The 105,197-nt window shown below is 38.2% G+C and overlaps 7 protein-coding genes and 3 long non-coding RNA genes across 11 annotated transcripts; 6 read left to right on the top strand and 4 right to left on the bottom strand.

Annotated features, from left to right (window-relative positions):
- The first annotated feature begins 1,556 nt into the window (after nucleotides 1–1,556).
- Nucleotides 1,557–26,766, top strand: LOC136249836 (phospholipid-transporting ATPase ABCA3-like). Its single transcript, XM_066041962.1, has 37 exons — nucleotides 1,557–1,671; nucleotides 1,724–1,834; nucleotides 1,883–2,026; nucleotides 2,073–2,164; nucleotides 3,133–3,240; nucleotides 3,300–3,500; nucleotides 3,551–3,683; nucleotides 7,976–8,077; nucleotides 8,133–8,414; nucleotides 14,679–14,797; nucleotides 14,868–15,014; nucleotides 15,064–15,153; nucleotides 15,208–15,307; nucleotides 15,357–15,441; nucleotides 15,488–15,667; nucleotides 17,116–17,387; nucleotides 17,434–17,610; nucleotides 17,804–17,871; nucleotides 17,926–18,703; nucleotides 18,760–18,900; nucleotides 18,946–19,062; nucleotides 19,112–19,282; nucleotides 19,330–19,440; nucleotides 19,496–19,578; nucleotides 19,635–19,703; nucleotides 19,752–19,959; nucleotides 20,093–20,176; nucleotides 20,222–20,321; nucleotides 20,370–20,473; nucleotides 20,526–20,555; nucleotides 20,634–20,791; nucleotides 20,846–20,912; nucleotides 24,151–24,254; nucleotides 24,311–24,403; nucleotides 24,460–24,640; nucleotides 26,356–26,481; nucleotides 26,532–26,766. The coding sequence occupies exons 1-37, from the start codon at nucleotides 1,597–1,599 to the stop codon at nucleotides 26,574–26,576; spliced, it is 5,256 nt and encodes a 1,751-aa protein (XP_065898034.1). The 5' UTR covers nucleotides 1,557–1,596; the 3' UTR covers nucleotides 26,577–26,766.
- Nucleotides 19,539–36,445, bottom strand: LOC136249840 (uncharacterized). Its single transcript, XR_010698354.1, has 3 exons — nucleotides 36,346–36,445; nucleotides 20,335–20,496; nucleotides 19,539–19,951 (listed from the first exon to the last, which is right to left on the bottom strand). It is a non-coding gene; the product is annotated as an uncharacterized lncRNA (long non-coding RNA).
- On the top strand, nucleotides 32,886–34,445 carry LOC136251793 (uncharacterized). 2 transcript variants are annotated; one of them, XR_010699201.1, is made up of 3 exons: nucleotides 32,886–33,050; nucleotides 34,076–34,140; nucleotides 34,185–34,445. It is a non-coding gene; the product is annotated as an uncharacterized lncRNA (long non-coding RNA). The 2 variants fall into 2 exon arrangements; XR_010699200.1 differs by lacking the exon at nucleotides 32,886–33,050 and having other exon boundaries at nucleotides 33,315–34,140.
- Nucleotides 36,446–36,741: 296 nt separating the features above from the next.
- Nucleotides 36,742–53,532, top strand: LOC136249831 (phospholipid-transporting ATPase ABCA3-like). The gene is made up of 44 exons (XM_066041956.1): nucleotides 36,742–36,891; nucleotides 40,662–40,735; nucleotides 40,783–40,817; nucleotides 40,870–40,941; nucleotides 41,259–41,447; nucleotides 41,572–41,719; nucleotides 41,777–41,897; nucleotides 41,951–42,061; nucleotides 43,348–43,491; nucleotides 43,539–43,630; nucleotides 43,687–43,794; nucleotides 44,195–44,395; nucleotides 44,449–44,578; nucleotides 44,630–44,722; nucleotides 44,793–45,074; nucleotides 45,127–45,245; nucleotides 45,300–45,446; nucleotides 45,496–45,585; nucleotides 45,636–45,735; nucleotides 45,787–45,871; nucleotides 46,906–47,121; nucleotides 47,183–47,245; nucleotides 47,307–47,575; nucleotides 47,626–47,799; nucleotides 47,849–47,913; nucleotides 47,961–48,687; nucleotides 48,735–48,875; nucleotides 48,968–49,084; nucleotides 49,137–49,307; nucleotides 49,543–49,653; nucleotides 49,707–49,789; nucleotides 49,896–49,964; nucleotides 50,014–50,221; nucleotides 50,273–50,356; nucleotides 50,408–50,519; nucleotides 50,571–50,674; nucleotides 50,727–50,756; nucleotides 50,803–50,960; nucleotides 52,449–52,515; nucleotides 52,571–52,674; nucleotides 52,731–52,823; nucleotides 52,872–53,130; nucleotides 53,234–53,359; nucleotides 53,415–53,532. The coding sequence occupies exons 1-44, from the start codon at nucleotides 36,817–36,819 to the stop codon at nucleotides 53,451–53,453; spliced, it is 6,006 nt and encodes a 2,001-aa protein (XP_065898028.1). The 5' UTR covers nucleotides 36,742–36,816; the 3' UTR covers nucleotides 53,454–53,532.
- Nucleotides 53,533–56,555: 3,023 nt separating this feature from the next.
- On the bottom strand, nucleotides 56,556–60,531 carry LOC136249830 (ADP-ribosylation factor-like protein 6-interacting protein 4). Its single transcript, XM_066041955.1, has 5 exons — nucleotides 60,111–60,531; nucleotides 60,019–60,061; nucleotides 59,884–59,970; nucleotides 56,718–56,787; nucleotides 56,556–56,664 (listed from the first exon to the last, which is right to left on the bottom strand). The coding sequence occupies exons 1-5, from the start codon at nucleotides 60,328–60,330 to the stop codon at nucleotides 56,602–56,604; spliced, it is 483 nt and encodes a 160-aa protein (XP_065898027.1). The 5' UTR covers nucleotides 60,331–60,531; the 3' UTR covers nucleotides 56,556–56,601.
- On the top strand, nucleotides 60,526–63,210 carry LOC136249826 (CXXC-type zinc finger protein 1-like). Its single transcript, XM_066041950.1, has 8 exons — nucleotides 60,526–61,676; nucleotides 61,725–61,836; nucleotides 61,881–61,979; nucleotides 62,300–62,410; nucleotides 62,462–62,505; nucleotides 62,552–62,645; nucleotides 62,742–62,897; nucleotides 62,948–63,210. Exons 1-8 carry the CDS (start codon nucleotides 60,619–60,621, stop codon nucleotides 63,062–63,064), a joined length of 1,791 nt encoding a protein of 596 aa, XP_065898022.1. The 5' UTR covers nucleotides 60,526–60,618; the 3' UTR covers nucleotides 63,065–63,210.
- Nucleotides 63,030–65,141, bottom strand: LOC136249827 (CXXC-type zinc finger protein 1-like). Its single transcript, XM_066041952.1, has 4 exons — nucleotides 63,966–65,141; nucleotides 63,710–63,892; nucleotides 63,396–63,510; nucleotides 63,030–63,331 (listed from the first exon to the last, which is right to left on the bottom strand). The coding sequence occupies exons 1-4, from the start codon at nucleotides 65,036–65,038 to the stop codon at nucleotides 63,185–63,187; spliced, it is 1,518 nt and encodes a 505-aa protein (XP_065898024.1). The 5' UTR covers nucleotides 65,039–65,141; the 3' UTR covers nucleotides 63,030–63,184.
- On the top strand, nucleotides 65,059–70,168 carry LOC136249829 (uncharacterized). Its single transcript, XM_066041954.1, has 11 exons — nucleotides 65,059–65,339; nucleotides 65,391–65,482; nucleotides 66,336–66,379; nucleotides 66,440–66,501; nucleotides 67,583–67,653; nucleotides 67,697–67,843; nucleotides 67,886–67,967; nucleotides 68,021–68,180; nucleotides 68,231–68,283; nucleotides 69,765–69,821; nucleotides 70,051–70,168. Exons 1-11 carry the CDS (start codon nucleotides 65,256–65,258, stop codon nucleotides 70,051–70,053), a joined length of 855 nt encoding a protein of 284 aa, XP_065898026.1. The 5' UTR covers nucleotides 65,059–65,255; the 3' UTR covers nucleotides 70,054–70,168.
- LOC136249828 (endoplasmic reticulum-Golgi intermediate compartment protein 3-like) lies at nucleotides 70,120–73,081 on the bottom strand. Its single transcript, XM_066041953.1, has 12 exons — nucleotides 72,923–73,081; nucleotides 72,671–72,741; nucleotides 72,531–72,618; nucleotides 72,422–72,462; nucleotides 72,293–72,371; nucleotides 72,190–72,236; nucleotides 72,099–72,136; nucleotides 71,333–71,498; nucleotides 71,220–71,277; nucleotides 70,902–70,933; nucleotides 70,547–70,845; nucleotides 70,120–70,376 (listed from the first exon to the last, which is right to left on the bottom strand). The coding sequence occupies exons 1-12, from the start codon at nucleotides 73,014–73,016 to the stop codon at nucleotides 70,241–70,243; spliced, it is 1,149 nt and encodes a 382-aa protein (XP_065898025.1). The 5' UTR covers nucleotides 73,017–73,081; the 3' UTR covers nucleotides 70,120–70,240.
- A 21,786-nt stretch (nucleotides 73,082–94,867) lies between these two features.
- LOC136251792 (uncharacterized) lies at nucleotides 94,868–95,409 on the top strand. Its single transcript, XR_010699199.1, has 3 exons — nucleotides 94,868–95,074; nucleotides 95,123–95,198; nucleotides 95,251–95,409. It is a non-coding gene; the product is annotated as an uncharacterized lncRNA (long non-coding RNA).
- Nucleotides 95,410–105,197: the final 9,788 nt, after the last annotated feature.

The following is a 105,197-nucleotide window of genomic DNA, read 5'->3' as shown; positions in this document are numbered from 1 at the left end:
TGGAATGCAATTAAATTTGAAAATACACTCGAAACACATGGACAATTTCTGGTAACAGAGCGTGACAGCTACTGTACTTGCACTTGAATGACTTTTATTTCCTCTACAAACCCTTACACTTGTGATGGTTGTGGAAACAACATAAGAAGCTCGCCATAATCAGTGGCCAAATTGGAAATGACATCATAGAATGTTGTTGATTGGTTACTAAGCGATCTGATTGGATGCACCAGTTTTTTGTAAGGCTTGCACAGGTACTGAATGCGGCTGTCACCAGACTAGATCACCTGTACAACCAGTTTATGTTTTAAGCTAGAATGAACAAGATGTCAGTGCATACACTGTACTCTGTATTATAGGGATATATTCTAACCATGGAAAGTTTGACCCCATAGCTATAATTATGAAAAAGCAAGTAGAAGGCCTTGACAGAAGTCCTTACGACTCCTTTCCTACAAAAGCCCTGACCAGTAACTACCCTTTTAAAATACTGTATTATCAGTGTCAGTGAGTGGTTGAGTAGTAATCAGCTCTACACTACATAGGTGGTCCCAATGTTTGGCTGAAGCAAACATCCTGTATAATTGATAGAAACACAGGAATGGAGAAACAACAAAGGTTAAAATGTCCGGTCAAATCGCTTGATGCCTACTCAACTTTCACAATGAAGTTATGCAAATGAATATAACTTGTGTACTAGAGTTCCATTCTTCTCCTCTTAGTGTAATAAACACTTTTTTAAAATCTTACTGCCCCCTTCAGCCCCCCCTAGTAGTGTCCCCTAGATCTGCCTATGATCTGAAATGTGCATAATTTTACAATACATTCCCTACCATGGTAACGGCAACGCTTAACAACACATCAGGGAGAGTAGCAGACAACACACTACCATGAAGAGTATATGTGAAAATTTCACTATGAACTACATTATTTCTTAGTGACTGTTGTGTTAGAGTATCTTGATCCTGCAATTTTACACTTGTTAGGTTTTTGCTTTGTAAATTGTTCCAGTGTCTTTCAAACCAGCTATGATGGTTAATTTTTAAACTCTTTTCTATTATCTTGAGCAAATTGAGTATAATATAGGTAGAAAATAAAAGGATTGCTGGAAAATAAATAGGTAAAAACATGCAAAATAGACTCATCCCTAATCTATTTAGCTTCGCTACTCTTACGTAGTAATATATATATATATATATATATGTTTCTTTTTTTGTATCTATTAATGATTAAAGGACAATTAAAGTCTTTTAAGAACTAATACGTATATCTTGGAAGTGGCTGAAGTGATTTCAGTGAGTGATCTTCCCTACAAGATGGGTTGTTCAATTACGAAACTGTTACAAATTGGAGTAAGCACCGTGGAACTAAGTATGCAGGAAAATTGCATTCATGTTTTAATACTTGCATGGTATAGCACAACACGTGTCTTAATATACTGCAGAAGTACTCCAGTTTTGTGGTTTACTACTACTATACTTGTTGAAGTGTAGTATGCACAGTGTGTATGTTAGTGATGATAATTATGCATTGTATATATTTCTACATAGTCTCTATTTGGCTGAAGGTTTCCTACACCTCCAGAACCTTGTTGGAATGTCCATTATAGAATGGGTAGTCAGTCGTGTGAGTCCAAACTATACATTTGAAGAGATTCCAGTGAACACTAAGGTAACTTTCGTATCTGTGATAGACTGTTGTAGTATGAATAATTTATCCACAGCAATTTCCCTATCCTCCATACGAACGTAACTTGTTCTTGGAAACAGTCCAAAATATGTTACCACTGCTGCTTGTACTCAGTTTCATTTACTCTGCAGGAATTTTAGTAAAGGTATCTGTGTGATTACTAGCTGTGTGTGACTAGTTAGTTTGTATTAAGGAACTTGTGTTGGAGAAGTCAACTAGGATGCGTGAGTCATTGAAGATGATGGGACTGTCTACTTGGATCTTGTGGCTTACCTGGTACCTCAAACAATTTCTGTTTCTCTTTATTACGGTATTTTTCATGGCTGTGTTGATCAAGGTATATATGCATTCAGAGTAGTTAGTCAAGTTACAGTCTCTGACAGGTTCAGATATTTGTTGAGAGTGACTATGTCCTTCTGATGGTGTTCCTACTTCTTTTTGTCAACTGCCTCATATCATTTTGTTTTCTTATCAGGTAATACTAGTATATTAAAAAATATAATACAGTAGTGATCCAAGAGATGAATGATGATATACAGCTTAGCTCAGTGGGAAAATCCCGAGTTACCTACATTGGCATGTTATAGCATTTTGTTTTTGTTCAATGCCAAAGTAGGGATTTTCCCCACTGAGTTATGATCATTCACCTCTTGTTTCACTTTTTTTTATTGCTTGGATATTGTTTGGTTTTTTTAACATACAGCTATACCCATGTGACTGTTCTGTTAGGGTGACTGCTGTATTAGAGTATCTAGAGTTAGCCTTTCACGTACCACTATTTTGTTGTGCTAGCATTATGGATACAGCTAGGCCAATAATAATGGGGTGTAGATTGTTAATAGGTGTGGTCTCGTGCTTGATTGTTATTAATCAACCAAGATCATGTTAATAGGTGTGGCATTGAACCTATCATGAAGCTACGGGTATCTACCGAGCATGAGTGCTTCAATAAGTTGGCAGCATCTAAATATACTGCTCAAGGAAAGCATTGATTTTTATGCCTCAATATGGTTTCATTGTGTGGAGACTAGAAGATAAAGGAAAGACAAAGCACAGAGGGTACACGCTCATTGGAACCCCAAAAAGGCACATCCCACTGGTGCGTTTGTTATTGTGGTGTAAAATGGTGGCTGCGTGCTGCTTTGTTTGACCTCCAGCCTTGCGATTGTGGGCGAGCAGGCAGGCAGGCAAAATTTTGAGTTTCGGTAATTTTTAAAAGAAATTCTATATCTGGCCACCTGTAAATGTTTTTTTTTTTTGTTTTTGATGTTAGGTGGACTAATACTACATATTCCATAAAGGTATTTTCGTGGTACAAGATGTTTCTAGGGTGATTTTTAAAGGTGGAATCTTAGGCAGCACACGTCATTTTTTGGGAGATCCCTATTTAACATTACTACTGTACTGTTTGATAATTACAAATCTATTTATGCATGCTATTAGTGCTATATTCTCTAATCCTGTCATCGGAATGCTGGTTGGATTCCTTGCATGGTTTATTAACTTCTTCCCATACTTATTTCTTGCCAATCGATATGAGCAGCTCTCCACGTAAGTTAAGTCAAAGTTGTATATAGCAACTTAATGACTTATAATTTTGGTCCGTATAGTGGGGCTAAAGTTCTTGCTTGCTTCCTATCCAACACTTGTATGGGATTAGGAGTCAATGTACTATCTACTTTGGAGATTAGAGAAGAAGGAGTGACATGGGGTAATGCTGGAGAGCCTGTTTCACTTGATGATGACTTCAACTTGGGAATAGTGTTTGCCATGTTAATATTTGATTCCATCATCTACATGACCATTGCATGGTCAGTACAGTGGTGTTGTTAAACTGGTTGTGTTGTACTTAATGTATTAGGTACATTGATGCAGTGTTTCCAGGACAGTATGGTATCCCCAGACCATTTTATTTCTTCCTTACCCCATCCTACTGGTGTGGTACACCTGTCAAGAAGAAACAATCCCTCACTGGAGGTGAAGATAATGTTCAGGTAAATGGAGAAGTATTAGTGAGCATTGGCCAAGTGTTAAACAAATGCTCATTTAGACTAGTTATCAGCTTGACTGTGTGCTCAACTAGAGTATACGTAGTTTCAATTAGAGTACTAAATTTATCATACAATACAGTAGTACTATATAATGCTATCAACAAAACATTCAAAAAACATCTTTCTTGGCTTAATATAATGTTGTTATAAGGAAGAAACACCTGTAAAACAAGCTGGGCCAATCAGCGAATGTTTAAAATGCTTGGTCCCAACACCGTGACATCTTTTGCAGTGGGAATTATAGAATATAAGCAATGAAACAAGGGAGGTCTCTTCTACACCTGCAGCTATACTATGTATGGGGCATTTAATTGCTGCTGCAATCATATACAGCCTGTCAATAATATAGCAATGACTGAAATAGGGACTAAATGCCCACTGGTATAGTTGCAGGTATAGATAACCTCCCTTTTTTCATTGCTTTTTTTATTCTATATCATCTCAATGTGGCACATTTCTTATTGTTAAACACATCTACCATGTTAATAGGCTTCAGTGCTGGCTACTACGAGAATCAACCATACTTTTACGTAGTGACTGGATTGATTGCAGAGGAACTTCTTGTACTGCTGTTTGCTTGTAACACTGTATAATGGGTGAAACATAACTGAAAACAAAACGAAATGGTCACTTCACTTTTCATAGTTCAGGCACGTAAAATCGAGCCGTTATTTGGGGTTGACCAGCATTCATACCTTCCAACTATCCTTCTCCTAGCACATTAGCAGTATAGCCTTTAAAGCACTCAATTTCTTATAGATGCTCTAAAGAGACAAAGGTAAAACATACTTATTGCTGGTGCATCCAATATATGGATGGCTCAACAATTTATATCAAACTTGGAACCAACATTACAACTTGAAGCATTTGCGTGGGTGAAGATTAAATAAACGAATAAGAGTGCTGTTATTTCCATACAGTACTGAAAGGAAACTACAGCACTGCATACAACACTGTTGATCATGTGCATAACATTTTAAATCACCAGAAGTAGCCAAAATGATGCTATCTCTTTGTTTTTATGACCAAACTTGTACTATATAGACACTTACCAATTGTTTGATGACCAAAAACCAATGCAGTTAGAGTCTACAAAATGAACACTCTGAACAAAGACGACCAGATAGCAGTTAAAGCACTGCCACACTCATGCAATATGAAAAAATAGCACTCTGGCGTGGTCTCAGCTGAATACAGCACTCGGTTTCGCCTCGTGCTGATTTAGTCTCTTGCCTACACCCTTGTGCTTTTTTTCCATATTGTACTTACAGCAGTGCTTTAACTACTATTTATTGCAAACTTGTATATATGTTAAGGGTACTCTGTACGGTTCCTATATGGCTCCCATGAAATTACCATAACTCACAAATGTTTTGGGCAAATATACTGTACTTTCTTACTGGATATAAGCTAACACTAAAGAACACTTTATTCCAAACCCAACTGCTAATTTGCTGTAGAATGCGAGTTATGATTTTTCCCTTTAAACTAGAACTAGTTTTACAGTTTACACACTAGAGCTTTGATACTTTCATGATACACTATACAAAACAGTACAAACTATTGTGTGTTTTTATTTTTGTCTTTTAGCTTCTCACTCATCAGATACTCAACTTCCGGCTAACTTCCGGTTTGGCACTGCTACCAATCTTTCTTTTCACTTCCATGCTATTTGTCATCCGAAGTTGCTATCAAATAAACCACAAACGCTCTTTTTTAGCAAAATTACTACAGTAACTCATCCAAAAATTTCATGCCTTTTGGGTGAAATATGACAGACTAGTTCTATTTTAAACATAAGGGTGTAGAATAGCAAGGGGCGTGCCTGTTTCCTAACACACAGGTGCTAAAAATTCAGTAATAAGCCACAGACTAATTAACGACCATAACATTTCCATCAACGTAAAAGATAACCTGTTTCGCCATGTGACTTGGGAAGCCTAACACAAACTGTACAGAGCACCCTTAAATAGGGGATCATGAAGGTATTCTCAATTAACTGGCTTCATCTTTCCTTCATGGCTATGCGGCAGTATTGGTTAAGTTTAAACATGTGTTCAGAGCAAAATGAGTTTCTATGGATTTTAAAAAAAAGTTTAAGGCACAAAATTCTATGGAATTTTTTTTTAACAGGCCTGACTGGCTGATGTCTTCAGACAAATTTAACTCTATAATGGGGTAACACTACATACTTAAGTGCTTTACAGCTTAACATCACATGCCCTTTAGCTTCCTCCCTCTATCCTCAGAATAAGATCGTTGAAATTATTCTTCTTTGAGCAGGGCTGAGAAGAAAAGATTGATATACTCTAATAGAACGTCAACTATCTTAATAGAGCAGTCAGTTCCTATAAAGCCTAAAAGCAAAAAAATATTTTATATAAGGAACTGAAACCACATTCTCTACTTGATTCTGCATTTTCTTCCCACCATATCCAAGTATGCATGCACAGAGTGATTTGTACTGTTTTATAAACTAGGGATGCAACAATACAGGTAAATACCATATTGCGTATTGCCTTAAAAAATATTGCAATATATTGCTGTATTGCAATATTTGGATTAGGGCCTTTGGTGATGTTGAAGTGCTATACTTGTGTAAATAACTCATGGATTTAAGCTTCATAAGATACAGCAGATAGCATTAGTGTCATGTGGTGTACACCCACCAGTCAAAAGCTGTTTATAATGGCCAACAGTTATTAAAATTAAATAGGTATTACAGTACAAGTAGGCAGTACTACAACCAGTACTGTTTGTTTAGGATATGTGGCTTCTAAAACATCAACAATACATTCTGGTGGCTTTGATGCCCGCCCTCCAGGAGGATGGAAACTGAATAGGCTAATTATCCACAAGCCACAGCCCATTACAACCCTGCAATATTATACAATATATTGTAACACAGCAATGCAATACGCAATATATTGCAATACGCAATATATTGATATGTTTCATCACACATATTGTATTGTATTGTGATAGAAAATATTGCAATATATCGATATATTGTTGCACCCCTATTATAAACATTGTATAAGTTTTTTATCCTTACACAGTGCTACTAACTTTTCCAAACAGCTTTTGTTCACTTCTATCTCAAATGCTTACAGCAAATGAGAGGCTTCAAATTTCACCTGTATAAATTGATTCTGGTGAACTTTGTGCACCCCCTGACCCCCTGCAGCCAGACCCCTCTCCGCCGTTGCCTTTAGCATACCACAATTAGTACAAATACATGTATCATGGACTTGTTTTCTTCTGCTTGCAGCACAAGGTGTCGATTCATAAAGGAGAGGTGAGGCTGGCTTTTGGGTGGTATTGCTTGGTGGAACCTTCATGATCACTACTATATAATGTTACCATACTTTGTGGTGTTTGACTTATGGATAAGTCAATGATCTTGTAAAATTACTGATGTACTGGTATAGCGTATTATTATTATTGTATTTGAATGTTCATTGTGATATCAAGAGTTAATAATAGTAGAGAGGGAGAGTATCCAACGCTGTATAGGCCTGTGTTAAATGAGTGTGTAGAGCAACCTGGATATCACCGTACTTTTTTGTATTTTCTCAAAGTGTTAATGTGAAAATATTTTTTTAGCTGACTGCACGGATCTGATATTTACGTTATTGGTACTATATAAGCTATACTTGTAGCACATGTCTACTCCAGTACACGTATCCAATAGCCTCTTGAGTAGTGCGGACGAGAGAAGTGAAAGGCCGTCTCGAGACTGAGAGCGAAGAGAAGAATTATTGGCGTGTCCATGAAGATTGCTGGGAGCCTTGCTTTCAACCAATATTGTCAGTAGAAGCATCTCAATAAATCCCTGCCGTGATGTGGAGGAAGAAATACTTGTCCAAGAATCGAGTGCGCCTTCAATTGAAACGAGTCACTGTGCTGTTGAAGAACTGACCAAATTTCGAAGCGGTTCATCCAGAGTTGCAGTTCTCCGGTGGATAGCTACACGCTCAACAACAAACAGATACTCATTGTTACCCAGCAAGACACGCACAGACGTCAAGATTTGATATCTATTCTGTGTATCAATTACTAGTGGCGGCCTCTTAAAGAACTTTGTTTGTTAACACGTCTGACCAGGAAGCCATTCGTTCTACACACTCATTCACACAGGCCTATTGAGCATTGGATACTCTCCCTCCCTACTATTATTAACTCTTGGTGATATGGTAAGACACCTAGTACTATAGTTACTGCACTTACTGCAGATGGAACAGGTGAATCCCCTTTCAGACAACAGTGCTCATGAACAAGAACCTACAGACTTGGAATGTGGCATCAGTATTAGAGGGCTTGAGAAAACCTTCAAGGTGCTTTGACTATATCACATTTTGTTGTTAGAATGTATCTGTACATGGTCTATAGGTTGCCAGTGGAACTAAAATTGCTGTGAATGATTTATACCTGAACATGTACCGAGATCAGATCACTGTGTTGTTGGGTCATAATGGAGCTGGAAAGACCACAACAATGTCCATGCTAGTGGGACTGTTCCCTCCCACCAGTGGTGATGCCATCATCAATGGATACAGCATCCTTACTGACATTGATGGAGTCAGAGAGAGTCTTGGACTGTGTCCACAACACAATGTACTCTATGATAGACTAACAGTGAGGGAACATCTAAACTTCTTTGCTAGACTAAAGGTAAGGATAGAGCTGACAGTTATGTTAATTCATTCATTTAGTGTAAGAAAAATTAGATACTAGTTATTATAAGCTTATGCACCTTTTCCTTCCTAAACCTTGTTCTACTTTCTTAATCTTGCTAGAACTTTTACAACTAAAACTCAGCTATAGAATTCATTTTGTCAGATATTAAGGAAGGTGGATAGCTAATAGCAATTGTTCAATGGCTCCAACCCTTGATGCTTGACATGAGAGTCGGAGTGACTGTTCTATCAAGACACATGATAGTGTGTCGTGCGGCCCAAGAAGCCAGCATGCAACACCAGTGAGTATATTGACAGGAAGAACGAAAATGCAATTGTCACACCTGTAGCTCTGTGCTGCCTTGATGAAACAAGACGATTTTTGCTGTGGACACGCCCTTCAACTTCAGTACTCCACATTCCAAATTTGAGCAAAATTGCTTCAAGCGTTCCTGAGATATGCAACTTCAAAAATTGGCTTAGTTTCTTCTTTTTTTTTCTTCTTATTTTTCTTCCCCTTTTCGCACACTTACAAAAACTGCTATAAAACGCGAACGCCATATCCGATTGCCTTGAAATTTGGCACACAGAAAGGTACATCTCTGTACCAACTTTAGCTGGAATACAATAAACAGGCAAAAGGTTATTAACGATTATTCACAAAAAATAACACCAATATGTTGTCACGCCTACAAGGTAAACCGCTTATGGGAAGAAGCTGAAAATCGGTGGGTGAATAGGTTAACTATTGAACCTCAAACCTTTTGTGGTTTGAAAGAAATCGAGTTAAAAATCAGGAAGATACAACAATTATTCAATCGAGATTAGCTAATAAAAAACAACTACTTGCCAGGCCTACCAGAAAAACCGCTTGGGATAATGGTTTGAAATTTGTTGTACAGATGGAGTAATCATCTTAGAAAGGCTCTTCAATGGTGTAGAAGAATGAGACTTAAAGCCACGGAGTTATAACACAAAATCCAACTTGGTGTAGCAAGTGAGAGTTCGAGATATTCTAATAGAGCAGTCATCCTAATAGAGCAGTCACCCTGAAGAGAATTCAAGAGATCAGCTAGAAATAAGTAACCTGTATAGAGATCAGCTACAAACAAATCGCCCTGTAGAGAGTTCAGCTACAAACAATTCACCCTGTAGAGAGATCAGCTAGAAGAAGTTATCTTGTAGGGAGTTCAACTACACAGTTCAGCTAGAAGAAGTCACCTTGTAGAGAGTTCAGCTACAAACAAATCTCCTTGTAGAGAGATCAGCTAGAAGAAGTTTCCTTAGCTGCAAACAAATCACCCTGTAGAAAGATCAGCTAGAAGAAGTCACCTTGTAGAGTTACAAAGAAACCATCATGTAGAGAGTTCAACTACAAACAAATCACCCTGTAGAGAGATCAGCTAGAAGAAGTTACCATCTAGATAGTTCAGCTACAAACAATTCACCCTGTACAGAGCTCAGTTAGAAGAGGTTTCCTTGTAGAGAGTTCAGCTGCAAATAAATCACCCTGTAGAAAGATCAGCTAGAAGAAGTCACCCTGTAGAGTGTTCAACTACAAAGAAACCACCATGTAGAGAGGTCAGCTGCAAACAAATCACCCTGTAGAAAATTCAGCTACAAACAAATTGCCCTGTAGAAAGACCAGTTAGAAGAAGTTACCTTGTAGATCATTCAGCTACAAACAATTCACCCTGTAGAGAGATCAGCTAGAAGAAGTCACCTTGTAGAGTGTTCAGTTACAAAGAAACCTCCATGGAGAGTTCTGTAATAAATATATGTATTATATATATAATTTGTACATTTACTTATAAAATCAGAAATATTTAAAGTATTTAACATCTGCTTCATCTTTTCTTCTTCCTGTGGTAAAGAAAAAAAGATAGGTTAAAAAAGCCTCAAAGCCGGCCTATGGCTGGCTTTGGGGTATGCAATACAAAAAAAGTGAAATCTAATCCAAAACAGCCAAGCTATAAAAAAAGAGTGTGGCCCTCAAAAAGGCTATGGTGAAAAAAGATGTGAAATCCAAGGTGGCGGCCAAGAAATGGATGTGATGGTAGGTTAATGATAAAAATTTTAATAATGACAATTCAGGTGAATTTTGTGCCAAGACCAAGCGGCACCAAAATTCACCTGAATTGTTGTTATTAAAATTTTTACCATTAACCTACCATCACAGCCATTTCTTGGCCGCCACCTTGGATTTCACATCTTTTTTCACCATAGCCTTTTTGAGGGCTGCACTCTTTTTTTACAGCTTGGTTGTTTTGGATTAGATTAGGTTATCTCAGTTGTTTATAGCTGTTGTGTTGATTTGCATGCCATCAAAAAGTTTTTACAAGGTTTACAAAGAATTCAGGTAATTTCTGCAAACGGTTTACCTATCAACACATTAATAATAGCTCGCTACCCTGTTTCTCTGAATACTGTGACTGCTCTATTAGAGTATCTTGAATTATTGATTCTATTGAGACTCTTCCAAAAGGGGGGTCCCATGGAACCCTTTAAACATCCGCCCCTGGTATGGTTTAACATGCTTGTACAAAGTAAAGCATGTTATCTATGTGTGTTACAATAAGAGCAGATTAAGAAAAAAGACTAACTTTGGTGGTTTGGCCAAATTAGCTGAAATTCGGTATATAAACTGCCATACCTCAAGGGAACCACAACAAAAAGTTGTTTGTTTCCATACATGTTATGAAATTTGTGGGTTTTTTTATTGCTGTATAATACACACTTGTGAATTATGTTGCATATGGTATATAGTGCTAACTTACTTGGCTACAAGACGCATTATCAGGTGTCTTGTGTGTTAAACAACCCATATTGCATTCAAACTTGGTATTGGTCAAGTTTGGTGGTACACAAATGTCATGGATACAATGTTTATACTGCTTGATATTAGTGTTGTTTCAGTTAACTGTAACTAAAACTAAAAGTATTTTTAGTAAGGTGAATATATATAAGTTAAGGTGGCGATAAAGCAATGACGCGTACAAGAAGCCATAGCAAATACACATGACCTAACATATCATATACTATGCAATTTGTGGTAAATCAGGCGGGGCTAATAAACTTATCAAGCATAACAGCAGTAAAAACAGCCACGAATAACAGGTGAGTTGTTACAGCGGTAAAACAGCCATGAATAACAGGTGAGTTGTTAGGAAAAAACAACAAGCAGCTGCTGTTACACAGTTCAGGTGGAATGTAACTCACCTTTACAACAAATTAACAACCTTGACAACGTGAAAACAAGCCTTACAGCCTGTTACAAACATTAACTTTTCTTTGTAGACACGAGTTGAACAGCCACGAGTAAGAATGGTAAGCAATAGTGTCTGAATAATTATACGTATTGGTATATCATATATCCATTCTATGGCTTCTTCACTTGGTGCGAACGGTGGAACAAGGCTCTCATCTGCTTGTAAACCCCATATATTTCGACTTGTAAATCGCTTCCACCTATTGATACGTAGAATGATTCTTGTAATAGTATGCTTTCATCATGTGAAGTATTGGAGCTAAAACTTGAGGTTATTGAGAGATAACGCGTCTTCTGTGGTCAACTAAGTACCACCGATTTCTTGGGTTCTACGCTTTATACTCTCTACGAATGATAGATTCCTGTATGCATAGTTTATTTGTATGCAAAATTAAGTACTAACTTTCAATTGGGACCATGTTGAGACACAACAGATTGTTGTCAAGAATGCGCGTTATTGCTTTAGCGCCACCTTAACTAAAACTATAACTAAAAACATATCTATATTATTACTAAAACTAAAACTGCTTACAATATAGTAAGTTGATCTTATTACTAAAACTGTAACTGCTTGCTAAATGTATTTGATACTACTTCTAAAACTATATGCAAATAAAATATCTATATCATATAGTTACGTACATACTATTAAATCTACAACTAATAAAAACTGTTTGACCAAAATTCACGAACTCAGTAATGTAGGTACTAGGTAGTAGTGATGGCCTATAGTATGCTAACCGTTTTTGTTAATGGTCACTGTAATTTAATGCTTTTAGCTAATGGCTACATTTATTTTTGTATTTATTGTGAATGTTGGTCCATTAGTTATTTGGTACCTACAATGTATACCAATGCATTTTATTTTCTACTTTTTACCTTAATGAAGCTTTGTTCTATTGCCTTGACAGCCTATGTGTATTTGTGAAAGACTTGTTTACTGTTTACTACATGCATACATAGCACACAGGCTGACACAGCAAATTGCACAATTGTGAATTATTTTAATTATAGTTGTATCATGCACACATAGACTGAGACTCAGCACTTGTGCAATGTATTATTTTATGATACTCACCTATGCTCAGCACATTCCAGACAGCGCTATATAAGGCACACCATGCATTGCATGTAAGCAGAGTTCATTTTTGAGTTAATCATTAGAGTTGTTACATAATGTTGCTTATATGCTTGTAAGTTCAGTTATAGGCTATAGTTAGTTCTATATCAATTGACACTCCGAAAGACAGTTCAGTAGCAGTGCACTTAACAAAAGTACTACAATGAGTGCTGCTATTGGTAGACCAAAAGGAGGAATATGGAATTATTTTAGATTTGATGAGAAGGAAGGTCATATAGTGTATGCTTAGTTAAATTGAATTCAGAGGATGAGTCCTTATGTGGTAAAACTAGCAAGGGTAAATTTTCTACTAATTTGAAATTTCATTTAAGAAAGTGTCATACTGAAGAATATAAGCAACTTGAAGAAGAAGAAGAGAAGAAACAGAAGGAAAAACAAAAGCAGAAAGTAAAGAAAAAGAAATGTACTAGCTCATCTTTAATGTAGAAAAGTTTGATAGACATTGAGCAGCATAAAAGGAAATATGAAGAGGAAAGTGCTAAACAGAAATCTATAACACACAAGCTTGCTATATTTATTGGAAGCTCAAATGTTGCCATTAGTCTAGTTGAAAATACAGAGTTTCAGGAATTGATATCTGATATCTGAGCTAAATTCACGCTATCAAACACCAGGTAGGTCTAAAATTGGAAAAGAAATAGATCAAATTTATTCTAAGTTAAAACATGACATTACAGAATCTCTTAACTTGGCAGAAAAGATTTCATTTGTGTAGATGTGTGGTCCAAGAAAAGAATTAATGAGCACCTCTTTTCCGGGTTTGACTGCTCACTATTACTACAGAGAAAAGAAGGTTAAATGTAATGAGGCAATTGCAGTTTGTAGATACAGCAGATCGTATGTCACAGTTGGTAGACACAATATTATAAGAATGGCATATCCCTTATTATAAGGTTTTCCGCATTCTAACAGATAATGGCAGTATCATGCTGGCTGCTTTTAAGCAAGATGTTCAGCTACACAAAAATGATGAAATGACGGATGAGACGGATGGCATATCAGATTTGCAGATAATTGATACACCAGGTATTACTAATGACAACATGCAGACGGATGATGAAATAGACCTGCAGCTGAATACACTCACAAAATCTTTGTATTACAAGACCTGTCAATTTTTTATGATATAGATTAATACAACACTTAATACAGTGCATTTGACGCAATCTCTGTCACAGGTATTCCTTATTCTTTCTTAGTAGAACTTCCCTTTCCAAGTTACTATCAGTAAGTCTGTTGCATTTGCCAGATGTCGATTCCCCACTTGTAGAAAATACTCTTTCAATAGGGGCTGTTTAAGCAGGTATGCATAATACGTCACAAGCAACAGCTGCAATAAGAGGGAAATAAGTGGTACAATTCCAAAAGTATCTTCAAGTTCAACTATAAAATTTTCTTGCTTGTAACGTTCAATTTCTTTCTCTTCTGGAGACAAAGAAGCAGTACTGTTTCTGTCATCTTTGCATTTTGTTTTTCTTTCAACAGCAAGGCTACTCTTATTACTAAGCTGGAAAAATGGTACTGAAATTATAACAAGAGTTTCATTCACATAAAATATAGTCACTTGGTGCTTACTATTGAAGCTAAACAAGGCTTTCTTATCCTCAACTAAAACTATAACTAAAAGGTTTTCAGATACATAACTAAAACTGTGTCTAAAACTAAAAGGTTTTCATGTTTCTAACTATAGCTATAACTAAAACAACAAAGAGTGAATAACCATACGTAACTAAATCAATAACTAAAAAGAATTAAGAAAGATCACTAAAACTAAAATTATTGATGAAACTAGCTACAACTAAAACTAAACTCCATACTAAAACAACACTACTTGATATATGTATTTAAAGGGAATGTCTGGTCAACAAGTCAGACAAGAAGTAGATTCCATGATTGCAGATCTTCAGTTAATGGATAAGGCTAATCAGAAATCTGCTGTACTTTCAGGAGGGCAGAAAAGGAAGTTGAGGTAAAGATGTGTGTAGGGTTGTGTGCTACGTGTAGTGCATGTGTTTGTCCTCCTTTATGTGTTCCTCTAGTGTTGGGATAGCATTAGTGGCTAGTTCTCAGTTTGTCATTTTGGATGAGCCAACATCTGGTATGGACCCATATGCCAGGAGAGCCACATGGGATTTACTAACCAAACACAAACAAGGAAGAACCATCTTGTTAACTACTCACTTCATGTAAGATGACTGACTAACATGTATTATCATTATTATAAGATGATTGTAGGGATGAAGCTGATCTATTGGGTGATCGGATTGCCATTATGGCTGAAGGACAGTTGAGATGTAGTGGATCTTCTCTGTTCTTGAAGAGCAGGTTATAACATGTACTAAATGTTAGCTCTCAATATGTTACTACAACACACAACAGGTATGGAGTGGGTTATCATATGGTTATCACTAAAGACAGACAGTGTAACTCATCTGCTATTATCAACCATGTAACATCCATTATTCCTGGAGGAAAGCTGGTAATTCTCATTAACACATGATTCAGTGTACCACACTGCTTTATTCTAGTCCAGTGATGTTGGAGCAGAATTGTCATTTGTTCTACCAAGTACAATGGCCTCAAAATTTCATATACTATTTGATATACTTGAAGGTGTGGTTGACCAGCATATAAATTCTATATTTGTGTGTACCTTCAGGTCAAAAGAAGCAACTTGGTATAACTGGTTTTGGAATCTCTGTTACAACAATGGAGGAAGTTTTTATAAAAGTTGGTGACAGCGGTATTGATGAGGCTACCCTCACTAGTGGTAGTTCTCATAACAGAGTTGGTGTAGTAGAGAGTACTCCATTAGTTGATGATGTCAAAAAAACCATCGGTAAAGCACATGTGTGTGTATGTGTGTAGTGCAGCATGTACTGTTTATGAGTTTCAAACCTCAACTGTCCATGCGCATCCCATTCTATAGGATCCACTGTTATCTCTAAAGTGGAAAGTGTCCTCTTTTGGAATTATGATTTCATCTGGGAGCCATACCATTACTGTTAGACCTATTAAGATGTTCTTTTTTAGCAAATATCGCTATTTGAAAACAGTATTTATCATTAAAATTTTGCAGTCAGATCCCAATTATTATTTTGTTGAAACCTTACTTACTAAAAGACATTAGGTCACAGGAATGTCTTAAACATAGAATAACTAAATACATTTCTGCACCAGTGACTAGAAAATTAATAGTGATTAGCAACTCACAAGATTCTACCATTTGTGTGTTTTCTAAGTATCTCTGATATAATGTTTCTGATTAAATGCTTAAAATCACCAAACAATGCCTTCATTATTAACAACTACATCAGTTTTGCATCAGGAAACATGTGTCTAGCTACAAGTAACAAATTTCAACACAATAAAAACCATACTATAAGTTATGCATTGACTAACAAATTTTAAATACCATAAACTTGGAATGTATTACCCACTATTAATTGTGATCTTGGTTTACCTACATTCAAAAAATTTGTTAGCTATCTTTGGAACCATTTTGAAACTAATTTAGACTTACACAGAAAAATGCACCACATATATACAGACACACATGCACATAAACAAAGCAAATTCTCCAGCACCTGTGTAAAACATAACTATTGCTGCCCAGTGAACCAGCACTGGGATGCCTGTACACCACTCAGGCATTCGAGTCTTGTGCAGGTAAACCCAGTGCAGGAGTTGTGGATCCTGAAGTTCCCTAATAATGTTTGCACGTACACATTTTTATAGTCCTGTAGCCATTGTATCAAGTCCCTAAGTCACCAAATTTTGAAGTATTGTAACCCTTGAATTTACAATCATTTTTATAAATATGATACAGAATTACCCTATAATTAACTATAACCCAGGTCACTGGCATAGGTTGCCAGCGGACCCTTATAGCTTCTAATTTATTTTATAGTCGTGTGTGTGTGTGTGTGTGTGTGTGTGTGTGTGTGTGTGTGTGTGTGTGTGTGTGTGTGTGTGTGTGTGTGTGTGTGTGTGTGTGTGTGTGTGTGTGTGTGTGTGTGTGTGTGTGTGTGTGTGTGTGTGTGTGTGTGTGTGTGTGTGTGTGTGTGTGTGTGTGTGTGTGTGTGTGTGTGTGTGTGTGTGTGTGTGTGTGTGTGTGTGTGTGTGTGTGTGTGTGTGTGTGTGTGTGTGTGTGTGTGTGTGTGTGTGTGTGTGTGTGTGTGTGTGTGTGTGTGTGTGTGTGTGTGTGTGTGTGTGTGTGAGTGAGTGAGAGAGAGAGAGAGAGAGAGAGTGAGAGTGTGTGTGAGTGTGTATTGTGTTTCCATACAGAATTCAACACTGGTTTTGTTCTGTGGATCCAACAATTTTATGGTCTCTTTGTGAAACGGTTTCTTCATTCCTTAAGAAACTGGCGAGCCATCATAACACAAGTCATCCTACCCATCTTATTTGTCATTCTTGGACTAGTACTTGTTGAGACAGTACCTGAAGTGACCTCAGAAGATGAACAACGACAGCTAAGCATGAGTAAATCTGCTTTACTGGATGATAACATTATTACATTTTTTGCTGAGTTTGGCAGTGGCAGTCCCATATTTAAGGTACATTAGTCGGCCATTCTTATTGTTTATATATATAATTTCATAGCCTACTAGGATAGATGAATATCGACAAGCAATTGGAGCTACCATGCTAGGAAATATTTCAAATGATGTTCTGAATCAGGTCAATTCTACTAGGGACAGGACCATCACTGATATAATGGATTGCTGCAACACTGGAAATTACCAGATCTTGGATACCTACTGTGCATCACAGACCACTGTATGTCATGTAGTTATCTCTTAATTGACTATGTACCTCATTCAGATTTGCTAGATAAAAAACAATTGTAAATTGTAAACGCCCATCTTTAAGAACTATTGCATACATAGCTAGGCTTCACTAATACAGTATATCTAGGGGAATGTATCCACAATATTGTGAACAAGCTAATTATTTTGTTCAATTTATGCAGGAAGATTTGCGTGGTAGTTGTGCAAATGATGGAAATTTTGCCTATTCCAGATGTCGCAGTTGTATGGAGTAAGTAACTGTTGTATTAGCTATGTATTAAATGATCCCTGTGTTATGTTTTAGTTGTCGTAACACGTATCAACCACATCTTGCTAGTTGCAGCTTCCCAAACACTAGAAATAATGAATACTTTTCAGCAAATGATTTTTGCCCTTACCCACCCAGTATCTCTGTTACTGAGCCACTACCTGTTATGGCCAATAACTCTCAGCCATTGGAATACATGAGCTATTTTGTGGATGAGGAACTTATGAGATTTGCAGACAAAAGATTTGACACTAGTGATTTCTTCAGACGATACATGGCAGGTTTTGTCATCAGCAAACGTGAAAATGCAGTTTCCCATTGTGGAACAAATTATGTTAGGACCATTAGCAACAGTGGTGATGATTTGGATACTAAAGATCTTGCGTGTCTGATGCTTGGCTTTACTCCCATTGTGGAATCCAACCCATTGTTCACTGATACTGAATTTAGGCAGTCTATTAGAAGCAACCTTAGTCAAGCTGATGAGTGCTTTTCAAATACTGTGATGAGAGATCAGCAGCTCAGCTATACAGAAACTGTTGGTTGCTTATTCTTTGCAGATCTGATTCAAGCATATAGTATAAACTCCACTGTTAAATATCCTAATTGTAATAACATTAGTTTATCTGATGCTTATGAAGTATTGGTTGACCGAGGGGTCATTGAACATGCTGCAAATATCAGTGGTGACTTCAGAGTGGATGGTGCTCTAAGACAAGTTTCTGATGACTTGGGTGCTAATGGTGACCTAGTTGGTCGACAGAATGCACCACTAACGGAGATTACAGGAGCAACCATCTATTACAACAATCAGGTGATTATATGTGTGCTTATAATAACTCTTGGTGTAACCTATTACATATTCTCCAGCCATTCCACATGCCTGCTGCAGCTCTGAATGCTTTCCACACTATCTACTTACGTTACATACTAGAGGAGAGTGGAGCTACAGAGACTGACTACACCATCACTGTTAACAATCATCCATTACCTCGGACTGATGAAGGCGAAGTATGTATTCATAAATGAATGAATTGATCCTGTTATTAATTACAGATAAGTGCTGCAGAGAACACCTTCCTTGGCTTTTCACTAGCCAGTACAGTCATCTTTGGATTGTCCTTCCTGGCAGCTAGTTTCATTCTTTATCCTGTGGCTGAGAAGGCTTCAAAGGTATTGTACTACATATACACATAATAAGGTACTACTACCACCACCACAGGCTAAACACATTCAGTTTGTCAGTGGAGTACATGTCAGTACTTTTTGGATGTCAGCATTTCTGTGGGACCTCATTAATTGTTCCATACCTGTTATTGTATCTGTGATATTGTTTGCTGCTTTTCCAATTGAGTCATACAGGGAGAACATTGGAGCAGTTTTCTTGTTGTTTGTGAGTTTTATCAATTTGTGTTTATGAGTTAATTCTTTGTGTTGCAGTTGTTTTTCTGCTGGTCCATCATTCCATTTGTTTATGCCTTTTCATTTTTGTTCTCCAATTCTCTCATTGCATTTGCCCTCACAATTCTACTGTCCTACTTCTCAGCCTTGGTGAGTTTACAGTGTTAGGTCAACTATTTCTACTTTATATGTGTTTAAATTATAGTTTTCCCTTGTTGTTGTGTTTGTGCTGGATGATGATGATAAAGAAATTTCTAGTAATGTATTTATACTAATGCCAAGTTATGCGTAAGTTTTCATTATGATAAAATGAATACATATAGTACTAATAATGTACTGCTTAGGTTTTCACATGGACTTGCTCAAATTCATACCAACTACGTCATCAAGGATGCTTGTAAAGATAATATATTGTGAGTTACTATATATAAGTACATGTACACCTTTATTCCTTGTGGTAGAGTTTGTGCTCAAAGAGGATTAGAATTTACTGATAACATTTTGGAAGTCTCTTATCCTGCAATTGGTGCTAACATCATTGTAATGGCATTGGAGGGAGTTGTGTTCTTTGTGCTCACATTGTTATTGGAACAAAGTTTCTTCATGCACAAACTGGCATCTTGTTTTATAAGGAGAAAAATTGAATCAGCAGCAGTTCATCCTGATGAGGTAAGAAGCAATTGTGTGATTACTCTGTCACAGTGTGTATTAGTAAGTGGTGCATGCATGTGTGTGTACATGCATGGGTTCGTACGTTCAGGAATGTGAGTGAGCATGTGTGTATGTGTGTTTTCTGACATAGGATTCTGATGTGGCACAGGAGAAAATTAGGATTGATGCTGTAGAGGCTAACAATGATCTCATTCAGATTAAAAACCTGAAAAAGGTTAACACCTATTGTCGGTGCTTTCATTAACATACAGCATTGCAGGAGTATAAAATGTTGTATGGAGGAACAATAAAGTATGCTGTGAAGGGTCTTAGTCTTGGTATTCCTAAAGGAGAATGTTTTGGGTTGTTAGGAGTGAATGGTCAGTGTATTACCTTGTTTATAATTGAGAGTCATCTAATTTGAGTAGGTGCTGGCAAGACAACCACTTTTAAAATGTTAACAGGAGACATCAGACCATCCAGTGGTACAGCTATCATCACTGGATATGACATAGTTGGTGACATCAGAAAGGTACACATCTCCACATCACTACCCTACACATTACATCACATGTATTACACAGGTCCAACAACACATTGGATACTGTCCACAGGTATTACTATCCAGTGTGTGTGTGTGCGTGCGTGTGTGCGTGCGTGCGTGCGTATGTGTGATCTTATTTGTTGTGTAGTTTGATGCTCTGATAGATGATATGACAGGATATGAGTTGTTGTGGTTGTATGCTCGGCTGAGGGGAATACCTGAGGCAGAAATTGAGGATGCTGTAGATAGAGAGATCAAACGACTTGACTTAGCAAAGCATGCAAAGAACACTTGTGGAAACTACAGGTACATATGCATATTGTTTTCAATGAGTCCTTATTTAGTGTAATTACACTTTAGCGGTGGAAATAAACGTAAACTTAGCACAGCTGTTGCCCTTGTTGGTAGCCCATCAATTGTACTGTTGGTAAGTAATGCTAAATCTTATGTGAAGTTAATGCTGATAGTGTTATTAAATATTTAGAAGATGAAGTAGAGCTCCAGTGATAAAAAGTATTGAAACAAGATACATGAATAATTAACATAGCTATGCAGGAAAATCCCTACATTGGCATGTTATATACCACCATCTGTTCAATGCCAAAGCAGGAATTTTCCCACATAGGTATGTTGTAATACCATCATCTCTTATTTTATAAATTTTTATCACTGGAAAACCTGCAAATTGCACTTTTTTGTTATAGCATAGCTATGTATGCCTGTTCTATTAGAATACATGGTTGTGACTGCTTTATTAGAGTATCTCAATAGTGTAGTTACCATGGCTTGTTTTCAGGGCCGGAGGAACTGGTCTGGCCAGTCAGGCCATACACTTTTTCAGCTTTAATTTTAAATATATATATCCGAGTGACTGATAGGCACTGGCCAATTATGCTGGCATGTTTTTGGGAATGACAGATGCCTAAAGCATCATGCAAGCATTGTGATATAATGCCAGTAGAATATTTACCTGTCAAATCCTTCCCCGTGACAATCAATCATGGAAAAGATTGAAACACTCTAATAGAACAGTCACCCTAATAGAGCACTCAGGTACTTACTGATTTATTAGTCAAATGCTTTATGAAGCAAAATAATTAAAGATAGCTTGTAAGCATGGAAGAATACATAGTTGGTGAGCACTGCAGCATAGCATGATAGAATAAAGATTAAACATACAAATACACCAAAAACATTTGGAATTTTCAACTAGAGTAGGGACCATAGCACATCGATAAAAGTAACTGAAACAATTTGGAGTAGTCCATGATATTTAATTACATTAAAACAATAAGAAGTGTTATATCCCTACTGTGCTCAAGATACCATAACAGAAATGCACAGTAGGGATATAACACTTCTCATTGGTTTACTGTGATTTAATATCATGGACTACTCCAACTTGTTTCAGTACTTTTTATCGATGTGCTATGGTCCCTACTCTAGTTGAAAATTCCAATTTTTTTGGTGTACTTGTTTGTTGACTTTTTTTGTAAATAATTGTTATGACTAGTGAACCCACACATACCACATCTGAAATGGTGCCGCATGCCCCAGCTATGTTAATTATCATCTGAAAAGTGAAGTATCCATTACGCTTCGTTGTCAGCTATGTTCATCCTGTTACACAGCATTTTGAATCAAGAACTGTTCAAAAAACACCTCTGCAATCCCTGCATACCGAAACCATAGGTGTAAAGGATCTATGCCGAAACAATTGGTGCTGTGTGTCCCAGTTATATCGATTATTGTCCGGATGAAAGTGAAGTATCCACTACGCTTCGTTGTTGGCTATGTTCAACCCATTACATAGCAGTACGAATCAAAAACTGTTCGAAAAGCACCTCTGCTAACAAAATAGCCACTATGAAAAATATGGACTATTTCCGTTACAAAAGGAAGCCATCACATACTACCACCAAATCAACACTTTTCGCTGTCAGCAAAGATGAATGGGACACAAAGAAGGAGACTGGTAAGTCCATGAAGAATGCATTGTACGTACTGTGGTATGCCAAAAGGCACCTCTCGGGCTGAAGCGACGTTAAACAGTGAAAAATCAAGCCCGTATATAGCCTTAGCGTTATCGAGTTACACTTGTCTGAAGGCATCAGTCGGTCAGTTACTTACTCAGTCAATCATTAGAAAATTCCGTTAAATAATTTTTTTTAAATTCTGTAACAACTTGTTGAAAGCATTTCGGGTCAATCTGAAAGCTTGTTTGGACTTAGTTTTACCTAACCAACACTGCCTCATCATCGTCAGGGAAAATTGATTTGGGTGATGTTATTTTGTGGGCCACGCCTACTCCTTTGTGGTCCCTACTGTACAGTACTATCGTACTGTATGATATGATAGCTTACTGAGTTGTGACTTCATCACATTAAAATTACTTATAAGTTATATAGCTATCAGTTTCAAATGTTAGACTCATGCTGCATGCATATGGCGATAACAAAAGGGAACAATACTGTACTTACAGTGGTGGATATAGGGGGTTTGCAATGGTTTCAGCCCTCTGAAAATAGCACACACCCCTAATTCATTTACGACTCGTCATGTGTGCCAGTAGGGCTGGTTCTTCTATAGCCATCATTATTATTACGTTCCTTGTTTCCCGTCACTACCCACATCAATTTTTAGACAGCCACACCAAATTTTATTATTTGATTATAGATCACGTGAATGCACTATTTCATGGTAGAAGGAGGCACAGAGTGACCAAGTTTTAAGGTAAATGCATTAACTGTACATATAAACATAGCAGAAGGGTGGAAGTGCCTCCACTCTTGCTCAATAGGGTGCATGGGTGTACAGTCCCGGCAGCTTTCAAGATTGAGATACTCTAATAGAGCAGTCAGAGACTGAAATAACAAGAGTCAAGTGTATAATTAATAATCACCTCCTGCCTGCATCAGTTTTTGTTCCATTGGGTGCACGGAAACAAGCAATAAATAATGATGGCCTATCCTTAAAAAAAACCCAAGAGTTATACATAGTGTATTAGCTATATTAGGACTTTTTCTACTGGCGAAACTTCGAGGTTGTGACTTTCTTTTTTTTGGTCTTCGACTTACAGCTAGGCTGAAATTGAGTGGAACCTGAAACCCCCTCTGAAAATTTCTAGAACCGCCACTGATTTATATGTGTTACAACTGTATAATGTAAGTTAAATTAATGTGAACATATGATGTAGGCCTGCCTAGCTACATGCAGTGAGTTTAACGCAAGTGTTAGTAATAATTTGCTAGGGAATTTACAGCTGAAAATAGTCTCAGATTTAATCCCAGAACATGCAATTTTGAAAATTTTCCTGGGGGAGCATGTCCCTAGATCCCACACAACAAGTGCTCAGCATTTCACTGCCTAACCTTGGCCTGACAACTTTGGAATTGCTTCCTCTGGCCCTGGTTTTGTATAGTCCTAACCCTAACCCTTAGTGGGTTTACTTTCATGAAGAACAGAACAACCATGTAATTGAAAATAAAAAGGAAAGGCAAAGTGCAGAAGGCAGACACTCATTAGAATCAGAAAAGGCACATGGCACACTTGAGTTTGTTACGTTGTTACATGAATTGGTGGCTATGTGCACTGCCTTGATTAGTCTCTAGCCTTGCAATTATGGTCAGGCAGGCATGTAATATGTAATTCTTTCATTTTTACAGGATGAGCCTACAACTGGTATGGACCCAGCTACCAGACGTCATTTATGGGATGCTCTTATCACAGTCATTAAGGCTGGCAAGTCTATTGTACTCACTTCCCACAGGTCAATGATAAACGGTCTAAAGGTAGTTATCCTGATTGTGTGTTGTCCTACTGTAGTATGGAAGAGTGTGAGGCTTTGTGTACCAGACTAGCTATCATGGTGAATGGAGAATTTAAGTGTCTCGGTGGAATACAACACCTCAAGACTAAGTGAGTAGCATAAGTACGTATATACTAGGTGCACTAATAGTGTTATTTCTGCTCAGATTTGGTAGCGGATACACTCTGCAAGTAAAGATAGATATTACTCAACAAGATGCAGCAAATAACAGTACAATGGCAACCTCATCCGCAGTAGCATCACCATTATTCACAAATGCCACTACAAACTTCCATAACTTTATTAATAGCACATTTGAACACGCAGTACTTATTGAAGAACACCAGGTATGAATATCATGGTTCAATGTGGCTTGTCATCCTTCATACTTAGCACTGATTGAGAATACAATATCATACAGTACAGTAGTACTATATAGTAGGGATTGTGAAGGTTGGCATAGTCCCACTAAATAAATATTGACCAGAAACCAGCCTCACAATACCTTCATGGCATGTGAACAGTATTGCATGGTTAAGTATGATCAGGGAAATATACCACTATTGTTAGTAATCCCTGTGATATTCAAGCCATACTGGTTTTGATACTGGTTTTGATACTGGTTTTGATACTGGTTTTGATACTGGTTTTGATACTGCATGGTTTTGATACTGTTTTTAATACTGCCATACTGTCTGTACACTATGGCCTCCTGTGGGCTTGTTTCATCCCATATTTAGAAGGTAACCAGACATGTGACAATGTTTGTAGGCAGGTGCTGATGTAGTCAGCTAACCAAACTATGTAAACAAGTTTGTTTGTGGTAATTTGTACCTGAGGCTTGCTGAGCTACCATGGGTATTTGGTGCTTTTGTTGAGGTAAATGGCAGTTACTTTAATACCAATGGCTTTTACATTAATACTGTGATATTTAGTAATACCATGCGTGATACTTTTTATGGAAGGTATACCGTTTGCTATTTTTCAATACCGCCCAACACTAATGGGCACCTGTCTTGTCATATAATTGTAGCCTCACATAGTACAGAATCGAAGTTCAATAACTAATAAAGAATCATGTTACAAAAATGGTAATAAACAAGTGTAAGGAAGATTTGGAATTCTACTGAAGCTGGTAAGGATCATTGCAATAAAAAGTGCTTAAACAAGACGGGATCATCACCTGAAGTTCAAAGTTAATTCCTACTCACTAATTATATGGTATAAGTTTACACTTTAGGTGATGGTCCCCTGGTTTATGCACTTTTTATTGTAATGCTAGCTGGTAGAATTTCTAATTTTTCCTTATGCTGGTATAATATAAACTTTGGCACTGCATGTGAAATTAGTATGTTTGCTGCATGTACTGATTTTTGGTTCACAGCAATGACGGATCCAGGATGGGCAAATGCCCCCTCCCCTCATCTTGTGGAGGAGCCATACTTCTGACTATAAAAAATACTAAACTTTATGTCAGGCCAAGACCAGCTTATATAACTCACAAAAATATGCACATTTTATTTCAAATATACCTGAAATCAAAGCGAATCAAAGTCAAACTAGCTATGAAATTGTCACTTTGCACCTTCGTGCATACTAAACGCCTCTAAAAATAATTATCATTTGCTGTTGTTTAAGGTATTCAGAGCCTTTTAAACAGCTTTTAAGACTTCATAACAATCTGCAAAGGCCAAAATGGTAAAAATCAACAATGAGATACTACTAAGAAGTGTATTATTTGCTGCTTCAAAAATATAGCAACTAGCTAACAAGAGAATCTGCAGCTGGCTCTCCCTAACCACCTACAACTTGTCCTGTTTGTGCCCCTCCCATTGCCAGGTTCCTGCATGCACACAATGTGAACCCAGAAATGCCATATTAATTTAAAGATAGACCATTGGTCAAAGTGCCAAAGCTAATGTTCACATAAAGACTGCTTAGATTGCAGACTTAGTTTCTTTTCTCACTGACAAGAAGATAAGCCAGCTGTCCTTTGTTGAATGACTCCATCCAACCTCTATAATATGTGTTTGTATACAGTTTCTTAACTTGGTCTCTACAGGGTGCGATTTCATATCAACTTAGTGGAGACAACTTATCATGGTCTCAAGTTTTCCATAAACTGGAAGAAAACAAAGGCAACCTGTTAATAATAGACTATAGTGTAAGCCAAACTACATTGGAGCAAGTATGTTGTAAATGAGCATAATATGTGTCTTTATTTTTCATTGTACACAGGTATTCCTTAACTTTGCTAGGAAACAGCATGTGGAAGAAACCTAACTTAAACTGTAATTCATATATAGTCATCCAGTTTATTGTACTTGTAATCATAAGTATACAAATTGATATAAATACTCAGACTGTCTGCCTGTGCTTCACACTACCAGTTGGTTGACTGCACAGTAACAATGATGATTATAGGCTTGATGCGAGTCCAGTTGCATCTTACTTTTCAACAAAATCAGTTTTTATGCTTATCCATTATCCAACTTACAAATTAAAACAGTATATACTAAGTCTACACTCTAAATAATAAAACATGCTTTGCACACAAAAAGTGTGCCCTGTGACACCAAAGTGTGCCCCATAACACCATTTTTGTGTTCATTTTTTACAGTGTATGTCAAGTTGTATAATCTGACAATAATATGTGGTATTAAATCTTAAAGACTGCGTATTAATTTTGATAACTCAACCTCACGCACAATAATGGTGGAATTGAACTGTTTTAATCATTACAGTAGTTGTGCATTAATTCTTATATCATCTTAATACTGCAACTATATTATAGCAAGTTCTGGATAAAGGACTTCACTTAAGCTATGTATAGCTATATTATAAAAATAATCCTTCACACGTAGCTACACCATCTTTGTTTTTGACAAGGTTTTTGATGGGGCTTGAAAAACTCATGATGAAATTTTGTAGAACGTAAAGATAAAGACGAATTAGATATTCATAACCAGTATTCTAGGAATTCTCTTGTATTTTAATATATTAATAGTTTCTCATCCCAGCCTGCATTGTTGTTCATAGTGCACCAATGATTTTTGTAATGCAGCCATACCTTTTACTAGCTAGAGCAGTTTAAGCACATTGCACTCTGAGTGATGTGAATTGTGTAATTCAACCATCTATATAAGCAATAAAAATCTGCCCACCCACATTGTTATTATGAGTATGGAGGATAAGAAACTAATTACGTTATGGTGGGTTTTTTTTCTTCTGTTGGTTGTGTACAATTTTGCTATTATATTAGGAAGTTTTTAAAAATTGAGATCAAACTTTGATAATAACATTGTGTATGCTATTTTGAAAGCAGAAAATTGTGTCTTTGGATTCTGGTTTAGAAATTATAGTTATATATATGATTTTTAGATGGCTGTATCTGATAGCACTGCATCTTTAAGGTTGTGTGTATACCCTGGAGAAATTTTTATAGTGTAGAATAGTTATTGTTGTGTTTTGTGATTTTTAAAAATTTTTTTTGAAGATTTTAAAGCTAGTGAGTAAGTTTCCATGGACTAATTGCTGAGGTCTGTTCTCTGTGTGTGTGTGTGTGTAATAATTATTATTGTTTACTGTGCAAAACCTCTTACAAAGAGTATATACAAGCACAGATAATAAATCAGCAAAATTAATTATGTGGTTAATTGATGTTCAGCTAGCCTTGCTTTAAATTGGTCTAAACTTGAACAGGTGATGAGGTCGTTGGGTAAGTTATTCCAAATCTTTATACTTGAAGGGAAGAATGAGTTAAGGTATGAGTTTACTCTTGTGTTTGGCTGTAACAACTTCATTGAATGACCTCGTAGAGAGTAGTTAGATGGAGCTGGTATGAGTATGGTATGTGTGTGTACTGGCAGTCGCATAGCAAAGCAAAGTGATCATCACTCTGAGGTTCAAGTCCCAAGGTTTTTTTTGCATCCATGCTGCATGCCAACCTCCTCATGGTGGACACATCACTCATAGGTGCATGGTGTGGCTAATGGCAGCACCTGGGGCAGCAGCCCTGATTTTTCAGACCATGCAGGCAGTGTCAAGAGCACTGGCCTTGCAAGCCATCAAGAGGGTTTTACATTAAGCACACACCACTTTGCACAAAGTGGACCAAGTCTTCTGACTTAGGTCTCTGCAATTGTTTATGGCCTAGCTATCCACCCTCCTCACCTGGCCAATATAGCTTCATTAGCTTGTATTAATAGGTTATTTCAGCATCCCTTGAGCTCTCTCTCCTGGTCTAAACTCAATGGTGTGTTATTCAGCATTCCCTGCATGGCTGAGTAAGTGTGTACTTTCCATGAAGGGATGATGATCTCAATAGAGATCCAGACAAGCAAAAGTGTGTGCATACGTGTGTGTGACTGATGACTTGTGTATGTGTCTAGCAAACAGTGCATATCATATAGGTTGTTTATGAGACATACATTTACAAATATTCCACTGTTTCTGTGAGTGTTATTAACATTAATTTTAGAAAGTGAAGTTTAACAACATTAACTGTGTGGTGGCTAACTATAATAGTACTTGTTGACTTGACTGGCATCATTGAAGAGTATATACTGTGCTGTGTGATTCTTTCATCTCAATATTGTCTTGCTTGTGCAGCTCACATTATCTGTACACTTTTATCATTGTAGCACAATTTTCAAAATTCCAGTTTACCAGTTTTTTTTTTACAAAGGCTATAATAATAACCAAGAGCATCGAGTTTCATATACTGTAATAAGTGGAGTTTCATAATAAGTGCTTATAGTGAATTGAAAATTTAATTATGGTTCTTTTAAAAATATTAAATCCTTTCAGATTTCAAGTTCATGAGACATGCATGTACAAGGCATTTTTCAACATAGGCAACACATGCATACTATAGGCATGATTTTTGCACTGTTTGTCATATTATCTCCCTTGTATTTGATGGATACATTGTATACTTAGCTTTGACATTTTTGTGTCTTATTACCTTCCACTTCAAGCAGAAAGGTGTCGATTTGCCAGTAGGAATATGTGGTGACAATTTTGGGATTAACTTGTACTGTATAGTAATGCAGGCATTATACTGGCATTTTAAAGTAAAATTCAAAAGATCAAGACACTCCTAATGTAACCGTCTAAAGAATAATTGTAGCTACTATTCTAATAAAGCAGTCAGGTAACATGACGAAACATATTTACAGTATTATTATTATTTATTTATTTATTTTTAATCAGCAGGACCCTCCAGGGGTATAATGCTGATGTGCAGTACAATTACAGTTAATTACATGACTAGTGCTAAATTTTGTTTAAGTAATTCTACACAGTTAGTTTCAATAATATCAGTCATCGTTCAGCCTAGGTACAGTTCTTGGAAGGAAGGAGTATTAGGTATAGTTGTAAATCGTGCAGTATTTTATACCATAAAACTGGTCTTGCCTGTCTGCGACATTCTTGAAGTGTTGGCCAATTTAATGTTGTTAAGATGTTGGTGATACTATCTCTGATCCCTTCTCCTTGGTTTCCTTGTCACAAAACGAGCAGCTCTATACTGGACCATCTCAAGTTGGTTTAGGTGGTAAGGATCCCGTATTGGTGAACAGTATACTCTAATACATGCAGGTATTACAAATTGTTTATATGCTAGTTCACATAGATGTTTGGGGCAGTGATGAAGATTTCTTTTTAAAACCAATAGTTTTGTAGAGCTCATTACAAGTGTAGTCTATATGTGAGGTTTCCATGAGAGTTTGTGATGTAATTTGATTCCAAGATATAAGTGTTGTTCTGTAACTGCCAGTGGGATGCCATTCATTACATGCGTGAACAAACTCTTACTATGCATGATGGTTCGAAACTTGATATTAAATTCCATTTGCCATTCATCTGCCCATTTTGACAATGTTGTTAAGTCTTGCTGAAATGTTTGATGGTCTACTGTACTATGGATAACTTTATATATCAGGCAATCATCTGCAAAGAGTTTCATCTAGCTGCTAATACCTTCAGCTATGTTGTTAATGTACAACAAAAGAGGGTAGGACCCAAGACTGAGCCTTGTGCTATACTCCTAATATGACTTCACAAGGAGAAGAAAAGGAACCATTAACAACAACTTATTGAGAATGATTACTTAAAAGGACTCTAACCATTTCAAGACCTTGCCTTTAATGCCATAAAATTCAATTTTTGCTAGCAGTCTTTTGTGTGGGACTTTATCGAATGCCTTGGATAGATCTAATATACCAACATTTACGTGGAGTTTGTTATCCAGTGCTTTGGCGAAGTCAGTAATAGTAAGCAGCTGTGATTCACCAGTATGCTTTGACCTAAACATATAATTATACTCTAATATAACAACCAGCTAAAGGATTATTTAAAGCTGAAACATCAAATGGCCTACTACAATAATATAATGTGAACTTTTATCATTGCCTGCAAAGACCACTATGGGTTTAGAATGCATAGCAAGAAATATCTGTAAAAATATACTAATATATCTGTAGAAATGTTAACTACCAGTTATCACGTTTGACAGGCCAGAATCAAAAAGTGTAAGGTATGCACAGAGAAGCCATGCAAGCAATATTGTTTGGTTAACACATATTAGAGTGACTTATAGGTTATAATGCTATTGATTTACACTGGCTTTGATAGCAATATTATCTGTCAGACAGTTTTGCATGTGTACTGCTATTAGTAGAGTTTATATAGTAGTCACTCACTGCATGACTGTTGCTAATCTGGCTTCTTTTTTTTCAGAATAGTTAAAGTGCTGATGACACCCATATAGCTAGCTGAGGTATAGGTCTGGACTTATGAAGCAGTGATTGCCACTGATAATGCACTTGTCAATTTCATGCCGCACCCCCTGGCGTCCCCACACCCCAGGTGGGGATTTGACATTGCTTCTCTGGAGCAATTGACATGCAGTTGTCCAATTCACTGACCAATTTTCGGTAGTTGCATTTCTAAACAATAAAATCGCACTTGCTATAATTTTACTAGCTACGGGGCAGGTTTATTACTAGTTGCATGCGCTTAGTCATCCTTGAGGTGTTGTCAAATCCCCTACTATGGGGGTGGGGATGTAGTGTAGTTCGTGCCCAGACCGCTTCTTTTTCTTTTTATGTGGGGGCAGCGAAAAAAGGAAGCGGTCTGGGCACGAGACTAGATATAGTGGGGATTTGACAGCCGATTTTGCCCCACTAGTGGGAAATTTGACACCACGATTTGTCAAATCCCCTGTATTCCCCCACCTCTCCTGGGGGTGGGTAGTCTTGCGTGGCCAGACCGCTTTTTTCCGTGTATTGGGTGGGGGAAAAGGGGTCTGGTGCAACTCCAATAGCTGCTTACTTCTGAGCCGTCCCCAGACACTGGGGACGCTAATTAAATAACATTGGCCACAAAGGAGGTGCCATGACGTCAGTAAGACAATGAAATGTTCGTAACTCCTGCTCCGGTTGTGAGTCTTGTTACACGATGAGGATGAACTTTCAAGATAATTTAAAAGAGACAAATTAAGGTTCATTTAAAGGATAAACAGATCGAAGCCATATCGAGTTTACTTACTGACGTCTCCTTTTGCAGCCAAAGTTATTCAATTAGCGTCCCCAGTGTCTGGGGACGGCTCAGAAGTAAACAGCTATTGGAGTTACACCAGACCCTTTTTTTCCCACCCAATACACGGAAAAAAGCGGTCTGGCCACGCGAGACTAGGGGGTGGGGCATGAAATTGACAAGTGCATAAGTATAGCCACACTGCCAAATGCATGGTTTAGCTTAGTCTGGCACAGCCGACCCTTTTACGCCGCTTGCTTTTTGATTAGTTTGGCGGCGCTCGCTGTAAAAGGATCTGGTCACAACCGCATACTAAACTTGTGTACGCTGCCACTATAGTGGCAGCACCAATCAAATCGCAGCATTTGTAATTAAACTGAACATTCAGTGCGTAAAAAGTGGAACCATGGATACCATGACAAAATCCGTGTGATTAAGACGTTAATTAATTCCAGCTGCACAAGTTTGGTATGCGGTTGTGACCAGACCCTTTTACAGCGAGCGCCGCCCAACTAATCAAAAAGCGAGCGGCGTAAAAGGGTCGGCAGCGCCAGACTAGGTCTAGCTACTGTCAGGAGCATTCAACCATAGATAATAGACACCCGTCTATGATTCAACCAGTGTATTAAAATGCAAGGGTTCATAATGGATATACACTGAGGAGAGTATCCTACTCTCATATACCCCTGTAGAAGGGCGTATCGTGAAGTTATGACGTTGTTAGGTGCAATCTGTGAATTTGCGCAGTTTATAAATTGCGCTGCGCATTTAGTGAATTCATAAAATGTGCAACAATTTATAAATTGCACGGGTGTCGCGCTGCCATATGGCAAGGCAAGATGCGACACGTACAGCCTGTTGTATCGGTTGCCGACCTTCTGTCATTCCAAGTGTTGGATCACGAGATTTCCTCGTGGCAGTGTATGCAAGGTGTGAATTTCACTATGAGTTTGTGAGGTATGTCAAAAGAGGGTCACAGAGAGCTGGCTATTCGAAAGGTTCTGTAGAGGAAAATATCTTGGTCCCAATCACACCTTCAAAAAGCAAAGCAAAACAAAACAGTAATGGAGGAGAAGGTGCAGAAGATCATGTTTGATATCAGACCGTTTTGAATGGAGTGGAAAGAAGTTATGCTCTAATTAGCCCTGCCTTTCATTACTACAACAAAGAAGTTTGTTTTGTTAAACTACCCAGAGCTGAAGTTGGAACAAACAAAGGGTAAGAAACTTTGTGCCTGCCCTTCACAAAATTTTGTAATTACAGAATGAGAATGACCATCATTTAGTTGCAACAGTTGAGAAATTTTATGACATAGTAGAGCGTGTGCATTCAACTGAAAATGGACATGTAGACTACAAGAAAATACTAGCAGAGATATGGAAGTATAGTGAATTATGTGTGCTATCATATTCTCAAACATCACAAAAATTTATAGCCACTAGTCATATTATGTGGAGATGGGTGACACCAATATTCTGTACTGAACAAGTAGTCCGGTTCCCAAGTTTGTAATAATGACAAGTTGTGAAGGACAAGTCAGGCTGGATTTTAGCTGATATTTTTGCAAGAGACCAAACCTTTGTGGTCCCCATCGACCTATCAATTTATGGAGCCCACCTATCAATTTTCTGATATATTAGTTTGCAAAAAAGATTACGACACTCTAATAGAACAGTCATTTGTTCTAATAGAGCAGTCAGTAAGTGATCTCAGAAGGAATCTGTAGGGGCATGCCTCCAGACCCCCTAGTAAGACCATGTGTGTATTTTGCACACGGTACTCAGCTTTACAACTACCTGGAACAGACCCCCTGCTACGGGCTTGATGTCTTCACTGTTCAACGTTGCTTGGTACCTTAATTTGGCATACTGCAGTACGTATAATGAGAACACTATGGACCTACTTGAGTCCTCCTTTATGTATCTTTGCTGACAGCGGAAGGTGTTGATTTGTGGTAGCTAGCACCATGTAATGGCTTCCCTCAAAAACTATTATAATTATGCACCTATTAATTGCTTCAGCAATCAGTTCGATATACATCATCACATTGTGTCATTTGTACCATTAAGTAAACATGTACGTGTTTGTTCATGTTGTGGTAAAATGTATCTATATTAACTTAAATAACCTTCTTGATGAATAGTTGGATTTCTTGGTGAACCAGCAAATTTCTTTTCATCGTCTGTTGTATTGTACCGATGAGTTATGATGTGTCACATGAATTATAATGTTTGTTTATTTAGAATCATTGGATGACTATTGTCAATCTTGTGAAATGATTAGTTTGGATGATGATACAACTGACATGGTGAGATCTAGTTATGCATACAAATTAATGTATGGATTCCATAGGTCAGGTGCAATAGTTGCTCATGGGGGTACCATGAATGGTGTTTAGGAAGACATGTGGTTATAGCCAGGCAAGATGAAAATGGATACAACTTTTCTGGGTCTTGCTGTTCATCAAATGGAGCTGTACCTTTGTAACTCATGTATTGGAGCATACTTAGCTATATGTGTAACACAGCATACCTGATTCCAAACACTATATGTTTGCACTAATAACTGTATCACACAGAGGTGACATTATGTAGCTAACCACGTGTTGTGTTACATCTGGATGTATGGGATAATGTGAGAGTGAAACTAACTACGTGTACCATTTAAGACTGGACATTAAAGATATGATGTTGGACTTGAGTTACAATGTACCAAACCTTATGTGCTGATATTCATTTCATTACTAGTGCAGCATGTGCAGTGCTTGCATGTGCTGGACAACTGCTAGGAAAAGTAAAACATGCAGGCTGGACTGTGCCCATCAATATCAGCTGATCAAAACTAATGGCTTAGCCTACCATAAATGCTGTAGTATACGCAGCGCAACACTGAGAGAGAAAGACAGTGCACCTTATCCAGGCCAGCTGCAGAGTACGCAAAGGAACCTTGGAGGCAGAGATAGTCGGGTAGAATGCGTCTTCAGTTTATCCATGTCCCTTCAGCTAGTAAAAGGGGGTAAAATGAGAAGCCTGTCATTCCTCCCTGTGATATATACGTACTTGAATCGGCCAAGAATGTAACGGCGGTACCCAGTTCATAAAATGCGCAGCTCTTACGGTAGTTCACAAACTACGCATTTTATGAATTCACAAAATGCGCAGCGCAATTTATAAACTGAGCAAATTCACAGATTGCGCCTAACAACGTAACTACAAGATGTTGTGGTTTATGACGTGCCGGAAGCCATAAAAGTGCAAGAATCGTTAGCACCATTTCACACTCGCGACACTCAGGATAGCAGTATTCGCGAATGGCTTAGCAAGAAACGCCTACGAAGTGGTCTTGACCCATGAAGAAACGATTGTAGTTTGGTGAGAAACGCTGGAGAAAATTCAGTTGCTAGCGACGTTGTTAGGCACGCGTTCAATCGACACCGTGTTCAACTAATGACATCATTAATTATACAAAGAAAAACGGGCTAACTCAGAAGTTCTACGTCATAACTTCATGATACGCCCTTCTACAGGGGTAGGATACTCTCCTCAGTATATATATATATAATGAACTCTTGGTAAAAGTCACTAACATGGTCACGTGACTATAATAATCTACAGTAGCTACTCCCCCCATACATAGATCTCAATGGCGGATCCAGGATGGGGCATTTGGGCAAATGTCCCCCCTTTCAGCATGTGGAGGAGCCAGCCATACTTCTGATTAAAATAGCTACTAAACTTATGTCAGACCAAGAAACTCATGAAAATATGCTTTTACTAGCAATTTATTACAAATTTACCTGAAACCAAGGTCAAACTAGCTGTGAAATTATCAGTCAGCACCTTCGTGAGTATTAAGCGCCTCTAAAAATAATTATCGGTTACCCATAAATAATTTTGTAAATTAAATTAGGAGGCTACGCAGTAAATTATAGACGGGTTGCCTTTTTAAGGCGTGGTCGTTTTACCGTAAATTTTCCACATACTTTCCGAGTTCGCTAAGTCAAAAATGTATTACAGCTATTGGAGAAAATGAACGTTTCGGTTAACTTTAGCAAGCAAGAGTTAGCCAGCCTTCAGAACAGAAAGTATGTTATAGAGAAAGGTTTGAGCTATAACATATCCAGCGTGTAAGGTGAAGGCTGAACGAGAAGATGATTTTCTTTCAATCTCGGGTTTTTGGAAAGCGATAAAACTCGCTGAAAACATTCTTTGTAAGACTTTGCTACTACTTAGAATGATAGACTGGATGATTATAACTCATCTTGTACATTTGAAGAGCCAAAAACGTTTGTCAAACTATTTTAAAAAATGGGTTTTTTGTTGACTTCTTGACCAACATTGTAATCATGCGTAAAACGGAAAGTCGCATTTTCTCGCGTTACACAAGGGACACGCCCTAAATAGGCAACCCGTCTATTAACACTCACTTTGTATGCGCAGTAAATACTTAAATACTAACACTTACGGCTACGCAGTAAATACTAACACTTACGCAGTAAATTATTAACACTCACTTAGTATGATTCCTCCGCTATTATCACGTGGCTATACAATGCTTTAAAGTTAACAACCTTCTCACTAACACCTGCTCGAGTTTCGTGCCAACCATTATCGCGCATCGAAAAATAATAACCTATTATTAAGCGCCTAACCAGTAACTTAAAACAATTTATACAACCATCTGAAATAGTGAGACACTACTAAGAGGTTATTATTTTCTGCTTCAAAAATGCAGCACTGAACTAGAGAATCTGGCTCCCCCCAACTACTTACAACTTAGCCTGTTTGTGCCCCTCCCCCCCTGGGATCTATTCGGATTGTTTATGTCGTCTGGCCTTTATTAAGAAGTTACGTCATTTCTGTGACGCAACTAGGTTTATATAGGTATATACATAATTGGTTGTGCCATATAACGGGCGTGACCTATTCAGTTATTGTCGAAAACCCCCGTCGAAAACAACTCGGTCAGCAAGTAGAGTGTAGAGATGGGTTGCAGTGGAGGATGCGGTAGAAGTTGTCGACAATTTTATCTGCTCATGTGGAAGAACTTCTTGTTGCAGGTAACGTCTCCAGTGCATCTGTTTTGTGCTAGCCGGGTTTCGTGGCATTCAAACTATTGATATATAAACCCTGGGATTTTACAACGGTACCTTTGTAATTGTCCTAAAGACTAAAAGAGACTTGTAAACAGCTTGTTTTTATACCTAGTCTGGCGGCACCTGACCTTTCACATCTGAGGCAGTCTTATTCATGATAGGTGGGGTTTCCACTCAAAATAGGAAGGTGCTTCATTTTGTTGTTTCTGGAGATTTTCGCACAGATTTACCTTCAAGTTAAAGCAAACAAGTGCTAATTTGTTATTGGAATGTTTGCAGTAGTTGCTATCAGCACAATTTTAACATGTGTACATATCAAAAAAGTTGTCACGTGAACAAAAATCCCTTCATATAGGATTTCCACTGCAAAATAAGATGATGCCTCAGCTTTTTCATTGTTTCTGATGATTTTCACACAGGTTGACCTTAAGATAAAACAAACAAGTGCTAATATATTATTAAACTGACTGTTTATTACTTTCAGTATCAGTGCAGTTTTAACTGTAAATATCCAAAAAGTGGTCATGTGGCCAACAATCCCATTACAGATGTGCTATAACACTACAAGATGTAGAAGTCTTCATTATAAGGTAAGAAAATATACTAATTGCGACTTCGGTCATCCTACAATACAATGATTTTCTAAAAAGCTTAACTATTATGATATCTTTGGTCACATGACTACTTTTTGTATGTTAAACTTATGCTGATACCCAATGCTACAAGCAACCTAATAATAAATTAGCACTTGTTTGCTTTATCTTAAAGGTCAGTCTGTGTGAAAATCACTAGAAACAACAAAAGGGAGCACCTTCCTATTTTGAGTTGGAAACCCTAAATTATTATAGGACCCCACCGCCAAAGTCACACTAATCAGATTGAAACGCAAAAGGGTGACACACAGGCAGTCACTATAGGTAGATCTACCGCGGACAAACTAAAAAAGCAATCAAGGACTAATTTTGAAACCCACAATTGAAAAGTATCTACCATATAGCGGGTTATTTTCGACACAGAAATTTTCGCACAAAAAGTAAAATCTGAATTTCGAAAGATTTTAATTTCGAAGAGTGCATATTTCAAAGTCCGGATGGATTTCAAATAAACGGAAATTCGTGTCATAAATTATGAAGATGCGTGAATGTTTGCCGAAAACTGACTTACTGATGGAATAATCCCCACTTGATTCCTGTGTACTGGAGGGAAGACTGAGGGAGTCTCGGGTGGAGTGAATTCACTGGCACGATCACGCTCGATCATAGCTAGCTATCCTACCATAGATTCTAGAGCAGACGGCATCAATTCCCATTCTGGATCACCTGTTTTCTGGTTATTGGTACAGTAATGATACAGTTTACCCATTATCATCAGCAATACTGAGCTAGAACTCGAGGAATACATGAACAAATCGCCGAAAGTTGGACAGTTGCTTTCACTTGTGGGAATGTATTTTTGAAAAACAACTGGACGTGGGAATTTATTTTCGAAGAGAAGGGCCTCTTCGAAATATCCGAAAATAAAAACCTTTCGAAAATTACCAGCTATACGGTAATTTATGGTATCTATGATCCTTTTGTGATTGGCCAGCCGTGTAGAAGGCATCAAAGGAAATGATATGCTGAACCAATCGAAATGGCCAACACTGCAAAAGCATTGTAATTTAATATTTTACATAAGGCCATCACAAATCAATTTTATGTTTCATGGATGCAACTGGGTCAACAATTTACCTGTTCAGCTCAGGCGGATTCGCTCAATTTGGCAGATGAAAGTGAAATCACACTTTAAAGCTTTACAAATGGAGTGTTGTTTTGAAACAAGATGTGGTCATCATTAATAATAGACAATAGTGAAGTGTTCCTGTAAAGAAACGTTTGGGTCCCTGGTTAGAAAATTCACACTGGAATTTTCAGGAAAAAAGAGTGAAGAAGATACTGGAACGAAAAGTTTATTGATGTCCATGAGGTTTTAAAAAAAGTTCTGTAGTATATAACCATTCAATCACGTTGTGACATTTGTCTTAATATACATGTATTAAAATAAATAAAATTGTCGGGGTAAATGGGAAGACAGCGCTACTTGGCTTTAGAGGAGTGACTTTTGAAGCAAATGCTACTAATTCCACATGCTAAACATGCATGTAAATGGAATGTAAACATTAATTTTGTGCTCTATAAAAGTGATCTCAAGTAGTGAGAAGGGATATATCAATTTTATGTATATGAAATATGTTTCTTCAGCTGTGTAGTCATATGGCAGGTTTCACTGATCCAGGTACAGTGTGGCAGCTACTTGCTCCACATGTACATGTTCTAAAGTATAAACATACATGCGAAAGGTATAAAACTCATAATTATGTAGATATAGACTAATCACATAGTTTATTGTGGGTAGCTGTACAAGTTCTGCTGGGAGTCAGTACACAGTATATATCTTCTTATGATTTAACATTCATCTGCCATTGTTGCTTTTTTTTGACCTGCCGGGTCGGGTCACCCACGAGGGTAAAATAATCTGTAAAACGTAAGATTTATTTGGTATGGCCTAATTGTAGTCTCATGTATACTTGATATAAAAAACAAACACCAGGCACTGTCGTACTTTAAAACTAGCACATTATCAACCAGAAATTGAATGTTTACAAATTGTTGGTCCCACCAAGAACAGTGCCAGAGTAGAATAGTCTTTCCAGTGATTTAGTTGTACTGAGCTAACTGACTGTTTACGAACTTCTAATGTAAGTCACCAATTATCGGCAGGTACCAATCGTCGGCACTTGAAAATTATACAGACTATGGAATATATGTAGTAACATAATTTTGTATTGGAAACCAGTATGCTTTTGTGTCCAACCTGAATATCTCTCAAACGGGCTGGCCTCATCTTTGTAAAACTTCTTCACAATGAACCAACAAGGCACCAAAGAAGTAATTACTCACAGATTCGCAAAGTCTGCTAATGTTAATCACTGATATCTCATGTCAATAATTGATGAAAAATATGCTTTGCGATTTCACTTATAACACGACAAGTCACTCACGAATAATTAAATTTAGATAAGAGACTTAAGATTGTTCTATTAAATAGTTCTAACCAGAAGTACATACATCATTCCAGTGAAGAATTACAATTTCTAATGCCAATGATTGGCAAGTTATGCTAAACATAATCAATTGTATGCATATAGCTACAGAAGCTAGTTGCATATATATCAGCCCTAATTTTTTTTATTAATTCCTCCACATTTTTGAGCTACATAAGGCTCATGCAGTTTCAACCATACCGTATTTATGCATTTACATTTTATTGAATACCATGCATAGCTACATGTGACCCATGCATGTGATCTGTGTGAAAGTTTTATCCAACCACTAGCTACTAATACTGTAATAACATATGGGTAATACTTTTCAATACACCAAACGTTCCAGTTTACAAACACGCATCCTGCTTGTACATGCTTTACTATGTCACAAGAAGATGCTAACTAATCTACGATGTCACCTAGCTTGTAAGACTGCCATTTGTTACATTGTCTAGCATCCAGTGGTTAAATGAAATTTTAAACAAAAATACAACAATGTTAATTAGCAACCTCAGATTATAGGCAATATGTCACTATGAATATCTTAAACTGTTTATAGTTATTGTTATATAAATTAATTTACTTAGTACTTCATAGTGCTCTGTTATAGAATTGCACACTAAAGTGATACAATTTTTTATTTGTTTAGATACGTCGACCAATTGGAACAATATTTGAACTTGTACTACCAGTCTTTGCAATAGTAGTAGTGATTGGTATCAGGTATGAAGTTTATTAATGTGCACAAAGTTCATGTTCTCTTTCAATAGGTATGCATTTTTTGACACAGTAGACAACTGCTTTGGTATGATTCTTATTGTGTTGGTGTACAAGTGTTTATGTGAGTTTATTTTCAGTCACTTTTGAACCTGATACACTTCAGTTACCTCCCACAAACACTACAATATTCTATGCTCCTAACAATGCAGGTATTGTGAAAGGGTAACCATCATTGTACGTATTTATATTGTTCCTATTGTGTTTACAAAACCAGATACCAGCCTTGCAAAAATACAATTTGATATTTAGTCACATACAACAAATTTGCTTGTAATTTAAGCTTGCTTTCCAAGATACACTAAATACAGGTGAAGACCCTAACCATGAGTGATGAAAGTGGATGCATAAGTATCCATGCAGTGGATTCATATGTGTAATTCTAAGTGGATTCTATTACCTTAGTTGTATATATCCTATGCATCATGGGTAACTAGCTATATGTATTTTAGATATTCATGTAATATAGATGCTGTTGGAGTGATGAGGCTATTGGAGAGACGGTTCCCACAAGCCACACTGTTAGCACATGCTACAGAAAGTGACATGATTACCTCCCTCAAGGAGTGGAGAAGAGATTATGTTGATCAGTTTAGTAACAGTGATGATGTTGACACTGACAGGATAGTACGATTTGATAGTTGTGTTAATGGATATGGTATGAAGCCATGTTTAACTCTAGCATACACTTGTAATATTTTGTATATATGTGTTAGTGGTAATTAGTTACCTTGGTGTTCTGTTTTACAAGTCACGACCCAATGCATTGTGTCTTCATGCAGGCATTGTATTTGACAATCTTAATGGCAGTAAACTCCGATACACCATTAGACCAGCACATGAAGTGGAAGGTGAAGAAGGTGACATAACATGGGATACTGATATTGCTCAGCCGAGATTCCAAGTTCCTGGACCAAGAGTCTCCCCTAAGTATTATACACATTGATATAACTACTGCTTGCAGTTATTAAGTGTGTTACACTGTAGCCTCTACTTGAGTGAAGGCTTTCTTCATATACAAAACTTGGTTGGAATGTCAATCATAGAATGGACTGTTAAAAAAAATGATCCACTTTATCCCTTTAATGAAATTCCAGTCAACACAAAAGTTAGTATGATACGGTCACTTTCATTACTGTAATTTGTGTGTTGATTTTGTAGCAATTTCCTTACCCACCTCATACACGAAATCCATACTTGGAACAACTGGAGCAGTTCATGCCACTATTGTTGGTACTGAGTTTAATATGGCCAGCAGGAATATTTGTTTGGGTGAGAGTTTTATATCAGTATTACTGCTGATCTCAAGTGATTCTTTGCTATGTGATTAATCAATAGTGGCCACTGTACCTTGTTTTGTGAAGCAAAATCAAGTATAAGGAAAAAATATGAATTTTTCTTATTCTTGTTGGTTTACTTTTTTGTAACATTATTATGACTGGTGAACCCTCGCATACCACATCAAAAGAAAGGATGGCACCAGAGGTAATGTTTTCGACTGAATGCACGTCCCAACTATCAATTACTGACTCAAAAGTGAAGTGGCCATTATGCTGCTATGTTCAGCCCATTTCACAGCATTACAAACAAAGAACAGTAGGAGAAGTGCCTCTGCAATCAATCCAGTCACCACGAAAAATGTGGACGATCCTATATATAAATGTAGGGAAGCCATCGAGCTGCCATGAATTGATACCCTGGGCTGTCAGCAAAAAGAAGTGGGACACAAAGGAGGACAAAGGTAAGTGCATGATCTGTGCATAGTATGTACTGTAGTATGCCAAGAGGAACCTAGAAGTGACGTCAAGCAGTGAAAAAATCAATCCTGTACGTAGCCTTAGTTGTTATCGAGTTAAAGGCATCAGGTAGGTAGTTAGTCAGTAAATAAAAAATTCCATTGAATATATATATATTTTAAATTTTTAGTTAGCATTTAGGGTCATACTGAAGGCACTTTTGGGCTCGGTTATACCTAACCAATACTGCCAAGACATCAGGTTGATATTGTGAAGCTGGTTTTTAGGTGATTTTTGTCCAGAAAAATCCAAATATTTATGATCCCTAATATGCAGTACTACAGAACTGTATGATAGTTCAACTAGATTATTTAGGGGCATAGTCATCATGCTTGGTTTTACTGATCACTGTTAATGTAGCTTATAGGGCGTGGTCATGGTACTATGTTTTCTTTAAGAAACCAATCGTTGTAAGTACAGCTATTGCTATATAGGGCAGGCATTCAACAAAAGGTACACATAACCAGTGGCTTTATTGTGGCATAAAATGAAACTATGATTTTGGCAATTTTTAATATTGGTACTTTTTGTAAGGGTTTTCTTAGTTTTAAGACATTAGATACAATAAGACTTTTCCATAGTTACCTGTGTTTTGGCAGGCATTCTTTTTTGGGTCATCCCTACTATACAGTACTATCGTACTGTTTGATTAACACAACACTTATGCTATACGTACACCTTAGTCTGTAAGAGTTTAACTCCATCCTTAGTTGCATTGTAGCATTGCCTGTGCATGTGTTTATGAGTTCAGCACACCACTAGGAACTGGTCTCAGAGAAGCAAACAAGAATTCGTGAGTCAATGAAGATGATGGGATTATCCCAGTTTATATTATGGCTCACCTGGTACATCAAACAGTTGATGTTTTTATTTGTAACTGTTTTAATAATGACTATACTGATGAAGGTAAATGTGTGTGTGTACAGACCTGTAGCTGATTATGCTGTGTGCAGATTTTCGTATTTGTTGAAAGTGACTTTATTCTACTTTTGATATACATGTTCCTGTTCATCAACTGTCTTATAGCCCAAGGCTTCCTTGTTAGGTACGTCACAAATATGGTAGTAAACATTTTGTTATTATACATCTCTTTTTGCATAGTGTATTTTTTTCAAGAGCTATTCTTGGGTTACTGTTTGGATTTCTTCTATGGTTTATAGCCTTTGTTCCTTATTTCTTCATTCAAGATCGTTACGAGCAACTAAGCACGTACGTTTATTAAAACACAGGTGTTTTTGACTGTTTGTAGAAACTACGAGCACATAATTCTATCTTTCAGAGTGTGTAGTGTAGAAGAGTCTATCAGTATAATTATTTTACATACCACTATTTGATAGTTTTCAGTGATGTTTGTATGTCACAACCACTCTCATAGGGGTGTGGTAGGTAGGCAATAACAAGGATGTACAACACATTTTAAGTCACAAGACTGAAAAGTAGTTTTTCTGGAGTTACATGCTTGTGCCGTAAAATGATGAGTTATCCAACATCTCTATTCACCTTATTGGCCACATTTTAATGAACTACTAATAATAGAGCATTGCACTAGTCTTATAAGGCAATCTGTATTGCTGGAATGTCTAATTAGCTATTGTCACCCTTATTGCAGTGGAGAAAAGATAGGGGCTTGTTTTCTGTCCAACACTTGTATGGGATTGGGAGTGAATGTGCTATCAACGTTGGAGATCAGAGAAGAAGGAGTGCAGTGGGATAATTTTGGGAAAGCTTTGTCTGCAGATGATGATTTTAACTTGTTGGCAGTATATGGGATGTTCATCTTAGATTTCTTTCTCTATATGATCATTGCATGGTTAGCAATTGTATTTGTGTAACATTGTACAGTATGACGATTAATTGTGTTAGGTATATTGATGCAGTGTTTCCAGGAGAGTATGGTATTCCCAAACCATTTTATTTCGTTTTCCTACCATCCTACTGGCTGGGTAGACCAGTTGTATCACAAAGAACAATTGATACCGATTCTGCCCTAGAGGTATATACTAGACCATATTTGTATACCGTCATATATCTGTAATGAATTTAGATGCAATTAACTGCTGATCGAAATGCACATGAACAAGAGCCATCAGATCTGCAATGTGGTATCAGTATTACAGGACTGACTAAAGTTTACAAGGTAAAGGTTGTTTGTGTGTGTGCACGTACATGCAATCACGTGTGTATAAATTGCATGCTTATTCTCTAAGGCTGCAGTTGGGAAAAAGGTTGCAGTGGATAATTTGAACCTGAACATGTACCAAGATCAGATCACTGTATTGTTGGGTCATAATGGAGCTGGAAAGACCACAACAATGTCCATGCTAGTGGGACTGTTCCCTCCCACCAGTGGTGATGCCATCATCAATGGGTACAGCATCCTCACTGACATTGATGGAGTCAGAGAGAGTCTTGGACTGTGTCCACAACACAATGTTTTGTTTGGTAGATTAACAGTGAGAGAACACCTGTCCTTCTTTGCCCGGTTGAAGGTTAAATGGTTGTATACAGATGTTGAAAAGTTATATGATGTTTATTGTATAGGGAATGACTGGCCAAGCTGTTAGAGAAGAAGTAAACTCCATGATTAATGACCTCCAGTTGGTGGATAAGACAAACCAAAAGTCGGCTTCACTTTCAGGAGGACAGAAGAGGAAACTAAGGTATATACTGACAACACCCAAGTATTGTATGTGCACTAATGTGTATACCTGTAGTGTTGGGATAGCATTAGTGGCTGGTTCTCAGTTTGTCATTTTGGATGAGCCAACATCTGGTATGGACCCATATGCCAGGAGAGCCACATGGGATTTACTAACCAAACACAAACAAGGAAGAACCATCTTGTTAACTACTCACTTCATGTAAGATGACTGGCTAACATGTATTATCATTATTATAAGATGATTGTAGGGATGAAGCTGATCTATTGGGTGATCGTATTGCCATTATGGCTGAAGGACAGTTGAGATGTAGTGGATCTTCTCTGTTCTTGAAGAGCAAGTAAGATTAACACATACTCACACTTACTGGTAGTCAACAAATGACGGTAGGTATGGAGTGGGTTATCACATGGTTGTTACAAAAGAGAGTTATTGTAATTCAGCTGCTGTTATTCAATGTGTAACATCTACTGTTCGTGGTGGAGAGATGGTAAATACTCCGACTATTATACATTATACACTCTGTTCTATACCTTTTCAGGTAACTGATGTGGGAGCAGAATTATCGTTTGTTCTGCCAAGTGAAGCAGCACCATATTTTCCAGCATTGTTTGATACACTTGAAGGTGTGTATAAGTTATTAGAAAATGGTATGCATAATATGCTTTGATCTTTGAAGGATAATGAGGTCTTTAAAACCCACTAAGAGACCTGCTAGCAGGTTCTTAAAATGGTTAGAAACCTGCTAGCAGAAAAGACCTCAAGCATCACAAATCTCACTTTCGATCATTGATTTGCAATGCTCCCTCCAAGCATAATCAGGCTGATAGCCTGCAGTGGGTGACCAGTCACCCAGGCCAACATGTGGTTAACCACTCTATTCATTTTATAGGCATACCTAAAAGAATTCGATTATGGGAGGTACAATCTAACGTTGTACGTACGTTTATCACGATGAACAGAGAAGTCCAAAAATATCATGGAAAATTCTGTTTAGCACCCATCTGTTTCTAGAGTGTTTTATGGCTCTTTTCATCGTCTATTAAACTATGGATGGACTTTACCAAGACCTAACTAGGTAAGCTTCCTTGTAGAACGTTATTTTTTTTGCTACGTCTAATGTGGGTGTGGTCCATATTAGAAACCCTGCCTGTTCTTCGCGCTACTGTGGTGCCACTGAAAGTACAACTTGTGACAACTCGTTCCCATTGTATAAATCCACACAAGCTGCTTCTTCAACACACGTGTTCTTTACACTGCTGTGACGCCATAGGCACTGGCTGCCACTAACCCGGCTCGACATTATCGATCACTGCCATTTCCCAGCTGTGCCAGATCCAATTAGTCTAACTTGTGAAAGGAAGCGGTGCGAGCTTTGATTTTTTTTTAACACTCCAACAAAAACAAGTTCAGTCTTCCGTGATTATTTTAACATTGCGCGACGATTTCAGTACGACATATAACCCAATCCCATAATGACTCCACCTATATGCCCATATATATATAATGCATACATTTTCTAAGTCGGTTAGAGACCATGCCCTTGGATCTTTGTGTATTTTAAAAACCTCGCTTTGTTCAGTTTTTAAAATACATGAAGATCTTCGTGCTAGGTCTCTAACCTACACTTTAAAAGAAATTTTTACTTAAATTTCATTAGCTCGAAAAAGGGAACTTGGAATATCAGGGTTTGGTATATCTGTTACTACAATGGAAGAAGTTTTCATCAAAGTTGGCGAAGGGTCCAACATGGAACACTCAAAATTTGGACCAGCGTCTACTTCAGAAGAGCCTCCAGTTTCTCAAAATGGCATGTCCGTTAACCACAAGAACAGCACATCATCTGAAAGTTATCCACTTGTCGACAGAAACCAAGGTGTAAATACAGATGTGGAAGATGGTATTTGTAACAAGTGATTGTCATTTACATGTTATAGAATTTGAACCAACAGCATTTGGACCAAGTGAAGGTGGTGTTCCTGTTTTTGATCAGAACTTTGGTAAATCTAAGACTCAAATTGTTAAAACATAAAAATCTATTACCACCTCTGTTTGCCACAGATCTTAACACTGGAATTATATTATGGATGCAACAGTTCTATGGCTTGTTGGTGAAACGATTTCTCCACTCAATCAGAAACTGGCGTGCCATTATTACACAGTTGGTTGTGCCTATTATATTTATTCTGTTGGGTCTAATACTTGTACACACGGTGCCTGGCACTGATTCACCAGATGAATCACGATCACTGAACATCCCAGACTCTGCTTTAGAAGATGATATTATAGCATTTTATGCTGAGTTAGGCAGTGGGGACCCAATATTCACGGTTAGCATATATTGCTTTAGTGTACATGAATGTCAGAACTGTTTTTACAGAATACTAGGGAATCAGAGTATCGGCGAGCAATTGGAGCTACTGAGCTGAGAGATATAACAGCAAATGTTGAAGGATTGGTCAATGAAACTAGAAATCGAGTGCTAGGTTTTATGGATGATTGTTGTAACTACACGTACCAGATATTGGACACTTTCTGTGCATCACAGAACTTTGTAGGTTGCACATTGTATGTGTGCAAATGCTTATAATGGCCTCTTATAGAATGAATTAGAAATAACCTGTAGAGGTAGGAACTTTGGCTATTCTAGATGTTCTAAATGCTTAAGGTATGTTAGATCAATTACATGTATTTTGTTTGTCACACATTTCAAAGGTGTCAAGAAACTACCTTACCATCAGAACATCTAGCAACATGTTCATATCCTCGTACTAGAGGCACTGTCCATTATGAAGACACACCATTCTGTCCCTACCCTCCAAGTATTCCTATCACTGAGTCACTCCCTATTGAAGCAGATGATTCTCAACCATTAGACTTCATGACTTACTATGTGGATGAACATCTGCTGCATCTTTCTGATGGTCGAGTTGACACCACTGAATTCTTCAGGCGATACATGGCTGGCTTTGTGATCAGCAAGCGTGAGAGTGCAGTCTCCCATTGTGCATCCAAACATGTTAGAGATATGAACAATGATGTTGTTGACACACGAGATCTGATGTGCTATATGCTTAGTGTTAATCCTGTTGTGCAGAATGAGTCATTCTTTTTTGATAGTGTTGCAAGGCAGAACATGATAGATAGTGACAATGAATGTCTGTCATACCAAGATGCCGTTCAGTGTGCTTCCTTTAGTCTAATTGACCAACCTCGATCTGTGTATCCCAACTGTAGTAATGCAATGCTTATTGGTACTAACTTTGTGCCGAGTGATGATACTTTTGATGCCTCTTTGGTTGAAGCAAGCTTTAGAGTGGATGGGGCTGTTCGACAAGCATCTGATACACATGAGGTTGACCAACAAGACTTAGTTGGTCGCCAATATGCCACCATAAGAAACACAGAGATTACAGGGGCAACAATTTATTACAACAACCAAGTAAATTGCTATTCATTATAATATTTAATAAAAGCTTTATGTTGTAGCCATTCCACATGCCTGCTGCAGCTCTGAATGCTTTCCACACTATCTACTTGCGTCACTTACTACAAGATAGTGGAGCTACGGACACTGGCTATACCATCACTGTTAACAATCATCCGTTACCTCGGACTGATGATGGACTGGTACTTTATCATAGTACAAATTTATTGTATATGTATCTGTACATTTAACTATCCTGAGTTGTCAGTATTATTGTATTGCTACTCTATCACAGGTGGATTCTGCTGAACAAAACTTCCTGGGTTTTGCCTTATCAATTTTGGTCATGTTTGGACTGGCGTTTCTAGCTGCAAGCTTCATACTCTATCCAGTGGCTGAGAACAGTTCTAAGGTACACTACATACAGCAATTAAACATAATTATCAGTTTTATTTTTCATTTAGGCTAAGCACATTCAATTTGTCAGTGGAGTACACATCACCAGTTTCTGGATGTCAGCATATCTCTGGGATCTCATAAATGCTTTTGTACCCATCATAGCTGCTGTGATACTGTTTGCAGCTTTTCCAATAGATTCGTACAGAGAAAACCTTGGAGCAGTTTTCTTGTTGTTTGTAAGTTGCCTATACTACTTACATAAATAAATTATAAGACTATTGAGCCATAAAAGGCCTAAAGATGATTAAACAATATCTTTTGGTGACTCTTACAACCAGCAACTTTCTAGTAAAAAAAAAACTTTCTAGTGAATAGTTAACATAGGATTACATTATTAACCAAAAGTGATACAGCTGATGAGGTTTTGCTAGGTAGATTTTCTTTAGCCTAACCTGTGTATTTCCTTCACAGTTCTTCTTCTGCTGGTCCAGTATACCACTGGTTTATGTGTTATCATTCATCTTCACCGTTGCTCCTGTTGCTTTTGCCATCACCGTACTCATGTATTTCTTCTCAGCATTAGTAAGTGAAGTAATTTCACTAAACGTATTAGATATGTAAACTTTGTCAAATAGATTTCCTTGTTGGTTGTGTTTTTCTTGAATGAAGATGATTCTGAGATCGCTCACTATATTTTAATTACTTTGCCAAGTTACGCGTAAGGAAATTATTTAATTTTAATTTCAGTGAATGCTAGTGTAGCTAGTTTTGTATGTCAGAGTATACAGTCTCTGTAATTAATTAATTTTGCGTATTTTTAATAGGTTTGCTGAAGCTATTGGACAAATCCACACTAACTTTGTTATCAAAGAAGCCTGTGAACTGTCTGGCGGGTGAGTAATGTTGTAGCAATTAAAATATTTCATCATTTTGAAAACATAGTGTTTGTGAAGCAAGGGGCTTGCTGTATACTGATAACATCTTTGACCTGAAGTACCCAGGAATCGGTGCCAACTTTTTATCAATGGCATTGGGTGGAGCTGTGTTTTTTGTCATCACATTACTACTAGAACAACGTTTCTTTCTACACAAAATAGTGAGATTGTGTATAACACAATCAGCCACTAAAGCTGTCGTCTGTGCACACGATGTTAGTCAATAGTCTGCTGCGACTATTTTACTTAGTTCTCACACATTATAGGACAGTGATGTTGCTCAAGAGAAGAATAGGATGAATAGTGGAGCACTTAGCAATGATCTTATCCAGCTAAAGAATCTTAACAAGGTCTCTATATAGCATACGTACTTGTCTATATACTTAATGTAATTGTTATAGGTATATGGAGGCTACTTGAGTGGATGCCAATATCATGTAGGCACACATGCTGTAAAAGGACTCAATCTTGGAATTCCTAAAGGAGAATGTTTTGGATTACTGGGAGTGAATGGTCAGTGCACTGAATAGTTATACTGTTTGTACAATTGTTGTACGATGTTAGGAGCTGGTAAGACCACAACATTCAACATGTTAACTGGAGACACCATACCATCCAGTGGTACAGCTCTTATTGCTGGTTATGACATAGTTAGTGACATCAGAAAGGTACACATCTCCACATCACTACCCTATACATTACATCACATGTACTACACAGGTCCAACAACACATTGGATACTGTCCACAGGTATTACTATCCAGTGTGTGTGTGTGTTATCTTATTTGTTGTGTAGTTTGATGCTCTGATAGATGATATGACAGGATATGAGTTGTTGTGGTTGTATGCTCGACTGAGGGGAATACCCGAGGGTAAAATCAGAGAAGCGGTGGATGCTGAAATAAAACGACTGGATCTTTTAAAATATGCCAAGAATCAGTGTGGAACATACAGGTACATTTTATGTGCCTAAATGTCCTCTTCACCATGGCTGTGTCAAATGATCCTTGCTTAGTGTTGGTATTTAGAGGACTTGTAGTCTGGTACTTGTAATAATTCGTGTTATTATGTACACAAATCTGAAAGGGAGAACCCATCTAGGGTACTTGAATGACACTGTCATTTATATAATCTGTTTGCGTTCACCTGAGCCCTCGTTTTTTTTGTTAATAACTCTTGTTACATGGGCCAACTGCCCAACCATTAAGTTTGGTAGTGCTGTAAAGCCTTTTAACTGCCAGAAGGGGGGTTACTATTCAATGGACTGGACTACTGGACTGGAACACTGGACTGGACTACTGGACTGACATATTTTTGGTTTTTGCACATTCTATGGTTGGATTTACGGAGTCTTGCTAGTAAGCACCCTTAGGGCACCTGCAGCCCACTTCTAAATGCTGAAGACGAACAACGGAATATGCAAAAACTGTCTCTTATCTCAATAATTTCGCTACTGTTCATTATGCCACTATACAACACTTATTTCTTACCCTGCATGGTGTGTAGTAATGCTGCAGGTAGTGCAGGGAATTGATTGTGACAGCAATAGTTAATCAGCAATCAACTAGCCAGTAGATGGTATCCTTCGAGTTATATCCTTAGAGCAAGCTTGAGGAGCAAGCAAGCTAGTCTCGCTGCCAGACTTCTGTCTCAGTGCAGGGGCTTATCTATTTAAGATTATAAGTGCCCATACTGAAAAATCTCTAATTAGTAAGCCCCTGCACTGAACTAGAGGCAAGTCTAGAGGTCTGGCCATGCTGGCGAGACTAGCTTGCTCCTCAAGCTTGCTCTAAGGATATCTTGAAAGTTATTGTCTACTGGCTAGTTGATTGCTGGTTAACTATTGCTGTCACATTCAATTACTACACACCAGCTAGGGTAAGGAATAAGTGTTGTATAGTGGCATAATAAACAGTAGTGAAATTATTAAGAGACAGTTTTTGCATATTCCACTGTTCGTCTTCAGCATTTAGAAGTGGGCTGCAGGTGCCCTAAGAGTGCTTACTAGCAAGACTCCATAAATCCAACCATAGAATGTGCAAAAACCAAAAATATGTCAGTCCAGTAGTCCAGTCCAGTATTCCAGTCCAGTAGTCCAGTCCACTGAATACTAACCCCCCTGCCAGAAGTGTTTGTCAAAAGAGCTTTGATGAGAGCCAAGGCATACAGTTATGAGGCTTAAAATTATCTAATACATGTAGTACTGACACACAAACATGTTTACAACATACTTGTTCCAGTACAAAGCCATTGGGAGTGAACACATGTTCACCTCTTTGATATTACTGCCATTTTTGGTGGGGTTCAGGTGAACACAAACTGACTATAGTTGTACATGCACACCACACACTTGTTTCACAAATCAGTTAAGTAGCATATAATCTTTAAAACTTATTGAATCCACTTGTCCATGTATACTACTGAAAATGGTATCTTCTCTAGTGGAGGAAATAAACGTAAATTAAGTACTGCTGTAGCTTTGGTTGGGAGTCCTCAGATTGTGCTATTGGTAAGTTGGTATAACAATATTTGTTAATTGTATGTCACTTGAGTGTTGTGAAAAGGATGAGCCTACAACTGGTATGGATCCAGCTACCAGACGTCATTTATGGGATGCTCTTATCACAGTCATTAAGGCTGGCAAGTCTATTGTACTCACTTCCCACAGGTCAGTGATAAACAGTCTAAAGGTAGTTATCCTGATTGTGTGTTGTCCTACTGTAGTATGGAAGAGTGTGAGGCTTTGTGTACCAGACTAGCTATCATGGTCAATGGAGAATTCAAGTGTCTTGGTGGAATACAACATCTCAAAACAAAGTGAGTGTGTGATTCATTAATTACTGCTAGTGTTTGCCTTGTTTACAGGTTTGGTAAGGGAGTTACCCTACAGGTTAAAATTGGGTCACCAGATGATTTTATTGGAGCAGTGACTGAATCTGTTTTGACACGAGGGGGCAGTGTACGCCAACAACTTGGACGACCACAATCACCAACAGTTGGTTATTCACCTAGTCAAGGTGATTCTGTAAGTGTTGTCACTAATGGCCTACCCATCCAATTGCAAAACTTCATGAATTTCATCGAGAATACTTTCGAACGTGCCACTTTGGTTGAACACCATCTGGTAAGTGGAATTTACTTAAATGAATAAATTATAATTTATCTCTCAAGTTTGTGATGTAAATATATGGACAATTCTTTGTATGTGTCTCAAATTCTCAATGTAGGGAAGTATTACTTACCAGTTAGAGGGACAGAACCTCTCATGGTCCCACATTTTCAGAGTGTTGGAGCAGAACAGACAAAATTTACTGATAGTTGATTACAATGTTAGCCAGACTACTCTGGAACAAGTAAGCTCACATGATCTCACCAGATGTGTTTTACCACACTACTCTATTTATCCAGGTTTTCATTAACTTTGCTAAAGATCAACTGTTTGATTAAGATGTCCATGCCACAAACACATAACTTAATTTAATATTGCTTTGTTTATGCTTTTACATACACAGTAATCTAACTTTAAGTTTAGGTTGAATAGTACCCCAGCTGTTATGACTCCCTGTACTTACAGAGTTTAATGTTCTGCCTAATGGGATAGCACTCCCAATCCAATATACATGGTGGTATGACATTAATGGTTGTTGTGAACATTATACAATCGTATGGTAGCCATCTCTATATCTACAAGGTAATTATTGGTACTGAGGATCAGTGGTGCTGGAGGTTGAGTTGCACTGGCTTAATGTATAGGATTGTTCTTGCCATTTATTCTGTACTACCAAACATGATGTATTTGGATATCCTGCTGCAAACTCATAAGTACAATCTCAAAGGAGCTGGCTTTTGGAACTCCATCCTCTCTATGCCTCTCTCTGCTTGTCACATTAATAGCTACCCTTGTTCTCCTTTTATTTACTATTGAGGAACTGATAGTTGTACTGCACTATCAAAGCTGATACACATGCCCACTGAAAGTATGTGAATATTTTTGGTGAGCAAACTTCACAATTTACATGTTACCATTAGATGATACATTTATATAGCTACATGTCCAACAAACTACCAGTACCAGGATATTATATCCTTATACTTGTGGCCAGGGCTGGGGCTAACTGCACCCAACAAATCATTACATATAATTTAGGAAATTTCTTGCTGAAAGAGTGCAGCGCAGGTAATTATAAACACAACTTGCACCAGTAAAGTGGCGTAAGTCCAATAATTGCAGACTCCTGGAGAAAAATCACATAACCTCTCACAGTTCATGTTATGTACACTCTGGCTAGCTACATGTGTGGGACTTGTATTATAGCTACTAACTGTAGCACTTCAAGCACAATAACAGCTGAAGGATTCATCATGAGCTACATACCAACATCAGTATCATTTCAATGTAAATTTTCTCATTGTTTATTGCTAGGGACTCAACAAGCAGTGGTGTTTAATCATACACACGACAGTTGTATATTGGGGCACTAGAATCAAATATTTATAGGATTGAAGTTCTACTAGTATAGTGTAGTGGGACTTCAAAGTATGATTCAAAATATGGAGCAGCTGGATGTTCTATTAGAGCAGTTTATGTTTTTTCCATCAATTTTTGTTTGTGTATAATTTCTGTGATACAAACATTTCAGCAACCTGAGCTTGAGATGAGAATAACCCAGTACTTATTAATAGAAGTATTTTGCTACCTGTTTTTTTTTCCAACTTTTAACAAGGGTGCAAAACATTTGCCATGGTGAGCGTGTGAAGCATAAGTGTGCGCACATACATCTATCATTGGATACGTATTTACAAAAGTTAGTGGCCTACTTGTATCATTTTATGCATTTTGCATATGTTTGCAGCAATTTTCAACCCACACACCTGTCTCACCATATATGTAAAGACCTCCTTTAATAGATCCTGTCAAATATTTTATAAAGTCATCAATTCCATGTATAACATCTATTGTATCATTATGGAGGATGTAAACATAAATTTAGTATTGCTGTTGCCTTGATCGGATGTCCTCAGATTACTCTGCTGGTGAGTTAGTGTAGTAATCAGTACACAATATAGCAATGGGATGAGAACCCAGCTACCAGACATCATTTATGGGATGCTCTTATCACAGTTATTAAGGCTGGCAAGTCTATTGTACTCACTTCCCACAGGTCAGTGATAAACAGTCTAAAGGTAGTTATCCTGATTGTGTGTTGTCCTACTGTACTATACAAGAGTGTGAGGCTTTGTGTATCATGGTAAATGGAGGATTCAAGTGTCTCGGTGGAATACATCTAACACCTTTAATGCTAGTGTCTTTTGTTACATTTAGGTAGAATCCTAAAGGATAAACCATGTATATGATTTTCCTGGTGTAGTGACTGAATGTGTCTTGAAACAAAGGAGTAGCATGCAATATCAAGTCAGCCACAACACACAGACACACAGACACACCAGTTTTTGATCCTCCTGATTTCACTTGAAAATGAGACTTTTGAGAGTGTCACTGACTGAGGAACATTTAGCTTTATACCACAATAGTAGCTAAAAGTACTATAAAGTGCTCCCTCGGTTATCCGAACCTCTATTATCCAAACACTTAGTGTCATAAAATGACTGCTGTATTAGAGTATTTGAACAGGGTTCTGTAAATGAATAGGCTTTGATTATCTGAACATGTCTTGGTCCCAAGGGGTCGGATAATCAAGGGAGCACTGTATATGTAATTGTTAAATTCTCAGCTTTAGCATGTAGTGTAATGTGTTTCAGTATTCTACTGAAATAACCACACGATTAGGTACTGCAGTACAAATTTTCTAATTTCAATACATAACTATATACTCACTAAGTTCTTTGTATATGCTCTATTGTGGTAATATGCTTCATAAATTATTCCAACTTGTTATGCTACCTTTTGCTAACCCGCCACATTTTGTGTGGGCGTCTGGGCCTGACTTGTAATATAGCCTTTCTTGTTTGTAGATGTAGGGAAGCATTACTTACTTATCAGTTAGAGGGACAGAACCTCCACATCTCTTCAGAGTGTTGGAGCAGAACAGACAGAATTTACTGATAGTCAACTACAACATTAGCCAGACTACTCTGGAACAAGTAAGCTCACATGATCTCACCAGATGTGTTGTATCTCAGGTTTTCATTAACTTTCACTATTGCACATTGAAAAAATTGAATCAAGTTTTCACTGGGTGGCATTCACATTTTCAGCATTTTCATTGGACAAATCAATGAAAAAATCAATGATTGGGTACCAATTAAAATCCTATGAAAAGCAAATTCATTGGTTGGTTTTGTGCAATGAAAATGCTATGAAAATAAAAATTCATTGGGGCCACCCAATGAAAACACACTCATGTTGAGACAGAACTCTCCAATGGTACAAATTTTTTCAATGAGTTTTCATAGACAAAATGTCCAGTAGTGTTTTGCACAAGATCAAGTGTGCTTGATCAGCCATTTATATTGTAATCAGGATCTATCACCAAGCATCATTTCTCTTGTTCTAACAAAAACTACCACTTGAACACACCACCAGATATGTAGAGTGTAGCTTTGTAGCAGTATTTATTATTAAAAAATTGAAGCCTTATTTATGATAGAACTTTGTCAGTCCAGACTGGAATGATGCTCCATCTCCTGCTGTGGCAGCCTATTCACATGATAAGGTCATGCTGTGAAACATAATCAATTGTAGTCATGCACCTTGTTGATCTGCTGTTGACGCTGCTTACTCACTATCTCCTCCACAACTTCACCATCTCCTCTGATCAACCTGTATGTGATGAATGCATATATGACACTCAAACAATACTGCTCCTCATTGACTGTTCTATTAGAGTGTTATATAGATATCCACTACCTCACCACTTTCCCTCTACCAGCAAACTTAGTTAAATGACATCATGAATATATGCAGGAGCATAGGGAGGAAGTTTCCTGGGGTTCCACACCCCCTGAAAATTTATACTTCATATTATATAGACTTTCAGAGTAGAACAAAGTATGGTAGTATACAGAAATGTTACACTTTAGGGGGGAAAAGGCCCACAACTCCACAAAGAAGAGTTTGAGATCAAGCAAGATACTCTAATAGAGCAGTCATGTGTAATAGAACAGTCTCAGAAAGAGATACATGGTAGCTACTTGCATTTGAATCAGAACATTCAGAAACCACTCATAAATGCTTTACACAGAATCTCCACTAACATGAAGAGATGTCTACATCTCTGATGTGACCACCATAAACCAGTACCCAACTGGAGGAGATGTAATGAGAAGCTGAGTGGCAAGGTTGATGTTCTCAAGACCAAAAAAGTTCCTAAACTGTCAACTGTGCCCCATTGGTTATACCTGAAGTTATCAGTTCTGACAATACCTGCACTTTATAGCTACACGTGTGTTTAATTTAATATATTTGAACATCAAAAGTATTTTCACCCCATCATACAGTATGATTGTACTGTATAGTAGGGACCACAAAGGTGTGGGTGTGGCCCATGAAAAAACATCACCCAAAAACCAGCCTCACTTTTCCCTAATGACGATGAAGCAGTATTGGTAAGGTAAAACTAAGCCCAAACAAGCCTTCAGATTGACCTGAAACACTTTCAATAAGTTGCTATGAAATTTAAAAATATTATATTTTCCACTGACTAGCTGAGTAGCTGACTGACTGACTGATGCCTTCAGACAAGTGTAACTCGATAACAGCTAAGGCTACGGGCTTGATTTTTTCGATGTCGCAAGTGCCTTTTGGCATACCGCAGTATATACAATGTATTCACCAGTGTCCTCCTTTGTGTCCCATTCATCTTTGCTGACAGCAAAAGGTGTTGAATTGGCGGTAGCGCATGATGGGTTCCGGAAATCATCCGTAGTGGCTACTTTGATTGCAGAGGTGCTTTTTGAATAGTTCTTGATTCGTAATGCTGTGTAACGGGCTGACAATGAAGTGTAATGGATATCTCACTTTTCAGACAATAATGGACAGCTGGGGCGCGTGGCACGATTTTTTTTCTTTTGATGCAGTATGCGTAGGTTCACCAGTCATAATAATTTTATTTTACAAAAACGTTAACAAACAATTACACAGGAATTTTCAACTAGAGTAGGGACCATAGCACATCAATAAAAAGTACTGAAACATTCATGTACATCCTTGACATTAACGATATCAAGTTTTTTATAACCAGCTTGAAATTTCCTACCAGCTCTTTCAATATTAAAGACCATGTACACTTCACAATCGGATCCACCCGTCAAGCAACTAGCAACAAATTACAGCATATAAGAAAATCAGATAATCACAGCCACAATTTTTATTTTTATAGATTACCACGCTTCTGGAATGCATTACCAATTATAAAACATGAACTGTTACACCCTGCTACAATCAAATATGAACTTCAGAATTGCTTTTATAACCACTTTGAGCAAATATTGTATCTAATAGTCCATGTGCGTACTCTTTCCTATGCCCCTTTGCCCATGTAGTTAGTAGATGTAACAAATCCCCCAATGTACCAAATTTTGATTACTCGTAGTTTAATTAATCATTTCTTCATATTATACTTAACCTGGCCACCAGTACAGGATACTGGTAGAGATGCACCGATAATTGGATTGGTGATCGGATCGGTAGCCGATATGGCAATTTCTATCATATTGGTAATCGACACAAACACTCTGAGAACCGATATCGCATGCCAATAGTTTGTATGGCAAATACGAGTGCCATTATTTGCAGCAATGAAAAGTCTTTTGCTTATTACAAACAAATAGAAAGCCTATCCATAAAAGTGCTAAGTTACAAGAAGCCATACGACTGCTCGTGTAAGTACTGCTATTTGTGTTAAAATATACCCATATCTTCTGAAAACGGTAGCTGTTACACTTTAACAATAAAGAACTACACCACAGGAAAGCTAAACTGATAATCTGTGTATAAGCCCTTTTCAGGTAAGCTGCTGCCATAGCAACATCCACCATTTTGGAGTACAACCCGTTTTGAAACACTGGTAACGTGGGGGAAAGCGTACATTTAACCTGGTCAACCTTTGCTGTGGAATGCAGAAGAAGAATTCCTGGGTATTGTTTTACTCTTATAGAAAATAACACTACCAGGGTTGCAAAACGGGTTGTACTCCAAGATGGCGGATGGTGCTATGGCAGCAGCTCACCTGAAAAGGGTCTATAGTAGCTGTCTTGATAACTTATCAAAACAGGGAGTAATCTGGACAAGGAAGCATGTATTAAAAATATTTGTGGTGCCTAATTATCTGCGTTGTGTAATAGAGGCCACACCAACCAAAGGTAATCAGGTATAGTTGTGCCTTATAATAGTTCACCACTTCTGTTTTCTCTAAAAATGCATCATACAGTAGCTATACACCTGCATGTAATTCTATTTTACATTTTACAGATTATAATACAATAATCGGATCAGTATAATTGGTATTGGCTCTTTTAGGTACAGATTAATCGGATATTGGTACAACTGAAAAATATTTATCGGTACACCTCTAGATACTGGTGGACATAAATAAATAAACAGGATGGAAAGAAGGAAAATAGGAAAGAGTTAATTATGGCCTGAAACGTTTAACCATAGATAGTATATACTACATACCGTACGGAGTATATACCATCTATGGTTTAACCTCTAGTAAATAGATGGTACTTCCATTTGTAGGGATATAACATTTCTTGTTGTTTTACTGTGATTTAATATCACGCACTACTCCAGCTTGTTTCAGTACTTTTTATTGATGTGCTATGGTCCCTAATCTAGTTGAAAATTTTGGATACTTGTACAAATATAATTGACAATTTATTGAAATTCTAATCAGGATATTATACAAGTACGTACCTGTGTCTACCAGTGTCTTCATCAAATACTCTTCTTATTGTGGACTGTTTCTTATCATATTGCTCCTTAGTCATTGGACCTAGTGACCTAATATGTGTCTGAAACTATACTAGAAATGTGATCTGTCATGGCTACCTTTGTGTAGGCGAATTAGAAGTCACGTGGTGCACTTGTGATACTGTAAAGATTGTTTCTAAATACTAACACTTCTAATATTGATCACATACTTATAACATCTTCTGGTTTAGGTGATTTATGTGACTGTTTCTTTTTATCCTTTCTAGTTGTCTTGCTACTTCTCTTTTTCTTCTTTTTCTCCTTCTTGTGCTTTTTCCGGTCGTGATGTTTTTTGCGCTTTTTAGGGGGTAGCCTCTCTTCTGAGCTGCTTCTGCTACTATCAGAAGAATCGTCTTCAGCTCGTTTTCTTTTACTACTGCCAGAATCCATGGCGTGTGAAAAATACCCAATGCTCAAGGTGGGGCTACCGGTTAAGTAGAATCAAACGACACTTAAATATGCAGGATCATCCAAACACAATGATACATTCCATAGCTTTATCGATTAGTTAGTACTCAATGTCTTGTTGCTTGATAAAGTACTTCTCTACTTCAAAGAACCAAAACCCACAATTAAACAAAACAGTATTGGATAAATAAAAACCCACAATCGAATAATTTACAAACGTGAGTGCATCATTCCTCGTTTTCTTCAGTGTTTCGTGACACCTTCCTATTCATGGATTGGGAGCAGTCTTATCAAGATATTTCAGACGACGATGCTTTCAGTGTAGACAGCAGCAGGGGAACGAGTGATGGATCAAGAGAAGCTACGCCTTGTCCCAGTGTAAAGATTGATAGCCCGAACGCCGAAATGATTGATGTGTTGAGCGACCAAGAAGCGGAGGACGACATGGACACCTCGTTTACACTTGAAAAAGAATCAACTGTAACTCGCCAAGATGACGATACTTTGCTTTCTAACATTACGGAGGAAAATGACAAAGATACCAACGAACCTCTTTATTGTATTTGTAGATGTCCGGCCGGTAAGGGTTTTATGATATTATGCGAAGAGTGTAGGGAGTGGTTCCATGGTGAATGTATTAACATAACACGAGTCAAATCAGCTACCATCAAGAAGTATTACTGCAAGGAGTGTCGCAGCGCCAACTCTTCGTTAAAGATAGTTTACAAACAGGAGAAGAAGAGAAAAGCACAAGCAGAAGTTTCAGATTCAAAGAAGCCGAAACGTTCCTCACGAATGTGTGGCACATGTAAAGCTTGCTGTACAGTAGAGGACTGTGGTGTGTGTGTCTTTTGTAAGGACATGAAAAAGTTTGGTGGGCCAGGAAAACGCCGTCAAAAGTGCCTTCGTCGTCAGTGTGAGGTTTACTCCAAGCATATAATCACTTCAAGATTTGTCCAAGACAATCTTGATGATGATGATGATCTTATTGCTCGGTTAGGAAGGCCTCCACCAGCTTCTAGAAAAAATGCAGATGGTATTCCAACGCTTCCATCTGGTCACACCTCAGCTATACTGAATCTTAAAACTAAGAAACTTTCTGGTCGACCGAAAACAAAGAAACCCTTACAAGCTCCGATTAAAAGAAAGAAGGGATCAGTTTTGGTGTCGTTAAATCGATTCAGTTCTTCATCTCGGAGACATCGTAGTAGGATAGAACCTGATGTTAACCTCCCACCCACACAATGTCATGGTCCTAATTGCACCTATGCTTCTCGTCCTCATTCAAAATATTGTAGTGAAGAGTGTGGTATTCAGCTGGCCCTCAGGTACACCATTTAGTTACCATGTGTCATGTTCTAAAATGACCATTCCAGCCGTATAAAGACTTTCCTTCCTGAAGCAAAGAAAGCATTCCACCAGGGTGGAGAACCAGTGGCTACAAAGTTGGATCTACAAAAGTTGGAATCACTAGAGCAAGAACAACAGGTTAGTATAAGAGAGGTGGGATAATGTAATTATTTTGTTCTTAGACTATCAAGGCTAAGTTAGAAGAGCTGGATTGTCATACTAAAGTGCTGGATAATCACATCTCTAAGGTGGCTAAGGTCAAACCGGTTGCTGATGTTTTGGTAAGCATTGGGGCCCTATTGGGCTTGGAACCAATTCTCTGGCCCCATTCTTAAAATGGATATTTGATAAACACCTGAAGTGCTAAGTGATGAATGCAAAGAGCCAGCTATTTTATGGTGGAATATGAAATGGCCATTCTGTATTATACAGTGAATCCTCTTTAATAAGACCACCTCCTTATAGTGACCATATCAAGTAGATCTAAGGTGTACTTTTTCACCTCATTAATAGGACCACTTATAGTGACAACTATATCTGTATATGGGTTACCATAAATCGTTGATGACCACAAGAAGAATGCAACTCTTTTTGTTATCAGGTAGCAGCGGCTGATAGTGAGACTGAAGAAGACACCATTCACTGTGCCACTTGTGGTATGCAGGTGAGTTTGAAGAAGGCCATACTACACATGGAGAAATGTTTTATGAAGGTCAGTCAGTTATGTGTTGTTCAATTAGAGTATCAAATACTGTGTTCCCAGTTGGAGGGAAATGTTTCATTTGGTGGTGTCGTCAAGAATGAAGGGTGAGTAGAGGAGACAAGTTGATTTGCTGTTGAATAATGTTTTCAGGACTAACATATTTTGTGACAAATATGACCCGGTACAGAACACATACTGCAAACGTTTGCGAGTGCTGTGCCCTGAACATACCAAAGAGCCTAAGGTAATTAGTGAAGTATTATAAATAAAGTGGTGTAACTTGATAATCTTCTTAAATACGCAAGCTTGGATTATGATACTGGATTGTGTTTGTTGCTAGGTTGGTCCCAATGATGTGTGTGGGTGTCCGGCCAAGTGGGACCCAGCTGTTAAGGAACACCCTGTATTCTGCCGTCAGTCAAAACGATCTTGCACCAAACACTATTGCTGGGAAAAGCTCTACCACGCCGAGCTTGACCAGGAAAAACTCAACCAGGTAAAAAAATTACATGAACACACACATACACAATTTCCTATTTGTCACAGTGGCTGAAGTTGGAGGACCTGAATGAGCAGATACGTATGATTCAGTGGCAGACAAATTATCGAGGATCCTTGTTGGCTATGATGCTTCACTCAACCATTATACATGATAAACAGTAGCACACAAAAGTTGATATAAACACCTCCATGCACAAATTTAAGCAGTTATGTAAAAAATATACTTTACACACATTTTCACTCATAAGTACTATCTTTGTAATAAACATAATAAAGCAGTGCTTAAAAAATCTTAGAAAGTTGTTCAATTTTGGTACTAAGATTTTTAATCGTTGATTCTCTCTCATTGAGATTACTTGTAAGTTCTTCAATCCGGTTAGCCTTAGTCTGCAGCATTTGCTGAAGTTGTTGGCACTTTATCTGGAGTAGCTGGGTGGAACAAGCAAAGCAAAAAAAATAAATTACTATTGATGAAGACAAGTTATCTGCTCACCTGGCTAAGTTGTTGTGTCTCCAGAATAAGTTGGTCGGCCTCACTCAAACCTAGTTTACCCGCTAGTGAAGTTGGTGAAGCAGTTATGATAACTGCTTGTGTTTGCTGATAACCCCTGTGAACAAAATAAAGTACAATATTGTCCAGCCACACTATTACAAATGCATAACACACACATGCCTATAGCTAGGTCTCAAGCCAGAGAATTGCTTTCCACATCCCCACAACAATTTTACAGTGTGTGTCAAACGTTTAGAGTCACTGAACAAATAATGGTCATTCTATTAGAGAAAATTAAAGCCATATCAACATACTGTCGGTGTGTTCCACAGTTGTGACAAAACTTGGCATTGGTGTTCACAAATTTCCCTGCACAATTGTTGCATGTTTGGGAGGTGCTGCTAGTTTCCTCCGAGCTACCGCTACTGCCACCACCACTACCACTTGTTGGCTGCTGCTGCTCCTCCACATCAACATCTTCATCTTGTTTCTTTGCCCTAAAACAAAGACACTGCACTTACATTTCAGAATAGAAAATCTAAAAAAATCCAAATAACATTTTTCACTTACTGCAATAGTCTAGGTGAGAACGTCACTTCATTTTCTGGGTCACTGCTGCTAATGCGACGTTGCTTAGCTGGTGGAGGCTTGTCCTGCTTGCTGGATGCCATTAGGGTTTCATCAAGGAGACTGGATAGCTGCAACAGACACGTTCTTTTGATGCACCTTCGCTTCTTCTTGCCTGGGCCACCATACTGCTTCATATCAAGGCAATACTGACACACCTCACAATTCTCTGTGTTAAGGCAGCCAGTACAATCACCACAAGGAGCCTTGACAGGTTTGGCTACTCTCTTTCGAAGGGACAACTTGCGAATGTTACATGGTTCATCATTATCCTCTTCATCATTATTTGGAGGTGTTACAGTACTGGTAGTCTTCTTGGTGGAAAGCAACGCCTTCACGTAAGGCGCGATGCACCTTCGCTCCATGCACTTCTGCTTCTTACGACCCTCACCTCCGAATTTCACCATGTCTTTGCAGTTGACGCATTTTCCGCAGTCTGTCTCACGCAAGCAAGCCGCACACTCACCACAGTTGTTCCCTTTCTTTGGCACGAATGATTCCTCTTTAAGAATCTTTGCGGCTAAGCTGCTGGAAGATTTCACACCAGAGCAACTGTCGCAGATATATGTCTCGATCGTTTTGGCTTTTCGTTTGGTCATCCCAATGCACTGGCAGTGGTACCACTCTTTACACTGATCGCACTGAATCATGAAACTGCTCTCTGGACCTCGGCAAATGCAGAAGACTGATTTTTCTCGGGGAGAGCTCTCCGCGCTTGAGCTGCTCAAGTTGTTGCGGTCTGCGCCATCATCCTTCTCCGACAAGTCGTTTTGCTTCTCGGCTATCGCCGTTACCTCTACCGTCTTGTCTGCTTCTTCCAAAGAGCCGGTAGCCTTGTCAGCTGAGACCTCTGAGTAATTTCCGGTGTTATAGATCACATATTTGTTAGTCTCCATCTTCCCCGAGTCGCCGACAACTAAAATCCCCGTAACAGACTCCCCGTCTTCACGGCCGCTCGATTCCTTATCGGTTTTGATTTTCTTGGAGTATTTAGCGTTCTTTCTCTTTGCTGACATTAGCGCACACAAACTACCAGCAATGATCGCCGGGAACAACTGAAATAGGCTTGGTCTACGTGGGCGTGACGTGTGAAAAGTTTTCGGGCATTGTTTAAACTCGGGCGTTTATCATCCTTTTACCATTACAAAAATTAGTCATTTGACAGACTACAACATCGCTGGTACATGGACAGTACAGTTAAATGCGTGTAATTGTTTAATTGGAGAGGGCAACATGTCACGTGACGTATCGAGAGAGGTCTCGTTTTCTGCCTCAACGAGACAAACCAAAGAAGACAAACTGCTAAACACTTTACTGGTGAGATAAACGGTATAAAATAGGTTGTATTGAGTAGGCTTTTGTATCCAGAGCCTGAATTGTCCGTACTTTACTGGAGATCTTAGTGTATTACTCAAACCAGGAGCAGCTCGAAACAGAATATTGCTATGGTGCATAGAAAGGTTAGCGTAAACCACTGTTGACTGAATTTTCCTTTATCAATGCTTTCATGTTGTTGGTCACGTGGTACAATATATTTCAGCCGCTAAATTTACCACAAAGTTAACAAGATAACCAAATATGTTGTACACCTCAGTTCTTTGATAAGACCTCTTTATTATGATGCCATATATTTGATCCTGAAGGTTGCCTTATTGATGAGGTTTCGCTGTACAAACACTGTTTTATGGATTAATCCAATCCTGACTTGTGTATGTAACACCCTGTTCACACTACCTTCTAACCTGGGTAAAGCTCAGCACGGCTTGAAATAAATTGCAGTGTGAATCAATTGAGCCATGCCAAACCGGGTCCGACAAGGAGAGGTGGGTTGGCCTGGGATAGGTTTCAGTGTGAACACATTCCGAGCTGGCCAACTCAGGTTAACAATATAACTTGCTTCTGTTAGCCACACAGCAAGTATATTCTAAAACTGCTCTTCAAAATGGCTACGATGTACCTTAGTTCTGGTAGACTTTGTGACAGCTATGCTCAAATGACGCGTTAATATTCCTGGCGAAAGGAGAACCCACTAGCTTAAACATGGCAGCTATAACACTGTACAACTTATTTCAGCTGGTTTTTACGCTTTCTCACTACAATTCTAGTGCCTTTTTATTAAGCACCTAAATAATCAAAGGCTTGTGTGCTTGTTTTAGCTTAATTATTATTCGGCGCTTGCACTATCGAGCTTGTGTCATGCAGTAGTGTGAACAAGTGCCAATCCGAGTTGAAAAAACACTCTGGCTAACCCAGGATAGTGTGAACAGGATCACAACCACACTAGGCTTACCACTTTTGTACTTCAATTTGTAGTATGCATCCAGAACTGGTGGAATACTGCAAGGTAGATACAACTAGTAAGTGTTGTGTTGGGGGTATTAAGAGTAGTCCATTAGCTATGGTTGTTATCCTTATAGAGTTAACTAAAGTGTTTGCTACACTTGGACTATGCAAGGAAGATGATATTGCTTTAGTAAAGGTAATCTGTGCATACATAGTGTGTGTGTGTGTGTGCGTGCATGGGGCAGCACAGCGAGCATTGGCCCTGTAACCATGAGGTTCCAGGTTTGCTGCCCAGTGATGCTTGGTTGCCGTTGTTTCTTTTCAACACTTGGGTGCTAACTGGGGTAAAGGAGATAATGGTAGAATTGGCAGAAACACTAGAATCGTTTTGGACAGCTATATAAGATCTCCTACTGGTTAGCTACTACTGTTAAATACAACAAAAATTCACAACAATTGAATTAAGTGCATGTTCTTTGGAGCATCGATTCTTATTCAGTTGCAGCACATAACTTGCAGCTTAGCACCATGGACACAATGTGAGGCATGACCATCCATTGCTAATTCTTCCTGCTATTCTTAGATGGTATCCCCATCAGTCAGATCCTATCAATCAGTTACCTTCTGTATTTGAAGCCACATTACTAGAAGCACCTAGTCAGCATTAACAATGTGACAATTAGTACTAGTGACATTAAATGTGAGAATGTTGAGCATTCTAGAATGATACTCTATCATTGTACTTTGGCTAAGTGCTTCTAGTAACATGTGCTTCAATGTGCAGTGTGTTGCTTGGTGACTGATGGATGGAGCTGCAGTCAAGGAAGATTTGATAGTGGATAATTATTGCTCATATTGTGTTCATGGTGCAAGTTAGACTATATACTGTACCTGGATGAAAAATCTGTGTTCCACAGAACATGGGGTTCCAACAACTGTGGTGAGTTGTACATTAAGTTAAGCTGATTGGTAGGGGGGAATCCTGCTACTTATAGTGTGCTCTTAGGTTGTCCATATTCTGGAAACGATGATTCTGCTAAATCTCCTTTCAAAGCAAATGCATGTCTGACATAACAGGTGGGATCCAGGTGAAAATTTCAGGTACCAACACCTTCACCTACGGTACAGCCTTCTGTAGCCCTACTAGTCCTGCCACAGGAGAGATTTTCCTGCACTGATTCAACACCCTAGTAGTGCATGAACATCCACTGGGTAGGCATGACTGGTATTTGTGTGTGGATGTACTTGCTTCACTGTGTGGTTTATATTACATACAGGGTACAACTAACAAGAAGCAACTTGCTTTCCTTCAAACTTTATTCAGTTTAGTGTCAACATCCACAGTAGAGTAAGTGCAGCAAGTAGCTGTATGTTCTTCACTTCTTAAACAGCTTAGACAATGAAGTTGCTAAAGCGTGCATAGCAGCTGACCGTATCTGTTCACGTGGTGACCTCAATGAGTTTCTACCCTCTTCAATATCACTAATACCACCTACTATACGAGTACAACAGCAGCAGCAATCCAAAGCAAGCCACAAGTAAGTCCTCTAGTAATACTTCACCATTAATTCCTTTATTAGGCAAAGGGCTCCGACGCTAGTACAATTAGAACGCCAACATCTACAGCTTGTACAGCAACTTCAAGAAGTCCGGGAGAAGCTAGTATGTGTCCCTTGACATGGAAGACATATAACAAATACTTCTATTGTTATCAGGATAGCCCTGTTAGTCAAAAGAACCTTCAAGCCGTCACTACCAAGTCAAAATCTTTCCCTGTTATGCTGGGAACATTAGAGCAACATCTAGCAACTTATTCTCATTTGTTTGAAGAAGAGTTCCGACCCTACGTTACCCCTGAGCCATTACCATTGAATGGTAAGTGGATGACCAGTGGTCTACCATTCAATGACAATGTGTTTTTGTAGGTGTAGGAGTGACTTGTAAGAGACTTGAACAACGTCTATCATCGTTGAATGCTGTAAGATACGCATCTGAAATGTAGTGTAATGGTGTATGTAGTATAAGGGTATTCAACCGTAGTGAGTAAAGTTTAAAATGTTCTGGTTGCACAGTATAAAACACAAACAAAAGCCTGGGTTAAGAGTTGTCAATCTGCTTTCTGCAGAATAGTGTATCTCGGCTGTAATATTACATTGTAGTGACATATATGTATAATTCACCTGTTTTTCAGTTAGTTCTATTATCCCTTAAACCTGCGTCATACAATACAATAGTACTGTATAGTGGGGAAAGATGTGGGGGTGGCCCATGAAGAAACATCACCCAAAAACCAGCCTCACTTTTTCCTGACTCGATTTGGTGGTAGCACATGATGGCTTCCCTTCACAACAGAAATCGTCCGTATTTTTCATAGTGGCTACTTTGATTGCAGAGGTGCATTTTGAACAGTTCTTGATTCATACCACTGTGTAATGGGTTGAACATAGCTGACAACGAAGCATAATGGATACTTTTCAGACTATAATTGATAGCTCTAGTGCGGCACCATTTCTTTCTTTTGATGCAGTATGCATGGGTTCACCAGTCATAATAATTTTATTTTCCAAGAAAAGTTAATAAACAAGTACACAAAAAAATTGCAATTTTCAACTAGATTAGGGACCATAACACATCGAAAAAAGTACTGAAATAAGTTGGAGTAGTGCACAATATTAAATTACAGTAAATCAATAAGAAGTGTTATATCCCTACTGTGCTCAAGGTATCATAAGGAAGAGCACAGTAGGGATGTAACAGTTCTTATTGTTTTATTGTTGTGCACTACTCCAGTTTGTTTCAGTACTTTTATCGATGTGTTACAGTCCCTACTCTAGTTGAAAACTCCAATTTTTTTGTCTACTTGTAGGATCTAAACTTAATAAACACGCATGCCTCACACAAAGAGGTGTTGCTTTCAAAGCGTACGTCCTATGGCTGCGCAGTTTATGTCATTCTACTTGTGATGTACCAAGGATTAAGGGGACGCCTAGCATTGATAAAATGCTAAAGCCAAAACCAGCTGTGTAAGTAACTTTTGGTAAGGAAACACGCAAACCCTTTGTAAAATTACTGTTGACTCCATAACTCAATGGTGGTTGTTCCTGTCAATATGCAGCAACTTCTGGTTGCTTCACCATTAAGCTATTATTTCAGGTCGTATATGACCCGCGTGATTAAACCCACAATTGAAATTACAGTAAACGTGTGGCAACAATGAATTTTGAAACACAGAAATGTGAGTTGCTGTTGTTTTGCAGTGTTAACTTCTCCAATTATCCCAGTGAACAAACTTTCAGTCAATGTGTAGTTTTTAGGCTATAGGAGATAAATACATACCCGTATTACATGTTCCCCAAAAGTTCTATGTGGGTTTAAAGGAGAGCCTGATTTTAGAGATAAAATGTACATACCCTTTCACAAAGGTAGGGTGTTGTTTTAAAGACTTTCCTGTCTTTGCAGACTCTTAGTCACCTCCAGCAGCTGGAAGACAGCTCCCTGACAGTAAAACAATCTAAGGTATGAAAACCACAGGAGGTTGGTCTTGTGTCAGCAAAGTTTCACAATCTCAAAGAAATTTTAGACCCCAAACATCAAAATAATGCGATACCAGCAAGCATTAGATCCATGCCATAGCCCTTAGAAACCATTCAGCCATTTTCTGTTAAAGGACTGTATGTTCCCAAGTACATGACCAACCTCTTCTGGTGTGAAGAACTGTAATTTATGATCTCCATTCTATACACAGTGACACGAAGATGATGACTGAACAGCCAACTCCATTCCAGTGATACATGCTTGTATAAACTACCACATATATAATAAATAGTTCTTTTTATTAAAACAACATGTAATTGTGTACAAAATAGTCACTACCAGTAGTAAAGCACTATAGTGCTAATGATGGTGATATTAATGCCTATGAAAGACACATAATGCTAGGATGCTTTGCCAAGTTCGATTTTCTTCTGTAATGCCTTTGCTGAGTGATACACCATTGAGTCAATCATGCCAGCCACTGTGAACACTCCACCAATGATGGCACAAATTCCAGTTAAAAAGTGGGCAAATGATCTGGTAAAAGAAATTAGGGTACACAATAGTACATGTTATGGGTAGCTGAAAGTTTTGTTAGTAAGGTAGAAAATTAAAGATAAAATTTTTAAGGGGGGTTAGGTTACACTTTGTATAACAAAGTAACTAAAGTCCTTGGTCCTATAGTGTTCACTGTTTAGAGGGCTCACCTTCTGTGTTCAGTCAGTTGAACCAGTAATGGAGACAGGTCATACAGGATGAATACTCCTGGCAAACCCGTTTCTCCTGCTGCTGGGTTAGTCCTCCGTTGATGCTTAGTAACAGAAAACTGGTTTGACTTGACTAACTCGCCTGAAAGGGGTCGATAGACTGTTGGGACGATCTTCACAAAATACTGATACATGATGCTTTGCTGCAAGCTAATTTCTCGATAACCATCCAAAGGGTTAACTATCCCAGGGTAGTCTTCACCAAATGACAACCGATGTATAATATGGGATGTATTGAACTAAGAAAGGAATAAACAAATCATTAACGTCTTATCAACCTAATTGCATTGCTTACTTGAGTTGTCCCAAATGGCTGTAGGTCATGCACTACAAAAATAAACACAAGTAATACAAACAAACAAAAAGTAGCCAAGAGGAAACAAAAAAAAGTGGTTGGATCTAAACCAACAAAAAATGTATTGCTGTATAGCAGATTTTACATGCAGGGTCCACTTCTGTAAAGCAGCCAATTTTATATTGGTGAGAGATCTCTGTACCACTTAACTTACACAACACTTGTATACAATCATTTCCATACCCGAGTCACAAAAATATTACCTTGTTCCTAACACCTGCTATACAGCATAATGCACACAAGAACTTTTGTTCTTACCATGAACATGGTGCTGTTGAAAGCTCTTGCCTGGAGCAAAATGAAAATTTCCAGCCACCTGTGTATCAGTGAAATAGTGACATCAATGTAATAGTGTGACCTAACATGATTACCTTGCTGACTTCAACGTAGCCTTTCACCCTACAGCCCTCGTCTTTCTGTGATCGTATCTTCTCTGTCCATCCTTCTCGTTCACACTGCACAATACCATCAGGTAGGTTAAATGCCCATCCCTTCCGGCGATATGCTTCCCGGACATCTTCGCAAGTATTACAGCACCTGTGATTGGTTAAGGGAATTAAAACAAAAGATAAATAAATCATGGATACACAAACACTGTTTATTACTTTCTTTGATCTACACATATACTGGGGTAGAAACATTTAGGTACATAGGCCAGTATTGTGTACAGGTTGTCATTGGTCCTACTCTCTACAACATACATTACATTAACAAGCTATCAGAGCCACCTACATTTGAGGGTGCACAGAGCACAGGACCAAATATATGCATTGAATCATTTGCTTATTGATAGTAAGTTTATCCCCACAGTATTCTCTAAAATAAGAACAAGCTAGTTCTTTGTAATAAGAGAGTTTTTCTTCAGACAGAGGTACATAAGATATATAAATGGAGATAGAACTGGAAAGACAAATAAATTTACATTGTAACAGTGAGCCTGCTGACTCAAGACAAAATTTGTACATTTTTTTACGCAAGACATGAAGTGGTAAAAACAGGAGTTTCATAGCATGCCTATAAACACAAAACTATTTTCTGTAAATTTATACTTAACCTGGCATTACAAGAGCCATATTATATCCAATACATAGATAGCCCTTCTATACCCACACTAACACATACTACACGCACACATACTTCAGTTCTGGTGTCTCAGCTCCATAACAGCTGCCACACTAGTAGTGTCATAGCAACATGACATGCAAAGTCATAATAACGTCATTGTTACCTCATTAGAGTCTTGCGTGGAGTCATTAGTTGACTTGCCCCCTACCACTGTACGATGAGTGATGATATAATTACGTTGGTGTGAAGTAGTGTAGTGTGTGTACCTGCAGCTACTTCTGTGCCTTCGATAACATTTCCATCCTGGTTTAGTCTCTCTTTGACTATGTTCTGTGCCACATCCAACTATGAACACAAGAAGATAATGAGCATGCAATACACACACAAACACACACCTGTTGCTCGCCAGAAACATCCATTGCATCAATACTAAGATCTAAACCAAACACATACCACAATCACTTGAATCACCACAACTACACACAATTACAACAGTTTGCTTACAAGAACATGGAATATGAAGTAAAGTAACGTCCATGTTAATTCGAAGTTTTTCTCCTCGTGTGGTGTCCACAAACAACTCTGGTGTAACCTGGGTGACAACAAATAACAACACCATCAACACGGTAACAATACAAACACACCTCAGTGGTTAGATAGTATCCAAACTCTGATGCAAATAGCAGGAACATTATGATACCACTCACTACGGTAACTGTAAAATAATATATGCAATGAAAACACTTTCCCTTTAATATATTTAAGACAACTAGCAGGTATATAAGTATACAGTTGCATCACCAAGACATAATACACGGGGATAATACAACAGGGACACATGTTGCTTGTTCAATTGTACATAAACATGAGCATATACGACAAGTTTGTACGCTCACTCGTAGCACCCCCATACGTCTTGATCCTAAAATCCTCTAAGGTCTTCGGGTAAGCATCAAACTGCTTTAGTCTCTTAAATATCCCCTGTGACATCGCACTGGTGTCTGTATTCTATTAGTTTGAAGCAACAACAATTCAGGCGCTTGCGCGTTAAATTGGCATCCAAACAATCTCGGACAGGGGACGCGCTTTAAGCGCTACTTAAATCTCGTGCCCAGCCGGGCTCGGCCCGGTTGGGCACGAGACTAGATAATACACTCCCCCTGGATATGAAACTAATAAGCGCCACCTGTCCCACCCTACTTTCGCGCCCCTTGGTAAAATGGCAGCTGACGTACAGGTGCCTGTCACTACAGCTCGGGAAGCCAACGAAAAGTTGCGTAAAGCTATTTTAAGAGATATATACAACTCAGAAGAACTGAAGATATCGTCGCGTCGCTGCAAGCTGTTAATAGGCATTCCAACCCGATTTTTAAATTTTGGAAAAACGGGCTTTTTATATGTTCAATAGATAGAGTATTGATTACCGATCTCAGAAATATATAGTTTGTTGGGTTGGAATTAGCTACTTTGGCATGCACAGTGCTTAAAAACTGAAAAAAGGTACATTTTTTCTCCAGGGCTCCCCATACATTTTAAAGGGAAAAATGGCACAATTGAATCAGGAAGCCATCTAGCAATCTGGACTATCTTGAAACTGCAGTTGCTTCTAGCTGCAAGGTTGTACATGTAATGAGAGTAACTTCAGGTCTTATTGGATCTCAGCAATCTTTGTATACTTTGTGGTGAGCAAATATGCTTCACCGCTATTGCACACTTCTCAATACAATGGTGTATACCCATATAGGCAAGTGGCTATCTCAAGTTAGTAAAAACATCAAGTTAACTTATAAAGGTAAACAACTAAAGTGGAGGTGCCACAATGATGCAACAATACCTAAGGTGGAGTTGTGGTTCAATTATGGCATTGTTATGCCGACTTTGAAGTGGTTCATACTTTTGAGCTGATGACTCAGCCATTAGAAAATTGCTCTGGAGCGGAAAATCGCTAACCCGAGTGAAGTAACTACGCACTTTAAAGTAAGCACCAGTGACTACCTTCCACCCGACAGTACGTTTTTTAAAGTATTCTACATAGACTATATTACAAGGCTTGAAAAGATTACAAAACAACACAAAACGTACTTATATGTAACGCGCACGATAAAACTAAGATTTTCATGATGATCAGCGTGTGGACAAACCCCACAGCGATTTTCATCCTCATTGGAGCTCAGACGACGGAGCAATCCCAAGTTAAACACGAGTTGTCATTTTGTGCCAGGGTTCTATTGGGGAATATACGGAGAATTTTTTTATTAAAAAATCTCGGATACTGGAATGCCTACTGTTAAAAGAGACTACTGAAGTTCTCTGTGCTGGGCCGGATGATGTAAAATTTAACGAGACATTTTATAGAGCGTACAAAGATATTGAGGAGGAAAAGAAGAAGGAGCAAGGAAAGTCAAAGCTTGTAGAACTCTTTACTTATACCAAGCGGAGCGACTGCCTGTGCTACTGAGAGGTTTGGGAGAGGAGAGGGCTGGTAGCTGTAATGACTGCATCTTGTGGCAGGTACTCCAACCTCGTTTAGGCTGACATAATATTAAGATTCCTTGCTTCCCTTGAAAGCATTCAGTTTAATAGTGAGGAAGGTACCTGAATAAGGTAATAGTAATAGTGAAGTGTTTGAAGAGATTCACTGCTAGTATTTGCCCAGATGCCATGCACTATAACATCAAAAAATCACATCAGAGTCCAATTATCTAGTCTTCATCCTAATGACATGACCACACAACTGAACTCTCTGTCAGTATTAATATTTAGGTCATGTGACTGTCAAATGCAATAATAAATTTACATGTGGCTCTAAAATTACCATGTGGGTGGGTGACAGGAAACAAGGAATCTACAATAATATTGGTGGCCTAAAATAATGGTTAGCTGAGTTTTATAGTTGCTGACTGCTCTATTAGAGTATATTGATGTTTAACACAAAAATAATAAATCTTAATTACAATAACCAATGCAGAAGGAAAAGTGGCATGCAGGTGGGTAATGGGAAGCAAGTAATGGATAAGTATTGGCCATATTCTTGCACTTGTTTTTATATTTTTTAATGAATGGGCTTCAAATGCCATGCACTTTCTGTTAAACACTTTAATCATTGCTTGTGACCACTGAAAAACTTTTACTGAGTAGCAGGTATCTTGGTATATAATGTAGTACAGTGGAACCTCAGTTGTCCAGACCCCACTTATCCGGTTTCTCGGTTAACCGAACCACGGAAATGACTGCTCTATTAGAGAAGTGACTGTTCTATTAGGATATTTGAAATACTAATACTTCTATTTTAAGGTTATTTATGCTTAAGTTTCAGAGATACGGACTTTTCAGACTTATGGACCATCCCTGGTCCCAAAGGTTTGGATAACTGAGGTTCCAATGTATTAGGGAAATGATCAGTTGTATGGCACCAGATGGCACTAGTTATCATTGTATGCTATAGATGATTACGGAAAGACTCTTTGATGTACAAGGCACTGATGTGCAGGGTGCTGGTGTTCCAGGAGTAAATCTTGAGCCATGCCGTCAGTTGACTGTGGTAGAAGAGAATGCCATTCACTATGCAGCAGGATATGTTGTCCATAAACTCATGAAGAAACACAGACGAGGCTCAAGTAGTCAATCCCCAGTTATTATAGGTGCTCTGTTAAATATGGTTGGCCGCAATACTATTGAAGATACACCACAAACTACAGACTCATACTTAGACTATGTGAAGACTTGGACCATTGCTAATGACCGAGGAGCACTGCAGCACGTATCAGGTGATATGTACAGATTCTTTGTCACTGTAAAGTGCTAATAATTATACAACCAAGTACTAAGAATAATACGAAATGCGATTAAAATTATGTCATAAATAATAAATAATGTTTGAGAAAACTACGAGGCCTAGAGACATGAACTAAGCGGGAATAGATTCGCCTGTGAATGAAAGCACAACCGTATAATAAGTATGCCTGTTCGTGCTAATGACTATCGTACGTGTAACTCTATATAACGCCTGGCACCACACCCCTGTTTACAGATTGCTCGAAGGAGAAGATTAGTAAATGTCCACGGAGAGGCCAGAGGCCACTTTACTGGTAAACAACAACATTACAAGTATGTTTAAATGTTTGTAACTGTGTATTTTGTGTGCAGGATATGTGCTCCAGGCGTCATGCAGTGAACCGCACTGAACCAGCTGATGACCAGTTGGGATACCAGCTGATGCGCTCATAAACAACCAGCTGGAACAACAAGGTAATGAGTAATGTAATACTTGTACCAGTGGTAGTTGTATTATACATCTTCATCCTTCATCTGGCTTGCTAGCGGCTGGAATTATTTTCCACTGGATTTATCTACTACTCTACTGTGAGTCTGTATAATAGCTAAACAAGAAGCCGATGCAGTACTGCATATACAACAATGTGTAACTATCTCCTGTATGTTGTGCATGGCTGTATGCATAATATAGACTGTGATCACTGTGCCAATGCCACACCGCTGATATACTGGCACATCACCTGTGGCCTCTAGTTACAACAGAGTCTGTTGTGCCATATTGGCTTGATTGGGATCAATTGTTAATTGTGCCTTCACCATGTCCCTTGTTCTGCATAGCCTCACTTCACTGCTGAGTCATCTTGAGAGACACGTCACACCTACAATATATAGCTACTTTCAATATAGCTTGGTTTTTGTGTAGGTTGTGTTTTAGTATTGTGGTTTTCTGATGCCAGTTAAACTCCCTTGCCTGTGTACGTATGCATAAGTATCATTTCCACCGGTACATGCACACTGCTCTGAGTGCTGCCTATGGCACTGTTTATACTTGCCCAATGGGTAGGTTGCAACATTGGTGTATGTGCTTGGTTGTATGTGACGCGGTCCTCGTAAATAAATAATAATAAGTAATAAAGTGTGTGACAAGCCGGTAGCGGTAATTCCTATGAAGAGCTTGACATATGGATATTACTGACATTGAGTAATAGTTCTTACCGTTTCTACTTGTAAATCAATTTCATTAGCAACATCTTCTAAATCTTGAGGAATCCATGATACTTCATCTTTACTTGCTTCTGCAGCATCATCACTTGCTTCATCCACTTCATTGTTTGCTTCTGCATCATCATTCCTCCCTTTCCTCAAGTTTTGTTCATTTTTGTACTTCCTTCCAATACAACGTGAGCTCCTACGTCCTCTTCCCCATCCTGTGCTATTCCCAGCTTGCATCTAGAATTCTGTCATATCAGTATTACTGATAAACTTGCTGTGATGCAGCATTGTGCTTGGGCAAAGGAGGTGGTGATTTAAACACTTTATAACAGTATAATCATTATTCCCATGGCAAACAGTATAATTACCAGTAAAGGCAATGCCTGCATAGCTACCGGATCAACACAAAAACAGTAGACAATAATTGTCTCCAGAGTGAAAAATTATCATATGGCTTTGCAAGTGATTTATAGTTGTCTCCAGAGTGAAAAATTATCATACGGCTTTGCAAGTGATTTATGTGCTGCGTGAATCCAAGGCGGGGCTATAGCCTGCATGAAGTCAGTGCATATTGTCAATTGGGCTTATTGGTACGCACAAACACGCTGCAGCAAAGATTTGGGTTTCATAACACACTTCATAATGTAAGGATTAAATGATAAAAAAATTCAAAGCTCATCCATACACACTGAAAAAACACGTACATAAATATAAGTGTGTCAAGCTTAAAAAACGGGCTTTAAACGTTAAAACCTAATTCGTGACACACAACTCAATACAGAAACACCATTTTACATAGCAGTAGCATGGTACTATGAATGGTTTGGATGAAAACGCGTACACAACTTATACTGACCAAAAAGTAAACTCAGTAACCAACCTGTCAACTGTGGTTTCCGGTAGCGCATAATTCACTGAATGGCTTCTATTAAACACTTATAAGAGTTCACCACTGTTAATGCGCTCCTACCACCTGTCGCATTTTTAGACACGCGAAACTAGGGTGGAACCACAAGCCTTCTATTGTATCCATGCGCGCACGTGATTAGTTTCATATCCAGGGGGAGTGTATTATCTATGATTGCATTTTTGTTTGGTATTTCACGTGACCCTCAATAGTTGCAATACTAAACTGAAAAACGATGGGATTCACTGGGGTTCGTTAGGTATTCAGATCTAGTCTCGCGTGGCCAGACCCTTTCCGCGCAGCTGCTTATCGATTGGAAATTGTAGCGCGGCCCATCTGTGTTTGACTCTAACCTACGCAACTTAGTAGAATTTTGTGCTGTAGCATCTCTGATAATGCTTGGTCTCAAGCTACTTTGCCATTCCGGTTAGGAGGCTTGGGTTTGTGTGAGTCCCAACGCTCTTCACATCCAGCCTTTTTGGGTTCCTGTAACTCAGCCCGGATTTTGGTGTCCCGTTTAGCACCAAATTTTGATGTGACTTCCTTTTTTCCAGGTGAAAATTGTGCTATCTCTTATTTCCAAAGTCTATCCATCTTGCCTTCTAACTTATCTTCCCAAAATGACTTACAGGCTTCCCTTGATGATCAATTATTTGCAAGCATTTTCAACACCTCCACAATCCGTGACCAGGCTCGTTTACATGCTGTTGCTCACTCCTCTGATGTCAGCAGTGGCTGGCTGAAGGCCATCCCTCAACCAACATTGGGTTTGGCCTTTTCTCCACATGATTTTGTTATCGCTGTCTGTTTATGGTTGGGTGTTCCTCTTTTCCCATTGTTACCACTTTGTACATGTTTGTCTGTCATAGATCAGTTTGGTGACCATCTTCTTGGTTGCTCTCATGGCCCACTACGTATCCAACGCCATGATGCTCTTGTTTCTATAGTACATCATGCTCTACTGCAAGATCACCCTGGTGTTCTCCGTGAGCAAAGCATTGCCTCTGATCAATCTCGTCCTGGGGACATTTACCATCCTGATTTTACTCTAGGCCGTCCTGCTTACTTTGACCTCTCTGTCAGGTGCACAACTCAGCCTTCCTTTATTTCTGCTGCTGCATCTAAGGCTGGGGTAGCTGCTGCTGCCAGTGAGGAGGCTAAGGATGACCATTATTTGGAAACTGTTAACAACCATGGTGGTAAATTGTTTCCCCTGGCTTGTGAGTCGTTTGGTGTTTGGACACCCTTTGCTTTATCAACCTTATCCACGATTGCCGACCGTACCACTGTTAAAAGTGGTATTCCCAGACAGTTAGCAAGGAAACAATTGCTTCAGCGCTTGTCAGTTACTCTCTGGCGATATAATGCCAAAATGATCCTGAGGCATTATGGCTTATGCCCAGAAGATGGCATAGACTTGTTGAACTAAGTTATTAATTAAGGTTGTTTTGTAGTTAAGGTAGCTAGTTTTGTAGTTAAAGTACTTAGTTTGGTAGTTAAACTAGTTAGAATTTTGTATAGCATATTTGTAATACTGTTCTTGGGTGTGTGTTCTATTAAAAATCCAAACGTTGTTTAAAAAAAAAAATTGTAGCGCGGCGCTTATAATTTCCAATCGATAAGCGGCTGCGTGGAAAGGGTCTGGCCACGCGAGACTAATTCAGATCGTCCTTCACGTAAGCTTCAAGCAATGTAAGTTACTTCGTTTTCTAAAAGCACTCTAGATTTGGGGTGAAATTAATAAATTGCGATTTGATGCATACAACTTCAATTTGTCATGTACCCCAGTACGTTTTCTGTAATTAAGCAACGACCCTTCACTGCGTTACACTGAGATTGCTGTATTACCCTCCTCAAAAGATTTTGTGTAATTTATTTTAGGCCACTACAATGAGACAACTTGTTTATCATCAACTTCTCATAGAGTAATGCGGGTGGGCGCATGGACCCTTCACTGCGTTACACTGAGATTGCTGTATTACCCTCCTCAAAAGATTTTGTGTAATTTATTTTAGGCCACTACAATGAGACAACTTGTTTATCATCAACTTCTCATAGAGTAATGCGGGCGGGCGCATGGCACGCGGTTCGTAACATTATTCCGTCCTTATCTCGGGCCCACTTTAAGCGCACGTGACTTATCTCGGGCCCGAGATAAGGCTGCCCTTACAGTCTATTTCCGGTTGGTTGAATACAGAAACAAAGTGTTAAAAGTCACGTGCTTGAAAGTAGCCAATGAGATCAGCAGCCTTCAGTTTAAACTAGCGCTGTCCTGAAATTTCATTGGTTATTTCTATTCACGTGATATTTTTGCATTTGGCTTACGTGGACAACCAACCTGAAATAGACTATACCGTGTTTTTCAGGTTTCTGGCGAAAATCAAAGCATTAACGTGATCAAACACGTGATCCGTGCTTTGAACTAGCAAGGCTTACATAACTTGCAGCATACTAGCAATACTTGAACGTGTACAATGATCGTGCGAATATTCACTTTAAATGCCTTGCAAGTTCGAGATATTTGAATTACAGATCACGTTTATGCTTTGATTTTCTCAAGAAACCTGAAAAACACGGTATCTAGAGCCCAGAATAAGAACGCCCGAGATAAATCACGTGCGCTTAAACTGGGTCCGAGATAAGTCACGTGCGCTTAAAGTGGGCCCGAGATAAGGACGGAATAATGTTATGAACCGCGTGCCATACGGGCGGGGTTTCTCATTATTGCACAAGCCATAGAGCTATAAATTGCAGGATGTATATATTTGTACAAAACCAGTATAATAATCCTTTATTTTAGGTTATTGGCTGGGTACACACGGAGCACTGGTGCACCCGGGGTAAAACTCCCAAGTTCACATAAACTTTAATTTCAGTAACAAAGCTTTCAAGTCCTTTACGAGAGTTCCGCCAGTCTTGGGGTCATGTATCATACCCCAGTACAGCAGCAGCAGCAAACAGCAGCGGTGTTTAAATAACACGGTCATATTACGGGGATGGGCTGTGCAAGCTTGTGGCAGAAGTAGCAACACTAAAGCTACGGTTATGACTCTTAGATACAGGGGCAGGGGCGTCAGAGTAAAAGTGAAAGTGGTACTAAGGCTCAGTCTAGAGGCATGCCCCCCGGGAAATTTTTAAAATTGCACATTCAGAGATGCCGCACTCTTTGGGTTGTAGTCAGCGTTAAAACTGGGTCACTATACTGCTGACCCGGATAGCAATCCGAGTCAGACCCGGATGTGACCCGAATTAATTAAAGCCGAGGCGTGCGATACGAGCTATGTTTGGCGTAGTGTCGAGGGAGTGATCATGCATGCACGAGACAACGTTTTGAGCAGCGTTCGATTCGTGTTGAGTAAACGAGTAGTTATGTGATAACTAAGCCAGTAAGTTTATAATTAAAATCAGTCAGTAGATTTGGTTCCACCATAGATAATTTCACAAAATTGTTCATCAGCTTACTCCTTCCATACAGCTACCATCTTATTTCTTACCAACTCAGTATCCAACTAGACAGCTCCATCAACATCGATTTATTATTCCAGTCAGTTCCACTGTATCATATCAGAAAAGTTTCTTTCTGAATGCTTTAAGAGAATGGAACACTTTACCTAACAACTTTATTGAGAGCAATCCACAGAAATTTTTACCAACCACCTTGTCATCACACAATAGATAATTTTATGTATGCATGTATATGTTAAATGTTTTTTTTGTTTGTAATTACCTGGGTCAATTATCAGCTGTGCTGTCTCGACCCAGTATATAATCATAATCATAGATAATAGACACCCCACCGGTGGGGGTGTCTATTATCTATGGTTCCGTGGCAACAATTGGGTGTGGTTTCGTGCATACCTAGTATTACATTTTCCCTATATATTAAAGTGGGTATAGTTCACAAAAGTACTTATCTTGCTGCAAGACTAGACTATATACAACTCGTACAATAATCGATTAGTGGGCGTGGCTCCACGTAAGCTGCAGACAGCAACGGACACAGTTTTGTGCTACCATAGATAATATATATTATCTATGGTACTACAGACTGAACTTACTAATAAATAGGCGTGGCTGAGCATATGATTGTAAGCGATAATTGGGCGTGGCTCACGAAAGAGCTACGCGACTAGCGTTTAAAAGTTTCCACGTCGTCAAACGAACAATTTTGTTTCTCACGTGATCCAATCCGAGTCTGACCCGGATAATTTGTAAACAGGGTCGGACCCGGAGAAAATGTGACCCGGATGACCCGACTCGGCTATCGTAAGACCATGTCTTGAGTATGGCAACATTATATGGGGTTCTAATTACAAAGTAGATGAAGATGCAATTGAAAAGGTCCAAAGATATGTAACAAGGCTGGTACCATCTATCAAACGTCTACCTTATGAAGAACGTATAAAATGCCTCAAATTACCAACTTTAAAGTATCGGAGACTTCGTGGGGACATGATCATGACCTACAACATAATAAAATGGACATCTAAATATGTACTTTTTTTATAAGAGCATGGACAGCAATTAGAGGTCACTCTTGCAAACTGTTCAAGCAATTTGCTTTTAGAGAGGTTCGACAGAATTATTTTTCTCACCGTGTAGTGAACAACTGGAACTCCCTTCCTGGAGGCTCAATCAACTGATGAATTCAAGAAGTTGTTTGACAACTTGAACAATGACATTATGTTTAGCATAGATTTATTGTAACATAGGATCAGGATTTACAGGCTTTGCCTTTTTTAATTCCTGTATAATAATAATAATAATAATGTAGTACTGTGTGCAAGTGTTCAATGGAGACTGACAAAGAAGCACCTCCATGATACTGTTTAACTCCTAACCTTATCATTTCAGTCTATTAATAAACAGTAAGAAGTGTTTCCAGAGCAGCTCACACACATGTGTTGACATTAATCAATTAGAAGCTGTACAGAGATCTGCCGCAAGAATGTGTTATAAAGACTTTTCTACATTCTCGATTGTTTCCACAATGTTAACTGATCTCGATCTACCCACCCTGCAGAGTAGAAGGAAAAATTGAAATTACAAATGCTGTATAAAATCATTCATCGTTTAGCTGATATTCCAGATGATTGCAGTGTTTAACCCCTGTTCCCTTGTTTCTACGAAATGGCTATTTTAATCAACTAAATACTAGAGTGGACAGTTTTAAATTTTCCTTCTTCCCTTCAGTGATTAAACTATGGAATAATCTACTCCAGAACATTGTTAATGCTCCCACATACACTGAGTTTTGTAATGATTTGGACACTTTTATAATTACATCTGTGCATTATAATCATACATGATTCCTGTACACAATATAATAATAATAATAATAGCTGCAGAATCAAAGCTAGTATCAGGAACGATAATTATTTTTAGAAGTGCTTAATACAGACGAAGTCGACATGAATCTGTTCTGAAAAAAAAAAGAAAAATAAGTGAAAAACAGGTTAGATAAATGTCCTTTCTGTCCATTATTGTTATTAAATTTATGACAAGTATTATACATGTTAACTACTTTTAGTTTTAATTGGCTTCATCAAGTTGAATTTTTTATTTTATTACAGAGCCAAAAAGTGGTGCTGAGGCTCTGGCCTCACTGGTTGCACCTACTCTGATGCCCTTGCTTAGATATGATGGCCCTGCACATAGGGCATGCAGGTCACGGTATACCAATGCTAGTGTATAGTCTAATGTACACTGTAGCACTCACTGTTGATGTCTTGGTGCTGGGTTGTTGATGCTCCAGAAAGCACTCTAATCAACACGGAAGTTTTTTATAAAACTCATAAATTGTGTCTGTATCTCAATGGGATTGCAGTTTTCCATGGAAACAGTGCTTTTCCACTGTGTGATAAACCCATTAATACAACACTCAACAAGCCATGCTGCAATCTTGTGAAATAATGAGTGTGCATGGGCAAAAGAAAATTTTGGTGCAGACAATTGATGAGAACAAGTTATCTTATTGGCACTTTAAACTCTGGCGTTTTTACCAGCTTAATCAGTGGGATTGAATGGGATTTATCAAACCATTAAATTTAGAAATAAGCTTTCAAATGGACTATAATTTTAATAAAATCATCTTGAAATGAAGATTTTTCAATGAAAATGTACAGCTCACGTGAACGTGTTCAACCTCCTGCTCAAAATGGCTGCTGGCAATAGATTTATTTGCGCTCTGTGTAGTCATAATTACCACTCCTCCTTTATACAACAACTGCACTCTACATTACTTGTGTCCATGCTCTAGAAATCACCAAACTAAACCTCCAACTACCAATTTTAATCACTTAAGTAGTTAGTATTAATTGTACGTATTTTATGGCTGTTGGTTGCTACCAACAGACTTTTGGTGTTTTTACACCATAAAGCCTAAATAAATAAATAAGCTCTATTATTATTACTAGGACCATGTCACATAAGTACACTACACCAACGTTGCAACCTACCCATTGGGCAGTGTTGGGAGTAACGCGTTACTTATGTAACACATTATGTAATATTATTACTTTTGTGGTAACTAAGTAATATAACGAAATATGCTGTAAAAACAGGTAATATAACTCAAGTTACTTTACTTACAAATGTAGCGCATTACCTAAGTAATATAGTTACTGTAACGAATCTAATATTATTACTATAAGTAACGAAGTTACTAATCTCGTTAGTGATCCACTGAGTAACGCCTAGCCACAACGAAGTAATAAAGCCTACTGAATAAAGTTTATTCACCAGCTTCTTACTTATAACCAAGATTTACACATTGCCCAACAATGAAATCATGTCACGTGATTAGGTGGTAGTTTCACACGTGACAGCTTAAGGCTGTGGACACAAAGTAATATAATATGTAATATTATTATAGTTACTTTATTTTATGGGTAATATGTAACTGTAACTAAATAGTTCAGTTGCATGTAATATGTAACTAGTTACTTTTACAAAGTAACTTGCCCAACACTGCCATTGGGCAAGTATAAACAGTGCCATAGCCAGCACTCAGAGCAGTGTGTGTGTACTGGTGGTCCTCTGGTTCTGCTGCAGTCACTCCGCAGACGTTTACTAACCTTCTCCTTTGCGCAATCTGTAATTGAGCAAGGGTGTGGTGCTGGGCGTTATATAGAATTACACGTGCAGTAAAGTCATCATCACGAACAGACATACTTATTATATGGTTGTGCTTTCATTCACAGGCGAATCTATCCCTGCTTAGTTCATGTCTCTAGGCCTCGTAGTTTTCTCAAACATTATTTATTTATTCATTCATTATTAATGAGGTCATTTTAATGGCATTTCGTATTATCTTTAGTGCTTAGTTGTATAATTACTAGGCCCGCGGCCGGGACAAATACAACCTAGTACAATCACCAACGGGACAACCTACTAATGGGGCATGTACAAACAGTGCATGCCGGGCCAACACAGTGTGTGTAGATCATGTAGAAAAGATGCACAGGAAGTGATACATATACGTACGCAGAGTTTAACTGGCATCAGAAAACCACAATACTAAAACACAACTGACACAAAAACCAAGTTAAGTTAGCTATATTGAAAGTTTATATTGTAGGTGTGACGTGTCTCTGAAAATAACTCAGCAGTGAAGTGACACTATGCAGAGCAAGGGATGTGGTGATGGCACAACTAGCAAATGATCCCAATCAAGCCAATATGGCACAGCAGACTCTATTGTAACTAGAGGCCACTGGTGATGTGCCAGTATATCAGCAGTGTGGCATTGGCACAGTGATCAGTCTATAATATTATGCATACAGCCATGCACAATATACAGTAGTGATGTGCGATATATCGAAAAAATGTCGATTTCGCGATAATTTTGTCGATATCGTTATCGTATCGATTTTTGATACTGCTTTAGCAGATTTCGATATTTATTGAAAAGGTGATATTTTGCGATAATTATCGAAATATCGAAGAATATTTCAATAAATCTACAGCATTTAGTGTGTGATTGTGCAATCACGCTAGAAATGAAGGTTGGTTTTGTACTATCTAGCCACTTCAAAAACTTGTCTGCCAGTTTTCTAGGCTTATTATTAGTTTTATGTAATAATTTGTGTGCAAACTGTATTTCAAGCATATTTATAAATATCGGCCGCCCACGCAATTACACCACCCACACAATTAAAAATTATCGAAATCGTATCGAAATTTCGATATTTACCCCCAATATCGTATCGATATAATATCGAAATAAAAATCCTGATATCGCACACCACTAATATACAGGAGATAGTTACACATTGTTGTATATGCAGCAATGCATCTTCTTGTTTATTAGGCCACTCCAATTGGTAATTATGTTTCTGGTCCTTTGAAAATCAGGTTTAGGTGCGGGCGGGCGGAATTCAGCAACAAAGAAGTGACTGCTCAATTAGGGTATTTTTTGTGATTTACTGACTGTTCTATTACTGAGAGTATATTGATCCATACTACGCACTCTGCTCATTTTGGTCTTGCAGGTTTTTACTGATAAAATACAAATAATTTGGCACTAGATAGCCGGATTTAGCATACTTGTTGCAGCCCAATATTTGTTCAGATTTTTCAAAAAGCTGATGCGGGAATTTTACCCATGTAGCTAGCTATTTCTGAAATTTTACATTCTCCAAAAAGGATGCGGGCGGTGGACCAGAAACATAATTACCAGTTGGAGTGGCCTTACAGACTCACAGTAGAGTAGTAGTTAAGCCAGGTGGAAAATTATTCAAGCCGCTAGCAAGCCAATAAGGGATGAAGACGTATAATACAACTACAAGTATTACATTACTCATTAGCTACCTTGTTGTTCACGAGTGCATCAGCTGGTTGTTTACGAGCGCATATCCTGCATACAAAATACAATTACAAACATTTAAACTTATTTGTAGCTAATCTTCCTGTTTACGTGTAAAGTGGCCTCTGGCTCCCCTACAATCACTCCGTGGATGTTTAATAATCTTCTCCTTCGCGCAATCTGTGTGGTGCTGGGTGTTATATAGAATTACACGTACACTCAAGTCATCAGCACTAACAGGCGTACTTATTACACGGTTGTTCCTTCATTCACAGGCGAATCCATCCCCGCTCAGTTCATGTCTCTGGGTCTTGTAGTTTTCTTAAACAGGGGAGTAGCCAGCCAATATTTGATGGTTGCCAGGGCATAACATCAACCTAACTACACACACAAGAAACACACTCACTTTCATGTGAGACATTGTCAAAGAAATATGAAAAGTGTATGCACACAAGGCCTACAGCTACCTATGTTATAGTGTAAACAAATGCTGCTTGCATGCATGCATGCAAACATTTTCTAACTAGCTATATGCTATTCTATTAAAATTGTAGGGCAGGCATCCACCGACGATCATCATAACTGAGCATCACGTGACATCAAACTGCTGAACCTAAAAGAACCAACAATGTAAACGGTTCATCATATATTTACTACAATCAACTGACAGAATAGCTTACAGACCGACCACCAAGCGATATATGTAATGCTTTTGCAAGTGGATGCCACATAGCCCCAAATGAAGGCCGGGGGCGCTAATTTATGAACTATAATGTCTTGTATCACAAATATCAGCATGCCAAGAAAGCTTTGTCCCAGACTTATAGCAGCCAATACATTTTGAATGAATCTGGTGTAAACCACAACTCAGTTTATCAGTACAAATTGTACATGTGACACTTTATAGTGACTTGACCTTTCTCCATTTCCAGCTCCATTTGCATATGCCATTATTGTTATCTAGAAGAGTACGTTTTCCTGTTTTCGCAGTAAGTTAGGTACTTTCCTTATCAAAAAAAACAACAAAAAAAACCCTTGACAAGTCCACTGAAACGAAATCTTTTGCTGCCAGCACCATCCACACTGAATCCTACTGACGATTATCACTCATTGTAACTTAGAGATACAGTACCATGACTATAGTGTACTAGTGCCTTCGAACTCATAGAAAGAAATACAAATCTCATCCTACCTATCACAATTTTAATCGCATTAATGTAGCTGAAGACAATCTCGAAAATTGCATCCAACAGGCCAAAGCCAATTTTGAAGCAAATTTAGTCCATAATTTTGCATTTAGTAACAACTCAAAAATATTCCAGCATATGAGAAGCACCACTAAATCAGCTTCTATCCCTGCCACAGTCTTCTTTGATAATAGTTCTGCCACCCAAGATATTGACAAGGCAACTCTATTCAATAGGTACTTCTACTCTGTCTTTTCCCAGAATACTTATACTCTACCTCAATTTGAAGACATGCCTTCAACAAATTCCACTATAGACTCCATCAGCATCACTGAAGAAGACGTTTACAATGCTTTACTATCACTTGACTCTACAAAGGCAACTGGCATTGATGGAATTAGCCCTGCAGTCCTAAAAAACTGCAATTGTTTTAACTAAACTTTTGCACTACCTATTTTCATATGTCATATTAAATTGCTGTCTTCCTTCTGAATGGCAGATCCATTGGATCATCCCTATCTTCAAAGCTGGCAACAAGAATAGTGTCTCAAATTACAGACCCATATCCTTACTCTGCATTGTGTCTAAAGTACTTGAATGCATTATTACTACAAAGTCATCAATTCTGTTTTTGATTGTATCTCCACCTTTCAATTTGGATTCATGAAAGGACGCTCAACCCTATAACAACTTCTTATCTTTCTTAAACATATCTATGAGCAAAAAACTCAAACTGACGTGATCTATTTAGACTTTTCCAAGGCTTCCACATAAATTACTGCTTCTAAAACTATAGCAAATTGGTATTATTGGTGACCTGTGGTGGTGGTTTAAATATTGTCTTAATAATCGATTCCAATGTGTATACTGCCTCAATAGGTCTTACTCAACATTACTCCCTGTCTTATCAGGCAAGTATCCTTGGACCACTCTTGTTTTTAGTTTACATCAATGACTTATTCCTATCCATCCATCACTCCAATGCATTATCTTTTGCTGACGACACAAATTATTCAAATACTATTTGACTCCCTAAAACTTCAGGATGACCTCAACTCTATCTGACTGGTCTCATGACTACTTATGTTTCAACACCAACAAATTTAGATACCTTTTGTTTAACACAGAGCTTACCACTTCTATAGACGATTCCTCAATAATGACTAGCAACACCCATTGTGACCTAGGTATTATTTTATCCACTGACTTGTTTTGGAAAGATCACTACAATCACATTTCATCCAAAGCCTACAGAACACTTGGATTACTTAGACGTACATTCAGCCGATCTATCAACATTACAACAAAGCGAACCCTCTATTTAGCACTAGTTAGATCCCAACTACTATATTGTTCCCCATTGTGGCATCCCTACCTTATCCAAGATATCTCTGCTCTTGAAAGAATATAGCACCGAGCCACCAAATATATCCTGTCACTGACTACAAAGCACGCCTTATCAAACTCAACTTGTTACCACTAATGTATACTTATGATCTATGTGACATCCTGTTCTTTATTAAATCAATGAAAAATCCATCCAATCATTTTGACATCCGTGCCTTCATCAAATTCTGCCACCATTCTACCAGGTCTTCTTCCTGTAACATGTTTTCGCATCATCTAACAAACAAAGAAATTTTAGACTACCTACAATTGACTTAACTAAACCATCATAGCTCAGTTAATCCAAATTCTATGGCAGCATTTTATGAAGAACTTTAATTTTGATAACTTACACAGTCTTCATTGTTCTTGTCCCTGCAGCATCTGTTCTAAACACCCCAAGCCACCGAACTTTAATGCACACAATAGTTAGTTACTATAAGTAATTAAGTACATAGCTACCTTCAGGGTCTGGTACTTGTACCAGATTCCTTTAGTGCAACTTGCTCATGATATGATATGATTACAGGAAAAAAAAGGCATAAGCCTGTGAGTCCTGCTCATGTACAAAAAGAAAATAATCATTATAGATATAATAATTATCAAATAAAATCTTAAAGCTATTTACAGAGTTACTTCGTTAGGTAGACTATTCCAAGCATTTATTGATCTTATAGAGAAGAAATTACTTCGAACAGATCTTTGTGCATGTGGCTTGAACAATTTGAGACTGTGTCCTATTGTTACGCTAGACAATTGTTGGTGAAATAACATTTCAGACTGTAAGCTGACATTGCCATGTAAAATATTGTACACCATCAGCATATCTGCATGATGTCTTCGGTAAGATAGTGAAGGAACATTTAGAGCACTTAGACGGTCATCATATTCTAAATTAAAAAGTTCTGGAATACATTTTGTAGCTCTTTTTTGTACCTTTTCCAACATCTGACAGTCACCAATATAATTAGGTCCCCAGACAACATTGGCATACTCCATCACTGGTCTTACTAGAGATTTATAAAGTATAGGAAGTGATCTGGTGTTTAGCGAGTTGAATGTTCTTTTAATAAGTCCTAAAATACGGTTAGCTTTGTTTGCAACAGCAGTTGTTTGACTGTGAAATTTCAAATTAGAATCAATTATTATTCCCAAGTCTTTATGCTCAGACACAACTTGTAATGGTTAATTGACCATCCATGAAATATGTACAACATGGGTTAGTATTCCCCAAATGCATGATCACTGTTTTTGCTATATTAACGTTAAGTAGCCACTTCCTAGACCATTCCTTTACAGGTTTTTGCAATTAAATTCGTCACCTTTGCGATTGAATTCGTCCCGTTTGCAATTGAATTCATTGGTTTTGCAATAGAATTTGTCCCGTTTGCAATTGAATTCGTCGGTTTTGCAGTTGAATTAGTCGGTTTTGCAATAGAATTCGTCGCGTTTGCATTACAATTCGTCATAAACAAAACGGCTCCAAGAAACCAACCGTTCATTATAAGAGATACAAATCATTTTTTTTTTCACGTGCGGTAATTATGGACATAACACACGTACATACTGAAAACTACACCATACTACTACTTATTACCTAACTATATACTTATTACTACTTACATACTTAATTTAACCAATGTCAAAGTCAGGAAATTCGTCCTCAGCAGTAAGCGAATACTGGTGGAGTATCATTTTCGCATTGTACCTCCACAAAGTCACAGACAGTTGCTGGAGAAGTTGGCGCCTAGCAAACTTTCGAGGTAAACCGTTTCTAACAGTTGTTCTGTCAGCTATGGATCCTAAAATTGATAGGGCATATGGTAACCAAACACCAAAGGTCTCACATACCTCCGCCTCCATTATCATTCACAATGTCCTGGTATTGGTTGTCCTTAGCTATCTCACCAACAGCAGCGGCCACCCCAGCCTGAGAAGAAGCAGAAGATATGACAGCAGACTGAGTGGTACTCCTGACGGAGAGATCAAAATAGGCAGGACGACCAAGATGAAAATCAGGATGGTATATGTCGCCAGGACGAGATTGGTCAGATGAAATGCCTTGCTCCCTAAGAACATCAGGGTGACCTTGGAGCAAGGCATGGTGTACAACAGACACTAAAGCATTATGACGCTGGATCCTCAAGGGACCATGAGAGCACCCCAGCAGATGATCACCAAACTGGTCAATGACAGATAGACAAGTACAGAGTGGTAAAGAAGGGAACAAAGGAATGCCAAGCCACAAACGTAAAGCTATAGTAAAATCGTGAGGAGGAATAGCTAGACCCAAAGCAGGCTGTGGAAGTGCTTTAAGCCAACCACTGCTGGTGCCAGAAGAACGTGGTAAAGCACACAGACGTGCTTGATCACGAATAGTGGAACTGCTTACAAGCTGTTTAAAAAGTGAATCATCTAAAATGGCTTGAAGGTCAGTTTGAGAGGAGTTATGCAACACAGAAACATACATACCTTCGAAGAAAGCGAAGGAACAATCCTCCCCGGGAAATGGCATAAAAACATCTAAAGTTTCCACTAAACGAGACACTAAAATACGGGCAGAATTACAGGACCCCACAAATGTAGGAGCAGCAGAATGCTCAGATTTACGTAGGCCCAAGCCTCCTAACCTAAATGGCAAGGTGGCTTGTGTCCAACTACTATCAGAAATTCCACAACACAAGATTCTACTAAGGCATTCTTGCAACCTAAGGTCAAAATGTGAGGGAAAGGAGCCCAAAGAGGAAGATGGCACACAACATAAAAGGTGAGTGACCTTTCAAACGCTAAGACAGCTCCTAAGCAGATGCAACTCTACTTGAGGGTCTACGAGGTCAGCCAATTTATCCTGAATTGCAACTATTTTATCAAATTGAACAGACAAAAAGGCATCGTAAAACTGTGGAGGTCCCCAAATAGGAGATCCAAGAAGCTCCAAGCCACCGTTCTTGGGGTTGATACGCTTGATGGCAGGATGAAAGTTAGGAAAAGAACTGTCACCAGAAGGCCAGTATAGTTCACACTTGGATAGGTTGATGTAAAGACCAAAACTGGGACCCGACTCAGTAAAATGTGAAAGTAATGCGTGAAGACAAGATCTAGTACCTATAAATGTGCCATCATCTAAATACCACAGGTTAAGAAGACATGTTTCACTAAAAGAGATGGAACGAAGAAATTGCACCAACACCAAAGAAAAAAGTAAGGGACCAAGAGGATCTCCCTGTTGGACACCTGTGGAAGCAAGAATACGCCTGTGGCCAAACCTCAGCTCAGCAGGTTGACTGTAGCACCAATACACCCAGGGGGAAATATCTGGAAACTCTTTACACACACCATCAAGAAAAGCTGAGCGATTACATTCATTAAATGCATTCTTCATGTCTATTTTGAGTAGAGCTAGAGATTCATTATAAGAGATGTATTATTTACGCCATGGAGAGTTACACTTGAGACGTTAGAAGGTAATTGGAGCTGGTAGTACACGAAGCTGATAGCTGTCTGACAAGTTAATTAGCTTGCTCGCGAGTGACCTGTCACGCTGCAGGTGCATGGTCCCCCGCCGCAAGTGGTCCGGCCGGACCAACTACCGCACCTCAAGTAGTCCGGCCAGACCATGTAAAGTTGCTGCAGATGGTCCGCCCTGCTGCAACTGGTCCCCCCAATAAAATCTCCACTATCAACTTCCCAGTTCAACATCTTGATCAAAACTCACTGCCCTCCACGAAATACGAGTCCTAAAGCGAAATTTGAGTAATGCATGACCTATTATGCATGGGGGCCATATAACAGTTCTAACATTGCATTGTTTTGCACGTCGTTCCTCGTGCAACGCGTTGTGGGCACGTGTCCCTTTCATTTAAAAAATACAAACAAAACAAAGCAGTCAATCAAATACTTTAATAGAACAGTCACCATTTTATTCCCGACTGCCCTTGCCACAAAGAGCTCAAGTACTTTAGTTGTAGCAGGTGAAATTACTATTGTTAATTTGCAGTTCCAGTTTACAACTGCTACATATTGATTCGGATGGCATTGACCTTCCTAGTGCATGACTTTATGACTACAATATAAACTCATCGTGGAGTGTATACTGTTGTGCAAGAGATCAGTGAAGATGTTACTGTACTTGTATAGGGGAATCCGGCTCCTAATTAATCATGCTTCATGTCAACGGCATAGGATAACCTTCCAAGAACTTGTTATAATTGCATTTACGTTTTATGTATTAAGCCATTATACTTTTCATCATCATTTAGATAGCACTGTAGTTGTAATGTGTGTATGTGGGTACATTATATATGCTCAGGTATCACAGCCTATATATAAGCCTTCAGTAGCCTCTTGCTCTGCCAGTGGATTGCACCAATCAACTTCAATATTGTGAACACTAATAGTTAGCTATACTAATATAGTGATATTAGCTAAAGTTTTGTTATTATGTGTAATTTATCTTGTTGGCATAAAGCCACATTGCAAGTTTAATTGTATGTATACTAGTTATAATGTTTTTACCCCTACTGTTTACAGCGGCTGATCCAGGGTTTGACAAAGGGAGTGCACCAGTACAATTATGGAGTAGGGATCTGTGCCCCCATGCAGAAGCTAAAGCTTTTTGCAGTGCTAAAAATTTAGATGTAGAGTGGTTTAAATCATACTTTTATGTGGACTACATTGATCAAGAGTTGTATAGAGACATTAAAGTGCCAATCATGAGCAGTTTAGATATAATTATTGGATTGATACCATCACTGAAGTAATGAGAGAATGTACATATATTATGCATACAATAAAAACATGAATGTGTCCTCAGTCACATGCGACCACGGAGAAGTGTTAAATAAACACTGGTGTGGGCATGGCAAGGTGTGAAACATCAAAATATAAATGCATACACTATAATAAATACAGTTTGAATCAATTCAGGTCTGGAGAAAACCACTCTCTGCATTTCTGGGCCATATATATTCTCTGTGAAGCTGATATACATTTGTTTGCTGCAGTATAAAGCATTTGTTGCACCATGGCCTTTGGCAATGGAAGATCAGGATGGATAAAATGCACTCTACATTATATTTATATCACTATAGACCTAAAGAATGGCATGATACACAAGATCGCATGCATTTCATTTGCAAGATATCCTTAGCAGGCTAAATGTACCAATGCAACTGCAGATGTTAGGTGACCGTTCTATTAGAGTATTGACTGACTGCTCTATTAGAGTATCTCTGTTCTATACCATATGTGTATTTTGTACCATACGTGTACGGTATAATTATACCGTATTCGTATACGCGTACGGTACAACCAACGTTGAAACCGGGTCACTACTGCTGACCCGGATGACCCACTGACCCGGATGTGACCCGGATTAATTAAAGCCGAGACGTGTTTCGGCTAGTCTCGAGTGAGCGAACGAGTCTACATTTTGAGCGTTCGATTCGTGTTGAGTAAATATTGCAACTTCAGCCTATAGTACGTTCGCGTTGAGCTGAATCCTGGGTTGGTGATTAGGAAGCCATACAAGATCAAAGGCTTTAAACATGATGTTCATGACGCATTTATTCGTAAGCTCATGTTACGGGCGCGCACTTAATTGTCGAAAATATGGCGTCCAGTGCAGCGTTAGTGAGTGCGGAGCGAAACCCTCTTGGAAAGAGGTTAAACAGCCAAACAAAGTTTCTACTCATGAAGCTATGGACCTACTTCGAGCAAGAAGCGAACAAGTCTAAAGTTTCCGTCAATGTGAAGCAGAGAATCTCTAAGGCCACTGGTATTAGATATCTTTGCAGCTGGGTTTGGTATTGATTTCGCCACGTAGGGATTTCAGAGTCATCTATTGTAAGAGTGAGGATGGAGTACCGCAAGAAAGGCGGGTTTTCTACGCCAAGAAAAAGGTACAAAAGTAGTTTGCAGGAGGCTACTCTATTCATCTAATCGTCACTGCAGGTACAAACGTTCACGAATCCGTGTCGATGCAGACAGTTTCGACCGGGATGCAATCAGACGGAAAATACATTCGTTATACGACAAGAAAGAAAATCTATCACTGTCGAAGATTTTGGTGGGTGAATTTGAACGCTCGAGCCTTTGGTTTTGTTTTGTTATAGCTGTAGGTTGAAGACCAAAAAAAAAAGGTCTTCACCTACTGACAATAGCTACCCCTCACCATAGATACCCTCAATTTCGTGCTGCATACTACACTTACTAACAAATGAGCGTGGCTGAGCGTATGTTGGTAATGCGATAAGTGGGCGTGGCTCACGAAAGAGCTACGCGATAGCGTTTATAAGTTCCACGTCGTCAAACGAACAATTTCGTTTCTCACGTGATCCAATCCGGATGACCCGACCCGGTTTCAACGCTGGGTACAACCATATGCGTATGGTACGGAAAATCGTACCATCTGAGTATAGCTAACCTGGTATGCGTATAATAACAAGCAGAAGGTTTTTGCACTGCCGTACCTATTGACTACGCCGGATGGCACTGCTTTCATTTCTTTTCAGGGAGGGGGGAGGAGTTAGTCTAGCTTAGCTGTTTCTGTTCACTGAAGATCGAAATAATATAATAGAGCAATCATATTTTGATCTGATTAGCTATTCTATTCTCTAGAGCTGAGATGTATATTTAGCTTTACTGCGATTAAGATATAATTTGCTTTACCTATTTAAAATAAAGCATTCCTTAAAATAAAGAATATTGATGGCATGATATCTCGCATAACTATATAGAGCATTTTCAACACGTGATCTTCATTACGTAATTTAAAGTTTCGCCTACGTGTCCACCATATTGGTGAACCACTGTCTCGACCACTGTATATACTATTTTATTATTTATTTATTTATTTATTGATTAGCAAACACCCGACAAGGTTTTTACGCTAATGTACACGGTACGTACACATAAGTGCCTAGTTTAAGTTACAATAACATAAGTGCCTATATATAGTTTAAGTTACAATAATGATTAGTACTAAGTTACAATAAGTGCTAAGTTACAATAGGTGTATAGGTTACAATTAGTGCTAAATTACAGTAAGTGGTACGTTACAATAAGTGCTAAAATTACAATGAGTACTAAATTACAGTGAGTGCTAAGTTACAATAAATACAATAAGTGCTAAGTTACAGTTATAAAGTAGGAGTAGTTGATTGTTTAAATGTTTCAAGATCAATGGTAGATAGATTTGGGATACATAGATCGTTCCAATGGGGAATAGTTCTGGGTAGGAATGAATAGAGATACGTGTTTACTGAAGATTGTATATGATTAAATTTCTGATCATGATGGGCTCTGGTAGCAGTTTGATTTAATGATGGCAGACAGCGATTTGGGACCAGTAATAAATGATTAACTATCTAGTACAATAGGGTGAGGCGTGCTTGCTTTCTGCGTTCTTGTAAAGATGGCCAATTTAGTTTATTTAACATGTCTGTGATACTGTCACGGTGGTGTCTGTTCCAAGGCTTATTTAAGACGAAACGAGCAGCTCGATGTTGAATCATTTCAAGTTTAGAAATGTCATTTTGGTGGTGTGGGTCCCAGATGGCACAACAATATTCGATAGATGGTAGCAGAAACTGTTTGTAGGCATATTCTTTGAAGTGTTTATGACAGGAATGTAAATTTCGCTTTACGAAACCAAGTAATCGATTTGCTTTGTTGCATATGTAGTCAATGTGATCATGCCATGAAAGTTTATTGTTCAAGTAAACTCCAAGATATTTAATCTTTTCTACTGATTTCAAGGGCACTCACTACTGGCCTTGATATGTAAATGTTTTGGTGGTATGGTGTGTGGTAACTTGTAAGATGTTGCATTTAGATACATTAAAGTCCATCTGCCATTCATTTGCTCATTTTATAAGAGTAGTTAAGTCATCCTGTACTGGTGAACCGTGTAATAGTTTGCTCAGTGTATCGTGTTTACAGTATTCTTCTGGCGGTGAAGAGAACTCATACTAGAAGTAGAAGAGAAGTACACCTCTGGTAATTCTTTACAAGGTTGATTAGTAACTGCACGAAGGGACGGACTAAAAATAGAGCCGTTCAACAGGGAATTTCTCTTAAAGGCTATTCCGGACAAGTTTCGTTACTCTGTTTGCTGTTGTTACTGAAGGTATTGGCTACTGGCTGGAGTATGCCGCCCAGGATTTAACTCAGCAGATCAACTGTTGCTGAGTTCGAGCTACTGAGTGTGAATGGTTCAGGCTCAGCCTGATTTAATTTTTAGTGAGATATGAGCTCTGTATGTCTTTGTAAATGTTAATACTAATTGTTCCATGATAGAAAATGCTTAGCTATGATGTTCTATGATTCTTTGGTCCATTGTATATGTAGCCAGCTGTCACCTAGAAATACTCAATGCACATAACTATTACAATTGGGATTGCCAAAAGGAAGACTTTTGGAGGTGTCTTTCAAAGACCTTTCAATCAATGCTATACTTTTAAGTATTACTGCTGAGGTGATGAAACTGAATATGTTAAAGTGTTTGTATGTTTGATGACTTATTACAGTGGTCCTTCCTTTATACGGCCATATCTGAACTGTAGAAAGGATAATTTTGTTAGAATATGTGAACATTCTATTAGACTAATTGAACAGTTCTGTGCAGAAATAAATGAGCTTCAATTTTAGTTCAATTATCTGAACACGTTTTGGATAATATATGGGTCACTATACTAATCGTCTCTGCCCCTCAGATGTATACAAATGCAAAAACTTACAAAACTAAACATGTACAATAATCATACACTAAATGCAAGAACTTCATGAATATTATAATATTGGGTGATCCATTCCACAACTGTGAAGTGGTGAGTCTCAGTGGTGGTTAATACAATAAACCTTTCTGACATGATTGTCATAACTGTGGCTTATCCAGTGTAGGTAGATGTGAGAAGTTAAACTACATTCATGTAGTGCTGATGGGACACATGGATAGATGACAACATTTAACCAGAAGTGATTGATTCCCCTGATGTGTGTACTGTTTACATCATTAAATTGCAGATAGCTACTGGTTTTCTGGTAAACAGTGCATGGAGTCCAAGGATATGGCTGTTTTTCTATAACAAAACAACAAATCTTACAAATGATACAAATGTGTGTGGACTGATCCATACCAGTGTTGTATAAAAATACATATAGATTTTCTGGACACCTACTGTCTAGTCTACTATTCTAATTTTGCATGTAGTTGATCATGACACTCGAGTTTGCATGCAGGTGTGCAGCACTTGCCATGGAGTAACAACTAGCTATATTATCTATAAATTGTCCAATAAGACCAAGTGTCTAGTCATACCACCACGGTATAGCTAGCAAGAACAGAACACATGTGGCACTCTGGCTTATTGAGATTTGCATTTGCTGGACATATTTCAGTTGTCTCACTTTAATGTTAGTTATGACAACCCAAGCGTGTCCAACACCTAGTAAGCTATACTATAAGTGCTGTACCTGTGTTGCAAAATGTCTGGTTTAGCAGTTAGCTAAATGCTATCATTATAATACATTTGTCCGCCCCATCCTTGAATGTGCCTGTATACAATCTGGTCTCCATACCGTGAACAAAACATTTACAAACTAGAGATGGTGCAGGGAAGGCCAACAAGGTTGTTACGCTGAACAACTACAATATAACAACTAGCTAATGCCCCCCCCCTTATGCGGAAATGTTGATTTGATTTATTATTTTATACTCACAACAATCGGCATAGTGCCGTTCCTCCTGGGTAGTGCTAAAAGCCGGAACGGAACCAATTGGGGGGCGCGCGCCAAATAGAAAAATCGTCTGAGACGGATTTTGCATCGTTTCCAGCTGCCACACAGTGACTAGAATTGTGCTAGAGTTCATTTCCTTCTACTTATATGCATGCTAGAAATCGCTATCTCGGAGTTTCTATTTAATGCCTGCCACATGGCATGTTGTGCTCTTACTAATCCATCAAATTCTGTTTAATCCTGATGTAGAATTGCTTCCTTATCATTCTAAAAGGTAAACTACTGTAGTATTTTCATGTTATAGTCGTGTCCAAGTCTTCAGTGACAGCGAGGATGGTTTTCTGAAGTCTGCCAGCATGGGCAATAATTTACGAGAGTTAACCACAGTGTATGTTAGCGGCTGTGAATCATATGCTTACAGTGCTTACAAAATAATAGTTTAGCAGGTTAAATGATAGTTTTTTCAGCGTAAGCGATTGCAAAACGCATTCGTGCAGTGGGCATTAAATAGAAACTTCGAGCGAGCGATTTCTAGCATGCCTACAAGTGGAAGAAAACTAACTTCAGCACAATTCTAGTCACTATGTAATGGTAAGAAACAGTGTACGATCTGCAAAAATGATTTATTAACTTGGCGCGCGCCCCGTTCCATTCCGGCTTTTAGCACTACCCGTTCCTCCTTGTTAGAGTGATACAAAAATACAAAAACAACAACTAAGCGTACAAGAATATACAAGATAAACACAAAGCAAGACAATAGCATACATTACACCACCCACTGCCAAAGATGCAATTCTCTTCCACAACAACCACGACTTCTCTCCACTGCCCGAAGAATACTGTAAACACGCTTTTCTGAGTGAACTATTATACGGTTCACCAGTGCTTGGTTCATGGACACGTAGGCGATATTTGAAGTTACGTAATGCAGATCACGTGTTGAAAATGCTCTATATATAAGTGATGAAACTGACATTTTGATTTAGGACAATATATATCAGTTCCACAAAATACAATAGTACCATCACCCATCATATTTATGTAAGCACCTGTAGATTATTTTCTTGATGTCTTCTGACTTTTGTACACATTGATTTATTGGCTCGTCCGCCTTATTTGTCATGGATTTCCATCTTGCATTTTTATAACAAATGACTTGCATTTCCCCACAGTGGAAATGCTATTGAATTTGAAAGTACACAAGCTGGTATACTGTATGTTCTTTAGAATAGTTGAGATAAAATGACCGAATTTGTGAAAAGGTACCTTTTCCGGCACACATTTTACATACAGCAAACAAAATGATGTAACACTTGACTCCTTACACTGATAAACTTGCTCTTATACCAAAATGCTGCTAGATACTAGTAGCTACTGTATAGCTATACACTCATGGATAATTGCATGCAGGTAATTATAAGGTATATGTTCAAAAACTTATGAAACCCTGAAATTCAAAATATGCATGGGTCAAATTTTGTGTGTGAAAAGGGTAAATTTTTGCAAATCCGGTCACAAATCATCTAGTTGTTGCATAGCAACTGCACACACTGACAGCATATGATAAATTTTAATTTTTGTTTCTTCTTCCACACACTACATTGTGGCTGCAATTGCTACACATAGCTATATTGCTTCCTATTGGATTCATGGTCCATTGTTTAATTGATACAATGAAAATTCAAAAACTAGGCCATTATTACATAATGCTATGCCTCCTTCATATCTATAAAAGTGTTAATGATGTAATGTAATGATGTAATATAATGCAATTTATGCATACCTGTAATATTAATATTGTGTATATATTGTAGTTGTAAGAGTTAGTTGTTATTGTATACTTTCAGTTATTGATTAATAATATTAGTATCCAGTGGTCTGTTTTGTCTATAAACGGTCTGCCCAAGAGCCTATATGCTTTCCTACAATTAGAACAATACCCACACCTATGTGTTTACAAATACACCTGAAGATAGTCAAAGATTATAGTACTATAATTAAAAGTTATAGAGTGATATTACCCAAAAAACTCTACTATATAGGGGCTTCTCTATATATATGAACTTTGTAAAAATGTGTTTGGGTTTAAAGGTGCCCAATTATCCTTTCAACATAAAACAAGAGTAGTATGCTCCTTGCCTTACTCAGAAATTGAAATTTGAGGTTTGATCTTCTAAAGCATTATTTAGGACAAAAGACATTGATTTCTGTTAGACTGTAGAATTGTGCCAGCATATTGATATTCACAATTTTTCAATGAATATAACTGGAATGCATAGTGATATAAACACTAAGCAATAGATGTAGCATTGTAGCTAAATATAAACATAAGATTTTGATATAATTATCCATATAAATACACATTAAAATACTGCATTCTGATTGGTTAAAACATAGCAACCATATTAAATAATTTGCATCCATTGGCAAATCAAGCCAATTTTTTCAGGCATATGTATATGTATATTATTTCATTAAATATTTTATTCTATTGTTGCTACATATAATCTATTATCAACCATAGGATCTTGCTTCACCCAATCACAAAAATCAATACTCATGAGACAGTCATGTCAACTATTTTATATAGCTATGTAGTTGTGAACTTGAACAACTATATAATAGACTTTCACCTGGTCACCCCCTAAATTCCTGATTCCCCCCAAAGGAGAAATCCTAGAATAAACACTGCATCCAACAACATAAGGCATCTGGGCCTGACAACCTTCCTGCCCGTTTTCTTAAAGAAGTGGCATATGAAATCTCCCCAGCCTTATCATTGATCTTCCAGGCTTCTTTAGATCAAGGTACACTACCAAGTATCTGGAAAACTGCGAAGGTAGTTCCTATTTATAAGAAAGGTGATAAATCAGACCCATGCAACTATAGACCTGTGTCCCTTACGTGTATCTGCTGTAAAATATTAGAGCGTATAGTATATTCAAGTGTGTCTAATCATCTAACATCCTTTAACATTTTATGTGATGAACAACATGGTTTCCGTCACAAAAGGAGCTGTGAAACACAATTAATCTCCACGGTTAATGACTTTGCCAAGTGTTTGAATCAAAAGGGCCAGTGTGATGTACTCCTACTTGACTTCAGTAAGGCCTTTGATTAGGTTCCACATTCCGACTCTACCTCAAGCTTCAACATTATGGGATTGATGGATCTATCCTATTGTGGATTAAGTCCTTCTTAACTTGCAGATCCCAGTATGTAGTGCTAGAAGGGAAAAACAGCTACTCTAAACAAGTTCTCTCTGGTGTACCCCAAGGTACTGTACTCGCACCACTTCTGTTTTTACTGTATGTAAATGATCTCCCTACTTGTGTCAATAGTAAGGTTAAACTGTATGCAGATGATGTCCTACTGTACTCCTACATACTTTTCGAATCCGATTGCATAGCCCTACAACAGGATCTTGACAAACTCATTGAATGGGCTCATACTTGGCTGATGGAATTTAACATTAAGAAATGCGAACACTTGAGAATTACCAATAAAAGAAATCCCATCATTCATAGCTATCATCTGGAGAATTCTATCATCTCTGAGGTTCCTCACATGAAATATCTTGGGGTCACCATTGACCAGAAACTATCTATGTACATAATTCATCATTGCTTCCTCATAGTAGACTAAACTATTACGCAGTGAGACCTCATTTTGTGACCACCTCATTATAGTAGTGCTGAAATGATTATTAGAATATTCGACTATTTGGTCAACATGACATTCTTCAATTCGTTAACATGCTTTTCGAATATTCTTTAGTAAACTGTGATCAGCTGAATAACTAGAAGCTTGAGATTGTGAACAAAGTGGCATATTCATACTGAAAAATTCCATTTTAGAAGAATAGAAATAGTTCTAAAGCTTTACCTTACTGCCCAACAAAGATATCAGTATTTATTCATACTTAAAGAATAATCAAATAATCACAGTTTTGTTCACAACTATTTGAATAGTACAAAATGCAGCACCACATTATAGTGACCAAGTCAAGTAGGTCCCAAACATAGCTAAGGTGTACTTGATGACCTCACTAATAAGACCATCTCATTATAATGACCATGTCAAGTAGGTCCCAAACATAGCTAAGGTGTACTTGATGGCCTCACTAATAAGACGACCTCACTAATAAGACGACCTCATTATAGTGACCACGTCAAGTAGGTCCCAAACATAACTAAGGTGTACTTCATGACCTCATTAATAAGACCACCTCATTATAGTGACGAAGGTCCCAAGCATAGCTAAGGTATACTTCATGATCTCACTAATAAGACCACCTCATTATAGTGACCAAGGTCCCAAGCATAGCTAAGGTATACTTCATGACCTCATTAATAAGACCATGGAATGGACACATTCAAAGAGTCACTAGCAAAGCAAACCAGGTTAATGGATTCTTGCGTTGTAACCTTCACCAATGCCCTGTTTCTGTTAAGAGCAATTGTTATAAGATGATGGTCCGCCCCATTGTTGAATATGCATCCTCTGCCTGGGCCCCCCACACCCACACCAACATAAACCAACTTGAGTCCATCCAAAGGAGAGCAGCTAGATTTTGCTACAATGATTTTTCTGGATTTAGTAGTGTAACAAGAATGATGTCATCATTAAATTTATCTACCCTCGAAGAAAGAAGAAACAAGTCTAAGATAACTACAATGTATAAGATAATTAATGGCAATCTAAGTATACCCACAAATGATTTTATACCTAATCATCGTCCATCAAGGGAAGGATATTATAAACAGCTTGACACTATGATTGATACTTATAAATTTTCCTTTTTTCCTTCTACAATCAGACTCGAACACACTCCCCCCCCCCCCCCCCCTTTGTAATTCACTCCCCTACCTTAGATGAGTTTTGTACTAACCTGAACATTCATTATGATCACACCTGTGCACAACAATCTTTGATTTCTGCACAGTAACAAATATAATAATAATTAGCTAAAGTAGGGTTGTTGTTTTTTGTGTGTTGCTGTGAATCCTCGCCTGAATCTTAATTAAGCTACTTGTGATGGTTGGGCAAAAGTTTGTGATGGTTTGGCAAGAAACTGTACATGTGATGGTTGGGAAAATGCCCGCCCTTGGCTACGCCCCTGTTCTCAAACATTATTTATTTAGGCCACTCCAAGTCATACCTTAGTTTCTGGTCACTCCCAAGCCTACAAATGGATGCGGGCGGGCGGATGATCAGGACTTCAGGACTATAGACTCTACTGTGACAATATACTGTATGGTATTATTATTTGCTCAATTTAGCAAATTCATGTTGATTTTATACTTAACCAACAACATAAGTAGTTGTGCTTCGGCAAAAAATGCACTAGGAAAGTTGTTGATGGATCATGGCTAGCTATACACTGATGTATAGCATTTAAGTATATATTTATTTATTTATTTAGAATATACTATAGGAAATGTTTTGCTCATGTAGCTACTTATGCTTTCCAAGTGAAATAAAGGTCTCATTAGCTATGTCAGGAAAGTATTACTATGACTTATAGCTAAGTTGTTCAAATGATCATGATACACAATGAAATTTAACTTCTATTTTCACATCAGAAATTCTTCATTCAAATGTAAAGTCTTAGCCCACTAGCTATGTGTTTCCAGCCTTCTATTCAGTAACCTTGAGAAAAGTAACTGTCAAAGTTTTGAGTCATTGAGTGCTCCAGACTACTGTTTTTTAGTGATCATCTGGGAATGTTTAAACTATCAGGGTTTCTACTTGCCAATCTAATTTTAGTTATGGAAAAGTTTAAGTTTAAGCTCACCGAATGTTGCCGGCTTTCCATACCCCTGTAGTGTTCAGTGATAAGGAATTAGACTAATCATTAGAGGACTACATTTGAATTATAATGTTAAAGCTATGGCCCATCTGCATGGACTAGTAGTTAATGCTACTGAAATTACTTTGGTTACAGAAGCATTAGTAACAGTTATAATCTGAACAGCTATATAATCAAGGACAAAACTAGCTATAGTTAGAAACATTTTATTAGTGTGGCATATATACCTAATATATACCTAATATTAGAGTTAAGAGTAGTGTGACTGCTCTATTGGAATCCCTGAATGCTCTATTAGAGTATATCGATCTTTTGCAGTAAAAAATAAGTGTCTTGCTGGGTCACGTGC

This window comes from Dysidea avara, chromosome 3, assembly GCF_963678975.1.
Source record: "Dysidea avara chromosome 3, odDysAvar1.4, whole genome shotgun sequence".
NCBI classification, from domain to species: domain Eukaryota; kingdom Metazoa; phylum Porifera; class Demospongiae; order Dictyoceratida; family Dysideidae; genus Dysidea; species Dysidea avara.
Note: the sequence above shows the minus strand (reverse complement) of the source record. Positions and strands in the feature narration are given on the sequence as shown.

Excerpts from the sequence above, each read along its gene's own strand:
- LOC136249836 (XM_066041962.1), top strand. The coding sequence starts at position 1,597 with ATGTCCATTATAGAATGGGTAGTCAGTCGTGTGAGTCCAAACTATACA. Across the intron at positions 14,798-14,867 it reads GGGCAGAAAAGGAAGTTGAG|TGTTGGGATAGCATTAGTGG; the intron begins GTAAAGATGTGT and ends GTGTTCCTCTAG. Across the intron at positions 20,913-24,150 it reads GCCCATCAATTGTACTGTTG|GATGAGCCTACAACTGGTAT; the intron begins GTAAGTAATGCT and ends TCATTTTTACAG.
- LOC136249831 (XM_066041956.1), top strand. The coding sequence starts at position 36,817 with ATGGGTTGCAGTGGAGGATGCGGTAGAAGTTGTCGACAATTTTATCTG. Across the intron at positions 50,222-50,272 it reads CTGTCGTCTGTGCACACGAT|GACAGTGATGTTGCTCAAGA; the intron begins GTTAGTCAATAG and ends CACACATTATAG. Across the intron at positions 53,360-53,414 it reads GCCAGACTACTCTGGAACAA|GTTTTCATTAACTTTGCTAA; the intron begins GTAAGCTCACAT and ends CTATTTATCCAG.
- LOC136249830 (XM_066041955.1), bottom strand. The coding sequence starts at position 60,330 with ATGGATTCTGGCAGTAGTAAAAGAAAACGAGCTGAAGACGATTCTTCT. Across the intron at positions 59,971-60,018 it reads TCTAATTCGCCTACACAAAG|GTCACTAGGTCCAATGACTA; the intron begins GTAGCCATGACA and ends GACACATATTAG. Across the intron at positions 56,788-59,883 it reads GAAGACACTGGTAGACACAG|GTTGATCAGAGGAGATGGTG; the intron begins GTACGTACTTGT and ends CATCACATACAG.
- LOC136249826 (XM_066041950.1), top strand. The coding sequence starts at position 60,619 with ATGGATTGGGAGCAGTCTTATCAAGATATTTCAGACGACGATGCTTTC. Across the intron at positions 62,506-62,551 it reads GGTGTCGTCAAGAATGAAGG|GACTAACATATTTTGTGACA; the intron begins GTGAGTAGAGGA and ends TAATGTTTTCAG. Across the intron at positions 62,898-62,947 it reads ACCAGGAAAAACTCAACCAG|TGGCTGAAGTTGGAGGACCT; the intron begins GTAAAAAAATTA and ends TATTTGTCACAG.
- LOC136249827 (XM_066041952.1), bottom strand. The coding sequence starts at position 65,038 with ATGTCAGCAAAGAGAAAGAACGCTAAATACTCCAAGAAAATCAAAACC. Across the intron at positions 63,893-63,965 it reads TTCTCACCTAGACTATTGCA|GGCAAAGAAACAAGATGAAG; the intron begins GTAAGTGAAAAA and ends TCTTTGTTTTAG. Across the intron at positions 63,511-63,709 it reads AACTGTGGAACACACCGACA|GGGTTATCAGCAAACACAAG; the intron begins GTATGTTGATAT and ends TTTTGTTCACAG.
- LOC136249829 (XM_066041954.1), top strand. The coding sequence starts at position 65,256 with ATGTCACGTGACGTATCGAGAGAGGTCTCGTTTTCTGCCTCAACGAGA. Across the intron at positions 67,844-67,885 it reads CAATCCAAAGCAAGCCACAA|GCAAAGGGCTCCGACGCTAG; the intron begins GTAAGTCCTCTA and ends TTCCTTTATTAG. Across the intron at positions 67,968-68,020 it reads AAGAAGTCCGGGAGAAGCTA|GATAGCCCTGTTAGTCAAAA; the intron begins GTATGTGTCCCT and ends TATTGTTATCAG.
- LOC136249828 (XM_066041953.1), bottom strand. The coding sequence starts at position 73,016 with ATGTCACAGGGGATATTTAAGAGACTAAAGCAGTTTGATGCTTACCCG. Across the intron at positions 72,463-72,530 it reads ACTTCATATTCCATGTTCTT|ATCTTAGTATTGATGCAATG; the intron begins GTAAGCAAACTG and ends TGTTTGGTTTAG. Across the intron at positions 71,278-71,332 it reads GCTACGTTGAAGTCAGCAAG|GTGGCTGGAAATTTTCATTT; the intron begins GTAATCATGTTA and ends ACTGATACACAG.